Source organism: Heptranchias perlo, chromosome 20 (genome assembly GCF_035084215.1).
Source record: "Heptranchias perlo isolate sHepPer1 chromosome 20, sHepPer1.hap1, whole genome shotgun sequence".
Taxonomy (NCBI): domain Eukaryota; kingdom Metazoa; phylum Chordata; class Chondrichthyes; order Hexanchiformes; family Hexanchidae; genus Heptranchias; species Heptranchias perlo.
Window position 1 is genome coordinate 4,566,072 of NC_090344.1, and position 144,179 is coordinate 4,710,250.

Here is a 144,179-nt window from a genome sequence, read left to right on the forward strand (position 1 = left end):
TCATTACCGCACTTCAAATATAAACATCGCTCTCATGTATACACACAAGCAGTTCATGTATAAACATCACACGTATATATACACACCCACAGTTCATATATAAACATCACACGCATATATACACACCCACAGTTTATATATAAACATCACATTCATATAGACACACCCACAGTTCATATATAACCATCGCACTTATATATACACACAGAGAGTTCATGGATAAATATCACACTCATTTATACACACCCACAGTTCATATATAAGCATCACACTCATATATACATAACCACAGCACATATATAAACATTGCACTCATATATACACACCCACAGTTCATATATAAACATCGCACTCATATATACACACCCACAGTTCATAAGTAAACATCGCACTCATATATAAATAGCCACAGTTCATATATAAACATCGGACAAAGAAATACGCACCCACATTTCATATGTAAACATCTCATTCATATATACACACCCACAGTTCATATCTAAAAGGCACACTCATATATACACAGTCACAGTTCATATATAAACATCACACTCATATATACACACCAGCAGTTCATATTTAAACGTCACACTCGTATATACTGACCCACAGTACATATATAAACATAACAATCATATATACACAACCACAGTTCATGTATAAACATCACACCCATATATACGCTCCCACAGTTTATGAAACAGCAGCGCACTAAAACTTACACACTGAGTTTATAGGAGGAAGTTCCGTTCCCACCGCCGCTGGAGCTCTCGGAGTGGCAGAGGCAGAAGCAGCGGGAGCTGAACTACCTCTGGATCTCATCGTCAACACAGGCAGGTAGATCCACCTGTGAAATTGCATCGCACTTGTGTATGAGGGAGGGTAATGGCTTCAGAGAAGGAACCAGGGAGTCTAATTGCTTCTTAGTGGCGATCCGGTGGGGCAAGGGGATCTCAGAAAGGGGAAGGGACTATCAGAGGGTATTAGAGAGTGTAAGTGGGTCACAGAGTGGGCAAATGAGTGTCAGAGGGTATCAGCGAGTATAAGAAGGCTCAGGGTGTATGGGTGGAAAAGAGGCATTTAGCGGGCATCAGAGAACATAAAGAGTGCTGAAAAGTTTCAAAGAGGCGAATGGGTTCTCTGAGGATATCGGAGAAGATAAGGAGCTCAGGGAGAATCGAAGAGGGCAAGAGGGGTGGGGGGTTATGTTCAGTCGGTATCAGAGATGTGAATTGAGCCAGAGCTGTCATCTTCTAAATATTATATTTTCTAAACATCAACGCATAACAGCAAAAAATGAAGCCGATTGAACCGATAATCTGCCGTGTCCCATGTGGAGGGAATGAGAAGGTAGAATCGGGAGGGAGTGGACATTTGGCAACGCTCACGGTTTCCTTTCACACAGCTCAGTGTTGTGTGTTTATATAACTGGATGTCATGAACTAGAGATAAGAGGTTGCATTTTGAACATTTTATCACCCAGTTTGACAAATAAACTCAATCCCCAATCCTTCAGTGGCTGGGATAAAATTTCACTGCAAATAAATGCGAGAATCGCCCCAAAGAACAGGAAACTAAATAACCAAAAACTGGATTGAACCAAAGACCTTTACATTTTCAGTTTAATGCAACCCCGACTGAGCCATATGGACACAAAAGTAAATGCAACTTTTCGCCATTGTCTTGCAAGAAAATAAAACCCCAACGACGCCTTGCTGTTCATTACCGCACTTCATATATAAACATCACAATCATATATACCCAACCACAGTCCATAGATAAACACCGCACTCATATATACACATCCACAGTTCAAGATATAAACATCACACTCACATACACACAACAACAGTTCATATATATAAACATCGCACTTATATATACACACCCACAGTTCATATGTCAATACTGCACTCATATATATACATCCATAGTTCATATATAAACATCACACTCATATGTACACACCCAGAGTTCATATACAAACATCGCACTCCTACATACACACCCACAGTTGATATATAAACATAGCATCCACATATACAAATCGACAGTCCATATATAAACATTCACTCATATATACACACCCACAGTTCACACATAAACATTGCACTGAGAGATACTCACCCACAGTTCATATATAAACATCGCACACACATATACAAATCGACAGTCCATATATAAACATCGCACTCATATATACATACCCGCAGTTCATATATAAACATCGCACCCATATATAAGCACCCACAGTTCACATATAAATATCGCATTCATTAATACTCACCCACAGCTTATATATAAACATCGCAATATTTTTATTCGTGCATTGGATGTGGGCATCGCTGGCGAGGCCAGCATTTATTGCCCATCCCTAATTGCGCTTGAGAAGGTGGTGGTGAGCCGCCTTCCAGAACTGCTGCTGTCCGTGCGGTGAAGCTTCTCCCACAGTGCTGTGCGGAAGGGAGTTCCAGGATTTTGACCCAGCGACGATGAAGGAATGATGATATATTTCCAAGACGGGATGGTGTATGGCTTAGAGGGGAACGTGCAGGTGGTGTTGTTCACATGTGCCTGCTGCACTTGTCCTTCTAGGTGGTAGAGGTCGCGGGTTTGGGAGGTGCTGTCGAAGAAGCCTTGGCGAGTTGCTGCAGTGCATCCTGTGGATGGTAAACACTACAGCCACTGTGCGCCGGTGGTGAAGGAAGTGAATGTTTAGGGTGGTGGATGGGGTGCCAATCAAGCGCGCTGCTTTGTCCTGGATGGTGTCGAGCTTCTTATGTGTTGTTGGAGCTGCACTCATCCAGGCAAGTGGAGAGTATTCCTTCACACTCCTGACTTGTGACATGTAGATAGGTGAAAGTCTTTGGGGGGTCAGGAGTTGAGTCACTCGCCGCAGAATACCTAGCCTCTGACCTGACCTTGCAGCCACATTATTTATATGGCTGGTCCAGTTAAGTTTCAGGTCAATGGTGACCCCCAGGATGTTAATGGTGGGGGATTCGGTGATGGTAATGCCGTTGAATGTCAAGGGGAGGTGGTTAGACTGTCTCTTGTTGGAGATGTTCATTGCCTGGCACTTGTCTGGTGCGAATGTCACTTGCCACTTATGAGCCCAAGCCTGGATGTTGTCCAGGTCTTGCTGCATACGGGCTGGGATTGCTTCATTATTTGAGGGGTTGCGAATGGAACTGAACACTTTGCAATCATCAGCGAACAACCCCATTTCTGAACTTATGATGGAGGGACGGTCATTGATGAAGCAGCTGAAGATAGTTGGGCCGAGGACACTGCCCTGAGGAACTCCTGCAGCAATGTCCTGGGGTTGAGATGTTTGGCCTCCAACAACCACGACCATCTTCCTTTGTGCGAATTTGACTCCAGCCACTGGAGAGTTTTCCGCCTGATTCCCATTGACCTCAATTTTACTGGAGCTCCTCGGTCAAATGCTGCCTTGATGTCAAGGGCAGTCACTCTCACATCACCTCTGGAATTCAGCTCTTTTGTCCATATTTGGACCAAGGCTGTAATGAGGTCTGGAGCCGAGTGGTCCTGGCTGAACCCGAACAGAGCATCGGTGAGCAGGTTATTGGTGAGTAAGTGGCGCTTGACAGCACTGTCGACGACACCTTCCATCACTTTGCTGATGATTGAGAGTAGACTGATGGGGCGGTAATTGGCCGGATTGGATTTGTCCTGCTTTTTGTGGACAGGACATACCTGAGCAATTTTCCTCGTTGTCGGGTGGATGCCAGTGTTGTAGCTGTACTGGAATAGTTTGGCTAGAGGCGCAACTCGTTCTGGAGCACAAGCCTTCAGCACGACAGCCGGGATGTTGTCGGGGCATATAGCCTTTGCTGTATCCAGTGCACTCAGCCGTTTCTTGATATCACGTGGAGTGATTCGAATTGGCTGAAGACTGGCTTATATGATGGTGGAGATATCGGGAGGAGGCTGAGATGGATCATCCACTGCGCACTTCTTCCCGAAGATGGTTGCAAACGCTTCAGCCATGTCTTTTGCACTCACATGCTGGACTCCGACATCATTGAGGATGGGGCTGTTTACAGAGCTTCCTCCTCCCGTTAGTTGTTTAATTGTCCACCACCATTCACGACTGGATGTGGGAGGACTGCAGAGCTTTGATCCGATCCGTTGTTTCTGGATTCGCTTAGATCTGTCTATAGCATGTTGCTTCCGCTGTTTAGCATGCATGTCGTCCTGAGTTTTAGCTTCACCAGGTTGGCACCAATTTTTTCGGTACGCCTGATGCTGCTCCTGGCATGCTCTTATGCACTCCACATTGAACCAGGGTTGATCCCCTGGCTTGTTTATGAATGGTAGAGTGAGGAATATGCAGTGTCAAGATATTAAAGATTATGCTGGAATACAATTCTGCTGCTGCTGATGGCCCACAGCGCCTCATGGATGCCCAGTTTTGAGTTGCCAGATCTGTTCTGAATCTATCCCATTTTGCACGCTGATTGTGCCACACAACACGTTGGATGGTATCCTCAACACGAAGACGGTACTTCGTCTCCACAAGGACGGTGCGGTGGTCACTCCTACCAATACTGTCATGGACAGATGCATTTGTGACAGGTAGATTGGTGACGACGAGGTCAAGTAACTTTTCCCCTCGTGTTGGTTCTCTCACCACCTGCCGCAGTTCCAGTCTGGCAGCTATGTCCTTCAGGACTCGGCCAGTTCAGTCAGCAGTGATACCACCGAGACACTCTTGGTGATGGACATTGAAGTCCTCCATCTAGAGTACATCCTGTGCCCTTGCTACCCTCAGTGCTTCCCCCAAGTGGTGTTCAACATGGAGGAGGACTGATTCACCAGCTGAGGGAGGGCGGTAGGTGGTAATCAGCAGGAGCTTTCCTTGCCCATGTTTGACCTGATGCCATGAGATTTCATGGGGTCCAGAGTCAATGTTGAGGACACCCAGGGCCACTCTTTTCTGACTGTATATCACTGCACCGCCACCTCTGGTCGGTCTGTCCTGCCGGTGGGACAGGACATACACAGGGATGGTGATGGAAGATTCTGGGACGTTGGCTGAAAGGTATGATTCTGTGAGTATGGCTATGTTAGGCAGTTGCTTGACTGGTCTGTGGGACAATTCTCCCAATTTTGGCACAAGTCCCCAGATGTTAGTGAGGAGGACATTGCAGGGTCGACTGGGCTTGGTTTGCCTTTGTCGTGTCCAGTGCCTAGTGGTCCGATGCAGGGGCGTCCGTCCGGTTTTATTCTAATTATGACTTTTATGAGCGAGATTTTACAACTTGAGTGGCTTGCTAGGCCTTTTCAGAGGGCAATGAAGAATCAACCACATTGTTGTGGGTCATATATACTCACCCACAGTTCATGTATTAACATCGCACTCGTATATAACCTGACACGGTTTATAAATCAACAGCGCGCTCATAAACCCACACCCTGTTTATAGGAGCAGTTCGGTACCGATCGCCGATAGAGCTCTCAGATTCGGAGAGGCGGAAGTAGCAGCGACCGAACACATTCTGGATCTCATCCTTAAGACAGACCGGTCGATCCACCTGTGAAATTACATCGCACTTGGATATCAGGGAGGGTAATGGGTTCTGAGAAGGTATCAGGGAGCCTAATGGCTTCTTAGTGGCGATCCATCGGGGCAAGGGGATCTCAGAGAGGGGAAGGGACTGTCAGAGGGTATCAGAGAGTGTAAGGGGATCTCAGAGCGGGGAAGGGACTGTCAGATGTCATCAGAAAGTGTCAGGGGGCACAGAGAGGGGAAGGGACTGTCAGAGGGAATCGGAGAGTGTATTAAGAACTGAGAGAGGGGAAGGACTGCCGAGTCTGAGAGAGTGTAAGGGGGCTCAGAGCGGATCTGTGTATATGGCACTCAGTGGGTATCAGAAAAGGTTAAGAGCGCTGACAAAGTTCAAAGAGGATCATGGACTCTCTGAGTATGGATCAGAGCGCATCAGGGAAGATAAGGAGCTCAGGGAGAATCAAAGAGGGTAAGGGGGACTCAGGAGGTATCACAGAGGCGAATGGATCCAGAGATGTCATCTTCTAAATATTACAATTTCTAACCTTCAACATTTTTGATAACAGCAAAAAATGAAGTCGATTGAACCGATAATCTGCCGTGTCCCATGTGGAGGGAATAGGAAGGTAGAATCGGGAGGGACTGGATGTTTGGCAACGCTCATGGTTTTATTTCACACAGCTCAGTGTTGTGTCTGTTTTTTTTTAACTGGATTTCATTCACTCGAGAAAAGAGGTTGCAATTTGATACTTTTATCACCAATTGTGACAAATAGAACACAAATCGCCCAACGTGGGGCTCGAACCCACGACCCTGAAATTAAGAGTCTCATGCTCTACCGACTGAGCTAGCCGGGCTGGTTGGTAAAATTCTTCCCATTCTATTGTTGTAGAGAGACAGCTGTTGGCTTTGCTGCAGGGGTTCCGTTCGTTCTGCAATCTCAGGGTATCTACTTCTGAACACCTGCTTTTCATTCTGGAGTCAGTCTGATGCCTTTGACACGTCATCCAGCACCACGCTGAGCAGCGGAGGAACATCGGAACAGGAGAGGGCCACTCAGCCCCTCTTCCTGCTGCGCCATTCAATTGGATCATGAGGTGATCTGCAACTCAACTCTACTTCCCCGCCTTGGATCCATATCCTTTGGTACCCGAACCGAGAAAAGATCGACCAATATCAGTCTTGAAAATTTGAATTGAGCCACAATCCACATCCTTATGGCCGAGGGAGTTCCAGCTTTCGGCCGTATTTTGTTTGGTAAAGTAATTCCTGATTTCTTGCCTGATTGGTCTGTCTCCAATTTCAAGATTAAGACCCCTCATTATGGATTCCGCCAACCGAGAGAGAAATAAAAAGACCGCCTTCAGCGCAGATTGAACAAAGTATCTCTAGATTTTAATTCTAACGCTACCCCATCTGAGCTATTTCTGTTTTCTGTACATGCAATGTTTTATTTTTCTTTGAAAATCACATAAATGTAGATGCGATTTCCCTCTCGATGAACGCAGCACTTCGGAGGAATGGGAGCTAACAATCTGTGGCTCTCATCCTTAACACAGACTGGTAGATCCACATGTGTCATTACATCGCGCTTGGGTATCAGAGAGGTTAATGGCTCCTGAGAAAGAATCAGGGAGTCTAAGGGTTTCTTAGTGTCGATCCGGTGAGGCGAGGGATTCCAGAGGCTGTCAGGGAATCAAAGGGCTTCTCAGGGGTTATCAAGGGGTATGAGGCTATGAGGTATCAAAGAGTTAACGGCACTCTCAGAAGTTGACAGTTCGGGCAAGGGACTGCCGGATGTTATCAGGGAGAGTCAGGGTGTGTCAGTGGGTAAGGGGCACTCCTAGCCTATCAGAGAATGTAAAGGGCACGGAGGAGGTATCAAGATAACAGAGAGGGAGAGAAAAGGCTCCTGAAACCCGGGATTGAACCCTTCAGATCTTCAGTCTGACTGAGCTTTTTCGGTGCTCTGGACATCCCGGCAATTCACGTGAGGGTCTGTTAAATTTGCAATAAAACTCTTCCCACAATCGCATCCTCTAAACCTCCACCCAGGACTTTCAATGGTGCAAGTTTGATGAACTTCTGCTACTTTGTAATTTGTTCTCAGCAGCAACTGTGCACATCCTTTATTTGGCCCATGACATGGCATCTAGAAGAAAATGTCGATTGCAGCTTCAGTGAAGCGGGGGACGCTTTGCACTCGTGAAATATCATAAGCGAAAGAGACGGTTTGAGCGAGGTGACACCAGGCCAGAGTATTTGGAACTTCTGTGCGGTTGCACTGCGACTTTCACAGATCTGCTTGGAGCGACATTCTCTTGAATTCATCACCTACAGGGACAATTTGATTCTCAGTTCCGGTTTTCTCCTGCTGCGCTTCTGAGATAAAAGAAAACGAATCGATGAAATCAACCTGAACCTCGTCACGGACACGCGACAGACTCAAAGTTCAGCACAACTCCAATCTGTTTCAGTGGGAAATTGTCTCCCAGGGTTCCACAGTAATGCGCTGTCTGAGACTGCATTCGCTGCTTTCCGCCGGCAGCGGGTGATTGGAGAGAGCGGAGCCGGAGAATGTTGCTGCTGTCACGGCCTCACTCACTCGGGGAGCTGGGTAACAGAGAAAAACTGATGGATTTGTTGCTGCGGCAAAAATGCGGCTAAGAGCTACTTTTGTTAACTGAGGGAGCGCTTCAGGATCCTTTAACGATTTCTCACAAATAAACTGAAACCTGTCGGAAGGTGAACAGCATTTCACTTTTATCGTGAGCCCTCCATTTTCAACCTTGTCCTTCAAGCCATTCTCGGTTTTTTGGACATTGTTCAGACACCTGTCATCCGACAGCAGATTAAATGGCGGAAGTTCAGCTGGCAACGTTAACGGCATATTTTCATGCCAACTGAACACACATCCGAAACGCGAAACAACGAATGTTCAGGGAAAAGCTCCTCATTGTCCCCGGGTGGGCTCGAACCACCAACCTTTCAGTTAACAGCCGAACGCGCTAAACAATTGCGCCACAGAAACACGACGGTTGGTTGGTTGGTTGAACAACTAATTCACCGAGCTAACGTTTCAGATTGCAGCGATCAATGGAACAGCTGTCTCGATATCTATTACAATTTCGAAAATAATTTTAATTGGGTGCACAATGTACTCTTGCAAAATTCAAATACACAAGAAAGAATCGCTCCCAATCTGCAACTAAAATTCTGCTACATTGCAGAACCACCCATTTATACTCGACTTTATTTACATGTATCTCTCCATCTCTCCCTGTCTCTTGTCTCCAATTTGTCCCCTGATGGACTTCTCAGGCTTCCTGGAACGGTAAAGGCTGATCTAACCTGCAACACCAGCAGCGAAAGGAAATGAAAAAAAAGACAGAAACGTTAGGAAAAGTAAAGGTGCAACCCAGCTGATAAATTCGTAGCTAATGTCGACACATTTATATCTCTTCGTCCTCACAGTGAAAGAAAACAGCAATGGAAGTAAAGTATACTTATGGTAGCTTGTATACTCTGACGATGCCGAGACAGATGCCAACGTAGCTTCAAATTAATTAAATCTGAAAAGTAACATTTGAAAAAACAAGTCGTACATTGGAAACGAATTTAGGAAAGAGAGGCTAATATTAGTGATTGGAAATAGTTAGTGTACACCTTGATATTGCTGTCTGCAGGAATATAAAACGAGATTGGGTGGACAGAAGCGGTTGGAAAGGATAGCCGATCGGCTGAAGACAATGGTGAAATTTTAGACCGGCTGCAGGGCTTTCTAGCAAGCGGCACGTTGGTCTCGGGGGTATGATTCTCGCTTTGGGCGTTTTTCTAATGGAATGTGCGAGAGATCCCAGACGAGCCCTGTTATCGGACTGCTTTTTAGTGAAAAGTCTCCAATTGGATTCTGACATCTTTGCAGTTGTTCGAATTGAATTATATTTGAGCTCCAGAGGACAAAGTGCAGAACTTTCCAAGGCGCAACACACACGGAGGAAATAAAATGTCTCAAGATGATGTGGAGATTGAAGCTGAATGTGAATTTACCTCAATTTAGGCGGTCTCATTGATATTAGATGACGGGATCGAGAACCACATATCCAAGTTTGCCGATGACACAAAGACAGACAGAATTATAAGCAGTGTAGATGGAAGAATGAGATTACAGAGAGATATTACTAGATTAAGTACTGCCATGTGCCGCTGCGATCGCCGAGTGGTTGAAGCGTTAAATTCAAGATCAAATGGAGTTTTCCTTCGCAGGTTTGATTTCTGCTCGCTGAATTATTGTTTAAAGATCCGTTCAATGCTCAAATGAATGAACTGGATCTAACTCACTTCATTTATCTCTCTCAGAGCATGAGAGATACTCGAGCGTGGCCGGCGCTTTTAATTGGGTGCCCAATGTACTCTTGCAAAATTCAAATACACAAGAAAGAATCTTGCCCAATCTGCAACTAAAATTCTGCTACTTTGCAGAACCACCCATTTATAAGCGACTTTATATACATGAATCTCACTATCTCTCCTTGTCTCTTGTCTCGATGTTGTCCCCTGATGGACTTCTCAGGCTTCCTGGAACGGGAAAGGCTGATCGAACCTGCAACACCAGCAGGGAAAGGTAAAGGAAAAAAAGACTGAGACGGTCGGAAAAGTAAAGGTGCAACCCAGCTGATAAATTCGCAGCTAATGTCTCCACATTTTTGTCTCTTCGCCCTCACAGTGAAAGAAAACAGCAATGTGAGTAAAATATACTTATGGTAGCTTGTATGCTCTGACGATGCCGAGACAGATGCCAATGTTGCTTCAGGTTAACTAATTCTGAAAAGTATTATTTGAAAAAACAAGTCGTACATTGTAAACGAATTTAGTAAAGAGAGGCTAATATTGGTGACTGGAAATAGGTCGTGTACAACTTGATATTGCTGTATTTTGGAATAGAAAACGAGATTGGGTGGACAGAAGCGGTTGGAAAGGATAGCCGATTGGCTGAAGACTATGGTGAAATTTTAGACCGGCTGCAGGGCTTTTCAGCAAGCGGCTCGTTTTTCGAATGGAATATGCGAGAGGTCCCGGGTTCAAATCCCGGACGAGCCCTGTTATCTCACTGCTTTTTAGTGAAAAGTCACCAATTGGATTCTGACATCTTTGCAGTTGTTCGAATTGAATCATATTTGAGCTCCAGAGGACAAAGTGCAGAAGTTTCCAAGGCGCAACACACACGGAGGAAATAAAATGTCTCAAGATGATGTGGAGATTGAAGCTGAATGTGAATTTACCCCAATTTAGGCGGTCTCATTGATATTAGATGACGGGATCGAGAACCACATATCCAAGTTTGCCGATGACACAAAGATAGACAGAATTATAAGCAGTGTGGATGGAAGAATGAGATTACAGAGAGATATTACTAGATTAAGTGAATGGGCGAAACTGCGGCAAATGGATTTCAACGTAAGCAAGTTTGAGGCCGTCCACTTTGGACCTCAAAAAGATAGATCAGAAAACATATTAATGGATGTTACTCCAAAAAATTGACCTCATGACATTTTGTGTGGATTCGCTTGTTTCTCAAGTCTGCCAAACTTTTAAAAGTTACCAAAATATTGCAATAGGAACCTTATGGCCCGCACGGGGATCGAACCCGCGACCTTGGCGTTATTAGCACCACGCTCTAACCAACTGAGCTAACTGGCCATATACACATCTTAGCTTTATGGGCTTACCCGCGTGTTGGGTAGTTTGTGTTTATTTTTACACAAGCTGACAGGGTTTTACAACGAATATTGAATAAACCACATCCCTTAAACATTGTTACTTGTTTCTGTATATACTGTCGAGGATGTAGATCAAAATTAACAAACGAAGAGCACTTTAATGTAACAAATTAAATTCCGATCAATATTATTTTACTAACAATCAACAGCCCATCCATAAAACACTGCCCCGCGATAAAACCTGTGGGCAGGACCCTGAGCTGCTGTGAAAATGATATCACCGCAACGTGATTCGATCACGCTGCGTTTTGACGTTGAGTCAGATGTCTGTCTGTCTATCTGTCTGTCTGTTTATCCGTCTGATTGGGTCTCGGCCTTATTCTCAGGCCAGGCTTTTTGTTTGCTGGCTGCAGGCCTCGCTCACCGTCTGACTGAACAACTACCGGGCCGTGTGTCAGAATCAATGACTGTGACTTACTGTCTGCCCATTTATGGCCACATTTCTGAGTTCCTGCCTTCGCTGTGTGTCGCAGGCCTGTCTCTGTCCGTTAGGATCACAACACACCCACAAGCTTCACGACTGAACGCAGGTTTGGTCAGTCTGTCCTCGCAGGTCCTTCGGAAGCTAATGATTTTGAACTGAATTATTTTTCCTGAGTGACTTGTGAAGTTTGGTTCAGTGATATGTTTGCGAAAGAGAACGGAGGAAATAGTTAGTGTGCAACTCGACATTTCTCTACATCGGAATAGAAAACGTGATTGGATGGATAGAAGAGGTCTGAAAGGATGGCCGATCGGCTGTGGGTGGCACCGAATTCTGCAGTGGCTGCAGTGGTTCATTACCGGTAATGAAAATGAGGTAATATACTACCACAAGCTGCGGCTGAAAATCATTGAATTTCCCAAACTTGACCCACCGAATCAAATGAAGCTCCTGGGAAAGCTACAAGACAACGCCGGTCTATCGGGCATCGTTTGAAGCAACTGGCAGTTTAAAGTGGCATCTACAGCCATGCAAGTACTGCCATGTGCCGCTGCGATCGCCGAGTGGTTGAAGCGTTAAATTCAAGATCAAATGGAGTTTTCCTTCGCAGGTTTGATTTCTGCTCGCTGAATTATTGTTTAAAGATCCGTTCAATGCTCAAATGAATGAACTGGATCTAACTCACTTCATTTATCTCTCTCAGTGCATGAGAGATACTCGAGCGTGGCCGACGCTTTTAATTGGGTGCCCAATGTACTCTTGCAAAATTCAAATACACAAGAAAGAATCTTGCCCAATCTGAAACTAAAATTCTGCTACTTTGCAGAACCACCCATTTATAAGCGACTTTATTTAGATGAATCTCAGGATCTCTCCTTGTCTCTTGTCTCGATGTTGTCCCCTGATGGACTTCTCAGGCTTCCTGGAACGGGAAAGGCTGATCGAACCTGCAACACCAGCAGGGAAAGGTCAAGGAAAAAAAGATTGAGACGGTCGGAAAAGTAAAGGTGCAACCCAGCTGATAAATTCGTAGCTAATGTCTCCACATTTTTGTCTCTTCGCCCTCACAGTGAAAGGAAACAGCAATGTGAGTAAAATATACTTATGGTAGCTTGTGTACTCTGACGATGCCGAGACAGGTGCCAATGTCGCTTCAGATTAACTAATTCTGAAAAGTATTATTTGAAGAAACAAGTCGTACATTGTAAACGAATTTAGTAAAGAGAGGCTAATATTGGTGACTGGAAATAGGTAGTGTACAACTTGATATTGCTGCAAATAGGAATAGAAAACGAGATTGGGTGGACAGAAGCGGTTGGAAAGGATTGCCGATCGGCTGAAGACTATGGTGAAATTTTAGACCGGCTGCAGGGCTTTCTAGCAAGCGGCTCGTTGGTCTAGGGGTATGATTATCGCTTTGGGCGTTTTTCTAATGGAATCTGCGAGAGGTCCCGGGTTCAAATCCCAGACGAGCCCTGTTGTCTCACTGCTTTTTAGTGAAAAGTCACCAATTGGATTCTGACATCTTTGCAGTTGTTCGAATTGAATTATATTTGAGCTCCAGAGGACAAAGTGCAGAAGTTTCCAAGGCGCAACACACACGGAGTAAATAAAATGTCTCAAGATGATGTGGAGATTGAAGCTGAATGTGAATTTACCCCAATTTAGGCGGTCTCATTGATATTAGATGACGGGATCGAGAACCACATATCCAAGTTTGCCGATGACACAAAGATAGACAGAATTATAAGCAGTTTGGATGGAAGAATGAGATTACAGAGAGATATCACGAGATTAAGTGAATGGGCAAAACTGCGGCAAATGGATTTCAACGTAAGCAAGTTTGAGGCCGTCCACTTTGGACCTCAAAAAGATAGATCAGAAAACATATTAATGGATGTTACTCCAAAAAATTGACCACATGACATTTTGTGTGGATTCGCTTGTTTCTCAAGTCTGCCAAACTTTTAAAAGTTACCAAAATATTGCAATAGGAACCTTATGACCCGTACGGGGATCGAACCCGCGACCTTGGCGTTATTAGCACCACGCTCTAACCAACTGAGCTAACCGGCCATGTATACATCTTAGCTTTATGGGCTTACCCGCGTGTTGGGTAGTTTGTGTTTATTTTTACACCATCTGACAGGGTTTTACAACGAATATTGAATAAATCACATCCCTTAAACATTGTTACTTGTTTCTGTATATACTGTCGAGAATGTAGATCAAAATTAACAAACAAAGAGCACTTTAATGTAACAAATTAAATTCCGATCAATATTATTTTACTAACAATGAACAGCCCATCCATAAAACACTGCCCCGCTATAAAACCTGTGGGCAGGACCCTGAGCTGCTTTGAAAATGATATCACCGCAACGTGATTCGATCACGCTGCGTTTTGACGTTGAGTCAGATGTCTGTCTGTCTATCCGTCTGATTGGGTCTCTGCCTTATTCTCAGGCCAGGCTTTTTGTTTGCTGGCTGCAGGCCTCGCTCCCCGACTGACTGAACAACTGCCGGGCCGTGTGTCAGAATCAATGACTGTGACAGACTGTCTGCCCATTTATTGCCACATTTCTGAGTTCCAAATCGCTCTGTGTCGCAGGCCTGTCTCTGTCCCTTAGGATCACAACACACCCACAAGCTTCACGACTGAATGCAGGTTTGGTCAGTCTGTCCTCGCAGGTCCTTCGGAAGCTAATGATTTTGAACTGAATTATTTTTCCTGAGTGACTTGTGAAGTTTTGTTCAGTGATGTGTTTGCGAAAGAGAACGGAGGAAATAGTTAGTGTGCAACTCGACATTTCTCTACATGGGAATAGAAAACGTGATTGGATGGATAGAAGAGGTCTGAAAGGATGGCCGATCGGCTGCGGGTGGCACCGAATTCTGCAGTGGCTGCAGTGGTTCATTACCGGTAATGAAAATGAGGTAATATACTACCACAAGCTGCCGCTGAAAATCATTCAATTTCCCAAACTTGACCCACCGAATCAAATGAAGCTCCTGGGAAAGCTACAAGACAACGCCGGTCTATCGGGCATCGTTTGAAGCAACTGGCAGTTTAAAGTGGCATCTACAGCCATGCATGCAAGTACTGCCATGTGCCGCTGCGATCGCCCAGTGGTTGAAGCGTTAAATTCAAGATGAAATGGAGTTTTCCTTCGCAGGTTTGATTTCTGCTCGCTGAATTATTGTTTAAAGATCCGTTCAATGCTCAAATGAATGAACTGGATCTAACTCACTTCATTTATCTCTCTCAGTGCATGAGAGATACTCGAGCGTGGCCGGCGCTTTTAATTGGGTGCCCAATGTACTCTTGCAAAATTCAAATACACAAGAAAGAATCTTGCCCAATCTGCAACTAAAATTCTGCTACTTTGCAGAACCACCCATTTATCAGCGACTTTATTTAGATGAATCTCAGTATCTCTCCTTGTCTCTTGTCTCGATGTTGTCCCCTGATGGACTTCTCAGGCTTCCTGGAACGGGAAAGGCTGATCGAACCTGCAACACCAGCAGGGAAAGGTCAAGGAAAAAAAGATTGAGACGGTCGGAAAAGTAAAGGTGCAACCCAGCTGATAAATTCGTAGCTAATGTCTCCACATTTTTGTCTCTTCGCCCTCACAGTGAAAGGAAACAGCAATGTGAGTAAAATATACTTATGGCAGCTTGTATACTCTGACGATGCCGAGACAGATGCCAATGTCGCTTCAGATTAACTAATTCTGAAAAGTATTATTTGAAGAAACAAGTCGTACATTGTAAACGAATTTAGTAGAGAGGCTAATATTGGTGACTGGAAATAGGTAGTGTCCAACTTGATATTGCTGCAAATAGGAATAGAAAACGAGATTGGGTGGACAGAAGCGGTTGGAAAGGATAGCCGATCGGCTGAAGACTATGGTGAAATTTTAGACCGGCTGCAGGGCTTTCTAGCAAGCGGCTCGTTGGTCTAGGGGTATGATTCTCGCTTTGGGCGTTTTTTTAATGGAATATGCGAGAGGTCCCGGGTTCAAATCCCAGACGAGCCCTGTTGTCTCACTGCTTTTTAGTGAAAAGTCACCAATTGGATTCTGACATCTTTGCAGTTGTTCGAATTGAATTATATTTGAGCTCCAGAGGACAAAGTGCAGAAGTTTCCAAGGCGCAACACACAAGGAGTAAATAAAATGTCTCAAGATGATGTGGAGATTGAAGCTGAATGTGAATTTACCCCAATTTAGGCGGTCTCATTGATATTAGATGACGGGATCGAGAACCACATATCCAAGTTTGCCGATGACACAAAGATAGACAGAATTATAAGCAGTTTGGATGGAAGAATGAGATTACAGAGAGATATTACTAGATTAAGTGCATGGGCAAAACTGCGGCAAATGGATTTCAGCGGAAGCAAGTTTGAGGCCGTCCACTTTGGACCTCAAAATGATAGATCAGAAAACATATTAATGGATGTTACTCCAAAAAATTGACCTCATGACATTTTGTGTGGATTCGCTTGTTTCTGAAGTCTGCCAAACTTTTAAAAGTTACCAAAATATTGCAATAGGAACCTTATGGCCCGTACGGGGACCGAACCCGCGACCTTGGCGTTATTAGCACCACGCTCTAACCAACTGAGCTAACCGGCCATGTGTGCATCTTAGCTTTATGGGCTTACCCGCATGTTGGGTAGTTTGTGTTTATTTTTACACCATCTGACAGGGTTTTACAACGAATATTGAATAAATCACATCCCTTAAACATTGTTACTTGTTTCTGTATATACTGTCGAGGATGTAGATCAAAATTAACAAACAAAGAGCACTTAAATGTAACAAATTAAATTCCGATCAATATTATTTTACTAACAATGAACAGCCCATCCATAAAACACTGCCCCGCTATAAAACCTGTGGGCAGGACCCTGAGCTGCTTTGAAAATGATATCACCGCAACGTGATTCGATCACTCTGCGTTTTGACGTTGAGTCAGATGTCTGTCTGTCTCTCCGTCTGATTGGGTCTCTGCCTTATTCTCAGGCCAGGCTTTTTGTTTGCTGGCTGCAGGCCTCGCTCCCCCACTGACTGAACAACTGCCGGGTCGTGTGTCAGAATCAATGACTGTGACAGACTGTCTGCCCATTTATGGCCACATTTCTGAGTTCCAAATCGCTCTGTGTCGCAGGCCTGTCTCTGTCCCTTAGGATCACAACACACCCACAAGCTTCACGACTGAATGAAGGTTTGGTCAGTCTGTCATCGCAGGTCCTTCGGAAGCTAATGATTTTGAACTGAATTATTTTTCCTGAGTGACTTGTGAAGTTTTGTTCAGTGATATGTTTGCGAAAGAGAACGGAGGAAATAGTTAGTGTGCAACTCGACATTTCTCTACATCTGTAAGGAATCTTACAACACCAGGTTATAGTCCAACAAATTTATTTTAAAATAAATTTGTTGGACTATAACCTGGTGTTGTAAGATTCCTTACATTTGTCCACCCCAGTCCATCACCGGCATCTCCACATCATTTCTCTACATCGGAATAGAAAACGTGATTGGATGGATAGAAGAGGTCTGAAAGGATGGCCGATCGGCTGTGGGTGGCACCGAATTCTGCAGTGGCTGCAGTGGTTCATTACCGGTAATGAAAATGAGGTAATATACCACCACAAGCTGCCGCTGAAAATCATTCAATTTCCCAAACTTGACCCACCGAATCAAATGAAGCTCCTGGGAAAGCTACAAGACAACGCCGGTCTATCGGGCATCGTTTGAAGCAACTGGCAGTTTAAAGTGGCATCTACAGCCATGCAAGTACTGCCATGTGCCGCTGCGATCGCCGAGTGGTTGAAGTGTTAAATTCAAGATCAAATGGAGTTTTCCTTCGCAGGTTTGATTTCTGCTCGCTGAATTATTGTTTAAAGATCCGTTCAATGCTCAAATGAATGAACTGGATCTAACTCACTTCATTTATCTCTCTCAGTGCATGAGAGATACTCGAGCGTGGCCGGCGCTTTTAATTGGGTGCCCAATGTACTCTTGCAAAATTCAAATACACAAGAAAGAATCTTGCCCAATCTGAAACTAAAATTCTGCTACTTTGCAGAACCACCCATTTATCAGCGACTTTATTTAGATGAATCTCAGTATCTCTCCTTGTCTCTTGTCTCGATGTTGTCCCCTGATGGACTTCTCAGGCTTCCTGGAACGGGAAAGGCTGATCGAACCTGCAACACCAGCAGGGAAAGGTCAAGGAAAAAAGATTGAGACGGTCGGAAAAGTAAAGGTGCAACCCAGCTAATAAATTCGTAGCTAATGTCTCCACATTTTTGTCTCTTCGCCCTCACAGTGAAAGGAAACAGCAATGTGAGTAAAATATACTTATGGTAGCTTGTTTACTCTGACGATGCCGAGACAGATGCCAATGTAGCTTCAGATTAACTAATTCTGAAAAGTATTATTTGAAGAAACAAGTCGTACATTGTAAACGAATTTAGTAAAGAGAGGCTAATATTGGTGACTGGAAATAGGTAGTGTACAACTTGATATTGCTGCAAATAGGAATAGAAAACGAGATTGGGTGGACAGAAGCGGTTGGAAAGGATAGCCGATCGGCTGAAGACTATGGTGAAATTTTAGACCGGCTGCAGGGCTTTCTAGCCAGCGGCTCGTTGGTCTAGGGGTATGATTCTCGCTTTGGGCGTTTTTCTAATGGAATCTGCGAGAGGTCCCGGGTTCAAATCCCGGACGAGCCCTGTTGTCTCACTGCTTTTTAGTGAAAAGTCACCAATTGGATTCTGACATCTTTGCAGTTGTTCGAATTGAATTATATTTGAGCTCCAGAGGACAAAGTGCAGAAGTTTCCAAGGCGCAACACACACGGAGTAAATAAAATGTCTCAAGATGATGTGGAGATTGAAGCTGAATGTGAATTTACCCCAATTTAGGCGGTCTCATTGATATTAGATGACGGGATCGAGAACCACATATCCAAGTTTGCCGATGACACAAAGACAGACAGAATTATAAGCAGTTTGGATGGAAGAATGAGATTACAGAGAGATATTACCAGATTAAGTGCATGGGCAAAACTGCGGCAAATGGATTTCAACGTAAGCAAGTTTGAGGCCGTCCACTTTGGACCTCAAAATGATAGATCAGAAAACATATTAATGGATGTTACTCCAAAAAATTGACCTCATGACATTTTGTGTGGATTCGCTTGTTTCTGAAGTCTGCCAAACTTTTAAAAGTTACCAAAATATTGCAATAGGAACCTTATGGCCCGTACGGGGACCGAACCCGCGACCTTGTCGTTATTAGCACCACGCTCTAACCAACTGAGCTAACCGGCCATGTGTGCATCTTAGCTTTATGGGCTTACCCGCGTGTTGGGTAGTTTGTGTTTATTTTTACACCATCTGACAGGGTTTTACAACGAATATTGAATAAATCACATCCCTTAAACATTGTTACTTGTTTCTGTATATACTGTCGAGGATGTAGATCAAAATTAACAAACAAAGAGCACTTAAATGTAACAAATTAAATTCCGATCAATATTATTTTACTAACAATGAACAGCCCATCCATAAAACACTGCCCCGCAAAAAAACCTGTGGGCAGGACCCTGAGCTGCTTTGAAAATGATATCACCGCAACGTGATTCGATCACGCTGCGTTTTGACGTTGAGTCAGATGTCTGTCTGTCTATCCGTCTGATTGGGTCTCTGCCTTATTCTCAGGCCAGGCTTTTTGTTTGCTGGCTGCAGGCTTCGCTCCCCGACTGTCAGAATCAATGACTGTGACTGACTGTCTGCCCATTTATGGCCACATTTCTGAGTTCCTGCCATCGCTCTGTGTCGCAGGCCTGTCTCTGTCCCTCAGGATCACAACACACCCACACGCTTCACGACTGAACGCAGGTTTGGTCAGTCTGTCCTCGCAGGTCCTTCGGAAGCTAATGATTTTGAACTGAATTATTTTTCCTGAGTGACTTGTGAAGCTTTGTTCAGTGATATGTTTGCGAAAGAGAACGGAGGAAATCGTTAGTGTGCAACTCGACATTTCTCTACATCGGAATAGAACACGTGATTGGATGGATAGAAGAGGTCTGAAAGGATGGCCGATCGGCTGTGGGTGGCACCGAATTCTGCAGTGGCTGCAGTGGTTCATTACCGGTAATGAAAATGAGGTAATATACTACCACAAGCTGCCGCTGAAAATCATTCAATTTCCCAAACTTGACCCACCGAATCAAATGAAGCTCCTGGGAAAGCTACAAGACAACGCCGGTCTATCGGGCATCGTTTGAAGCAACTGGCAGTTTAAAGTGGCATCTACAGCCATGCAAGTACTGCCATGTGCCGCTGCGATCGCCGAGTGGTTGAAGCGTTAAATTCAAGATCAAATGGAGTTTTCCTTCGCAGGTTTGATTTCTGCTCGCTGAATTATTGTTTAAAGATCCGTTCAATGCTCAAATGAATGAACTGGATCTAACTCACTTCATTTATCTCTCTCAGAGCATGAGAGATACTCGAACGTGGCCGGCGCTTTTAATTGGGTGCCCAATGTACTCTTGCAAAATTCAAATACACAAGAAAGAATCTTGCCCAATCTGCAACTAAAATTCTGCTACTTTGCAGAACCACCCATTTATAAGCGACTTTATTTAGATGAATCTCACTATCTCTCCTTGTCTCTTGTCTCGATGTTGTCCCCTGATGGACTTCTCAGGCTTCCTGGAACGGTAAAGGCTGATCGAACCTGCAACACCAGCAGGGAAAGGCGAAGGAAAAAAAAGATTGAGACGGTCGGAAAAGTAAAGGTGCAACCCAGCTGATAAATTCGTAGCTAATGTCTCCACATTTTTGTCTCTTCGCCCTCACAGTGAAAGGAAACAGCAATGTGAGAAAAATATACTTATGGTAGCTTGTATACTCGGACGATGCCGAGACAGATGCCAATGTAGCTTGAGATTAACTAATTCTGAAAAGTATTATTTGAAAAAACAAGTCGTACATTGTAAACGAATTTAGTAAAGAGAGGCTAATATTGGTGACTGGAAATAGGTAGTGTACAACTTGATATTGATGCAAATAGGAATAGAAAACGAGATTGGGTGGACAGAAGCGGTTGGAAAGGATAGCCGATCCGCTGAAGACTATGGTGAAATTTTAGACCGGCTGCAGAGCTTTCTAGCAAGCGGCTCGTTGGTCTAGGGGTATGATTCTCGCTTTGGGCGTTTTTCTAATGGAATATGCGAGAGGTCCCGGGTTCAAATCCCGGACGAGCCCTGTTATCTCACTGCTTTTTAGTGAAAAGTCACCAATTGGATTCTGACATCTTTGCAGTTGTTCGAATTGAATTATATTTGAGCTCCAGAGGACAAAGTGCAGAAGTTTCCAAGGCGCAACACACACGGAGTAAATAAAATGTCTCAAGATGATGTGGAGATTGAAGCTGAATGTGAATTTACCCCAATTTAGGCGGTCTCATTGATATTAGATGACGGGATCGAGAACAACATATCCAAGTTTGCCGATGACACAAAGATAGACAGAATTATAAGCAGTTTGGATGGAAGAATGAGATTACAGAGAGATATTACCAGATTAAGTGCATGGGCAAAACTGCGGCAAATGGATTTCAACGTAAGCAAGTTTGAGGCCGTCCACTTTGGACCTCAAAATGATAGATCAGAAAACATATTAATGGATGTTACTCCAAAAAATTGACCTCATGACATTTTGTGTGGATTCGCTTGTTTCTGAAGTCTGCCAAACTTTTAAAAGTTACCAAAATATTGCAATAGGAACCTTATGGCCCGTACGGGGACCGAACCCGCGACCTTGGCGTTATTAGCACCACGCTCTAACCAACTGAGCTAACCGGCCATGTGTGCATCTTAGCTTTATGGGCTTACCCGCGTGTTGGGTAGTTTGTGTTTATTTTTACACCATCTGACAGGGTTTTACAACGAATATTGAATAAATCACATCCCTTAAACATTGTTACTTGTTTCTGTATATACTGTCGAGGATGTAGATCAAAATTAACAAACAAAGAGCACTTAAATGTAACAAATTAAATTCCGATCAATATTATTTTACTAACAATGAACAGCCCATCCATAAAACACTGCCCCGCAAAAAAACCTGTGGGCAGGACCCTGAGCTGCTTTGAAAATGATATCACCGCAACGTGATTCGATCACGCTGCGTTTTGACGTTGAGTCAGATGTCTGTCTGTCTATCCGTCTGATTGGGTCTCTGCCTTATTCTCAGGCCAGGCTTTTTGTTTGCTGGCTGCAGGCTTCGCTCCCCGACTGTCAGAATCAATGACTGTGACTGACTGTCTGCCCATTTATGGCCACATTTCTGAGTTCCTGCCATCGCTCTGTGTCGCAGGCCTGTCTCTGTCCCTCAGGATCACAACACACCCACACGCTTCACGACTGAACGCAGGTTTGGTCAGTCTGTCCTCGCAGGTCCTTCGGAAGCTAATGATTTTGAACTGAATTATTTTTCCTGAGTGACTTGTGAAGCTTTGTTCAGTGATATGTTTGCGAAAGAGAACGGAGGAAATCGTTAGTGTGCAACTCGACATTTCTCTACATCGGAATAGAACACGTGATTGGATGGATAGAAGAGGTCTGAAAGGATGGCCGATCGGCTGTGGGTGGCACCGAATTCTGCAGTGGCTGCAGTGGTTCATTACCGGTAATGAAAATGAGGTAATATACTACCACAAGCTGCCGCTGAAAATCATTCAATTTCCCAAACTTGACCCACCGAATCAAATGAAGCTCCTGGGAAAGCTACAAGACAACGCCGGTCTATCGGGCATCGTTTGAAGCAACTGGCAGTTTAAAGTGGCATCCACAGCCATGCAAGTACTGCCATGTGCCGCTGCGATCGCCGAGTGGTTGAAGCGTTAAATTCAAGATCAAATGGAGTTTTCCTTCGCAGGTTTGATTTCTGCTCGCTGAATTATTGTTTAAAGATCCGTTCAATGCTCAAATGAATGAACTGGATCTAACTCACTTCATTTATCTCTCTCAGAGCATGAGAGATACTCGAACGTGGCCGGCGCTTTTAATTGGGTGCCCAATGTACTCTTGCAAAATTCAAATACACAAGAAAGAATCTTGCCCAATCTGCAACTAAAATTCTGCTACTTTGCAGAACCACCCATTTATAAGCGACTTTATTTAGATGAATCTCACTATCTCTCCTTGTCTCTTGTCTCGATGTTGTCCCCTGATGGACTTCTCAGGCTTCCTGGAACGGTAAAGGCTGATCGAACCTGCAACACCAGCAGGGAAAGGCGAAGGAAAAAAAAGATTGAGACGGTCGGAAAAGTAAAGGTGCAACCCAGCTGATAAATTCGTAGCTAATGTCTCCACATTTTTGTCTCTTCGCCCTCACAGTGAAAGGAAACAGCAATGTGAGAAAAATATACTTATGGTAGCTTGTATACTCTGACGATGCCGAGACAGATGCCAATGTAGCTTGAGATTAACTAATTCTGAAAAGTATTATTTGAAAAAACAAGTCGTACATTGTAAACGAATTTAGTAAAGAGAGGCTAATATTGGTGACTGGAAATAGGTAGTGTACAACTTGATATTGATGCAAATAGGAATAGAAAACGAGATTGGGTGGACAGAAGCGGTTGGAAAGGATAGCCGATCCGCTGAAGACTATGGTGAAATTTTAGACCGGCTGCAGAGCTTTCTAGCAAGCGGCTCGTTGGTCTAGGGGTATGATTCTCGCTTTGGGCGTTTTTCTAATGGAATATGCGAGAGGTCCCGGGTTCAAATCCCGGACGAGCCCTGTTATCTCACTGCTTTTTAGTGAAAAGTCACCAATTGGATTCTGACATCTTTGCAGTTGTTCGAATTGAATTATATTTGAGCTCCAGAGGACAAAGTGCAGAAGTTTCCAAGGCGCAACACACACGGAGTAAATAAAATGTCTCAAGATGATGTGGAGATTGAAGCTGAATGTGAATTTACCCCAATTTAGGCGGTCTCATTGATATTAGATGACGGGATCGAGAACAACATATCCAAGTTTGCCGATGACACAAAGATAGACAGAATTATAAGCAGTTTGGATGGAAGAATGAGATTACAGAGAGATATCACTAGATTAAGTGAATGGGCAAAACTGCGGCAAATGGATTTCAACGTAAGCAAGTTTGAGGCCGTCCACTTTGGACCTCAAAAAGATAGATCAGAAAACATATTAATGGATGTTACTCCAAAAAATTGACCACATGACATTTTGTGTGGATTCGCTTGTTTCTCAAGTCTGCCAAACTTTTAAAAGTTACCAAAATATTGCAATAGGAAGCTTATGGCCCGTACGGGGATCGAACCCGCGACCTTGGCGTTATTAGCACCACGCTCTAACCAACTGAGCTAACCGGCCATGTGTACATCTTAGCTTTATGGGCTTACCCGCGTGTTGGGTAGTTTGTGTTTATTTTTACACCAGCTGACAGGGTTTTACAACGAATATTGAATAAACCACATCCCTTAAACATTGTTACTTGTTTCTGTATATACCTTCGAGGATATAGATCAAAATTAACAAACAAAGAGCACTTTAATGTAACAAATTAAATTCCGATCAATATTATTTTACGAACAATCAACAGCCCATCCATAAAACACTGCCCCGCTATAAAACCTGTGGGCAGGACCCTGAGCTGCTGTGAAAATGATATCACCGCAACGTGATTCGATCACGCTGCGTTTTGACGTTGAGTCAGATGTCTGTCTGTCTATCTGTCTGTCTGTTTATCCGTCTGATTGGGTCTCGGCCTTATTCTCAGGCCAGGCTTTTTGTTTGCTGGCTGCAGGCCTCGCTCCCCGACTGACTGAACAACTACCGTTGTGTCAGAATCAATGACTGTGACTGACTGTCTGCCCATTTATGGCCACATTTCTGAGTTCCTGCCTTCGCTGTGTGTCGCAGGCCTGTCTCTGTCCCTTAGGATCACAACACACCCACACGCTTCACGACTGAACGCAGGTTTGGTCAGTCTGTCCTCGCAGGTCCTTCGGAAGCTAATGATTTTGAACTGAATTATTTTTCCTGAGCGACTTGTGAAGTTTGGTTCAGTGATATGTTTGCGAAAGAGAACGGAGGAAATAGTGAGTGTGCAACTCGACATTTCTCTACATCGGAATAGAAAACGTGATTGGATGCATAGAAGAGGTCTGAAAGGATGGCCGATCGGCTGTGGGTGGCACCGAATTCTGCAGTGGCTGCAGTGGTTCATTACCGGTAATGAAAATGAGGTAATATACTACCTCAGCGGAGCGGAGGGAGCGTCCGATAAAAGGCGGGATTTCAGAGCGCTGAGAACAGCTGAGAGGAGCCGAGCGGAGCGGAGGGAGCGTCGGAGAAAAGGCGGGATTTCAGAGCGCTGAGAACAGCTGAGAGGAGCCGAGCGGAGCGGAGGGAGCGTCGGAGAAAAGGCGGGATTTCAGAGCGCTGAGAACAGCTGAGAGGAGCCGAGCCGAGCGGAGGGAGCGTCCGATAAAAGGCGGGATTTCAGAGCGCTGAGAACAGCTGAGAGGAGCCGAGCCGAGCGGAGGGAGCGTCCGATAAAAGGCGGGATTTCAGAGCGCTGAGAACAGCTGAGAGGAGCCGAGCCGAGCGGAGGGAGCGTCCGATAAAAGGCGGGATTTCAGAGCGCTGAGAGGAGCCGAGCGGAGCGGAGGGAGCGTCCGACAAATGGCGGGATTTCAGAGCGCTGAGAACAGCTGAGAGGAGCCGAGCCGAGCGGAGGGAGGGTCCGATAAAAGGCGGGATTTCAGAGCGCTGAGAGGAGCCGAGCGGAGCTGCGACCGAGTTCGAAGTGACGTCAGGAATCAGATCGGGACGCGACACAGGGGAGGCACCTGATTGGTGAGTAGGTTCAGGTGAGTATTTCTCCTTATCCACAGTAACTGAAGTAAAAGGAAAGGGAAGGTCTGCAGGTCTTCTAGGAAGTAGCGTTTATTTTTTAGTGAATCAAGGTCCCTAGTGTAGTTAACATTCTCTAAATTGAGAACAATTTAAAGGAGTAAACTCCTTAAAGGGAGTGGTAAGTAGTTTTTCTTTCCTTTTTTTTTCTCTTGACATTGTAGTTGTTCTTAAGCTAATTTAAGGGTTAAGTCATGGCAGGAGATCCCAGCGCCGTGTCATGTTCCTCTTGTGGGATGTGGGAATTCAGGGCTCCTTCCTGTATCCCTGATTCCTTCACCTGCGGGAAGTGTGTCCAGCTGCAGCTATTGTTTGACCGCTTGACGGCTCTGGAGCTGCGGATGGACTCACTTTGGAGCATCCGCGATGCTGAGAAAGTCGTGGATAGCACGTTCAGTGAGTTGGTCACACCGCAGATAAAAATTACTGAGGGAGATAGTGAATGGGTGACCAACAGACAGAGGAAGAGTAGGAAGGCAGTGCAGGGGTCCCCTGCGGTCATCTCCCTCCAAAACAGGTATACCGTTTTGGATACTGTTGGCGGAGATGGCTCACCAGGGGAAGGTGGCAGTGGCCAGGTTCATGGCACCGTGGCTGGCTCTGCTGCACAGGAGGGCAGGAAAAAGAGTGGCAGAGCTATAGTGATAGGGGACTCGATTGTAAGGGGAATAGACAGGCGTTTCTGCGGACGCAACCGAGACTCCAGGATGGTATGTTGCCTCCCTGGTGCAAGGGTCAAGGATGTCTCGGAGCGGCTGCAGGACATTCTGGAGGGGGAGGGTGAACAGCCAGTTGTCGTGGTGCATATAGGCACCAACGATATAGGTAAAAAACAGGATGAGGTCCTACAAGCTGAATTTAGGGAGTTAGGAGTTAAACTAAAGAGTAGGACCTCAAAGGTAGTAATCTCAGGATTGCTACCAGTGCCACGGGTTAGTCAGAGTAGGAATGACAGGATAGCTAAGATGAATACGTGGCTTGAGAGATGGTGCAAGCTGGAGGGATTCAAATTCCTGGGCCATTGGAACCGGTTCTGGGGGAGGTGGGACCAGTACAAATTGGACGGTCTGCATCTGGGCAGGACTGGAACCAATGTCCTAGGGGGAGTGTTTGCCAGTGCTGTTGGGGAGGGTTTAAACTAATGTGGCAGGGGGATGGGAACCGATGCAGGAAGTCAGTGGGAAATAAAGTGGTGACAGAAACAAAAGGCAGTAAGGGAGAGTGTACAGAACATGACCGGACAGATGGTCTGAGAAAGCAGGGCAAAGACCAAGGGAAGTCTAGATTAAACTGCATTTATTTCAATGCAAGAAGTCTGATGGGCAAGGCAGATGAACTCAGGGCATGGATGGGTACATGGGACTGGGATGTTATAGCTATTACTGAAACATGGCTAAGGGAGGGGCAGGACTGGCAGCTCAATGTTCCAGGGTACAGATGCTACAGGAAAGATAGAGCAGGAGGTAAGAGAGGAGGGGGAGTTGCGTTCTTGATTAGGGAGAACATCACGGCAGTAGTGAGAGGGGATATATCCGAGGGTTCGCCCACTGAGTCCATATGGGTAGAACTGAAAAATAAGAAGGGAGAGATCACTTTGATAGGATTGTACTACAGACCCCCAAATAGTCAACGGGAAATTGAGGAGCAAATATGTAAGGAGATTACAGACAGCTGCAAGAAAAATAGGGTGGTAATAGTAGGGGACTTTAACTTTCCCAACATTGACTGGGACAGCCATAGCATTAGGGGCTTGGATGGAGAGAAATTTGTTGAGTGTATTCAGGAGGAATTTCTCATTCAGTATGTGGATGGCCCGACTAGAGAGGGGGCAAAACTTGACCTCCTCTTGGGAAATAAGGAAGGGCAGGTGACAGAAGTGTTAGTGAGGGATCACTTTGGGACCAGTGATCATAATTCCATTAGTTTTAAGATAGCTATGGAGAAGGATAGGTCTGGCCCAAAAGTTAAAATTCTAAATTGGGGAAAGGCCAATTTTGATGGTATTAGACAGGAACTTTCAGAAGTTGATTGGGAGAGTCTGTTGGCAGGCAAAGGGACGTCTGGTAAGTGGGAGGCTTTCAAAAGTGTGTTAACCAGGGTTCAGGGTAAGCACATTCCTTATAAAGTGAAGGGCAAGGCTGGTAGAAGTAGGGAACCTTGGATGACTCGGGAGATTGAGGCACTAGTCAAAAATAAGAAGGAGGCATATGACATGCATAGGCAGCTGGGATCAAGTGGATCCCTTGAAGAGTATAGAGATTGCCGGAGTAGAGTTAAGAGAGAAATCAGGAGGGCAAAAAGGGGATATGAGATTGCTTTGGCAGATCAGGCAAAGGTGAATCCAAAGAGCTTCTACAAATACATAAAGGGCAAAAGGGTAACTAGGGAGAGAGTAGGGCCTCTTAAGGATCGACAAGGTCATCTATGTGCGGAACCACAAGAGATGGGTGAGATCCTGAATGAATATTTCACATCGGTATTTACGGTTGAGAAAGGCATGGATGTTAGGGAACTTGGGGAAATAAATAGTGATGTCTTGAGGAGTGTACATATTACAGAGAGGGAGGTGCTGGAAGTCTTAACGCGCATCAAGGTAGATAAATCTCCGGGACCTGATGAAATGTATCCCAGGACGTTATGGGAGGTTAGGGAGGAAATTGCGGGTCCCCTAGCAGAGATATTTGAATCATCCACCGCTACAGGTGAGGTGCCTGAAGATTGGAGGGTAGCAAATGTTGTGCCTTTGTTTAAGAAGGGCGGCAGGGAAAAGCCTGGGAACTACAGACCAGTGAGCCTGACATCTGTAGTGGGTAAGTTGTTAGAGGGTATTCTGAGGGACAGAATCTACAGGCATTTGGAGAGGCAGGGACTAATTAGGAACAGTCAGCATGGTTTTGTGAGAGGAAAATCATGTCTCACGAATTTGATTGAGTTTTTTGAAGGGGTAACCAAGAAGATAGATGAGGGCTGTGCAGTAGACGTGGTCTACATGGACTTCAGCAAAGCATTTGACAAGGTACCGCATGGTAGGTTGTTACATAAGGTTAAATCTCATGGGATCCAAGGTGAGGTAGCCAATTGGATACAAAATTGGCTTGACGACAGAAGACAGAGGGTGGTTGTCGAGGGTTGTTTTTCAAACTGGATGCCTGTGTCCAGCGGTGTGCCTCAGGTATCGGTGCTGGGTCCGCTGTTATTTGTTATTTATATTAATGATTTGGATGAGAATTTAGGAGGCATGGTTAGTAAGTTTGCAGATGACACCAAGATTGGTGGCATTGTGGATAGTGAAGAAGGTTATCTAGGATTGCAACGGGATCTTGATAAATTGGGCCAGTGGGCCGATGAATGGCAGATGGAGTTTAATTTAGATAAATGTGAGGTGATGCATTTTGGTAGATCGAATCGGGCCAGGACCTACTCCGTTAATGGTAGGGCGTTGGGGAGAGTTATAGAACAAAGAGATCTAGGAGTACAGATTCATAGCTCCTTGAAAGTGGAGTCACAGGTGGATAGGGTGGTGAAGAAGGCATTCAGCATGCTTGGTTTCATTGGTCAGAACATTGAATGCAGGAGTTGGGATGTCTTGTTGAAGTTGTACAGGGCATTGGTGAGGCCACACTTGGAGTACTGTGTACAGTTCTGGTCACCCTATTATAGAAAGGATATTATTAAACTAGAAAGAGTGCAGAAAAGATTTACTAGGATGCTACCGGGACTTGATGGTTTGACTTACAGGGAGAGGTTAGACAGACTGGGACTTTATTCCCTGGAGAGTAGGAGGTTAAGGGGTGATCTTATAGAAGTCTATAAAATAATGAGGGGCATAGATAAGGTCGATAGTCAAAATCTTTTCCCAAAGGTAGGGGAGTCTATAACGAGGGGGCACAGATTTAAGGTGAGAGGGGAGAGATACAAAAGGATCCAGAGGGGCAATTTTTTCACTCAAAGGGTGGTGAGTGTCTGGAACGAGCTGCCAGAGGCAGTAGTAGAGGCGGGTACAATTTTGTCTTTTAAAAAGCATTTGGACAGTTACATGGGGAAGATGGGTATCGAGGGATATGGGCCAAGTGCAGGCAATTGTGACTAGCTTAGTGGTATAAACTGGGCGACATGGACATGTTGGGCCGAAGGGCCTGTTTCCATGTTGTAACTTCTATGATTCTATGATTCTACACCAATTATTTCATATCAACAATATTAGTCTCTCTTTATCAAATTCGTTTTGAATGTACGACTTGTAATATGAAGTAACACTTAACAGAATGAACTGCGCTGAAACTACATTATCGTCTGTCTCGGTATCGTCACAATATACACTCGACCGGAAGTAAACTTTACTCAAATTGCTACTTTCATTCACTATGAGAGCGAAGAGACGGAAGTGGACATTTGCAGTTAATAGATGTACCAGCATTGGTGGTTCAGTGGTAGAATTCTCGCCTCCCACGCGAGGGACTCGGGTTCGATTCCCGGCCAATGCAGGATCGCTTTGTTTTCTGCACCAATGAGCAACTTGGGAACTGGCAACGGCCATTTTGCCCCTCGAGACTGTTCCGCAATTCAATGAGATTATGGCTGATCTGTGACCAACATCCAGAAAACCGCCTGAGCATCATATACCTTAATTCCTTTGGTTCACAAAAACCTGTCAAACTCAGGTTTAAAATTAACAATTAAGCTCGCATCAACTGCTGTTTGCCACAGAGAGTTCCAAACTTCTACCTCCCTTTTCTTGTGGAAGTGTTTCCCAACTTCACTCCTGCAATTGCTGACTCCAATATTGATGCTTTGTCCCCTCGTCCCAGGCACCCAACGAGCAGAAATAGTTTCTCTCTATCTACCCCAACAATTCCCTTAATATCTTGAAAACTTCGATAAAATCAGCCCTTAACCTCCCAAATTCCAGGGTAAACAACCCTAGTTTGTGTAATCTCTCGTCGGAATTTAACCCTTGGAGTCCAGGTATCATTCTAGTAAATCTACACTGCACTCCCTCCACAGCCAATATATCCTCCCTCAGGTGCGGTGTCCAGAACTGAACACAGTACTCCAGGTGTGATCTAACCAGAGCTTTGAATAGCTGTAGCATAATGTCTATTCTCTAGTATTCTATTCCTCTAAATATAAAGGCCAGCATTACATTAACCTTTTTGATTATTTTCTGCACCTGTCCATGACATTCTAATGACTATGTAGCTGCACCCCGAAGTCCCTTTGGACCAGTTTCCAGCATTTCATCATTTAGAAAGTATTCTGAAATATTATCTTTAGGTCCAAAGTGGATGACCTCACACTGGACTAAATTGAAATCCATTTGTCACAGTTTTGCCCATTCATTTATTATGTTAATGTCTCTCTGTAATATTGTTCTTCCATCTGCACTGCGTACAATGCTGCCCATCTTGGTGTTATCGGCTAACTTGGATATGTGGCTTTCTATCCTGTCATCCAATATCAATGAGGCCGCCTGAAGGTAAATTCACATCGAGCTTCAATCTCCTCATCAGCTTGAGACATTTATTTACTTCACATATGTTTCGCCTTGGAAAGTTCCGTACTCTCTCCTCTGGATCTTAAAATTGCTCTGGATATAATTCAATTCGACCAACAGCAACACTGAAAAGGTATCAGAATCCAATTGGTGACTTTTCACAAAAAGCCTTGTGGTTGTAAGGGTCGTCGTGGATTCGAACCCGGCATCATTCGTATCATTAATCAATAAAATCCCCAAAGTGAGAATCATACCCCGAGAACAACAAACCACTGCAGCTGACGTCTTGCAGCCAGTATAAATGTCCGCTGTCTCCCACAGCCGATCAGCCATCTTTCAGACCGCTTCTGTCCATCCCATCTCGTTTTCTATTCAGGTGTACAGCAATATCAACTTGCACACTAACTATTTCCAATCACCAATATTCGTCTCCCTTTACCAAATGGTTATGTCTGGACGACCTGTATGATCAAGTAAGACGTTTCACAATTAGTTGCTCTGAAACTACCTTGCTTGGGAGGATACTGAGAGGTGTAGATGAACAGAGGGATCTTGGAGTGCATATCCACAGATCCCTGAAGGTAGATGGACAGGTAGATAAGGTGGTTAAAAGGCATGCAGGATACTTTCCTTAATTAGCCGAGGCATAGACTGTAACAGCAGTGAGGTTACGCTGGAACTGTATATAACATTAGTTAGGCCACAACTTGAGTACTGCGTGCAGTTGTGGTCATCACATTACAGGAAAGGTGTGATTGCACTGGAGACTCGTGACTCCCCAAAACCTTTCTAACATCTACAAGGCATAAGTCAGGAGTGTGAGGGAATACTCTCCACTTGCCTGGATGAGTGCAGCTCCAACAACACTCAAGAGGCTCGACACAACCCAGGAAAAAGCAGCCCATTTGATTGGCACCTCATCCACCACCCTAAACATTCACTCCCTTCACCACCAGCGCACCGTGGCTGCAGTGTGTACCATCCACAAGATGCACCTCCCAAACCCGCGACCTCTCCCACCTGGAAGGACAAGGGCAGAAGGCACATATGAACACCGCAACCTGCACGCCCCCTCCAAGTCACACACCATAGTTACTTGGAAATATATCGCCGTTCCTTCATCGTCGCTGGGTCAAAATCCTGGAACTCCCCACCTCGCAGCACTGTGGGAGAACCTTCACCACACGGAGAGCAGCGGTTCAAGAAGGCGGATCACCTCCATCTTCTCAAGGGCAATTAGGATTGGGCAATAAGTGCTGGCCTTTCCACCGACGCCCACATCCCATGAATGAATTAAAAAAATGTTCGGATTTCCTTCAGTCTGAAACAGAATGTTGCTGGTTGATTAATGGCGATTAAAACGAGTATTCATCTTTTTACAGAGTTTAATGATTTTTGCTAAATTAATACAATAAACTATTATGTAAAATTTAATTCCCTGAACGGGAATCTGACCCGGCTCTCGCACTGAGAGCATTTGCAGACGGCATGTATCTCCTGAGTTAAGCCGATATGCATTTACACAGTTGACTTTTCGTTGTGTATTAATTATCACGTTCGTCTAACACACTAAATAACCCTGGTTCGAAACCGAGCGGAAATATTTTGAAAATGTGATCCACTAACATTTAATAAATATAAATAAAGCAAGAATTCACTCTGTAGTTAAATATGAATAAAATACAGCACCTCATAGAACCTCTGCACAGTTCTACACAAACTCAAGCATTGCAGAGATACCGACAGTGTCTCTCCCTCACTCCCTTTTCCTGCCCTAACGGTGCAGAAAGCCCCTCTCAAAGCTGCAAATTGCGACTGTTTTCAGTTGATTTGTGAGAGATCATTAAAGAATCCTGCAGCGCTGCCTCGGTTAATACCTACAGTTCGAAACAGCACTGCATCCATCAGTTTTTCGATTTCGATGTTCCCCAGCTCCCGGATTGAGTGAGGCCATGACAGCGATAACATTCAGGCCGCCTGTCCGGCCCCGCTCTCTCCAATCACACGTTGCTGGCGGAAAGCAGCGAATGCCGCCGAAGAAAGCGCATTTCTGTCCATCCCTGGGAAATAAGATACCACCGAAGCTTTGACAGCACATCGCAGCATCGCCTGTCCCGCAGTTGTTGCTCCGCTGCAAAGACAGAATTTGCCAGCTGTTTCAAAATTTACAGCCTGAACCAGACCTTGAACCTTCAGATCATTATCGGTTTTAAAAGTCCGATGTTCTCCCGACTGAGCTACCCGGACTCGCGATTAGAAAAGTTTCCATTATGCAGATTCCTGTGCTCGGAATTATCCCTCGTTGACGTCGAACCATGATGAGGATCCCTTTTTGAAAATTCTCAGTGACGTGTTGAGGAGAATCCTTGTTTCTGTTGAACATGATGTGAGAAACGTGGACAGTGAACTCTTGAGGTTACAATTCTTCTTGTTTGTGCCAAATGTCCTGTCATTCGTTCGCACCAATTAAAATAACACTTTACCCAATGGCTCAAAAGCTGAACTTGCCCCACACGGGAGTTGGAAAAAACCTCACGAACTTTCAGCGTATTAACATCTGTAAACTGAATAATTTCATCCGTTACACAGTGACACCAGGCAGCAGATTTCCCTTCCAAATTTTCCCCACACGAAACTTCCAACCGATGAATATCCGCTAAACGAAAGGAAGAATTGTTTGTTTGGTTCTTTAGATTTAAAGATCTGGTACCGGCCCCTTTGCCATATCAGCTGCCGCTAATGGTCCCCTCTCCCCCTATAAACAAGTAAACTCACACCTGCTATTGCAAGACGGGAGGCCAGAGGAACCCAAGTGCCCACGTGGGAACACTAAGAAGTAGATGCGTTATGGAACATATCAGTTGAACCTTGAACTCCCGTCAAAATGTTCCACTGTTCTAGGTGAGGCTAAAACTCACAACCTGGGCATTTTTGGAGCATCATAAGAGTACAGCACGCTGACCGTTTGCGCCACAAGAGCAGCGCACAATCGGTAACATCTGTGCTCCCGTCAAACAGCTTCATTTTCCGTCTCCCAATTATCGCTTCGAGATCTTTCTCCAATTTCTCCAAGAAGCGTCCAATCAAGACGCGCTTCGATAAATATCCGCAGTGACCGTTCAAAGTCATGGAATCTGAAACAAAACCCCAGAAGATAAGAACTTTTATTTATATTATTATTAACTAAAGGACAATTTTTGATGGTACTTTAAGGAGGATTTGGATAAAGTGTGAAATGAAACTGAGAAACTCTCCCTGGGCTGTCGTTGATTGAAGAGATGGGAGTTATTTCATTTGAAAACCGAGGCTCGGAACTTCCTGATGGAGAAGTGTGACAGAAGATTGTGGTTAGTGGCAGTTGTCCAGGCGATCTGGAGGAGAGGGAGATAAGTCAAAGTCACAGCCGTGACAGCTCAAGTGCTCTGCTTATCTGTAATATTTTAAAAGTAATGTACAGTACAGGGCAAACCGATTTAGTATCGGTTCTCAAAAATACTGAAGGATACAGGTTCAAAGGGGGATTTGTGAAGAGGGAACAGATTTAAACGCCAGACCGTAATCATTCCACATGAATCTAAAGCGTCTTGAGGAAAATGGCAGCGCGAACTGTGATGTTCGTGTCATCACTTCAAAGACCCTCCAATTACCGAAAGTATCTTTGAACGAGTTGTGCACAAAACCGTGAGTGAAGCCGCTTTGCATTTTTCAAACGTGTAGGTGACGATATTGGCGTTAATAAGGGTCGATTTCAATTATTTGAAATCTCACCATAACTCTTGACCCGAAAATCGACTATAAAATCGGGTTTTTCCTGTAAGTCGTGAATTGAAGGGAAAGCCGCATCAAACAGATCAGAGAAATGAAGAGCAGAAAATGTGGATGAAATTTGCATGAGTGAAAATCCCTGTTTTTCGGAAGACTCTGTCCCCAATGGTGGAGAGGATTGATATTTCGAGCTGTTATTCACCAGCCTTAACTTCAGTAATTTCCTGTTTGCTGACAATGAGATGAGACGAAATGAACAGGTCGAACGAGCCGGTCTGTAACACAGGACAATGATTCAGTGCAGCTCGTTCCCCAGTCACTGGGCTCCGTTATAGCCGCTCCTGTCAGTCACACACAAAGATAAATAGCAAATCGGAAACAGAAAGAGTTAATGTATAACACTTAATATCAACCACCAGTTTTCCCCTCTTTCCGGCTTTTAAAACAATCTGTTTCACAGTTTGTCAAACCCAAAACAGCCTCTGGGATTTGCTGATCGAGAATTTCAGTGGAAATTGGGACCGTCACTTAGTATCCGAAAAAATATACCCGCTGAGGTTTCGGGGTTGTTACTGGTTTATTTATATCAGTGAGTGACTGGTTTTAAACTAGGTGAGGATCTAAGCCTGAGGTAAGAGCCTGGGATAGACAAGAGATTCTACAATATATCAAGTTAAATTACACTGATTCAACCAACACTGTACATCACATCCCTTAAATATTGTTACCTGTTACTACATAAAACTGGTGTAGGTGGAAATGGGAAATAACTGAAAAAACCTTCATTGTATCAAACTTATTATTATTATACAAACAATGTACAGCCTATCCCATAAAAAAGACTCAATGTGAAACCAGTCGTCAATTCCAGAGCTGCTGTGCCGGTTATGTGATTTGCATCCGATTCTGACTGACTTAGTATCAGACGCGCTCCCGTCCACAGTAAACGGATAGGGCCGGATCCAAAAGAGAAAAATGAGGACCGACCTCCGCATAACCTGTCTTCATAATTTAACCATTTTAGCCCCGGTATCATTCTGGTGAATCTGCGCTGCAGCCTCTCCAAGGCCAATCCTGATGTGTGGTGCCCAGAGCTGAATGCAGTACTTTAAATGGGGTCTCAGCAGATATTTCTATCTGTAACATTCTCCCCCTTTGAATACCAGCTTCTTTGAGATAAAGGCCAACATCCCATGAGACATTTAAATAAATGTTTCGACCATTCCACTGGCTTTTAGCGATTTCTGTACTTGGACTCCTAAATCTCTCTGCTCCTCCACAGTTCCTAGCTTCTCACCTTTCAGAAAATACTCTGATCTATCTTGCTTCAGTCCAAAGTAGATGAACTCACACTTCTCCATATTGAAAGTTTGAACAGACTGGAGCTCTTCTGTATAGAAAAGAGAAGGCTGAGGGGTGACCTGATATAGGACTTTAAGATTATGCAAGGGTTTGATAGGTTAGACGTAGATAAGGTGTTTGCATTTGTGGAGGTGGGGACTCCAAATCATTGAGGCAATGAATATAAGGTAGTCACTATTTAATTCAATATGGCATTCAAGAGGAACACATTCACCCAGAGAGTGGTTAGAATGTTCAATTCGCTCCCACAAGGAGTCGTTTAGGCGAATAGCATGGATTCGTTTACAGCGAAGCTAGAAAAACAAATGGAGGAGAAAGGAATCTAAGGGTTTGCTCATAGGGTTAGATTAAATGGGGTTGGCGGAGGCTTGTTTGCAGCATAAACACCGGCATTGTCTAGTTGGGCCGAATTGCCTGTTTCCGTGATGTACATTCTATGTAATTCTATGTTGCTCCATCTGCCACAGTTTTGCCAACTCTCTTAATTTATCAATTTCCCTTTGTAACTTTATGCTTCCATCGACACGACTCACTGCGACACCTATCTTGGTGTCAGCGACACACGTGGATACACGGCTCTCTATTCCTTCGTCTATGTCATTTATATACCGGGACTCTGTCTCCCACCTGAAAACCAACTCCCTACCAATTTCATTAGGTTGCCTCAAATTCTCCGCACTGTCATTGTCGTTAACAGTCTCTTATATGGTTCCTTATCGAATACCTCTGGAAGTCAATATCATTTAACAACCATGGATACTCCATGAAATACCACGTTAGTTACATCTTCATAAAGTTCAACTAGTTTTGTTAGACTTGACTTACCCTGTTTATCCAAGTGCTCAATCTTTCTTTCCCTAATAACGGATACTGGCAACTTCCCCACAACGGATGTCAGACTAATGGGTCGAAAATTTCCAACATCATCTCTGCTACCCATCCCAAATAATGGAGTGACATTGAAATTGTTTCCATCAAAGGAACAATTCCTGAATCAAGAGATTTTGAACGATCATGACTAAAGCATGTACAATTTCCTCACCTCGTCCTCTCAGCCCACTGGGATGGCAACCATCAGGTCCTGGAGATTTGTCTATCTTTAATCTAATTATTTTCTCCATTGCCATTATTTTACTTATACTGAAACCCCTTGATTTATTTACAGTTTTCCTCATATCTCTGATATGATAGCCTCATTTATTTCTGTGACGAACGAAGCAAAGTAAATATTTAGCAACTCTACATTTCATGATTTTCAATTACAATATCACCTCCATCTGTCTTTAAGCGGCCCACATTACTCTAAGCCTCCCTTCTTTCACTTAATATACTGGTAAAAATCTTGACTGTTGTCCTCTTTTTCCCTAACAGGTTTATCTCCTTTTCCCTGTTTGGACCTCTTACGGTTTTTTATTTTCAGCACCAAAATAAACAATACTTTGCTGTAAAGTTCGTCTTAATATTTCTTCACTTTCAGAGCGAGAATTGTCTAAACCGGTAATTTATTTAATGTAACATAAATAAGTACACATACTCATCCGTATATCAACGCATTGATGGAGACACAAAGATAAACAAAACGAGATATGCAGGCAGCATCGGGATGCACAGGTGAACGGACAAACCAAACAGACAAAGATGAAACGGTCTGAACCCCAAACAGACAGTGACGTATCGCTGATAGATATTAGTGAGAGGAGGTGGGGCTGAGCGAACATGAATGGGCGCTGTGGCTTAGTTGGTTAAAGCATCTGTCTTGTAAACAGGAGATCCTGGGTTCAACTCCCAGCAGTGCCTTGCATAACTAATTATTTTTACATAATTTGTGGAATTAAGCGACAAAATGGCACTTTGGATTTGGTATTTGTTCAGGTTTGAGGAGGAAACTGATATTGGATTGACTCTTCTAAAACGCCCTTTCAGTGTACAGTCAGACCTCTCATAGAATGTGTCAGCAACGGGTTAACTTAAAGAAACGTTCTCGTTTTTGGGCTCGTTGAGGTCAGGGTATAATTCACGATTTGAGGTTCAAACCCGGAAGTAGTCCTAATTTGGACCGAGACTTGTGATCTTGACCTGCGGTGAAAATCTTTGCAAAGAGGAAAATGAAGTCTGCAGATCACTCCACCTGAATCTCCCGACCCCGATGAAATATATCCCAGGCTGTTAACAGAAGCAAGGAAGGAAATAACGGAGGCTCTGGTCATCATTTTCCAATCCTCCCTGGTTACAGGTGATATGCCGAAGGATTGGAGGACTGCTAAAGTTGTACTGTTGTATAAACAGGGAGAAAAGGATAGATCAAGTAATTACAGGCCAGTCAGCCTAACCTCGGTCAGGCTGAAGGTATTCTATTAAATCTACTCTGCACTTCCTCCACGGCCAATACACGGAGGAGAGGACTCTTGACTGACAAGCCTCAGCTCTATCAGGAGAGGGAGACTGACCCACGCTCTCTCTTGCTTCTGGGATGTACCACTTTTGAAAAAAGAAAGTGAATTTCTCGAGATCCTGAAACGCTCTGACTCACTGCACGTGATTTGAAGTGTATTGTGGGACGCTGTGTGTCTCTGTACCTGTAAACTCTCTGACTCACTGCACGGATGTTTAATGTGTACCGTAGGATAGTATGTAAGTATCTCTGCATCTTTAAACTCTCTGTCTCTCTGCACAGGTATTGAAAGTGTATTTTAGGATGGTGTGTGTGTCATTATACCTTTAAACTCTCTGTTTCACTGCACAACATTGACAGTGTATTGAAGGATGGTGTGAATGGGATGAGGGTCTGTGGGGCCAAGTGTAGCCGATTGGGAGCAGCGCCCGTTTGCGGGGTGAGTATTGCACGCTTGATTTTCTCTCTCCCTTCTATCTTTCTTTCTCTCTTTCTTTCTTTCACCTCCCTCTCTCCCATTCTTTCTTTCACTCTCTTTTCATTCCTCTTATTTCGTGCTTTTTCTTTCTGCCCCAGCACCTTTGTCTTTATCCTGTTTTTGTTCTCCATGTGTCTCTGCTGGATGATCCACAATTCAGACCTGCCGCTTCTTCCAGCTTTTCCTTCCTTCGACGATCATGGTCTATTTCATTGAGACTTTCCTGCGGCCTTGCCGAATCTAACATTCACTTTCACATTCTTCTGCTTTAAGTTTGCTCTCCATCGACCGCTGTTTCTCGGGGGCACATGTCCCGTTCGCATCAATGTTCATTTGTGCCTTGAAACCAGTCGATACATTTCGATCTGCTCCAGAGACAAGCTCTAAGAAAGCAGGGCTGGCATTCGGAAGGACAGCGCATACTTTTCCGTGAAATTTCCATGGGGTATCTTGTGACACGGGGTTGTTCACTGAAGAACTGGGTTTTGTTTTCATGGTCGTTGGCGCTTTTCCCCGAACAGTTGATGTGAGGGAGAGACGGGCGGCGAGACATTGCTGCGAAAGACGGCTGAAATGTGCATTTTTGGCAATCTGGGCGGTGCAGGAAAGTCGGAAATGTTCCGCTTGATCTTAATAGGTCTGTGGAAATGTCCGATTGAAAAGGAATGAGGAGAAATGAAAAGAGCGGCAATGGTGAAAAGGTGTCGATTACAGGAGGTTGGCCGTGAGCGAAAGGTCCTTTGAAAGCTCGGCGTGGAGGAGATTTAGTTCGGAAACGGCAGACTTTAAGCACGTGAGGAAAGTAAAGTGCGAGCTGCGTCCTTGGGTCAAATTGGGTGTTTTCAGGCAAACAGCCATTGTGAAATCACAAAAATGAAAACAGAAAATGCTGAAAACGCTGAGCAGGTCAGGCAGCACCTGTGGTGAAAGAACCAGAGGAAACGTTTCAGCTGTATGAGCTTTGTCATCCGATCTGAATGGCTTACCAATTGCGTGAATAACTGCGCTGTCTGAGATGTTGGTTTCCATCTCTGAATTATGAGGGTTCGAATCTCACTGCTGCCAGAATATGTGCACCCTTCCATTTTCGCCGCCTCACCAAAAACCATTCTTTGATAAGAAGTGCTTTTCCGCATTGCTGGTTTAAACCTGTTTGCAAAATTCAGCAAAGTCTGGATTGCCACCCAACTGTTTCTTGGACGGAGGTGTTGGGACTTCAAGTGGTGATCGAGGTGAAGCATCAATCAATGTGCACAATGGCGCCCTGGTGAACCGAGTACCTCTTACAGTCAGTATAATATAAAAGATATGCACCATAATTATGAATTTCTTCTTTGCATCACACAAGGATTTATTATCAGGGAATGTACATGAGCAGGTCGATTTACGTCACGCTCCGGTCGCTTTGCATCGCCTCCCACAAATAGAATAGAATCATAGAAAGGTCACAGCACGAAAAGAGGCCATTCGGCACATCGAGTCCGTGCCGGCTCTCTGCAAGTGCAATCCAGACAGACCCACTCCCCCACCCTATCCCTGTAGACCTGTATTCTCTTTCGTTTCAAATACTTATCCAGTTCTTTATTGAACACCATGATTGAATCTGCCTCCATCACCCCGTCGGGCGGTGTATTCCAGACCCGAAACACTCGCTGTGTCGAAAAGTTTTTCCTCATGTCACCTTTGGTTCTTTTGCCAAACACCTTAAATCTATGTTCTCTGGTCCTTGAACCTTCCGCCAATTGGAACAGTTTCTCTCTATCTCCTCTGTCTAGATCCTTCATGATTTTGAATACCTCTATCAAATCTCCTCGTAACCGTCTCTGTTCCAAGCAGAACAACCCCAGTTTCTCCAATCTATTCATGAAACTTATACCCCTCATCCCTGGAATCATTACAGTAAATCTCTTCTGTGGGGATTCGTTAGTAACATCGCCGAATCCCCCACTATCAACATACTGGTGGTCACCATTAACCAGAAACATAACTGGACCAGCTACATAAATATTGTGGCGACAAGAGCAGGTCAGAGGCTGGATATTCTGCGCCAAGTGACTCACCTTCTAACTCCCTAAAGCCGTTCACCCATTTACAAGGCGCAAGTTGAGTGAGTTGGAATACTCATGTGATGGTCATGGACCTGAAACGTTAACTCTGTTTCTATGTCGAAAGATTCTGCCTGACCTGCTGAGGATATACACATTGACAGTTTTTATTTCAGATTGGCAACATAGCCAGAATTTTAATTTTGAATAAAGGGGGTTTCGCATGTTTCCGCATGCGACGAGGTGGCCGAGAGGTTAAGGCGATGGACTGCTAATCCATTGTGCTCTGCACGCGTGGGTTCGAATCCCATCTTCGTCGTTATTGCGTTTAAGTTTTGTTTCTCCCATTCAGTCCACCCAGAAGGTCTGGTCAAAGTCCCATCCTTCTCGAAACGGCAGACGGAGGGTTTTGCATTGTTTGCTGAAATCAGCAACAGTTCCTTCCAGGAAGGTGTTGAGATTGTGAGATTGTGAGATCGCGAAATATCAGAGTGCACATTGGTGTCATTGTAAAATGAGTAAATCTTATGGTCAACGTAAGAGAAACTTATGTCCCATAATTATGATTTATGTCCGGATCATTCCGTGTCTGTGTCTGTTTAAAAGGGATGTGCTGTAAGTCCCGGATCATTCTGTGTGCGTTTTACGCGATTTTCTTGATACCTTTTTCCTTCTGAACTGAAATGACGATCCTCTCTCGAGAAAAAGGTTCACCGCCTGCTTCGGGCAACTGGTCGGAAAAATAACAAAAACTGATGAGACCAAGTTCATTCTGCTGGGCTTCCATTCCAAGCTCCGCACTCTATCCCCCATTCAGACCCACCCCCGCCTGGACAGTATAATCTGCGATATTCATAAGGGAATGGAGAAGCAGAATATCACGGTTATAATTTTCTTGGTTGCTCAACACTGAATAGCTTCAATTGTAATGATTCAGAAGGTAATCATAGAATCATAGAATCTTACAGCACAGAAGGAGGCCATTCGGCCGTCGTGCCAGTGTCGGCTTTTTCGAAGACCTTTCCAAATTAGACCCACACCCCAGATTTTTCCCCATAACACTGCAAATTAATCCTCTTCAATTATGTCCAATTGCCTTTTGAATGATCCCATGGAATCGAATTCCACCATCCTTTCAGGAAGTGTGTTCCTGATCTTAACAACCCTCTGTGTGAAAAAAATTCTCCTCAATTCCCCTCTAGTTCTTTTCCCAATTATTTTAAATCTATGATCTCTGGTTACCAACCCACATGCCAGAGGAAACAGTTTCTCCCTACTTGCTCTTTCAAAACCTCTCATTATTTTGAATACCTCTATTAGGTCTCCCGTTAACCATCTCTGCTGCAAGGAGAACAATCCCAGCTTCTCCAATCTCTCCAAATAACTGAAGTCCCTCATCCCTGGTATCATCCAGGTCAACCTGCTCTGAATCCTCTTCAATCCCTTTTCATCCTAAAGTGTGGTGCCCAGATCTGTACAATATACTCCAGATGAGACCTAAACACTGATTTGTAAGGATTAGTATGATTTCCATTTTTTGTATTCAATGCCCCTATTTACAAAGCGAAGTATCCCATATGCTTTCTTAACCGCCTTATCAACTTGCCCTGTTTTCTGAATATGAACCCCCAGGTCCCTCTGCTCTTGGAACCCCCCATAAATTGTTCCATTTAGATTATACTGCCTCTCCATGTTCTTCTTCCAAAAGTGCATCACTTCACACTGATCGGCGTTAAATCTGTCACGTGACCGCCAATTTCACCAGTCTGTCCATGTCCTCCTGAAGTCTGCTATTATCATGCTCACTATTTACTACGTTGCCAAGTTCTGTATCATCCGCAAACTTCGAAATTGTATTCCCTATTCCCACATCCAAGACATTTATATATAACAAGAAAAGCAATAATCCTAATACCGACCCCTGGGGGAATTCCACTGCATATTTCTCCCCAGTCAGAAAAACATCCGTTCACCACTACTCTCTGCCTCCTATCCCCCAGCCTATTACTTGCCCACGTTACCACCGGCCCTTTAATCCCACGTGCTTCTAGTTTTCGAATAAATCTGAATTTCTAAAATGTGTCCTGAAAATAACTGTAACCCCGTAATTTTATTGTTAAACAATGAGAATACAGTTATTAGGACCGGATGATAGATCGGGTTCATTCTCATTATCCGCAGGTGACGGGAGCCGAGCAGGGGAAATCCCATCTCGGTTTATGTTTTCCGAAAACGGAGACGGAAAAAAGCAAAACACAACCCGTCGAAATCCAACAATTGGACGAAGAACTGACAGCCTTTTCCCATCCCGGGTTTGCAGACCTGGCTGTTGAAGGAAGCCTGATAAGTCCATTAGGGATCAACAGCGAAAGTGAAGAAACGCAGACAGAGATAGATAGATACATGCAAAGAAAAATAGTATAAATCTCCAATTCTGTGGTTGAGCAGAATTTAGGTGGCAGCTTAAAGGAAATTCGTCGCATGCCGTGAAATCTTAGACGTGTACATAGGGCTGGATTCTTACATTATTTCTGAAAAAAGTAAACGCTGCCTGGTAACTACAGCTCTTATTTATTTGACCATTTTACAGTGGCGGTGTGAAGTGATTTCGAATCTCAGTGAATTTCAAGACCATGTTTGACCCACTCGTTTGGTCACCCACAGGTAGCACGCGGTTGGAGACTGCGCAGGCTCATCACAGGAACTCTGCCAGACTGCATGTTCCAGACTTGTATTCAACGCCACACGTGCAGCCTGCAGCCGTGTGTGGATTGGTGGTTGAGTGTAGAACCCTCGACTGCCGACGGGAAACCAGGGGTTTGGTTCCAGGCCAATGCAGCTTCCTTTACCTTTTGTACCTGTACCCATGAGATCGCCTGAATTGGGATAAATTCATGTGCCGGCTTCAATCTGTACAACTTCTTGAAAGATTATCTTCATTTCGTCTACGTGTCTTTCGTGGACAAACCCTCTGCATTCTCTCCTCTGGTGTTCAAACATGCTCGGCTGGAGATAAGTCAAACCGACCTTCTGCACTTGCTTCAAAGATGTGAGAAGCCAATTGGTGGTTTTTGACGAAAAATGGGGACGCAAGGGGGCTCATACCGGGATTTGAACCAGTGAAACTCCCTGAGCGCGAATCAGATCCAAAGTCCAACTGGTAACAGAGCCGTGCAGCCACTGTAAAATTTCGCTGCCACGCAGCCGATCCGCCATCCTTTCAGAACACCATGGCCATCCAATCTCGCTTTCTTGTACGATATACGATGTAGAGCAATATCAGGTTCTAAACTAATTATTTCAGATCAACAATATTCGTCTCTCTTTATCAAATTTGTTTTGAATGTCCGACTTGTATTATCAAGTAACACTTTACAGAATGAATTACTCTGAAACGACATTGTCGTCTGTCTCGGCATCGTCATAGTTTACACTCCACCAGAAGTACACTTCAGTCAAATTGCTGCTTTCATTCACCATGAGAACGAAGAGCCACGAATGTGGAAACATTAGCTACGAATTTATCAGCTGGGTTGCACCTTTCCTTTTCCTACTTGCTCAGTCTTTTTTTTCTTTAACGTTCTCTGCAATTGTTGCAGGTTAGATCAGCCATCGCCGTTCAAGGAAGCCTGAGAAGTCCATTGTGGACAATACAGAGAGACAAGAGACGGAGACATGGAGAGATGGAGAGATGCAGGCAAAGAAAATAAAGAGTATAAATGTCAGGTTTTGCAAACTAGCAGAATTTATGTTACAGATTGGGAGAGATTCCTTCTTGGGTCTTGAAATCTTGCAAGAGAAGATTGGACACAAGTTAAAAGCATCGGCCTCGCTGGAGAATCTCTCATTCTGGGAGAGAGATAAATGCGGACAATTAACTCCAATTAATCTATTTCAGCAATGAAGGGATCTTTAAACAGTAGCTCTGCGAGCAGAATTCAAACCTGGGCAGGAAAACCTCAATTGAATTTTGAGTCCAACGCTTTAAACACTCGGCCACCGCAGCTGTAAACGGCATGTTCATTCAGATCGGATTCCAAATGGACACATGCTGCTGTTACAAACGCGCGCGTTGATGGTGCTTGGGGTCGAATTCTTACTTGTTACGCTGGAGACCTTGGTTCGATTCCCGATACAATGCAGGATCATTCTGTAACAATGAGGAACTGAGGAGCAAAAGTATACTATTTCGCCCCTCGAGTCTTATGCGCAATTCAGTGAGATCCTGGTTGATATGTAACCAAACTGCATATTATCGCCTTAGCCCCATGTCCCTTAATGCCTTTGGTTAACAAAAATCTATCAATTTCAGTTTTAAAATTAACAATTGAGTTCGCATCAACTGCCGTTTGTGGAAGAGAATTCCAAACTTCTCCCTCCCTTTGCTTGCAGAGGTGTTTCCCAACTTCACTCCTGAAAGTCCTGACCCTAATATTTAGGCTGCGTCCCCGAGTCCGAGACACGCTAACGGGCGGAAATCTTTTTTTTTCTATTTACCCCATCAGTTCCCCTTAATATTTTGAAATGTTCGATCAAATCAGCACTTAATCTACTGAATTCGAGGCAAACCCGAGTTTATGTAATCTCTCCACGTAATTTCAACTTCGGAGTCCAGGTAACATTCTAGTAAATCGACGCTGCACTCCCTTCATAGCCAATATATCCTTCCTGAGGTGCGTTGCCCAGAACCGAAGGCAATACTCCAGGTGTGGTCCAACCAGAGCTTTGTATAACTGTATCATAATGCCTATCCCCTTGTATTCTAGTCCTCTGGATATAAAGACCAACATTCCATTAACCTTTTTGATTATTTTTTGTACCTGTCCATGACATTTTAATGATGTATGTTCATGGACCCCAAAGTCTTTTTGGACCTCCACTGTTTCGAGCTTTTCACCATTTCGAAAGTACTCTGATTTATCCTTTTAGGTCCAAAGTGGATGACCTCACACTTGACGAAATTCATATCGATTTGCCACAATTTTGCACATTCATTTATTATATTAATGCCTCTCTGTAATTTGTTGCTTTCATCTGCACTGCTTACAATGCTGCCCATCTTGGTGTCATCGGCAAACTTGGATATGTGGCTTTCTATCCCGTCATCTAATATCCGCCTGAATTGGGAAAAATCCAAATTCAGTTTCAATCTCCTCATCATCTTCAGATATTTTATTTGCTTCATGTGTATTGCGCCGACGAAACTTCGGCATTCAGTCCACTGGAGCACAAACATCCTCTGGATATAATTCAGTTCCACCAACAGCAAAACTGAAAAGATGTGAGAAGACAATTGGTGACTTTTCACTAAAAGGCGAAACACATGCGGCCTCGTCCGGGATTTGAACCCGGGACCTCAACAAAACTCCCTAAGCGAGAATCATACCCCGAGACCAAAGAGCCGCTGTTGCTTTAGTTGTGCAGCCAGTGTAAAAGTTGGTTGCTTCTCAAAGCCGATCGCGCATCCTTTCAGACCACTTCGATCCATTCAATCTCGTTTTCTATTTAGGTGGACAGCAATATCAAGTTGTACACTAACTATTTCGATTCACCAATATTAGTCTCTCTTTACCAAATTGCTTTCGAGTGCACGACTTGAGTTATCAAGTAAGACGTTTCAGAATTAGTTGCTCTTAAAATACATTGCTTGTGAGGATACTAAGAGTCGTGTCGATTTGTGGCATGCTCTGTTCCCTTTGCATTGCAACCTACACATAGAATTGAATCATAGAAAGCTTACAGCACGGAAAGAGGCCATTCGCGCCATCGAGTCCGTGCGAGATCTCTGCAAGAGCAATCCAGCTAGAACCACTCCCCTGCCTTTCCCCGAAGCCCTGCATTTTGTTTCCTTTCAAGTACTTATCCAGCTCCCCTTTGAAGGCCATGATTGAATCTGCCTCCATCACACCCTCGGGCAGTGCATTCGAGATCCGAACCTCTCGCTGTGTAAAAAAGTTTTTCCTCATTTCACCTTTGGTTATTTTGCCAATCACTTTAAATCTAAGTCCTCTGGTTCTTGACCCTTCCGCCAATGGAACAGGTTCTCTCCATCTTCCATGCCAAGATCCTTCATGATTTTGAATACCTCTATCAAATCTCTACAAAACCGTCTCTGTTCCAAGGAGAACAACCTCAGATTCTCCGGTCTATCCACGTAAGTAAAGTCCCTTATCCCTGGAATTCTGATAGTATTTTTTTCTGCACCCCCTCGAAGGCCTTCACATCTTTCCTGAAGTGCGGTGTCCAGAACCCCACACAAAATTTCAGTTGTGTTCGAACCAGTGTGTTATAAAGTTTCATCCTGACTTCTATACTTTTATACTTTTGTACTCTATACATCTATTTCTAAAGCCCAAGATGCCGTATGCTTTTTAACCGCTTTCTCAACCTGCCCTGCCACATTCAACGATTTGTACACATAAACTCCTCTTTGTTCCTCTACCGCTTTTACATTTGTGCCCTGGAGTTTATTTTGCCTCTCCTCGTTTTTCCGACCGAAATGTATCACTTCGCATTTTTTTTGCCATAAATTTCATCTGCCCCGTCTCCGCCCATGCCACCAGCCTGTCTGTATCATTTGAAGTCTATCACTATCCTTATCATTGTTTACTACTCTTCCAAGTTTTGTTTCATCTGCAAATTTTGAAATTGTGCTCTGTGCACTCAAGTCCAAGTCATTAATATGTATCAAGAAAAGCAGTGGTCCCAGCACTGATCCCTGGGGAACACCACTGTACACCTCTCGCCAGTTCGAAAAACAACCGATCACCAGTAATCTGTTTCCTGCTGTTCGTCAATTCTGCATTTATGTTGTTTCTGCCCCGTTTATTCCATGGGCCGCAATCTTGATGAGAAGCCTACCATGCGGCACTTTAGCAAACACCATTTTAAAGTCCTTATACACCACATCAACTAAATTGCCCTCATCTATCCTCTCTGTTACCTCATCAAAAAACTCTAACAGGTCAGTTAACCACGATTTGCCTTTAACAAATCCGTGCTGCCTTTCCCTAATCAATCCACCCTCGTCCAAGTGGCTGTTAATTCTGTCCCGGGTTATCGTTTCTAAACGTTTCCCCACCACTGAGGTTAAACTGACTGGCCTATAATTGCTGGGTTTATCCGTACACCCTTTTTTGGACAAGGGTGTAACCTTTGCAATTTTCCAGTCCTCTGGCACCACCCACACATCAAAGGATGTTGGTAGATTATGGCCAGTACCTCCGTAATTTCCACCCTTACTTCCCTCAGCAACCGAGCATGCATCCCATCCGGACCGGGTGGCTTATCTACTTTAAGTACAGCCGGCCGTTCAAGTGCCTCTTCCTTATCAATTTTTAGACCATCCAGTATCTCAACGATAACAGAGTTGAATGAGTTTTGCGAAATTAATACAGTGAACTAATACAGTAAAGTTGAATTCCTGATCGGGAACCGCCTCAGACGGCGCATTACTGCCCATCCCTGGGAAACAAGATACCATCGAAACTTTGACAACACATCGCAGGTCCCCCTCCAAAGTCACAGCTTGCCAGCTGTTCCGAAATCTGGAGCCTGGACAGGGAGTTAAACGCTGGACCTTCAGCTCACTGCCCACTTTAAAAGTCTGATACTCTACCGACTGAGCTACCCAGGCTCGATACTACATAAGCTCCCATCGTACATATTCATGGGAGATCTCTGAATTATCCCTGCAGTCGTCGAACGAGGGTGAGGTCCGTTTGATAAAATTCTCAGCAACGTGTTGAGGAGAATCCTTGTTTCTGTTGAACATGATGTAAGAAACATGAACAGTGAACTCGTGAGTTTACAATTCTTCTTGTTTGTGCCAAATGTCGTGTCATTCGTTAGCAGCAATTAAAATAGCACTTTACCCAGCGGCTCAAAAGCTGAACTTGTCCCACACGGGAGTTGGAAAAGGCCTCTCGACCTTTCAGCGTATTAACATCTGTCAGCTGAATAATTTCTCCCGTTACACAGTGAAACCAGGCAGCATATTTCTCTTCCAAATTTTCCCAACACGAAATTTCCAACCGATGAATATCGGTTCAAAGAAAAGAAGAATTGTGTGTTTGGTTCTTTAGATTTAAAGATCTTGTACCGGCCCCTTTGCCATATGAGCTACCGCTAAAATCATCCTCTCCCCCGATGAACAAGTAAACTGGCACTTGCTATTTAAAGACGGTAGGTCAGAGGAACCCAAATGCCCACATGGGAAAACTAAGAATTCGATTGTTGACCTCCATACGTTTGTCCCACAAGAGCGTATTGTAAAAACGACTGGTTGTTAACAAGTTGCGTTATGGAAGATACCATTTCTACTTTGAACTCCGATCAAAATGTTCGGAGTAAAAGGTTTGATTGTTTTAGAAGACGCTCGAACTCACAACCTGGTCATTTCTGGAGCCCATACTGCTATAAATAAGTGACGCACGCTCAATAATTGTGCAACACGAGAGCAGCGAACAACCGACAGCATCAGCGCTCCTGTCAAACAGCTTTATTTTCGGTCTCTCAATTATCATGATGTGGAGATGCCGGTGATGGACTGGGGTTGACAATTGTAAACAATTTTACAACACCAAGTTATAGTCCAACAAATTTATTTAAAATTCCAAATTTGAAATAAATTTGTTGGACTATAACTTGGTGTTGTAAAATTGTTCTCAATTATCACTTCGAGATCTTTCTCAAACACAAGCCTCCAATCAAGATGCGCTTCGTTAAATAACAATTCCAAAATCAAGAGAGTTTTGATCGATCATGACTAAAGCATGTAAAATTTCCTCACCTGTTCCATTTCATCCCCTGGGGTGGAAACCATCAGCTCCTGGAGATTTGTCTATCTTTCGCCTCCTCATTTTCTCCATTGCCATCATTTTACTTGTACTGAATCCCCTTGATTTATTAACAGTTTTCCTCGTGTCTCTGGTATGTTAGCGTCATCCATTTCTGTGACGACCGATGCAAAGTAAAAATTTAGCAACTCTGCCATTTCCTGATTTTCAATTACAATATCACCTCCATCTGTCTTTAAGCGGCCCACATTACTCTCAGCCTCCCTTCTTTCTCTTAATATACTCGTAAAAACCTTGAGAGTTGTCCTCATTTTCCCTCATAAGTTTTTCTCCTTTTCCCTTTTTGCTCCTCTTACGATTTTTTTTAGTTTCAGCACCACAATAAACAACACTCCGCTGTAAAGTTCGGCTCAATAGTTCTCCAATGTCAGAGCGAGAATTGTCTGAAGCCCTGATTTATTTAATGTCACAAATACAATCATACATAATCATCCGTGTATCAACGCACTGAAGGATACACAAAGATAAACTCAGCGAGAAATGCAGTCAGTGTCGGGATGCAGAGGGAAACAGACAAGCGAAATGGACAGAGACAAAACGGCCTGAACCCCCAACAGTGAAGTGTCGCTGATAGATATTAGTGAGGAGGTGGGGACCACAAATCATCAATTGGCGCTGTGGCTTAGTTGGTTAAAGCATCTGTCGAGGAAACAGGAGATCCTGGGTTCAACTCCCAGCCGTGCCTTGTGCAGCTCATTATTTTACCTAATTTATGGAATCTAGCGACAAAATAACAATGTGGTCTTCGTATTTGTTCATGTTTCAGGAGGAAACGGATAACAGAATGACTGTTCAAAAACGCCCTTTTATTCCACAGACGGACCTCTCAGAGAATGTCTCTGTTACACGTTAATTTAAGGACACGTTCTTGTTTCTGGGCTCGTTGTGATCGGGGTATAATTCACGATTTGAGGTTCAAAGCCGGAAGACATCCTAATTTGGACCAAGACTTATGATCTTGACCTGCGGGACAAACGTTTGCAAAGAGGAAAAAGAAGTCCTCAAATCGCTCGATCTGAATCTCCAGGCCCAGATGAAATATATCCCAAGATGTTAACAGAAGCAAGGAAGGAAATAGCGGAGGCTCTGAACATCATTTTCCAATCCACCCTGGCAAAAGGTGTCGTGCAGGAGGATTTGAGGATTGCTAACGTTGTACCATTGTTGAAAAAGGGAGAAAGTGATAGATCGAGTTAATACAGGCCAGTCAGCCTAAACTCGAGCTGAAGTATGAATCGTCATTTGGAAAGGCACGGATTAATCAAGGACAGTCAGCGTGGATTTGTTTAGTGATGGTCGTTTGAATTGAATTATTTGAGGAGGTATCAAGGAGGATCGATGAGGATATCGCGATTGATGGAGTCAACATGGATTTTAACGAGGCTTTTGACAAAGTCCTACATGGCAGATTTGTCAAAAATGTAAAAGCCCATTGGATCCAAAGGACATTGGCAAGTTGAATCCAAAATTGGCTGAGCAGCAGGAATCAAGCGGTTGTGGTCGACGGGTGCTTTTGTGACTGGAAGGCTGTTTCGAGTGGGGTTCCATGCGGCTTCGTACTAGGTCCCTGCTTTTCATGGTACAGATCATTGATTTAGAATTAAATGTAGGGGGCATGATGAAGAAATTTGCAGATGATACAAAAATTGTTCCTGTGGTTGAGAGTGAGGAGCAAAGCTGTCGACTGCGGGAAGATATCCATAGAGCAGACAGGTGGAAAGAAAAGTGGCAAATGCAATTCAATCTGAAGAAATGTGAGGTAATGCATTTAGTGGGTGGGGGGGGGGGGGCAAAAAGGCAAGGGAGTATATAATAAATATTGCAATTAATTTGCCATTTACACGCCCATTCTGCAAATTTACTAATGTCTTCCTTTATTATTCGCATTTTTCTTTGTATTAACGACAGCTCGCAATTAGGTGTCGTCCCTAAATTTTGAAATTGTACTTCCGATTCCCGTGTCCAAATCATGAATGTAAATTTTGAACAAAAGTGGTCCCAGCACCGATAAATTGTGAACAACAGTGGTCCCAGCACCGATAAATTGTGAACAACAGTGGTCTCACCACTGATAAAGTGTTGATAACAGTGGTCCCATCACTGATATATTGTGAACAACAGTTGTGCCAGCATCGATAAATTGTGAACAACCGTGGTTCCAGCACCGATAAATTGTGAACAGCAGTGGTCCCAGCACCGAAAAATTGTGAACAACTGTCATCCCAGGAATTTTGATCTAGAACTGCAGTTGAAACTTTTCCACAAAAGAAAATAACGTACCCAAATCGTCCCACGTGAATCTCAAATGCTTTGGGAAGAAGTTCAATGGAAACAATCAGGACTTCAAAGGCACCTCAACGACCTGAACTTTCGTTGAATGAATTGTGTTCGCCACTGCATTCGACCGTGAAATCGCTCTTGACTTTCATCTCATTGAAGCAGAGTGTGGCCGCTTTGCATCTGTGAGCATGTCGGTGGCGTGTTTACATTTGATATTGATCGCTTCCAATTTGTAAAATTTCATCAATCGTCAGGAAAAAGAAACCGAGAATCGAATTGTCCCTCTCAGTGATGAACTGAAGGGATTGGTGATCCAAGCAGATCTGGAAAATGCGTGGTGCAATCGGTCAGGAGTTCCAAATCCACCCTCCAGCCACTCGGCAATTATATTGAATGAACTTTACTCTGGCCCAGTGTCGCCGCACTGAAATCGAGTATTTCTCCGGCATGTTTTTCTTCATAGTTGCTGGTTTAAGAGTGAAGACCGGCTTGTTGGATTTTCACTCCTGCAAGTTTCAACCATTCATTTTTCACTGACTGTAGACAGTTGTTATCTTGGCCGCTGCAATCTCAAAGTTTAGCCCAGTGAATTATTGGTTCAGCAGGTGATCTCTTCACCTGTTCTCGGCGGTGTTATCCGTCAGCGTGAAAGTTTGATTGTTCGAGCCCTTATTTTATTTTTCCTCAGGATTCATCGCCTCAAAGTTCCAGGGTTTCAACGCATGTTTTGGAATCAAGAAAATGTACCGGAATCATTGCCAGCTGAGCAGGGCTGATATTCTACCATTTACCCTGCGGTCGGGAATCAGGCACATGAATCATATAAAGGAATGGAACATTGGCTTCACGGTAATTACAATTCTCCTTGACAGACAAGCCCCCGAAAGGCCCGAAGGGAGGCCGCATTCGCAGCAGAAGAGCTGGTTCGCTGTGACATGGAGATTTCTGTAGTGAGCGAGACCAGACTGTTCCTATGTTCAGGGAATAAATTTCACACCCTTTATTTTGGAAAAGCAAAACGGTGGGGATTTTTGTCATAGCCCGATGCCTTTCGTGTTGTATCAGATGTTCCTCGTTGCGTTCCTTTCATCTTGATCGGAGAACCAGTTCGGGCGTTCCTGTGATGAAAAGCGACAATTACCAGTTAATGTTAAATTTAACAACGACTCCACTGCGTTTTTAATCCCACTCTTAAGATGCAGTCTATAAAATGAAAAAAATTCATCACATTCAAAGCATAAAAATCTTATTAAAGTTTTGACTGTCTCTCAGTAACCACGTCAACATCGCCATCAGTCTGAAATAGAAAGTTATCGATTGATTCATGGTGATTAAAACAGGGATTCAACTACGAACAGGATTTAATCAGCTTCATGTAATTAATTTAATAAGTTCATAACTCTTTTTAAAGTTAATTCCCTATCTGAGAATCGAACCTCGCGGCGGTGAGAGTACAGAATTCTCACCACCAGGCCATTGGGGAACTCCGAAGATTGCGCAAGAGACAAAGTGGAACTGATGGCATTATTTTTTCTTTCGCTCTTTCATGATTCATTCATCTCTGTGTTTATTCTCAGGCCTCTTATCTCTCCTTCTTTTCAGCTTCTGACCGCGGATATTCCTCTGGCTAAATATCAATAATATAGAACATCTCACAGCCCCGGTATATTTGCTGTTTCTCTGTGCAGTTCTGTGCAAAATCAAACTGCACGCAAATACCGACAGTGTCTGTCTCTCACTCCCCACAGAAGCAGCAGGAGATGCCACTTTAAACTGCCAGTTGCTTCAAACGATTCATGATGGACCTGCGTGGCCTTGCAGTTTTCCAAGGAGCTGCATTCAGTGCGTGAATTTTGGAAATGGAAACATGTCCATCAGCAGCTTGTGGTTGTATTTTACCTCACTTTCCATTTCATGTACATGCCTACTTGCACTTGGTGATGTCATTGCCTGAACATCACCTCTGTCGCGATATTATTTCGAACAGAAAATGCCATTTTGTGCGAGCAGTTTGTCTGGCCCGAAAATGACCTGAATTACAAAGGGCCAAGTCGGAAAGGCCGCGTTGCTCTGCTTGCAGCAAAGAATTTTCATCGTTTCCTTGGGGTTTAGTGTTTAGGATTCGGCGCTTTCATCACCAAGGCAAAGGTTCGATTGTCGGTCTCAACATCCGCATATTATACACTCTACCATAAGTGTACTTTACTCAAATTGCTGATTTTTTCATTGTGAGGTGAAAATGCATAAATGTGTGGACATTAATTGTGAATTCATCAGCTGTGTTGCACTTTTTCTTTTCCCACCGTCTCAGTCTTTCCATCTTTACCCTTCTCTGCTGGTGTTGCAGGTTCCATCATTCTTCGCTGTTCACGATGCCTGAGAAGTCCATCAGGAGAAAACAGGCAAAGTCAAGAGACAGAGACAGGGAGAGATGAAAACATAGAAATAAATTGTACAAATGTCAAGTTCTGCGAACGAGCATAACTGAGAATCGAGCTTGGGAGAGATTCCTTCACGTGTCTTGCAATTTTGCAAGAGATCATTGGGCTCCGAGTTCAAAGCGTCGTTGGCGAGGGAGAACTTCTCTGAGGGAGCGAACAAGGTCCGTTCGTTCAAGTTCATATTAATTTGAACACTGAACAAACTTTTAAAAATAGCGCTGCGAACAGGACTCGAACCTGTGCAGGGAAACCCCATTGGATTTCAAGTCCAACGCCTTAACCACTCGGCCATCGCAGCTAGAAACCTCAATGATGCACAGCTATAAATCAGAATGCGTAGGGTTATCACACGAGATCTGTGACACTTTGTTCTCTCGGACAGGTTTCCAACTGGAAACTTACAGCTTGTTGATGTGCTGCCTTTGCTGTCTCGGTGATAGAATTCTCATTTATCACGTGAGAAACCGGGGTTCGATTTCCGGTTCGTTTAGGAGTATTTTCATTCTCCATTCATACGATCGCGTGAATTGTGCGACATTCGCCCTCAGCTTCAATCTGCGCACCATTTGAGACATTTTCCATTCTCCACGTGTGTTGCGTCGAAGCTGGGTTGGAAAATCACATTGCAAGTCCTACTGCTGAATCATTGGGTCATCGCAGTTGCAAGCGACAAATCCGACACGGCTGCAGAAGAGAATGAAGAAGGTTATGACAGGAGAACTCTGAGACTGTATGTTCTTTTAGACAGGTTTCGAACTGAGCGCATGCCGCCGGCTGCTGTGTGGACTTTGTTATTTCAGGAATAAAATTCTTGCTTTCTGCGCGAGAGGCGCGAGTTCGATCACCAGCAATGGAGGAGCATTTTTCATTTTCCATTCATGAGGTCACGTGAATTGGGATCCGTTGACATTCAGCTTCAATCTGAACACCATCTTGTGATATTTTCCTTTCTCCATGTGTGTTGTCGTCGACAGAACCTCTGCATTCTGTCCTCCATGCACTGGAATTAAGACAATCCTGCCGACTACACTGCTGACAAGACGTGAGAAGCCAATTAGTGATTTTGAACTAAAAATGGTAACACCGCAGGGCTCGTCCGGGATCTCTCACATAACAATCAGCAAATCCCCAAAGCGAGAATCATACCCCAAGACCAACGACCCACTGATAACAGAGGGGTGCAACCAATGCAGAATTCTGTGCCACCCACAGCCGATCGGCCACCATTCTCTACATCCTATCACTTTTTTCTATTCCGATGTACGGCAATGTGAAGACGTACATTAACTATTTCATATCAACAATATTAGCCTCTATTTACCACATTCGTTTCGAATGTGCGAGTTGTATTATCAAGTGAGACTTTGCAGAATTAATTGCTCTCAAGCTACATTGTTGTCTGTCTCGGCATCCGCAGATTATCCACTCTCCCACAAGTATAACAGTGACGACACTTCAAAAATACTTCATTGGCTGCAAAGCGCTTTGGGAAGTCTTGAGGTCGTGAAAAGCGCTTTATAAATACAAGACTTTGTTTTTATACTGGGCTAAAAGTACTGATGTTTTCACTATGAGGACGAAGAGACATCAATATGTGGACATTGGCTACGAATTCATCATCTGGGTTGGTCCTTTACTTTTCCGACCGTCTCAGTCTTTCGATCTTTACCGTTCTCTGCTGGTGTCGCAGGTTCGATGAGCTTTGGCCGTTCAACGAAGCCTGAGAAGTCCATCAGGGGAAAACAGAGAGGGACAGAGACAGGGAGAGATAGAGAGATCTAAGTATAGAAAAAAAGCTTGATTATCAAGTTAGCAGAATTTGAAATGAAGCTTGAGAGAGATGGAATCATACATTCATAGAATCGTTACTGCACAGAAGGAGGCCATTCGGCCCATTGAGCCTTCCCCGGCTCTCTTTCAGAGCAATCCAGTTCGTCCCATTCCCCCGTTCTTTCCCTGTCGACCCGCTAATATTTTTCCTTCAAATACTTATCCAATTCCTTTTAGAGAGTCACGATTAAATCTGCTTCCACCACCCTTTCAGGCGATGCATTCCAGATTATAACTACTCGCTGATTTAAAACGTTTTTCCTTCTATCACCTTTGGTTCTTTTGTCAACCACCGTAAATCTGTGCCCTCTCGTTCTCGACCCTTCCGCCAACGGGAGCAGTTTCTCTTTATTTACTTTATCTAAACCCGTCATGATTTTGAACACTTCTATCAAATCTCCTCTCAACCTTCCTGCCCTGAGGAGAACAACCCCAGCTTCTCCAGTCGAGACACGTAACTGAAGTCCTTCATCCCTGAAACCATTCCAGTAAATCTTTTCTGCGCCACCTCTAAGGCCTTCACATCCTTCCTAAAGTGCGGTGCCCAGAATTGGACACAATACTCCAGGTGTGGATTATTGTGAAGTTTCCTTCAAGCACCTTGAAGTTTTGCAAGAGACCATTGGGCTCCCAATTAAAAGGCTCTGCCGCGGTGGAGGATCTCTCTGAGAGAAGGAAATGCGGTCCGTTATCTCCAGTTCATATTTATTTGAGCATTGAACAAAACTGTAAAAAATGGCGCCGTGAGCAGGATTCCAATGTTTCACCGAAAGACCCTGTCGAGTTTTAGATGTAACGGCTGAACCACTCGGCCATCACAAGCAGCGAGTGCTCGTAATGCAGGGCTGTAAATCAGAATGTGCAAGGTACTCAGAGGAGATTTGTGAAATTATATGTTGTTTCAAACAGGTTTCCAACTGGACACAGAGAGCCCGATTCCATGCAAACGTTGCTGTTTCACTGGTAGAATTTGCACTTACCACGCGAGGGAACAGGGTTCATATTCCCGACCAATTAAGGAGCATTTTTATTCTGCACCTCTCAGATCGCCTGAATTGGGATAAATTCACCTTCAGTTTCAATCTGCAAACCGCGGTGAGACATTTTACTTTCTCCATGTGTGTTGCGTCGATAAACCGGCTGCATTCCGACCCCTTGTCCTCAAATATGCTCGAGAATTAAATCAATCCTGCTTTCTGCAACGCTGAAAAGATGTGAGAAAGAAATGAGTGAATCCTCACTGGAAATAGTGAAACAGGAGGGTTCTGGGATTTGAACTGGGGACCTCTCACATATCAAACAGTGAAACGGCCAAAATGAAAACCATAATCCGAGAACAAGGAGCCGTCAGTAACACAACCGGACAACCAGTCGAAAATTTCCCTGCTCCCCACAACCGATCGCCCATTCATTCAGACCGCTTCTGTCCATCGAATCATAGAATGGTTGCAGCACAGAAGGAGGCTATTCGGCTCATCGAGCCCGTGGCGGCTTTTTATAAGAGCAATCCAATTAGTCCCATTCCCCGGCCCTTTCCCGGTGCTCTGTATTTTTCCCCTTCAAATTCCTTTTTTAAGTCACGATTGAATCTGATTCCACCACCCTTTCAAGCAGCGCATTCCAGATCAGAACTACTCGCTGCGTCATTAAGTTTTTCCTCATATCGCCTTTTGTTCTTTTGCAATCACCTCAAATCTGTGTCCTCTGGTTCCCGACCATTCCGCCAATTAATACAGCTTCTCTTTGTTTACTTTATCGAAACCCTTCATGACTTTGAACACTTCTATCAAATCTCCTCTGAACCTTCTCTACTCGAAGGCGAACAACCCCAGCACGAGGCAAATGCGGCTTCAATTAATTTATTCGATCATTAAACAGACCTTTAAAGACAGGCCTTGTTTTGTGGAACTGTGAGCTCGTGGTTTAAATCGCTGGTTTCAATGTTTGGTGCGTTACTCGATTCTAATTTTACCACTGACAGAATTTCTGCAAATATCCATTTTGACCTGTTCACAGAAATCCCGATTGTCGTGCGATGGAGCAGAGGATGTGAAAGAAGCTGAAAGTGAAAGTGCAGATATTAGTTTGATCACAGTGACTGGACACGTTTCCACAGGTGAGGAAATCTCACCTTCAGATTCTTTCCAGCAGAGTGTGACAGGTGATCAGAGTGACCGGGCTCTCGCGGCGCAATCAGTCCTTATTTGAGTTACAGGCTCAGGAAATGCCGGGGTTTTTAATTCGAATCTCAGTAAGATCAAACAAACCTTTTGTTTGTGAACATTTCGACCGGAGTTGAAGGTACAATTGATGTGTTCCAAAATTCAGTTAATTATCTGAATTGCCATGTGGTTCCTCCGGACTATGCGGTTGCAAGAGCAGATGAGATGTTTCGTATTAGTTGTTTGGAGGAGGGAGGCTGCGGTTTTAGAGACACAAACTATGACTTTGATACATCAACAAATCGTGGGATATAACTGGAGCTTTAAACCAGCGCCAGAGGCCGCTCAGCCAGGATACTTTCCATCCTACACTTCAGGAGCTAGTTTTACAGGAATAGAATGACTGCAAGCAAGAATTCGACCCCTGAAGCACCAATGCTGCCACAGCAGCAGGATGCATGTGTCCAGTTGAAAACCGATCTGAAGGAACATGCAGTCTGACAGAGCCGGAAGTCCAGCAGATTGACTTTCGGTCTGAGCAGATGTTGAGTCTCCTTCTTGAGAGAGTTTCACCAATCCAGCTCAGAATGGTTTAAGAATCATGAATTCGGGTGTGACTGGAGCCACTTGTGTAAGATGAAGTGTCGGGGGCAGTTTCACATCCTTGACGGACATTAGTGATCCTGTTGCGGTTTTGCTGCAAAATTTCACTTCCCAGCTCCCGACCTAAAATCCAACGCCGTTGCAACTCGAATCCACAACCTTTGAATGGCTTATCAAACAAAACAAGTAGAAGTCCAACACACTCGCCATTGCGTCACAGGGTCAGTTGCTAAACAAAACCTGAATAAAAAGAAAGACGCGTTTCTCCGGTCCAGGGGCAAAGTGAGAATGGATGTTATTCAAAAAACTGTCCCCTCGAATCTGTCTTTATATATTTTTTTGTAAGCTTCGATTTTAAAAGTTATAAAAAGCCAAAATAAATAAAGTAAATTATAAGAATCGAATCCGTGATTAAGGCGTTACAACACACTCGAAGTAACTGAGTTAACCGGCCGTACTGACGGTCCATCAGACATTTTAATTAATTTCTGGACCTGTACGCTAGTTGGTAGCGCTTTCTGCACTTGGACTCCTAAATCTCTCTGCTCCTCCACAGTTCCTAGTTTCTCACCATTTAGAAAACATTCTGATTTATCTTTCTTAGATTTAAATTGGACGATCTCGCTCACCCCCCATTGAACTATATTTGCCGCAGTTTTGCCCACTCGCTGAATCTATCAATTCCCACTTTTCAACTTCCTGCTTCTCTCTTCATGACTTATTGCGTCACCAGAAGGCTGCGTGTTCAAATCACGGGGTAACCGTTACTTTTCGAGCTGATCAGATTCTGGATCGATCCGGGATGAATATTGTATCTGCTTGTTCTCAATAAACAGAACCTTGCTCTAAAGTCTGCTTCCCTGGTTCTCAAATTTCAGGAAGGCGTCTCACTCCGCCCTAAACTTTTGATTTTGACCTGCGGTTGAAACTTTTGCAAAGATGGAAAATAAGTCCCCAAATCGCTCCACGTGAATCTTAAACGCTTTGGGAAGACGTTCAATGCAAACAATCAGGAATTTAAAGGCACCTCAATGACCTGCACTTTCTTGGAATGAGTTTTGTTCGCCATTGCATTGAACCGTGAAATCGCTCCCGGCTTTCATCTCACTGAAGTGAAGAGTGTGACCGCGTTCCATCTGTCAGAGTGGAAGTGACGAGTTTGGGGTCGGTATGGGTCGTTTACAACTTTTGATATCTCACCAAGCAGCAGAGAAAAAGAATCTTGGAATCAAATTGTCCCTGTCAGTGATGAATTGAAGTGAATATCGCTCCAAGCAGATCTGGACAACTCGCGGTGCAGCCGCACAGGAGTTCCAAATCCACCTTCTCGCCACTCGGCAATCGCATGAACTGAACTTTACTCTGACCCAGTGTCACCGCGCTGAAATCGCGGATGTCTCGGCCACACTTTTTCTGAACATCATGGTTCGTGGTTTAAGAGTGAAACGTGCCGTCCGCTTCACTGTAAGTGCAAGAGACATCTTCGCAAACACCGAGTCGTGTCACAGACCTGCTCGTCGGACCTGCTCATTTCATCTCATCTCATTTTCAGCAAACCTGAATATTACTGGAATAGAGAATGGCGAATCACAGCTCGAGAAATCAATCCTCTCGACCACGAGGGGACGGAGTCTTCCAACAGACAGGTGTTTAATGGCAAGGTGAGTTTAATGTTCAGGAATAATAATGCACAGATTTTCACTCGTGCAAACTTCACACACTTTATTTTGGAAAAGTAAACTGATAGTGGAGAGAATTTATTTTGATCGCTGCAACCTGAATTTTTAGTTCGTTGAATCAGGAGTTCAACAGCAAACGTGTGCTGTCTCTGTGGCGCAATCGGTTAGGGCGTTCGGCTGTTAACCGAAAGGTTGGTGGTTCGATCCCACCCAGGGACGGTCGGGAAACTTTCATCTTCATGGTCTCGCATTTCCTGGTTCTGATGTTTGTTTTGGCTGCAAAACAAATGCCCGGTTTCGATGGCCAGCTGAGCACGGCCGATCTTCCATCATTTCACCTGTGATTGGCTTCGCGGAAATCTGAATTCTTCTTGACAGACAAGGTCCGAAGGTTGCAGGAGAGCCGCTTCAATCTGACATGGATATTTCTGCAGTGAGTGACGCCAGACTGTTTCCACAATGAATGTCACTCCCTTTTATTTTGGAAACGCAAAATTGTATTCACATTCCGATGGGTTTCAGTTGATTTGTGAGAGATCATGAAAGGATCCTGCAGCGCTGCCTTGGATAATAACAGTTCTAAGCCGCATTTCAGTCGCGGCAACAAATCCCTGCATCCGAGTATCTGCACCCTTAAATCCGAGTAGCTGCGCCCTCACACCGGAGTATCTGCGCCCTCACACCGGAGTATCTGCGCCCTCACACCGGAGTATCTGCGCCCTCACACCTGAGTATCTGCGCCCTCACACCGGAGTATCTGCGCCCTCACACCGGAGTATCTGCGCCCTCACACCGGAGTATCTGCGCCCTCACACCGGAGTATCTGCGCCCTCACACCGATAACTCATCAACTGTCCCCAATCATCTTTATGAGCGTCAGGAGACCTAAACAAAACACAACAGTGAAGAAATTGGCTTTATGATTCTTCACTAATGTGCGGACACATTTTTGTTTCCGGTACTTTCAGGGAGATTTGGGGAAAGTGGCCGCTGATACTCAGAAACTATTACTTGTTGCTTTCTTTTTTTAGCGGGCTCGTTGGTCGAGGGGTATGATTCTCGCTTCGGGTTTGTTGTTTAAAATATGTGAAAGATCCCGGGTTCAAATCCCGGACGAGTCCTCATTTTTCCCCCCCCAGACTTTTGATCTTGAGCTGCTGTTCAAACTGGCGGGGTGTTTGGAGGTATCTCAATGATCTCACGTCCTCTGAATGCATTCTGCTTGCAATTGCAATTGACCTTGAAACCGCTCTCGGATTTAATCTCACTGAAGCAGAATGTGGCCGCTTTTTATCTGTCAGCGTGGAGGTGACGAGGTTGTGGTTGATAAACGCGGGCACACCTGTCCGGACATTGGTATTCAGAATGTACAAAATGTTGTCTCAAATACTCTGTTGTCATCCAGGGAGCTCTAGTTTTCCATGCCCAACCTTTCCTCGAGTAAGAATGTATCCAGTCTGTACCCGAACTATCTCCTCACTCAAAGCCTCCCATTGCTCATTTACTGTTTTACCTGCCAATCTTTGATTCCAATCCACCTGGACCCGATCCCTTTTCAACTCGCTGAAATTCGCTCTTCCCAGTGGAGTATTTTCATACCTGATTTTTCCTTGCATTTTCCATAACTACACTAAATCTGCTGCAAATGCTCCCCCAGAGAATCATGCTCCACTTGCCCCACTTCTTTCCCCTAAATAAATCCAACACTGCTTCCTTCCTCGTTGGGCTGAAAACATACGGATTAAGAAATTTCTCTTGTGCACATTTCAGGAATTGCTCGCCCTCTTTGACTTTTACACTGCTGTTTCCCAGTCTATATTCTGATAAATGAAGTTCCCTTTGATAACTACTCTAAAATTATTGCATCTTTCTCCAATTTGCCTGCCAATTTGCTCCTCTATCTCCTTCCCACTATTTGGTCGCCTATAGAATGCATCCAGCAGCGTAATAGCTCCTCAATTGTTCCTTAATTCTAAACAAATAGATTCTGCCTTTGAACCCCTAAGCAGGGCGAACCTTTCTACCGCTGTAACAGTATTTTTGATCAATAGTGCCTGCTCCCCTCCAGCCCCGCCCCCCCTCCTTTTTTTCCCTGCCTTTCCTGAATAAGTTGTAGCCTGGAATATCTAAGTGTCCACTCCTCCGCTTGTTTGAGCCAGGTCTCCATTATTGACACTATAACATAATTCCATGTTACCACTTGTGTCTGCAGCTCACCAACCTTATTTACCAAGTATGTTGAACACAACATCAGGGCATAAAGGTCGGACAAGTTCTAATGCCCAATGAAATGTTCTGTACACTAATGTACGTAGCATAAGAAATAAAACAAGTGAATTAGAAGCGTAAATTCAGCTTATAGTGCATGACGTAGTGCTCATCACTGAGACCTGACGACAAACTCGGCATGACTGAGATAAATATTTCAAGTTATGAGCCGTTTGGAAAGGATAGGGACATTGGAAAAGGCGGTGGAGTAGCGATATTGAGGAGGGATACTATTACTGCATTGGAAAGAAGAGATATCAGTAAAGGTGAGCACGCAGTAGAAAGGCTTTGCGTAGAAATGAGTAACAGAATAGAATACAAGACTTTGGTGGGAGTTGTTTATAGACTTCCGGATAGCAGTGAAAAAGTAACAGGATACACAAAAGCGGACAGGTTGTTAGGGGTCTGGAACTCACTGTCTGAAAGTGTGGTCGAGGCAGAAAACCTCAACTCATTTAAAAAGTACTTGGATGTTCATTTGAAGTGCCGAAACCTACAGGGCTATGGACCAAGTGTTGGAAAGTAGGATTAAGTTGGATCGCTCTTTTTCGGCCGGTACAGACACGATAGGCCGAATGGCTTCCTTCTGTTCTGTAACTTTCTATGATTCCATGATTCCGTGTGTGGGAAGGGATTCATTCAGTCATCACACGTGCTGAGACACCAGGGAGTTCAAAAGTGACTGCAGGAGTTGGATTCTGCTGTTAATCCCATCCAGAACTGAACCATTTTCATTCTGACATTTCGGGTTTGTTTCTTCTGATGTTAATAACCCCTATAACTGGGCTGGAGTTTAATTTTCTGGATATCTGTTGAATAAATCAGCTTTGTTTTACACATCTTGTTGTAGATTTTGGTCTTTCCCACCTGAGTGTTTAGCATCACCTGACCGGAGCTCAGAAAGGACAATCTGGCGGCAGGATCGACCGGTGGGAACAGAACTTCAACCTGGACACAGTCCTTCAGGGCCACACTGAGAGGGGCAAACGGCACTTTGGTCTTTCTTGTCTCTGTTCACTGATAGCAAAGTGGCCGTGCGTCATCCAGTCTAAAAATGACTGTGGCAATTATTCTCTGAAGATTTAACCTCTTTGTGTGACAGTCCTGAGTCGACCATTTAAGGCAGGCGTTAACTCATTTAAAATAAACCCGCTTAAAATAAATGGGGTAATGAATTGTGATTTCCGTGAAGCCAATGTTCCATTCCTTTATCTGATTGATGTGCCTGCTCTCCGACCGCAGGGAAAATGGTGGAATATCAGCCCTGCTCAACCGGCAATGATCACGGTACATTTTCTTGCAGACAAAACACACATTGAAACCCTGGAACTTTGAGGTGATGAATCCTTAGGGAAAATAAAATTAGGGCTCAAACCATCAAACCTTCGCGTCAAACGATAGCACCACGAGACAGGTGAAGAATTTACCGACTGAACCAATAATTCACTCAGCTAATCTTTGAGGTTGCAGTGACCAACATAACATTTGTCTACTGTCAGTCCAAAATGAAAGCTTGAAGCTTGCAGGAGTGAAAATCCAACGAGCCGGTCTTCACTCTTAAACCAGTAACTATGAAGTTAAGAGAAACGTGCCGGAGAAATACTCGATTTCAGCGCGGTGACACTGGGCCAGTGTAAAGCTCAGTTAATATGATCGCTGAGTGGCGAGAGGGTGGATTTGGAATTCCTGATCGACTGCACTCGGCATTTTCAAGATCTGCTTGGAGCACCAATCCCTTCAATTCATCACTTACAGGGACAATTCGATTCTCTGTTTCTTTTTCCCGATGCTTGGTGAAATTTTAAAATTTGAAAGCGACCAATATCAAAGCGAACCTCGTCACTGACATGCTCACAGATACAAAGCGGACACACTCTGCTTCAGTGAGATGAAAGCCCAGAGCGGTTTCAAGGTCGAATGCAATTGTAAACAAAGCTCGTTCAATGAAAGTGCAGGTCATTGAGGTGCCTTTAAAGTCCTGATTGTTTGAACTGAACTTCTCCGAAGGTGCTTGAGATTCAGGTGAAGTGATTTGGGGACTTCTTTCCACTCTTTGCAAAAGTTTGAACCGCAGGTCAAGATCAAAAGTCTAGGGTTAAATTCCGGCTTGTCCGGGCTATGACTCTCGAATCGAGAATTATACCCGGACCTCAACCAGCCCAGAGACAACAACGTGTCCTTGCATTGACGTGTTACGGTCACATTCCATGAGAGGTCGATCTGAAAAATGAAAGGGCATTTTTGAAGAGATATTCTGATCAGTTCTGTGCTGGCTCCTGAACAAGGACAAACACCGCACTGTCTGTTTTCGCATGTCAGATTCACTGAACATAATAAACTACATAAAGGCGCCGTTGGGAGTTGAACCTAGAATCTCCTGTTTACTAGACAGGCGCTTTAACCAACTAAGCCACGGAGCCAATTCCTGATATCGGTTTTCACCTCCTCTCATTAATATCTATCAGCCACACGTCACATTCTGTTGGGGGTTCAGACTGTTCCATCTTTGTCCATTTCGCTTGCCCGTTTCCCTGTGAATCCCGATACCGCCTGCGCTTCAGGCTGTGTTTATCTGTGTGTGTCCATCAGTGCGTTGATACACGGATGGATATGTTTGCTTGTGTTTGTTTGTTACATTAAATAAATTAGAGGATCAGACAATTCTCGCTCTGACACTGAAGAACTAAATAAGCAAATTTCACAGCGAAGTGTTTTTTATCGTGGTGCTGAAAATATAAAAAATCTTAAGAGGTGCAAAAAGGGAAAAGGAGAAAAACTTGTGAAGGAAAATACGGACAACTCTCACGGTATTTAAAGTACACAAAGAGAAAGAAGGGTGACTTAGAGTAATGTGGGCCCCTGAAAGACGGATGGGGGCGATATTGTAATTGAAAATCAGGAAATGGCAGACTTGCTAAATACTCACAGAAAAGGATGAGGATAATATCCCAGAGACACGAGGAAAACTGAAAATAAATCAAGGGGATTCAGTGTAAGTAAAATAATGGTAATGGAGAAAGTAATTGGACTAAAGATAAACAAATCTCCAGGACCTGATGGTTACCATCCCAGGGGATTAAAAGGAATCGGTGAGGAAATTGTACATGTTTTCGTCATGATCGTTCAAAACTCCCTTGAATCAGGAATTGTTCCATGGATTGAAAAATTGGCAATGTCACTCCATTATTTAGGAAGGGGAGGAGAGATAAAGTCGAAAATTACAGACCTATTATTCTGGCGTCTGTTGTGGGGAAGTTACCAGTATCTGTTATTAGGGAAAGAATGACTGAGCGCTTGGATGCACATGAATTGATCAGAGAGAGCCAGCATGGATTTGTAAAGGCGAAGTCAAGTCCAACGAAACTAGTTGAACTTTTTGAAGATATAATAACGTGGTAGATAATGGAGTGTCTATGGGTGTTATATGTATATTGACTTCCAGAGGCATTCGATAAGGCGCCACCTAAGAGACTGTTAACACAAATGGGAGCACATGGAAATTAAAACAACCCATTGACATGGGTAGGGAGTTGGTTGGGAGGTAGGAGACAGAGAGTAGGGATAATAGATCTGCGCTCAAATTGACAGGGTGTGATTAGTGGTGTCCCCCAGGGATCTGTACCGGGGCATCAACTTTTTACTGTATGGATAAATGACGTAGATGAATGAATGAATGAGTGCCGTATATCCAAGTTTGTCGACGGCACCATGTTCGGTGGCACAGTGAGTAGTGCAGGTCGGAGCATAAAGTTATAAGAGAAATTGATAGATTAAGTGAGTTGGTGAAACTGTGGCAGATGGAGCTTACATAGAATTACATAGAATGTACATCACAGAAACAGGCAATTCGGCCCAACTAGACTCTGCCGGTGTTTATGCTGCAGACGAACCTCCTCCAACCCCTCTTCATCTAACCTTATGAGCAAACCCTTATATTCCTTTCTCCTCCATGTGTTTATCTCGCTTCCCCGTAAACGCATCCATGCTATTCGTCTTAACTACTTCTTGAGGCAGCGAGTTGCACATTCTAACGAGTCTCTGGGTATATATGGTTCTCTTGAATGCCATATTGGATGAATTAGTGACTATCTTTTATTTATGGCCCCAAGTTTTGGAATCCTCACCACCAAAAGTTCAAACACCTGATCTGCATCTGACCTATCAAACCCTTGTACAATCTTGAAGTCCTATATCAGGTCACCCCTCAGCCTTCTCTTTCCGATGGAAAAGAGCCCCAGTCTGTTCAATCTTTCAATATGGGGAAGTATGAACTTTGGACGTAAGCAAGATAGGTTAGAATATTTTCTAACTCGTGAAAAGCTGGGAACTGTGGAGGAGGAAAGATGTTTAAGGGTCCAAGTGCAGAAATCACTGAAAGTCAGTGGACATTTACAAAAAATAACCCAAAAGGCTAATGGAATGTTGGCCTTTATCTTAAGGGAGCTGGAATTCAAAGGGGTGTAAGTTATGTTCCAGTTATATAAACTCTGCTGAGACCACATTTCTAGTACTGCATTCAGTTCTGAGCACCACACCTCAGCGAGGATATATTGGCCTTGGAGGGGGTGCAGCGCAGATTCACCAGAATGATACCGGGGCTAAAATAGTTAAGTTAGGCGGACAAGTTGCACAGACAAGGTTTGTATTTCCTTGTGTGGAGAAGATTAAGTGATGATGTATTCGAGTTGTTGAAGGTGATTAAATGAACCAATGATGTGTGTGTGAGCTGTGAAACAGATTGAAATACCAATCCTCTCCACCACTGGGGACTGAGTCTTCCAACATACAGGGATTTTCACTCGTGCAAGTTTCATCCACATTTTCTGCTCTTCATTTCTCCGACTTGTTTGTAGCGCCTTTCCCTTCAATTCAGGACTTACAGGAAAAACTCGATTCTGCCTCAATCTTCGGGTCACATGGTGAGATTTCAAATCATTGAAATCGACCCTTATCAACGCCAATATCGTCACCGACACGTTTGACGAATGCAAAGCGGCTTCCATCACGGTTTTGTTGCACAACTCGTTCAAAGATACTGTCGGTAATTGGAGGGTCTTTCAAGTCATGACACGAACATAACAGTTCGCACTGCCGTTTTCCCCAAGACGCTTCAGATTCATGTGGAATGATTTCGGTCTGGCGGTTAAATCCGTTCCCCCTTCACAAATCCATCTTTGAACCCGGGACTTTTGGTAATAACCGACACCAAACTGGTTTGTCCTGTTTTTTACATCACATTCTAAATATTGCAGATATGCAGAGCACTTGAGCTGTCACAGCTGTGACTTTGACTTTTCTCCCTCTCGTCTCGATCTCACCGGCAACTGTCACTAACCACAATCTTCTGTCTCACTTCTCCATCAGAAAGTTCCGAGCCTCGGTTTTTAAATGAAATAACGCCCATCTCTTCAATCAACGACAGCCCAGAGAGAGTTTCTTAGTTTCAGCTCCCAATTCCCCCAAATCCACAAAGTAGCATGGAAATAATTGTCCTTAAGTTAATAATAAAATTAAAAGTTCTCATCGTCTGGGGTTTTGTTTCAGATGCCACGGCTTTTAAAGTTCACTGCGGATGTTTAACGAAGCGCCTCTTGGTTGGAGGCTTCTGAGTGGGAAAGATCTCGAAGCGATAATTGAGAGACCGAGGATGAAGCTGTTTGATGGGAGCACTGGTGACACAGACCGTGCGCGGCTCCAGTGGCGCAATCGGTCAGCGCGCGTTATTTCTACAATAATTCTCCGCTCGAGAAATGCCGAGGTTGTGAGCTCCAGCGCCATCTAAAGTAGTTGAACCTTGTAAACATTTTAACTGGAGATCAAGGTACAACCGGTTCCAGAACGCATCGACTTCTTCGTGTCCCCATGTGGGCACTGAGGCTCCTCTGGCCTCCCGTCTTGCAATAGCAGGTGAGAGTTTATCTGTTTATAGGAGGGAGAGGGGGCGAATAGCGACAACTGAAATGGTAAAGCGGCCAGCACCACATCTTTAAATCTAAAGAACCAAAACACAATTCTTCTTTCCGTGAAGCAGGTATTCATCGGTTTGAAGTGTCCTGCAGGGAAAATTCGGGAGGCAAATCTGCTGCCCGGTGTCACGGTGTAACGGGTGAAATTATTCAGCTTTCAATTGTTGATCGGCTGAAATGTCGAGAGGCATTTTCCAGCTCCCATGTGGAAAAAGTTTGGCTTTTGAGCCATTGGGTAAGGTGGGTTTTTTTTTTAAATTGCTGCTAACGAATGACAAGACATTTTGTACAAACAAGAAGAATGGCAAAATCACGAGTTCACTGTCCATGTTTCTTACATCATGTTCAACAGAAACAAGGATTCCCCTCAACACGTTGCTGAAAATTGGAGAAAAGGGATCCTCACCCGAATTGGACATCGACAGGGATAATTCTGAGTCCTACCATGAATCTGTATGATGAAAACTAATTAAGCAGCGAGCCTGGATAGCTCAGTCGGTAGAGCATCAGACGTTTAATAGCAGGGAGTGATCTGAGGGTCCAGGGTTCAAGTCCCTGTTCAGGCTAAAAGTTTTAAAACAGCTGGCAAGCTCTGCTTTTCCAGCGGACCGAAAGGAGCAAGAGTTGGCCATGCAGTCCCTCGAGCCTGCTTCGCCAATTGGATAAGGTAATCGCTGATCTTCGACCTCAACTCCACTTTCCCGACCTCTCTCCACAACCCTTGAGTTCCTTCGTGTCCAACATTCTATCCATCTCAGTTTTGAATCAATTCAATGGCTCAGCATCCACAGCCCTCTGGGGTAGAGAATTCCAATGGTTCACAACCTTCTCAGTGAAGAAAATATTCCTCATCTCTGTACTAAATGGACGGCCCCTTATCTTGAGATTATGACCCTTAGTTTTAGACTCTCCAGCGAGGGGAAACAGCGTCCCAGCATTTAACCTGTCAAGCCCTCTAAGAATTTTATGTTTCAATGAGATCACCTTATTATTGAAAACTGCAGAGAATATAGCCCATTCTACTCAATCTCTCCTCACAAGACAACCCTCTCATCCCAGGAATCAATCTAGTGAAGTTTTGTTGCACCCACTCTAAGGCAAGTGTATCGTTCCGCAGGTAAGGGATCAAAACTGTACACAGTACTCCAGATGCGGTCTCACCAAACCCTATATAATTACAGCAAGGCTTCCTTATCTTTGTAATCCAACCACCTCGCAATAAAGGGCAACATACCATTTGCTTTCCGAATTGCTTGCTGCACCTGCATGTTAACTTTCTGTGATCCGTGTGCAAGGACACACAAATCCCTCTGAATACCAACATTTCGCAGCCTCTCACCTCAGAAAAGATATTCTGCTTTTCTATTCTTCCGAACAAAGTGAATAACCTCACATTTCCCCACGTTATAATTCATCTGCCAACTTCTCGCCCACTCACTTAACCTTTCTGTATCACTTTGCATCCTCTTTGCGTCCTCCTCACAGCCTACTTTCCCACCTAGTTTTGTCTCGTCAGCAAACTTGGATACATTACACTCGGTCCCCTCATCTAAGTCAACAATATAGATTGTAAATATCTGAGGCCCAAGCACTGATATTCACGGCACCCCACTAGTTAAAACCTGCCAACCCGAAAATGACCTGTTCATTCCGACTTTCTCTTTTATGTACATCAACAAATCCTCAATCCATGTTAATATATTACCCACTATCCCATGAGACCGAATCTTGTCGAACAAACTTTTGGGTGGCACCTTATCGATTACCTTTTGAAAATCCAAATATTCTATATCCACTGGTTCTCCCTTATCTACCCTGCTATCTACACCCTCAAAACCTCTAATAGAGTTGTTAAACACGATTTCCCTTTCACAAAACCGTGTTGCATGTGCCTAATCATGTTATGATTATCTAAGTGTCCTGTTATCAAGTCCCCAGTAATAGATTGTAACATTTTCCCTCCTACTATTCTCAGGCCAAATGGCTTGTCGTTCCCTGTTTCCTCTCTCCCTCCTTTCCTGAATAGCGGGGTTACGTTTGGTACCTTCCAAACCATGGGGACCTTTCGAGAATCATGGGAACTCTGGAAGATAAAATCAATGCATCCATTATCTCTGCAGCCACCTCTTTTAAAACCCTGGACGTAGGCCACCAGGGCCAATGAATTTGTCAGCTTTTAGTCCCATTAATTCCTCCAGTACTTTTTCATTACTAATCTTAATTGCTTTACGTTCCTCACTCTCATTAGAACCTTGGTTCCCCAATAGTTCTGGTATGATTTTTGTGTCTTCTACTATGACGACAGATACAAAATACTTGTTTAACGTCTCTGCCATTTCCTTATTCTCCAATATAAATTCTCCTGCCTCTGTCTCCAAGGGACCCATGTTTACTTTCGCTAATCTCTTCCTTTACACATTCTTGCAGAAGCTCTTACAATCCATGTTTATATTTCTTGCTGGTTTACCCTCATTCTATTTTCTCCCATTATAGCAATTTCTTGGTCACCCTTTGCTGATTTCCAAAACCCTCCTAATCCTCAGGCTAACTACTCTTTTTGGTAACAATATAAGCCTCTTTTTTCATAATACTATCATTAATTTCTCCAGTTAGCTAAGGTTGAGCCACTTTTCCGGTGGTGTTTTTAATCCTCAAACGAATGTAATTTTGTTGAGAAATTATGAATTATTTCTTTAAATGTTCGCCATTAATTATCTATCATCATATTTTTAATCTAATTTTGCAAACCACCTTAGCCAACTCACCCCTCATAACTAAGTTATTGATTTTGTTTAAATTTAAGACCCAAGTTTCGGACTTAACGACATCACTCTCAAACTCAGTATGAAATTCTATCATATTATGATCATTCTTCCCCGGGGGTTCATTTATTATAAGATTACGAATTAATCCTGTCTCATTACACAATACTCGATCTAAAATAGCCTGTTCCCTTGTTGGTTCCTCGACATATTGTTCTAGAAAACTGGCTCGAATGCATTCCGTGAACATAAGACAGCTGATCTGGAGTTGCTGGCATGATGTCAACACGATGGGAGGACTTATGACGAGAAGACACGGCCAGATCTGCCAGGTGAATTAGATGTTTGCTGCAAACTCGGAGAATTAATGAAACCAAGACTTCCCTGCAGAGCAAGGAGTTGGAAAGAAAGATGCTGGGCATTGAGAGGCGAAGGATTTTGTCTGTTGTAGGATGAATGGACAAACGGATCTCAACTCCCTGCTTCTTTTCTACACTGACAAAAATATCATCTCCGTGCTTCTTTCAGATAATGAATGTCTGAATGCTGAAGGGATCACTGATCCAAGACAATTATCTCCACTCGCACTCTGATTCCAATCTTGCACACGTTGCTCAGCTTTGAAATTGTGCATTTTTTCACACTGGGATTCAACTTGAAGAAAGCGATGCTGTGATCAGCTGGTGTTGTTCAGGAAATGGAGAGCAAAAAGATACATCAAAGGCGAATGATAACAGTGACTGTTCGAACACTGTGATCTACAGTTAAAGATTGGCAACCTTTAAAGTGTCAGGCAGCAGATCTTTTCCAAATCATGACAGAAATGGCAAGAAAACTTCATGCACACTTTGATGAGCGATACGACTTTCGAACAGGAGGCATTTTACAGAAGGCAAGAAAGTGCATTGTGTATCGCTCTTATGGGTTGTAAAATTGAAGAATGATGGGCTGCTGGCTGTTCAGGCAGGAGCGGTGAAATTGCTCATGTTGATCAGGAGCGAGCTTTGTGCTCAGTCGGGGGAATTTGGTTGGTGCTATTTTGAACAACACCAGGAAAGTCAAGTTCCCTGATCGGGAATCAAACATGGTGCCGCGGCGGTGAGAGCACCGAGTCCTCAGCACTGGACCACCAGCGAATCCGCTGCAATTTTCATTCAAGCAAGCAGAGCAACGCTGCCTTTCCGACTTGTACCTTTGAAACTCACGTCACTTTCGTCCCAGACAAGTTGCTCGCACAAAATGGAATTTACTGTTAGAACATGAAAGACTTGTTCAGACAACGACAGCACCAAGTGCGGGTCGGCAGGTACATGAAATGGACAGTGAAGGGAAATATTACCACAAGCTGCTGGTGTAACTGTTTCCATTTCCAAAACGCACGCACCGAATCAGTGCAGCTCCTGGGAAAGGTGCAAGGCAACGCAGGGCTGTCATGTCTCACTTGAAGCAATTGAAACACACAAGATTCTGCCATCACGAGCCATCTCCTTCTGTTTCTGTCATTACTTTATCTCCAGCTTCCTCTGCTCCTCCAGATGCCGGTGAATTAGATGTTCAAAGCAAATACTGCGACTTAACGAGAAAAAAACCTTAACTGGAAAGCAGGAAAGGGGGAGAATGATGTTGGGTGTTGAGAGACGATGGATTTTGCAGATACCAGGATAAATAGACACAACGGCCTCATCTCCCTGCATCTTCGGATACTGAATATCTTAATGCAAAGAGATGTTCTCACTGCCCCAGGCCCATTATCTCCAGTCGCATCTCCCACCAATCTTGCCTATGTTGCTTCGCTGTGAAATTGTGCAATTTTTCACACTGGGATTCCATTTGATGAAAACATTGCTGTGATCAGCTAGTGTTGTTAAGGAGATGGAGCACAAGGAGATACATAAAAACCTAATGATATCACTGCCTCTTCGGACACTGTGAGCTACTTTTAAAGCTGTGCAATATTTAAAGTGTCAGGCAGCAGGTCTTTTCCAAATCTTGACACAAATGGCAAGAAAACTTCACGCAGACTTTGATCAGCGTCATGACTTTAAAAAAGCCAGCATTTTGTACAGGCATTCCACACTCTGGACCTTGACCCTTCCCCTGGGATTCTCACTATGAACCGGTGGGATTTGTTTTGAGAAAGGATGTCCCAGCTCTCCACCTTAAAAGGGACACGGACAGGACCAGATGGGCTGAATGGCACTGGTTTAAGACATCACTGCAGTGCCTCGAAACCCTGCTCAGTAAGGTCTGTGAGTGTTGGATGGGACAGTGTAGAGGGTGTGGAGAGAGCTTTATCTGTATCTAACCCGCGCTGTCCCTGCCTTGGGAGAGTTCGATGCGACAGTGTAGAGGGAGCATTACTCTGTGTCTCACCTGTGCTGTCGTTATCCTGGGTGTGTTTGATAGGGCAGTGCTGAGGGAGCTTTACTCTGTATCTTACCCGTGCTGTACCTGCCCCAGGAGTGTTTGATGGGACAAAGTAGAGGGAGCTTTATTTTGTATCTAACCCGTGCTGTACTTGCCCTATGAGGGTTTTGTGGTACAGTATATGTAACCCCTGCTGTACCTGCCCTCGGAGTGTTTAATGGCAAAGTAGGCAAAGTAGAGAGGATCTTAACTTTGTATCTAACTAGTGCTGTACCTGTCCTGGGAGGGTTTGATGGTACGGTGTAGAGGGAGCTTTACTCTGTATGTAACCCGTGCTGTACCTGTCCTGGGAGTGTTTGATGGTACAGTGTAGAGGGTCTTTACTCTGTATCTAACCCGTGCTGTACCTGTCTGGAGAGTGTTAACACTGGGTGCTCACCTCGATGAGAACAACATTTAACCAGAAGATGATAAGATAAACCCATCTGCTCCTCGCCTGTACACAGACATTAGGAGACATTGAGTGTCCCTAACACATTTAGACAATGCCCATAATCAAATTTTGAACACTACCCTGAGATCTCCCCTTACCGTTCTTTGATCTATGAAAATAGTCCCAGTTTCTCCAGTCTCTCCTCATAACTAAAGTCTCTCGTCACTGGTATTTCACATTTCAGTGAATCTCTTCTGCACTCTCTCCATGGCCTTGACATTTTCCCGAGTGTAAGATCCCCAAAACTTGACACAATATTCTAACCGCAGCCTAACCAATAACTTGTACAGGTTTACATGGCCTCTGTCCTTTTGTGCTCTATACCCCTATTTGTAAAACCGAGGATCACATGAATTTTTTCAACCACTTGATCAACTTGAGCTCCCACTTTTAAAGGTTTGTGTATCTGAACACTTTGCAGGCTTTAGAAATATTAACATAACATGGCTAAAATACATTGACATTAAATGTCTGATATAATGTGTATTATGGGAAAGAGAAGTTTAATCTGAGTTAGAAACTCAAACAGGCGCTTGACTGCAGGCAGGTCGCCATGGCAACACCAATCAGCCATTCCATTCCACAGAATCGGCTGGTTGGAATCTCTAATCCGATAAGGGGAAGGAACAGGAATTCGTCTGTTATTAACCACAATGTAAACCTAAACCAGAGTGAGCAATATAATAGATCAGATTGTAATGTGTGATGCTTATTTAATGAATATAAAATTTTATCTCCTGATGTCAAGCATCATACAGGGTAAGATAAGGCAGAAAAGGAAAACTCATGTCAGACACCGAGAGCTCAATAATACAGAAAGCCTAGAGGAGTATAAAAAGTGCAGGGGTGAAATTAAAAAGGAAATTAGGAAACCAAAGAGAGGGAATCAAAAAATATTGGCAAATTAAATCAAGGAAAATCCAAAGATGTTTAATAAATACATTAAGAACAAAAGGATAATGAAGGGAAGAGTAGGGACTTTTAGAGACCAAGAAAGGAACCTATGTGTGGAGGCGGATGATGTAGGTATGGTTCTTAATGAACACTTTGCTTCCGTCTTCACAAAAGAGAGGGATGGTGCAGACGTTGTAGTTAAGGAGAAGGAGTGTGAAATATTGGATGCGATAAACTTAGTGAGAGAAGGAGCATTGAGGGGTTCAGCATCTTTGAAAGTAGATAATTCATCAGAGAGGGATGAAATGTATCGCAGAGTGTTAAAAGAAGCAAGGGAGGAAATAACGGAGGCTCGAACCATCATTTTCCAATTCTGAGTGGATACAGGCGTGGTGCTGGAGGATTGGAGGACTGCTAATGTTGTACTATTGTTTAAAAAGAGACCGAGGGACAGATCGAGTAATTACAGGCCAGTCAGTCTAACTTCGTTGGTGGGCAAGTTTAAGAATCAATTCTGAGGGACATGATAAACCATCACTTAGAAAGGCACGGAGTAATCAAGGACAGTCAGCGTGGATTTGTTGTGGGAAGGTCGTGTCTGACTAACTTGATTGAATTTTTTGAGGAGGTAACAAGGAGAGTCGATGAGGGTAATGCATTTGATGCAGTCTACATGGATTTTAGCAAGAGTTTTGACAAGATTGCACATGGCAGACTGGTAAAAAAGGTACAATCCCATGGGATCCAAGGGAGAGTTGCAATTTGGATCCAAAATTGGCTCAGTGGCAGGAAGAAAAGGGTGATGATCGACGGGTGTTTTTTTGACTGGAAGGCTGTTTCCAGTGGGGTTCCGCAGAGCTCAGTACTCGGTCCCTTGCTTTTTGTGATGTATATGAATGATTTGGACTTAAATGTAGGGGGCTTGATCAAGAAGTTTGCAGGTGATACAAAATTGGCCGCATGGTTGATAGTGAGGAGGAAGCTGTAGAGTGCAGGAAGATATCAATGGACTGGTCAGGTGGGCAGAAAAGTGGGAAATGGAATTCAATCCGGAGAAGTGTGAGGTAATGAATTTGGGGCCAGCAAATAAGGCAAGGGAATGCACAATAAATGGGAGGATACTGAAAGGTGTAGAGGAAGTGAGGGACCTTGGAATGCATGTCCACAGATCCCTGAAGGTAGCAGGATAGGTAGATAAGGTGGTTAACAAGGCATATGGAATTCTTTCCTTTACTGGCCACGGCATAGACCAGGGAGGTTTTGCTGGAACTGTATATAACACTGGTTAGGCCACAACTTGAGTACTGTGTACAGTTCTGGTCACCACAATACAGGAAGGGTGTAATTTCACTTGATTGGGTACAGGGGAGATTTACGAGGATGTTGCCAGGACTGGATAATTTTATGCACGAGGAAAGATTGGATAGGCTGGGATTGTTCTCTTTGAAACAGAGGAGGCTGAGGAGTAATTTCATTGAGGTGTACAAAATTATGTGTGGCCGTGATAGGCTGGGTAGCAAGGACCGATTTCCCTTAGCAGAGAAGTCAATAAACAAAGGGCAGGGCATAGATTTAAAGTGATTGGTAGTAGGATTATTGAGGAGCTGAGGAAAACATTTTTCACCCAGAGGGTGATAGGTGTCTGTAACTCACTGCCTGAAAGGGTGGTCGAGGCAGAAACCCTGAACTCATTTAAAAGGTACCCGGATAGGCACCTGAAGTGCTGTGACCTAAAAGGCTATGGACCAAGTGCTGGAAAGTGGGATTAGGCTGGATGGGACGAATGGCCTCCTTCTGTGCCGTAAATTTTCTATGATTCTATGATTCTAATTCACAGTAAGCAGGGTAGTTCAGGGATCAGGAGAACACTACTGAAGAAAAGTAACTGCTGGGAACCAAGCAATGTGTCCTTGTAAACCACAGATTAGGGAAGTTGCAGCTCCAGTGACAGATGGATCACAACAGGGTATAAAAATGAGGGGATACTGATGTAAGGGGCAGTTGGGACTGGAGACACCGGAGATCAAGCTCAGGGCATCCGTCGTTCCATCCAGAGGACTGATCTCGTCTACACGGGGGATTTGCATGTTTACTCTGGAACGGTAGAGGCAAGAGGATTTGCTCATATATTTCTTAATGAGGTATTAAAGTTGCTGACTCTCAGACTTGTTAATTAACAAGACAATGCATCAGTTAGAACCTTCCACACCTAAGTCTCTTTGCTGCTCGACTTTAAGACTTTGACCATTTAGTTTACATTTCATCTCATTTTTCTTCCTCTCAAAATGCATCCCGTCACATTTCTCTGCATTAAATTTCACCTGCCCCATTTACTAACCCGTGGACGTCACAATTGCCCAAGGTGCCAATTTTGGCGTCATCTAGAAATCTTCACCTTGTGTCCCACATATCCAAGCTCAGATCATTCTCTGTATTGAGGCACACCACTGTTAATATCCCTCCAGTCTGAAGAACATCCATTAACCACTACTCTCTGTTTTCTGCCCTTTGCACAACTTCCTATCCACACTGCCTCATTCCCGATAATACGGGCAGTATTAATTTTATCAACAAGCCTCCTGTCCGGCATCTTACCAAACACCCTTTCACAATCAATGTACACAATATCCACTGCATTCCCTTTATCAGTAGACTTGAGTTCTCTCAATTAATGTGTTTTTCTAACAAATGTTGAAATGCTTGCTCCACCTCATCTGCTTTGATCTGTTTCAAAACGCAACAGAAAGATCAAGTCGTCTTCTGGAGTTTAAGATAAATTAGATTTTAAAAATTATGTTTAAGACAATGACGGGCATCTGGGCTTAGACCCGCCCATTCTGTGCCGCAACTCTCGCCCCTCACACACTCCGATTGATTCGAGGACCAACTCACCCGCTCACCCCTCCAGTCAATTTCCGCTCCTCCTATTGATACGGAACTCTCCTTCATCACCATGGTGGGATTAGTGTTGACACTGACATCCTGAGGTGCAGTTCGAAAATAAACCTGAATTGAACCCGTCAGTTGCAACATTTAATAAAACGAAATTAATAAAAGTTACCGTAAAAAATATTTTCTGGAGTTTACCAAAGTGGTGGAGCGTCTGCGCTGTATGTTTGTGCCAGTTTAAATGGCACGAAGAGCTGGGGTTTCAGTTAATTTTATTTTCCTTGGTCCAAACGCGCTCTCGCTTCTTCCAAAGTGTTTGCTTCTCAGCAAGATGTTAAGACCAGCAATGGCGGCTGCAACACCCAGCATGCAGCACGGTACAGATTGTGCCCTATCTGAATCAGTGAAGCACAGCGCGCAGGCGCAGTATGCATCATTATCGGGCTGTGTGTCCTGAGCATGCGCGGTCAGTCGAGGCTGCGGGAGGAGCGCGTTCGGTGCAGGTGAGAGGATCGGAGCAAGAGGCTCAATAAACCCCGGGGCCCGGGTCCGGGCTCAGGCCCAGGCTCAGGCTTCACAAACCCCGAGTGCGGCCCCAGACCCGAATATAAAACAGTGAACATTATCCCCCCTCACTACCCGCCGGTTTCCGGTTTCTCCCGTTTCGCTCCGGACCAACTCTCAACAAAAGGCCGCGGCCCCGCGCATGCGCGGTGTGAACTGGGAATTCTCAGGGAGCGTCTGTAAATGAAGGAGAAATGATGATCGGTCAGGGAGCGTCTGTAAATGAAGGAGAAATGGTGATCGGTCAGGGAGTGTCTATAAATGAAGGAGAAATGGTATTCGGTCAGGGAGCATCTGTAAATGAAGGAGAAATCGTGATCGATAAGGGAACATATGCAAATGAGGGGGAAATTGTGATCGGTCAATGAGCGTTTGTAAATGAAGGAGAAATGGTGATCATTCAGGGAGCATCAGTAAATGAAGGAGAAATGGTGATCAGTCAGGGGGAGTCTGTAAATGAAGGAGAAATGGTGATCAGTCAGGGAGCATCGGTAAATGAAGAAGAGATGGTGATCTCTTTTTCTTCAGTCATCCAGGGAGCTCGAGCTTTGGATGCTATTCCTTTGCTCCTCGTGGGAATCTGTCTACTCTCTTGCAAACCCACTCCTTGAAGGCCTCCCATTGTTCAATTACTGTTTTGTTGCCAATTTTTGATACCAATTCACCTGGACAAGATCCCATTTTAACTCATGAAATTAGCCCTCCTCCAGTTAAGAATTTTCACATTTGACTGTCCCCTGTCCTTTTCCATAACTGTTCTAGACCTAATGAGATTATGATCACTGCTGCCCCACTGAAACATGCTCCACCTGCCCCACTTCATTCTCCACACCGAGCCCACTGCTGTAATCACATTCACTCTCTCACATTCACTCTCTCACACTCACTCTCTCACACTCACTCTCTCACACTCACTCTCTCACACTCACTCTCTCACCCTTTCACTCATGGTTTAGGGCCACTGAAAGATGATGCGATGTGTTTGGATTTCAGCACAGGGAGGAGGGAGAGTGTGTGGGACGGGGATTTACAGCTTTGAGGAATAAGAGAGGAAAGAATGTTCCATAGAACGTCGAGTTATCTGATCTGAATTTTTATCCTGTACTTACAGTGATAACTTTTTTAAACTCCTTTTACAGGGTATTAGAAGGGGAGGATTTGCAGACAGGAAACTCAAACCAAAGATCACGTCAAGATCTGACAGAGTCATTTGATTCATCAGGACTTGAAGATCATCGGCCTTTGAATGTGGAAGGAGAAATGTTTGTCTGTTCTATCTCTGGGAGAAGATTTCAAACATCAGTGTGAGTGGAAAAGCACCAAGACACACACACCCGAGTGAGAGTGTTCCAGTGCACTGACTGTGGAAAGAGCTTTAACCAGTTGCATAGCCTGAAAAAACATCACACCATTCACAGCGGGGAGAAACTGTACACGTGTTCTGTGTGTGGACGAGGCTTCAACTGATCATCCAACCTGGAGAGACACAAGGACACCCGGACCACGGAGAAACCGTGGAAATGTGGGGACTGTGGGAAGGGAATCAATTACCCGTCACTGCTGGAAACTCATCGACGCAATCACACCGGGGAGAGACCGTTCACCTGCTCCGTGTGTGGGAAGGGATTCACTCAGTCATACAGCCTCCTGATGCACCAACGATTTCACTCTGATAAGCGACCTTTTAAGTGTTCGAATTGTGAAAAGAGGTTTAAAAGCAAAAGTAACCTGCTGACACACCAACGCATTCACACCGGGGAGAGGCCGTTCACCTGCACCGTGTGTGGGAAGGGATTCACTCGGTCATCTCAGCTTCTGTCACACCAGCGAGTTCACAATGAGGAGAGGCCGTTCTCCTGCTCCATGTGTGGGAAGGGATTCACTCGGTCATCACACCTTCTGTCACACCAGCGAGTTCACACTGATGAGAGACCTTTTAAGTGTCCTGACTGTGGGAAGAGATTTAAAATCAGAAACGAAATGGTGAGACACCAACGCACTCACACTGGGGAGAGGCCGTTCACCTGCTCCGTGTGTGGGAAGGGATTCACTCGGTCATCCACCCTGCTGAGACACCAGCGAGTTCACACTGGTGAGAGACCTTTAAATGTTCTGACTTTGGGAAGAGATTTAAAATCAGAAACGAACTGCTGAGACATCGACGCACTCACACTGGGGAGAGGCCGTTCACCTGCTCTCTGTGTGGGAAGGGATTCACTCGGTCATCCACCCTGCTCAGACACCAGCGAGTTCACACTGATGAGAGACCTTTAAATGTTCTGACTTTGGGAAGAGATTTAAAATCAGAAACGAACTGCTGAGTGTTAGCGTGGATTTTGGACTGTTGAATTAAAGGCAACGATGAAGTGACTTGAGAAGGTATCTGCGTTCACTACGGAGTGTCCAGTCCTTCTCCCAAAGCTTTGTCCAATAAACTGCATGTTGAATCTTTAAGTCTGACTCCGAGTGGTGATTTTTCCCACAACACTGAGACATCGACGCACTCACACTGGGGAGAGACTGTTCACCTGCTCCGTGTGTGGGAAGGGATTCACTAATTCATCCCACCTTCTGAAACATTAACTTGTTCACACTATTGAGTGACCTTTTAACTCAGTGACTGTGAGAAGAGCTTTAAAAGCAGAAATGAACTGCTGACACATCAACACATGCCCATTGGGGAGAGACTGTTCACCTGCTCCGTGTGTGGGAAGGGATTCACTCAGTCATCACACGTGCTGAGACACCAGTGAGTTCACATATGACTGCAGGGGTTGGATTCTGCTGTTAATCCCATCCAGGACTGAACCATGTTCATTCTGACAGTTGGGGTTTGTTTCTGCTGATGTTAATAACCCCTATAACTGGGCTGGAGTTTAATATTCTGGATATCTGTTAAATAAATCAGATTTGTTTTAAACACCTTGTTGCAGATTTTGGTCTTTCCCACCTGAGTGTTTAGCATCACCTGACTGGAGCTCAGAAAGGACAATCTGGGGGGAGGATCGTCCGGTGGGAACAGAACTTCAGCCTGGACACAGTCCTTCAGGGCCACACTGAGAGGGGCAAACGGCACTTTGGTCTTTCTCGTCTCCCTTCACTGATAGCAAAGTGGCCGTGCGGCGTCCAGTCTAAAAATGACAGTGGTAATTATTCTATGGAGATTTCACCTGTTTGTGTGACCGTCCTGAGTCTACCATTTAAGGCAGGCGTTAACTCATTTAAAATAAACTCGTTAAAAATAAATGAGTTAAAGTTTGCATTAAAATAGCAGAGGGAGGAGTTCACAGGAGCCTGTTAACTGCTGGTACAATTATACAACAATCATTCGATCTCCAGATAAAGAAGGACCTGCAGTGTGTTTCCAGAATTCACGGTTTTATTGATTTGTGCGTGTTGGACACCAGGATCACTAAAAATACACGACCCTGACCATCCACAGGGTGGGGCGAACCCGACAGTTACTCTGGGATCACTCCCACTGCGGAACTCCACAACTGACCCTGCTGAAGGTTGCAGGCTCAGGGAGTGGGGCCTCCAGGAGTGGACTGTAAGATAGCTGACAAAGATATGCTGAGGTACCAGAGGGATCCTTGCTAAGGAACCGTCTGGGATTTTACCTGTCAGTGTGGGTCTCGGGGTGAATGATTCCTGACTCCCCGAACTGTCTTACATTTAACCCAGATCAGATCAGGATGAACTCAGTTCACGGGAGAATTGGGACAAATATCACCCACAATCGAGGGAGACAAAAGCAGCCATTAGAGAAGCTCAGAGATCTTTGGAAAAGAAGATGGTGCACAATTCTGAGGATAACAGCAAATGTCTTTCCAGCTACGTCAGGAGTCAGAAGACCATTAAATATGGTTTAGGGCCACCGAGAGACAGTTCAGGACAGATTCCCAGGCTATGGCAGAGATGTTAAATGACTATTTCTCATCAGTCCACACTCCTGTGGATGATGCTCAGATTCCAGCTGTGGGATGTGCTGTCAACAATAACATCATAAATATTAAAATAGAAAGGGATGTCACTTTGGATAAAATGTTAACTCTCAAAATGCATTGTGCTCCAGGTCCAGATGATATCCACCCCTGGGTGTTTAAAGAGATGGGACGGGTGCTCTATGAGCACATTGCCTGTATCTTCAACAGCTCAATAGAGTCAGGGATTGTCCCCTGAGATTGGAAGGTAGCTCACGTAGTTCCCATTTTCATTAAAGGGGACAAATCAGAGCCGGGGTATGACAGGCCCATCAGTGTGACATCGATCAGAGGGAAGATGCTTGAAGGGATCCTAAGAGATGCTGTTTATCATCACGGGGAAAGAGAAGGGGCCATTAGAGATACTCGACACGGCTTCTGGGAAAGAAGGTCGTGTCTCACAAACTTGCTTGAGTTTTTTGAAGAAGTTGCTGGGTCAGTGGATGAGGGTAATCCGGTTCACATTGTCTATCTCAGGGGTGTCAAACTCATTTCCTTTGGTGAACCTGATCCGATATCCTGGCACTTGGCCTGGGCCACATTCAGCAAAAGTTATTAAACTGGAAATAGATGAAGATGAACTCTATTGTTACTTACGTACATTTAGATGTTGTTTACTGCTACTGCTGCTCCCGATACCTGGCACCTCTTAGCTTGAACTATTGCACCAACATTTGGAGTAAATGACTGGGCTGAGGCCTGTCTTGGATAAAAACATGAGGACCACTTGTCATTACAGAACTGTGTGCCCCAAACACTAACCGTGGAAGTGAATTCCACAGACTGACAACTCCCTATGTAAAGAAGTTTCTCTTGACTACTGCTCTAAAACAGATAGCAGGGGTTAATTGTAGCGACTCACACTGTATAAGGTGGAAAGTGATGCTCCACAAGGATTGGTTCTGGGACCACTGTTCACAATTCACATAAACGATTTGGACTCGGGAATCGGAAGTACAATTTCAAAATTTACAGATGACACCAGATTGGCGGGGTGGGGTGGAGTTTAGATAATATTGATGAAGATTGCGATCAAACACAAAATACATTAATAAACTTGCAAAATGGGTGTTTAATGCAGATGACAGTGGAGTGGAGCATTTTGGTGGCAAAAATTTGGAAATTGTGTCCTGTATACCCAAGTCCAAGTCATTAATGTATATCAAGGAAAGCAGTGGTCCCAGCACCGACCCCTGGGGAACACCACTGTACACCTCCCTCCATTCCGAAAATCAGTCTTTCACCACGACTCTCTGCTTCATGTTATTCAGCCAATTCTGTATCAATGCTGCTACTGCCCCCTTTTATTCCATGGGCTTCAATCTTGATGACAAGCCCATTATGCGGTACTTTATCAAACGCCTTTTGGAAGTCAATACACACCACATCAACCGAATGGTCCTCATCGACCCTCTCTGTTACCTTATCAAAAAACTGTATCAAGTTAGTGAAACACGATTTCCCTTTAACAAATCCGTGCTGGCTTTCCCTAATCCTTGTCCAAGTGACTGCTAATTGTGCCCGGGTTATCGTTGCTGGAACTTTCCCCACTACCGAGGTTAAACTGACTGCTCTGTAGTTGCTGGGTTTTATCTTTCACCCTTTCTTGAACAATGGTGTAACATTTGCAATTCCCCAGTCCTCTGGCATCATCCCCATATCTAAGGATGTTTGGAAGATTATGGCCAGTACCTCTGCAATTTCCACTGTGATTTCGCTCAGCAACCTAGAATGCATCCCATCCGGACCAGGTGACGTTTCTACTTTAAGTACAGCCAGCCTTTCAAGTACCTCCTCTTTATGAATTTCTAGCCAATCCAGTATCTTAACTACATCTTCCTTTACTGACACTCTGGCAGCATTTTCTTCCATGGCAAAGACAGATGCAAAGTATTTATTTAGTACCTCAGCCATGCCCACTGTCTCCCACTGCCACTTCCTCACTATAACTGGGGTTAGTGGTGCAATGGATAACGCATCTGACTATGGCTCAGTAGACGATATGTTCGATTCCTACTTGGCTTGAGAGTTTTTTTAATGCAAACTGCATTATTTTATTGCTTTCAATACCTTGCAAGCTGTTCCACTTGGTGGTGCTGCCTGGCTCCAGACCTGGTAAGTGCCTTCTTAGTGCAGCAAGCAGTGGTTCAGTGTCAAAATCTGAAAGTCCTGAATTCAATCTTCAGAGAAGGCATCAAGGATTACGATGCTTTTTTTTCCATCTCTCACCTCATCTTTCCATCTTTGCTGCACAGCAAAATCAAGAGCTTTTGCTTACTGCAGCACATCAAAAGATTTGCTGCCCCTTGACCTCTCTGTACCCAAACACACAGCGAAGTTTAGGAAGTACATGGGCTATGGAATCACTGACAACACTCTTGTTTCTGTATAATTGCATCAAGACAAACGGTGAGTGGAGAATATAATCAACGATCCCGCTACTTCTCACATGCCAAGTGAGCGATCTACCAGTTGAGCTAATTCCTCGTTTGCTGTTTGTAAATCGCCCTTCACAGTTCCTGCCTCGCACTCGCCTCCAAGCTGCTCCACGACCAGCAGAGAAATCTTGCCTTGGGTTGCCGCTCCCTGAATACATTAAATACTTTGCTCCAATCGGCGGTATCGAGCATCAGCAAGTGAGGAACAGCAGAACGGGAAGCCACAGTAATCATGAATGATGCTGAGAAGAGCCCGAGCCTGCGGAAGGAAGACGAGGTCACTGGAAAGCAACAGCCGCCCGAGCTTGAGGGAGCAGCGTGAGCCCTGACTGACTGATCGAAGACCTTTTTGCCTGAAATTGAGGGCGATTTGAAGTGTTGCTGCTCAAAGGCACTCCCTGCTGGTGAGCAGAGGCAAATACTCGAGTGAAACAGCCGTGCTCGGGCACACACAGAAAGATTTAAGGTTTGAGAAAGGAAAAGTGGTGTCCTGTGCCTGAGTGGCAACATGTTAATCTGTCAGATGCCTGTAAAGTTCAGAGAGCGACCTTGAGGTAATTGTTGCTTATTCCAAAAGCACACTCACTCCTTCGAGCCGGAATTGAACCAGCGACCTAAGGATGACTTTACTTTGGTTTAATTCACTACAGTCCTCCGCTCTACCAGCTGAGCTATCGAAGGGAAGCGATAGAAAGGATTGTCTTTGGTGATTGTTCACCGTGAGCCTGTTGACATGTTCAGACTCGTGGAGTCCAGTGCTGATCGAAGACTTCTTTTGCCTGAGAGTGAGAGCTGAGTGTTTTGAAGTATTGCTGCTCAAAAGCACTCCCTGCTGGTGAGCAGAGGCAAAACAGCCTTGTTTGGGCAGACACAGAAAGTTTTACGGTTTGTGAAAGGAAAAGAGGCGTCCTGTGCCTTCATGGCAACATGTTAATCTGTAAGGTGCCTGTAAAGTTAAGAGAGTGACCTTGAACTAATTGCTGCTTATTGCAAAAGCACGCGTACTCCTTCAGCAGGAATTGAACAAATGACATAAGAATGACTTTGTCTTATGTTCCGCGACAGTCTTGTCACTTGACCAGCTGAGGTATCGAAGGGAAGCGGCAAAAATGTTTCACTTTGGTGATTGTTCACCGTGCACCTTTGACACACCCGGACTCGTGGATTCCAGTGCTCATGACTGAGGCTGACTCGGTACCTGCTCATACCGCAGCGCTGTGGGAGTGGGAGCTGCTCCGTGTTCTCCACAGCCTGGGCCAGTGACGCAGTGAATAATGTGACTGATTATTGATCTGGAAATTGTGGGTTCAAGTTTACGGAGGGTGTAAAGTGGAAGGCCGGGCCTGGAGAGCATTGGAATAGTCGAGTCTGGAGGTAAACAAAGGCACGGATGAGGGTTTCAGCAGCAGAACATCAATCTGGCAGTTGAGATTTGTTTCTGCTGATGTTAATAACCGCTATAACTGGGCTGAAATTCAATATTCTGGATCTATGTCAAATAAATCAACTTTATTTCAAACAGAATGGGTCAATTACTTGATGAATTCAAGGTAAGAGACTAATTGATGTCCTAATTACCGATTATTATGCCTTTTCTTCTTTCTCACTGTAGATTAATTCAGTTCTCATACCTTCAATTACTCTCATGGCCAAGTCCCAGTTCCCCGGTCCTTCCCGAGTGCCTCTCCCAGCCTTGGGATCCAGGGAAGGTATCGGTAATGTACCCGGGATCACTAAACACAAAACCCAGTCTGTGAATCACTTTCAGCTACTGGACTTATCGTGTGTCCCACAGCATCTCTCTCACCTTCAATGTGTGAATAGAGCATCAGGCCTGGAAATCTCGTCTTCAATTTAAATCCACTCTGCAAATGTATTTAACAAAATACAAACAAGTAAACACATCACGGCCCAATAATCCAGCACTAAATTCAAAGGAGTAAGTCTGTTATCAAACTCCTTGAGTGGACAGAATAAAGAAAAATCCCAACTCTAAGATCCCCTCGAATCCTTTGCAAATACCTTTCAAATCTTGACAATAATCAACAAGTCTAATTTAATGTTGATCTTTATCTTGAGTGGGGTTGGAATACAGAAGTGATGCTTCAGTTGTAAAGAACCTTGGTCAGACCCCATCTGGAGAACAGGGCACCGAACCCAAGGAGAGATAAATCGGCCTTGGGAAAGATACAGTGCAGATTCACCAGAATGACACAGGGGTTAAAAGGATTAAATTATGAGGACGGGTTGCATAAACTTGGTTTTTATTCCAATGAGTTTAAAACATTGAGATGTGATCTCATCGAGATGTTTAAAATAATAAAGGGATTCAATAAGGTAGATACAGAGAAATGATTTAATCTGGAGGGGGAATCCTGAACAAGAGGGCATAAGAAATAGGAGCATGAGTGGGCCATACGGCCCCTCGAGCCTGCTCTGCCATTCAGTAAGCACATGGCTGATCTTCTACCTTAACTCCACTTTCCTGCCTGATTCCTTGAGTCCTTCTGTGTCCAAAAATCTCTCGATCTCATTCTTGTATATATTCAACGTCTGAGCGTCCACAGCCCTCTGGGGTCGAGAATTCCAAAAATTCACCACCTTCTGAGTGAAGAAATTTTTCCTTATCTCTGTCCTAAATGGCAGATCCCTTATCCTGAGACTATGCCTCCTAGTTCTAGACTCTCCAGCCAGGGGAAACAGCCTCTCAGCATCTACCCTGTCAAGCCCTCTAAGAATTTTAGACTTCTCAATTAGATCACCTCTCATTCTTCTAAATTCCAGAGATTATAGGGCCATTCTGTTCAATCTCTCCTCACACAAAAACCATCTCATCCCAGGAATCAATCCAGTGAACCTTTGTGGCACCCCCTCGAAGGCAAGTATATCCTTCCTCCGGTAAGGAGACCAAAACTGTACACAGTACTCCAGGTGTGGTCTCACCAAAGCCCCATATAATTGCAGCAAGACTTCCTTACTCTTATTCTCCAACCCACTTGCAATAAAGGCCAACATACCATTTGCTTTCCTAATTGTTTGCTGTACCTGCATATTAACTTCATGTGATCCGTGTACAAGGACACCCAAAACCCTCTGAACAACAGCATTTCTTAGTCTCTCACCTTTTAAAAAAATATTCTGCTTTTCTATTCTTCCCACCAAAGTGAATAATTTCACATTTCCCCACATGATACTCCATCTGCCAACTTCTTGATGATCTTAACATTAGAGCGAGGTCATTTATGAGCAAAATAAGTAATTTTTCACACAAATGGTGGTGGAAATCGTAAACTCACTTCCCCGAAAGGCTGTGGATGCTGGGGCTCGATTGAAATGTTCAATATTGAGATTGATGGGTTTGTGTTGTGTGAGGGTTGAAAGGGATCTGGAGCTTGAATCTGATCAACAAGCCTCCTGTCCGGCATCTTCTCAAACACTTTTTAACAATCCATCTTCACAACCTCCATTGCATTTTATCCCCACACTGTGTTATTCCCTCCAATAATCCCTGCTGTCTGTCCTGAATTAATCCATTTCATTCCCAATGTTGAAATCTTTGCTCCACCCACTCGGTTCCATCGGTTTTTCTCCACAACACAAAGGGCCAGTTTTCCCCAAGAGTTTCACACCAATCAGCTTTCAAAATGAGGCAGAGTTTCAGCCAATGAGGGAGATCCGGGCTCAGCCCCGCCCACTCGGTGCCGCAAGTCCCGCCCCTCACACACTCCCATTGGTTGGAGGACCAACCACCCGCTCGGTCCTCCAGTCCCTCTCCGCTCTTCCTATTGGTCCGGAGCTCCCGTCAATCACCCGGGCAGTGTGAGCTGAGCATGCGCGGCGGGCGGGGAGTGAGGCCGAGATCGTGTCCGCAACAGGTGAGAGATGGGCGGGGGGAGCGGGTTAATAAACCCCGGGGGAGGGGGCGGGGGCTTCACAAACCCCGAGTGCGGCCCCGGGCCCGAATATCAAACAGTGAACATTCTCCTCTCTCTCTCTACACTCCGGGGGCTCCGGTTTAGATCAGACCCGAAACTCGACAAACGGCCCGCGGCCTCCGAGCATGCGCAGAGTCAGCGTCAAACCTCGTGACTCATCGAATCAGGGAGCGTCTGTAAATGAAGGAGAAATGGTGATCGGTCAGGGAGCGTCTGTAAATGAAGGAGAAATGGTGATCGGTCAGGGAGCGTCTGTAAATGAAGGGGAAATGGTGATCGGTCAGGGAGCGTCTGCAGATGAAGGAGAAATGGTGATCAGTCAGGGAGCGTCTGTAAATGAAGGAGAAATGGTGATCGGTCAGGGAGCGTCTGTAACTGAAGAGAACTGGTGATCAGTCATGGAGTGTGTGTAAATGAATGAGAAATGTGATCAGTCCGGGAGCATATTTGAATGAACGAAAAATTGTGATCCGTCTGGGAGCATCTGTAAATGAAGGATAAATGGTCATAGAATCATAGAATCATAGAAGTTTACAACATGGAAACAGGCCCTTCGGCCCAACATGTCCATGTCGCCCAGTTTATACCACTAAGCTAGTCCCAATTGCCTGCACTTGGCCCATATCCCTCGATACCCATCTTACCCATGTAACTGTCCAAATGCTTTTTAAAAGACAAAATTGTACCCGCCTCTACTACTGCCTCTGGCAGCTCGTTCCAGACACTCACCACCCTTTGAGTGAAAAAAATTGCCCCTCTGGACCCTTTTGTATCTCTCCCCTCTCACCTTAAATCTGTGCCCCCTCGTTATAGACTCCCCCACCTTTGGGAAAAGATTTTGACTATCTATCTTATCTATGCCCCTCATTATTTTATAGACTTCTATAAGATCACCCCGAAACCTCCTACTCTCCAGGGAAAAAAGTCTCAGTCTATCCAACCTCTCCCAAAAAGTCAAACCATCAAGTCCTGGTAGCATCCTAGTAAATCTTTTCTGCACTCTTTCTAGTTTAATAATATCCTTTCTATAATAGGGTGACCAGAACTGTACACAGTATTCCAAGTGTGGCCTTACTAATGTCTTGTACAACTTCAACAAGACATCCCATCTCCTGTATTCAATGTTCTGACCAATGAAACCAAGCATGCTGAATGCCTTCTTCACCACCCTATCCACCTGTGACTCCACTTTCAAGGAGCTATGAACCTGTACTCCTAGATCTCTTTGTTCGATAACTCTCCCCAACGCCCTACCATTAACGGAGTAGGTCCTGGCCCGATTCGATCTACCAAAATGCATCACCTCACATTTATCTAAATTAAACTCCATCTGCCATTCATCTGCCCACTGGCCCAATTTATCAAGATCCCGTTGCAATCCTTCTTCACTGTCCACAATGCCACCAATCTTGGTGTCATCTGCAAACTTACTAACCATGCCTCCTAAATTCTCATCCAAATCATTAATATAAATAACAAATAACAGCGGACCCAGCACCGATCCCTGAGGCACACTGCTGGTGACAGGCCTCCAGTTTGAAAAACAACCCTCTCCAACCACCCTCTGTCTTCTGTCGTCAATCCAATTTTGTATCCAATTGGGTACGACTGCACAGCCCTCATCTATCTTCTTGGTTACCCCTTCAAAAAACTCAATCAAATTCATGAGACGTGATTTTCCTCTCACAAAACCATGCTGACTGTTCCTAATCAGTCCCTGCCTCTCCAAATGCCTGTAGATCCTGTCTCTCAGAATACCCTCTAACAACTTACCCACTACAGATGTCAGGCTCACCGGTCTGTCGTTCCCAGGCTTTTCCCTGCCGCCCTTCTTAAACAAAGGCACAACATTTGCTAACCTCCAATCTTCAGGCACCTCACTTGTAGCTGTCGATGATTCAAATATCTCTGCTAGGGGACCCGCAATTTCCTCCCTAACCTCCCATAACGTCCTGGGATACATTTCATCAGGTCCCGGAGATTTATCTACCTTGATGCGCGTTAAGACTTCTAGCACCTCCCTCTCTGTAATATGTACACTCCTCAAGACATCACTATTTATTTCCCCAAGTTCCCTAACATCCATGCCTTTCTCAACCGTAAATACCGATGTGAAATATTCATTTAGGATCTCACCCATCTCTTGTGGTTCCGCACATAGATGACCTTGTTGATCCTTAAGAGGCCCTACTCTCTCCCTAGTTACTCTTTTGCCCTTTATGTATTTGTAGAAGCTCTTTGGATTCTCCTTTGCCTTATCTGCCAAAGCAATCTCATGTCCCCTTTTTGCCCTCCTGATTTCTCTTTTAACTCTACTCCGGCAATCTCTATAATCTTCAAGGGATCCACTTGATCCCAGCTGCCTATGCATGTCATATGCCTCCTTCTTCTTTCTGACTAGGGCCACAATCTCCCGAGTCATCCAAGGTTCCCTACTTCCACCAGCCTTGCCCTTCACTTTATAAGGAATGTGCTTACCCTGAACCCTGGTTAACATACTTTTGAAAGCCTCCCACTTACCAGACGTCCCTTTGCCTGCCAACAGACTCTCCCAATCAACTTCTGAAAGTTCCTGTCTAATACCATCAAAATTGGCCTTTCCTCAATTTAGAATTTTAACTTTTGGGCCAGACCTATCATTCTCCATAGCTATCTTAAAACTAATGGAATTATGATCACTGGTCCCAAAGTGATCCCTCACTAACACTTCTGTCACCTGCCCTTCCTTATTTCCCAAGAGGAGGTCAAGTTTTGCCCCCTCTCTAGTCGGGCCATCCACATACTGAATGAGAAATTCCTCCTGAATACACTCAACAAATTTCTATCCATCCAAGCCCCTAATGCTATGGCTGTCCCAGTCAATGTTGGGAAAGTTAAACTCCCCTGCTATTACCACCCTATTTTTCTTGCAGCTGTCTGTAATCTCCTTACATATTTGCTCCTCAATTTCCCGTTGACTATTTGGGGGTCTGTAGTACAATCCTATCAAAGTGATCTCTCCCTTCTTATTTTTCAGTGATGGGTCAGGGAGAGTCTGTAAATGAAGCACAAATGGTGATCAGTCAGGGATCGTCTGTAAATAAAGGGCAAATGGTGATCGGTCAGGGAGTTACTCCAACCCCCTTGCAATAAATTCCAACATTCCATTTGCCTTCCTGATTGCTCGCTGGACCTGCAAGTTAACTTTCAGTGTTTCTTGTACGAGGACACCCAAATCTCTCTCAATGCCAAAATTTCATACTTTCTCACCATTTAAAAAGTATTCTGTTTTTCTGTTTTTCCCACCAAAGTGAATAACCTCACATTTCCCCACATAATACTCTATCAACAACCTTCTTGCCCACTCACTTAACCTGTCTATATCCCTTTGCTGACTCTTTGTGTTCTCCTCACAGCTTATTTTCCCACCTAGCTTTGTATCGTGAGCAAACTTGGATACATCCTTGTGGCACCCCACTGGTTACACGTCTAAGTCATTAATATATCTCAAAAAGAGTCATGGTCCCAATACCATCCCCTGCGGATCATCACTGTACACTACCTTCCAGTCTGTGAAACAATGGTTCACCACTGATCTCCACATTCTGCCAATTTTGTATCCATGCTGCCATCGGCTTCAGTTTTACCAACAGGTCCATTCGGTGGTACTTTACCAAACGCCTTTTAAATGTCCGTATACACAACATCGACTCACTACCCTCATCACCCTCTCCGTTATTTCATTGAAGAACTCAGTCAAATTTGTCAGACATGATTTTACTTTTAACAAATCGATATTGACTGTCATTTATTAACCCACGTTCTTCCAAGTGAGAATTAATTTTGTCCTGGATTCTGGTCTCTGGAAGTTTCCCACCACCGACGTTAGGCTGACTGGCCTGTAATTGTTCGGTTTATCCCTCTCCCACATTTTTGAACAGGGGTGTGACACTTGCAATCCTCCAGTCCTCAGACACCACTCCCATATCCAAGGAGGATTGGAAGATTGTGGTCAGAGCCTCCGATATCTACACCCTTACTTCCCTCAGTAATCCAGGAGGCATCCCATCTGGATCGAAAGACGTTTTTACTTTGAGCACTGCCAATCTTTTAAGTACCTCCTCTTTATCTATTTTTATCGTCTCCAATATCACTACTACCTCCTCCTTTACTGCTACAATGGCAGAATCCTCTTCTCTGGTGAAGACGGATGTAAAGTATTCATTTAGTGCCTCAGCCATGCCCTCTGCCTCCACAAGAAGATCTCCTTTTTTGTCCCTAATCGACCCCACCCTTCCTCTGACTCCCCTTTTACTATTTGTATGTTTATAAAAGACTTTTGGATTCCCTTTTATGTTAACCACCAATCTATTCTCATACTCTCTCTTTGCACCTCTTATTCCCTTTTTTAGATCTCCTGTGTACTTTCTTTGTTCAGCCTGGTTCACTACTGTATTATGAACCTGACATTCATCACAAGCCTCCTTTTTCTGTTTCATTTTAATCTCTATCTCGTTAGCCATCCAAGGAGCTCCAGCTTTGGATGCCCTTCCTTTCTCCCCCGTGGGGATCTGTCTGCTCTGTACCTGAACCAACTCCTCCTTCAAGGCCTCCCATTGTTCAATTACTGTTTTGTTGCCAATTTTTGATTCCAATCCACCTGGACAAGATCCCTTTTTAACTCACTGGAATTAGCCCATTTTCACATTTGTTTGTTCCTTGTCCTTTTCCATAACTATTCTAAACCTAATGAGATTATGATCACTGCTGCCCCACTGAAACATGGTCCACCTGCCCCACTTCATTCTCCACACCGAGCCCACTGCTGTACTCACATTCACTCTCTCACATTCACCCTCTCACATTCGCCCTCTCACATTCGCTCTCTCACATTCACTCTCTCACATTCACTCTCTCACATTCGCCCTCTCACATTCGCCCTCTCACATTCGCCCTCTCACATTCGCCCTCTCACATTCGCTCTCTCACATTCGCTCTCTCACATTCGCTCTCTCACATTCGCTCTCTCACATTCGCCCTCTCACATTCGCCCTCTCACATTCGCTCTCTCACATTCGCCCTCTCACATTCGCCCTCTCACATTCCCTCTCTCACATTCGCCCTCTCACATTCGCCCTCTCACATTCGCCCTCTCACATTCGCTCTCTCACATTCGCCCTCTCACATTCGCCCTCTCACATTCGCCCTCTCACATTCGCCCTCTCACATTCGCCCTCTCACATTCGCCCTCTCACATTCGCCCTCTCACATTCGCTCTCTCACATTCGCCCTCTCACATTCCCTCTCTCACATTCGCCCTCTCACATTCACTCTCTCACATTCACCCTCTCACATTCGCTCTCTCACATTCGCTCTCTCACATTCGCTCTCTCACATTCGCCCTCTCACATTCGCCCTCTCACATTCGCCCTCTCACATTCGCTCTCTCACATTCACCCTCTCACATTCACCCTCTCACATTCACTCTCTCACATTCACTCTCTCACTTTCAATCTCTCACATTCACTCTCTCATTCACTCTCTCACTTTCAATCTCTCACATTCACTCTCTCATTCACTCTCACTTTCAATCTCTCACAATCATTCTCTCACATTCACTCTCTCACATTCACTCTCTCACATTCACTCTCTCACATTCACTCTCTCACATTCACTCTCTCACATTCACTCTCTCACATTCACTCTCTCACATTCACTCTCTCACATTCACTCTCTCACATTCACTCTCTCACATTCACTCTCTCACATTCACTCTCTCACATTCACTCTCTCACATTCACTCTCTCACATTCACTCTCTCACATTCACTCTCTCACATTCACTCTCTCACATTCACTCTCTCACATTCACTCTCTCACATTCACTCTCTCACATTCACTCTCTCACATTCACTCTCTCACATTCACTCTCTCACATTCACTCTCTCACATTCACTCTCTCACATTCACTCTCTCACATTCACTCTCTCACATTCACTCTCTCACATTCACTCTCTCACATTCACTCTCTCACATTCACTCTCTCACATTCACTCTCTCACATTCACTCTCTCACATTCACTCTCTCACATTCACTCTCTCACATTCACTCTCTCACATTCACTCTCTCACATTCACTCTCTCACATTCACTCTCTCACATTCACTCTCTCACATTCACTCTCTCACATTCATTCTCTCACATTCACTCTCTCACGCACTCTCACATTTACTCTCTCTCACAATTATTCCCTCACATTCACTCTCTCATGCACTCTCACATTCACACTCTCTCACATTCACAATCTCTCACATTCACAATCTCTCACATTCACAATCTCTCACATTCACAATCTCTCACATTCACAATCTCTCACATTCACAATCTCTCACATTCACAATCTCTCACATTCACAATCTCTCACATTCACAATCTCTCACATTCACAATCTCTCACATTCACAATCTCTCACATTCACTTTCTCAGTTTCACACTCTCTCAGTTTCACACTCTCTCAGTTTCACACTCTCTCACTTTCACACTCTCTCACTTTCACTCACTCACATTCAATCTCTCACAATCATTTTCTCACATTCACTCTCTCATTCACTCATGGTTTAGGACCACTGAAAGATGATGCGATGTGTTTGGATTTCAGCACAGGGAGGAGGGAGAGTGTGTGGGGCGGGGATTTACAGCTTTGGGGAACAAGAGAGGAAAGAATGTTCCATAGCATCTAGAATTGTCTGTTCTGAATTTCTATCCTGTATTTACAGTGATAACTTTTATAAACTCCTTTTACAGGGTATTAGAAGGGGAGGATTTGCAGAGGGAGATTCAAACCAAAGATCACGTCAAGATCTGACAGAGTCATTTGATTCATCAGGACTTGAATATCATCGGCCTTTGAATGTGGAAGGAGAAATGTTCGTCTGTTCTGTCTCTGGGAGAAGATTTCAAACATCAGTGTGAGTGGAAAAGCACCGAGACACACACACCCGAGTGAGAGTGTTCCAGTGCACTGACTGTGGAAAGAGCTTTAACCAGTTACACAGCCTGAAAAAACATCACACCATTCACAGCGGGGAGAAACCGTACACGTGTTATGTGTGTGGACGAGGCTTCAACTGATGTGTCTCTCCAGGTTAGACTCAGGACACCCGGACCATGGAGAAACCGTGGAAATGTGGGGACTGTGGGAAGGGATTCAATTACCCTTCAGAGCTGGAAATTCATCGACGCATTCACACCGGGGGGAGGCCGTTCACCTGCTCCGTGTGTGGGAAGGGATTCACTCAGTCATACGACTTCCTGATACACCAGCGCACTCTCACTGGGGAGAGACCATTCTCCTGCTCTGTGTGTGAGAAGTTATTCATTTGGTCATCCAACCTGCTGAGACACCAGCGAGTTCATTCTGATAATAGACCTTTTAAATGTTCTGACTGTGAGAAGAGGTTTAAAAGCAAATGTAATTTGCTAGAACACCAACGCACCCACACTGGGGAGAGTCCGTTCATCTACGCCGTGTGTGGGAAGAGATTCACTCAGTCATCCACCCTGTTGACAAACCAGCGAGTTTACTCTGATGAGAGACCTTTCAAATGCTCTGACTGTGGAAACAGCTTTAAAAGCACAAACAAACTGCTGACACACCAACGCACTCACACTGGGGAGAGGCCATTTACCTGCTCCGTGTATTGGAAGGGATTCACTTGTTCATCCCACCTTCTGACGCACCAGAGAGTTCACTCTGGTCAGAGACCTTTTAAATATTCTGACTCTGAGAAGAGATTTAAAAGCACAAACGAATTGTTGGAACATCAACGCACTCACACTGGGGAGAGGCCGTTCATCTGCTCCGTGTGTATTAAGGGATTCACTCGGTCATCCCACCTGCTGACACACCAGCGAGTTCACTCTGATGAGACCTCTTAAATGTTCCGACTTTGGGAAGAGGTTTAAACGTAAAAGGAATCTGCTGACACACTAACCCATTCACACTGGGGAGAGGCCGTTCACCTGCTCCGTGTGTAAGAAAAGATTCACTCGATCATCCCACCTTCTGTCACACCAGCGAGTTCACTCTGATGAGAGACCTTTTAAATGTTCTGACTGTGAGAAGAGGTTTAAAAGCAGAAACGAACTGCTGAGACACCAACGCACTCACACTGGGGAGAGGCCGTTCACCTACTCCATGTGTCAGAAGAGATTTACTCGGTCATCCCACCTTTTGTCACTTCAGCGAGTTCACACTGGGGAGAGACCTTTCAATGTTTTGACTGTGAGAGGGCTTTAAAAGCACAAATGATCTGCTGAAACACCAACGCACTCTCGCTGGGGAGAGACTGTTCACCTGCTCCCTGTGGGAAGGGATTCACTATTTCATCCCACCTTCTGAGACGGGTTGCACGCAAGCAGAACCGGGACCAATATCCTCGCGGGGGCATTTGCTAGTTCTGTTGGGGAGGGTTTAAACTAGTATCGCAGAGAGATGGGAACCAGAGGGCAGGTACAGATAGAACAAATTCAGACCAGGAAACGGGAAGTAGAAAAGCAGTTAGTGACGTAGTTAGCGACTCAGAAAGGCAAAAGAAGCAAAGATTAAATAGTGTTCAGCACAGGAATTTGACGGGGTTATAGGGTATATACTTCAATGGAAGGAGTATTACAAACAAAGCGGATGGGGTGATATCAATAGTGTACAAAATTATGAGGGGCACAGATAGAGTAGACAGGAAATACCTGTTTCCCCGAGCGGAGAGTTCAAGAACTAGAGGACATAGATTTAAACTGATTGGCGGAAGGATTACAGAGGACATGAGGGAAAACTTTTTTACCCAGAGGGTGGTGGGTGTATGGAATTCGCTGCCCGAATTGGTGGAAGAGGCAGGGACCCTCAACTCATTTAAAAAGTACCTGGACCTGCACCTAAAGTGCTGTAAGCTGCAGGGCTAAGGACTGGGTGCTGGAAGGTGGGATTAGAATGGGCACCTCATTGTTCTTCGAGCCGGCGCGGACACAATGGGCCGAATGGCCCTCTTCTGTGCTGTATTTATTCTATGGTTCTATGAGCTGAGGGCACAGATAGACACATGGCAGCATGATACCATTGCTATAATGGAAACCTGGGTTAAAGAGGGGGATAATTGGCAGCTCAATATTGGATTGTTTCGCAGGCTATTGAGTTTTCAGGCAGGATAGAGTGGGTGATAAAATGGAGGGTGGTAGCATTATTGGTTAAAGAATCAATTACAGTTGTGAGGAGGGATGATATGCTAAATGGATCATTAATCGAGGCCATATGGGTTGAGCTAAGAAATAAAAAAGGGGCAGTCACACCACTAGGAGTGTACTATAGACCCCTGAATAAGGAAAGGGAGATAGAAGAACAAATAAGTAGGCAAATTTCTGAGTGCAACAATAAGGGGGCAATAATAGTAGGGGACTTCAACTACCCTAACATCAACTGGGATTCAAACAGTGTGAGGGGCACAGAGGGTGCAAAATTCTTGATCGGTGTCCAGGAGAACTTTTTTTGCCAGTACATGACAAGCTCAACAAGATGGGATGCAATTCTAGATTTAGTGCTGGGAAATGAAGATGGGCAAGTGGGTGAAGTGACAGTGGGTGACCACAATTCAGTTAGTATTAGTATTATTATGGAAAAGGACAGAGTTAAATCAGGAGCAAACATTTCAAATTGGGGGAAGGAAAATTTTACAGCACTAAGAGGTGATTTGGCAGAAGTGGACTGGACACAACTACTTGAGGAGAAATCAGTGGCAAGCCAGTGGGAGGCACTAAAAAGTGGAATTCGACGGGTACGATGCAGACACGTCCCCTCAAAGAAAAGGGTGGCACTGCCAAATTTAGAGCCCCCTGGTTGTCTAGAAGTATACGGGGCAAGATAAAGCAGAAAAAGAAAGCTTATGACTGTCACAGAAAACTAAATACTGCAGAAAGCCTAGGGGAGTATGGAAAGTACAGGGATGATGTAAAAAAGAAAATAAGTAAAGCAAAGGGAGCGCATGAAAAAATATTAGCTGGTAAGATTAAAGAAAACCCAAACATGTTTTATCAGTACATTAAGAACAAGAGGATAGCGAAGGAAAAGGTGGGACCTATCAGGGATGATAAGGGTAACTTGTGTGTAGAAGCAGGGGATGTGGGTAGGGTTTTAAATGAATATTTAGTCTCCGTATTCACAAAGGAATGGGATGATCCGGAGGTAGGAGTTGAAGAGGAGAGGTGTGAAATATTGGATAAGGTAAACATAACGAGAGAGGAAGTACTTGAGGGACTGGAATCCTTGAGAGTTGATAAGTCATCATGTCCAGATGGATTGTTTCCTGGGTTATTGAAGGAAGCCAGGGAGGAAATAGCAGATGCTCTGAGGATCATTTTCCAATCCTCATTAGAGACAGGGGAGGTACCGGAGGACTGGAAGACTGCAAACGTAGTACCATTGTTTAAAAAGGGTACGAGGGAAAGGCTGAACAATTATAGGCCGGTCAGTCTTACCTCAGTGGTGGGCAAACTATTAGAATCAATGCTGAGAGATGGGATAAACTGTCACTTGGAAAGGCATAGTTTAATCAGGGATAGTCAGCATGGATTTGTTCAGGGAAGGTTATGCCTCACAAATCTGATTGAATTCTTTGAGAAAGTGACAATGAGGATTGATGAGGGTCGTGCTGTTGGATGTTGTCTCCATGGATTGTAGTAAGGCATTTGACAAGGTCCCACGTGGCAGACTGGTCAGAAAGGTTAAAGCCCATGGGATACAGGGAAATGTGGTGAATTGGATGCAAAATTGGCACAGTAACAGGAAAGGGTAAAAGTCGATGAATGTCTTTGCGAATGTAAATCCATTTCCAGTGGTGTGCCACAGGACTCAGTGTTGGGTCCCTTGCTGTTTGTGGTATATATTAATGATGTGGACTTGAATGTAGGGGGTACGATTGGCAAATTGCAGAAATTGGCTGTGTAGTTGATAGTGAAGAGGATAGCTGTAGACTCCAAGAAGATATCAATGGGTTAGTGGAATGGGCGGAAAATGGCAAATGGAATTCAACCCGGAGAAGTGTGAGGTAATGCACTTCGGGAGGGCAAACAGTAAAAGGGAATACGCAGTAAACAGGAATATATTGAGAGGGGTAGAGGAAGTGAGAGCCCATGGAGTGCATGTGCACTGGTCCCTGAAGGTGGCATTACGGGTAGATAAGGTTGTGAAGAAGGCATACGAATGGGCACCTGGTTGGTCTTTGAGCCGGCGCGGATATGATGGGCCGAATGGCCTCCTTCTGTGCTGTATCTTTTCCATGGTTACCTTATATCCAGTAATACCAGGTTTTAGCTGTTGTCAGGAATAGTCCCTTCGTGGTCGCCAATTGTAGGATTTAAACCACTATATTCAGGATTATAATCTAATCCAATCTAAGGACTGGTTCCTGACAACAAGATCACCACGGTACTGGTATTATGGTTAATGGCAAAACAGATTTATTAAGCACATCACAATTAGTACAAAAAGGTGATATTTAACATGGAAAAATGGTCAGTGTTCCTTGAAACCTCGGAAGTATCCCTCCAAGTGGCTGCGGCGCGGTCTCTCTCTCTCTCTCGCTGTGATCTGTTGACTGAAAAGTTCTCTTCCTTGCCAGAATGTTGAGCGCCTTCCTCAGCCTTTGAGGTCTCTTCTTATCCCCTTTTTCACTTTATGAGCAGTTCACGATCACATTCACATCTCTCAGCCTTACCATTATTCATGTCTCTCAACCGTCGGAAGTTACATTCCAAGCATAACTCCTGGTACCATCTGTGCCTTGTTGTTACAGACTTAATGGTACCTTACCTTAGAGCATTGCCAGCCTTCACAGAACCGTTTGTATAAAAAGACTTCTATTCGCTAGCTTGCGGAGGCTCGAGATAGAGAGGCCTAAGCCGGCGTGACTCCTTGATTTAATTAAACTTCAGTCACTTTATCTACATGTTGTTTAGACATTGTGCTATTCCAGCACATTCCTACCTTAGTGCCTGTGATTTCCCCAAGGTCTGTTCATTCCCACTTTAATGTTGTCAGCATCCTTTTAGTTTTAACTGCAAACTTGACTATAATAACCATCATGCATCCTTCTCGGCCCACCAGCACTTTCTTATTGAATACACGTTACATGGTTCATACTATATTAATACACGGTACAGTTTACATTTAGAGATACGTAGATTCATAGTACATTTCATTCTACTTCTACTATTGATTATAATTATACTAAATTATAACTGTTATTGGGTTAATCATTACACATTGTTCTTCCTGACTCTGAACACCAGAGTTCAGTCCTGGATGTGATTAACTGCAGAATCCGACCCCTGCAGTCACAATTGAACTCGCTGGTGTCTCAGCACGTGTGATGACTGAGTGAATCCCTTCCCACACATGGAGCAGGTGAACAGTCTCTCCCAAATGGGCGCGAGTTGATGTGTCAGCAGTTCATTTCTGATTTTAAAGCTTTTCTCACAGTCAGTGCATTAAAAGGTCACTCAATAGTGTGAACAAGTTGATGTCTCAGAAGGTGGGATGAATTAGTGAATCCCTTCCCACACACGGAGCAGGTGAACAGTCTCTCCCCAGTGTGAGTATGTTGGTGTTTGAGGAGATCATTTGTGCTTTTAAAGCCCTTCTCACAGTCAGAACATTTAAAAAGTCTCTCCCCAGGGTGAGTACATTGGTGTCGCAGTAGATTCCTGTTGCTTTTATATCTCTTCCCACACTCAGAACATTTAAGAGGTCACTTATCAGAGTGAACTCGCTGGTGTCTCTGCAGGTGGGTTGACTGAGTAAATCTCTTCTTACACACGGAGCAGGTGAACGGCCTCTCCCCAGTTTCACTGCGTTGATGTCTCAGCAGTTCCTTTCTGCTTTTAAAGCTCTTCCCACAGTCAGAGCATTCAAAAGGTCTCTCATCGGAGTGAACTTGCTGGTGTGTCAGCAGGGTGGATGACCGAGTGAATCTCTTCCCACACACGGAGCAGGTGAACGGCCTCTCCCCAGTGCCACTGCGTTCATGTCTCAGAAGTTCGTTTCTGCTTTTAAAACATTTCCCACAGTCAGAGCATTTAAATGGTCTCTCATCGGAGTGAACTCGATGGTGTATCAGCAGGTTGGATGACCGAGTGAATCTCTTCCCACACACAGAGCAGGAGAACGGCCTCTCCTCAGTGCCACTGTGTTGATGTCTCAGAAGTTCTTTTCTGCTTTTAAAACTTTTCCCACAGTCAGAGCATTTAAACGGTCTCTCATCGGAGTGAACTCGCTGGTGTATCAGCAGGTTGCATGACTGAGTGAATGTCTTCCCACACACAGAGCAGGAGAACGGCCTCTCCCCAGTGTGAACTCGCTGGTGTGTCACCAGGGTGGATGACTGAGCGAATCTCTTCCCACACACGGAGCAGGTGAACGGCCTCTCCCCAGTGTGAGTGCGTTGATGAATTTCCAGCTCAGACGGGGAATTGAATCCCTTCCCACAGTCCCCACATTTCCACGGTTTCTCCGTGGTCCGGGTGTCCTTGTGTCTCTCCAGGATTGACGATCAGATGAAGCCTCGTCCACACACAGAACACGTGTACGGTTTCTCCCCGCTGTGAATGGTGTGATGTTTTTTCAGGCTGTGTAACTGGTTAAAGCTCTTTCCACAGTCAGTGCACTGGGACACTCTCACTCGGGTGTGTGTGTCTCGGTGCTTTTCCACTCACACTGATGTTTGAAATCTTTTCCCAGAGATAGAACAGACAAACATTTCTCCTTCCACATTCAAAGGCCGATGATATTCAGGTCCTGATGAATCGAGTGACTCTGTCAGATTTTGTGTGATGTTTGGTTTGAGTTTCCCTCTGCAAATCCTCCCCTTGTAATAACCTGTAAAAGGAGTTTACAAAAGTCATCACTGTAAGTACAGGATAGAAATTCAGAACAGACAATTCTAGTTTCTACGGAACATTCTTTCCTCTCTTTTGCCTCAAAGCTGTCAATCCCTATCCCATACACACTCCCTCGTCCCTGAGCTGAAATCCAAACTCATCGCATCATCTTTCAGTGGCCCTAAACCATGAGTGAAAGTGTGAGAGAGTGAAAGTGTGAGAGAGTGAAAGTGTGAGAGAGTGAAAGTGTGAGAGAGTGAAAGTGTGAGAGAGTGAAAGTGTGAGAGAGTGAAAGTGTGAGAGAGTGAAAGTGTGAGAGAGTGAAAGTGTGAGAGAGTGAAAGTGTGAGAGAGTGAAAGTGTGAGAGAGTGAATGTGAGAGAGGGAATGTGAGAGAGTGAATGTGAGGACAGCAGTGGGCTCGGTGTGGAGAATGAAGTGGGGCAGGTGGAGCATGTTTCAGTGGGGCAGCAGTGATCATAATCTCATTAGGTTTAGAATAGTTATGGAAAAGGAAAAGGGACAGTCAAATGTGAAAATTCTTAACTGGAGGAGGGCTCATTTCAGTGAGTTAAAAAGGGATCTTGTCCGCGTGGATTGGAATCAATAATTGGCAACAAAACAGTAATTGAACAGTGGGAGGCCTTCATTGAGGAGACGGCTCGGGTACTGAGCAGACAGATTCAAACGAGGAGGAAAGGAACGGCTTCCGAAGCTGGAGCTCCCTGGATGAATAAAGATATAGAGATCACCATTGCTCCTTCATTTACAGACGATCGCTGACCGATCATCATTTCTCCTTCATTCACAGACGTTCCCTGACTTATCATCACTTCTCCTTCATGCAGGTGACAGAAGTGTTAGTGAGGGATCACTTTGGGACCAGTGATCATAATTCCATTAGTTTTAAGATAGCTATGGAGAAGGGTAGGTCTGGCCCAAAAGTTAAAATTCTAAATTGAGGAAAGGCCAATTTTGATGGTATTAGACAGGAACTTTCAGAAGTTGATTGGGAGAGTCTGTTGGCAGGCAAAGGGACGTCTGGTAAGTGGGAGGCTTTCAAAAGTGTGTTAACCAGGGTTCAGGGTAAGCACATTCCTTATAAAGTGAAGGGCAAGGCCGGTAGAAGTAGGGAACCTTGGATGACTCGGGAGATTGAGGCCCTAGTCAAAAAGAAGAAGGAGGCATTTGACATGCATAGGCAGCTGGGATCAAGTGGATCCCTTGAAGAGTATAGAGATTGCCGGAGTCGAGTTGAGAGAGAAATCAGGAGGGCAAAAACGGGACATGAGATTGCTTTGGCAGATAAGGCAAAGGAGAATCCAAAGAGATTCTACAAATACATAAATGGCAAAAGAGTAACTAGGGAGAGAGTAGGGCCTCTTAAGGATCAACAAGGTTGTCTATGTGCGGAACCAGAAGAGATGGGTGAGATCCAAAATGAATATTTCGCATCGGTATTTACGGTTGAGAAAGGCATGGATGTTAGGGAACTTGGGGAAATAAATAGTGATGTCTTGAGGAGTGTACATATTACAGAGAGGGAGGTGCTGGAAGTCTTAATGCGCATCAAGGTAGATAAATCTCCGGGATCTGATGAAATGTATCCCAGGACATTATGGGAGGTTAGGGAGGAAATTGCGGGTCCCCTAGCAGAGATATTTGAATCATCGACAGCTACAGGTGAGGTGCCTGGAGATTGGAGGGTAGCAAATGTTGTGCCTTTGTTTAAGAAGGGTGGCATGGAAAAGCCTGGGAACTACAGACCGGTGAGCCTGACATCTGTAGTGGGTAAGTTGTTGGAGGGTATTCTGAGAGACAGGATCTACAGGCATTTGGAGAGGCAGGGACTGATTAGGAACAGTCAGCATGGTTTTGTGAGAGGAAAATCATGTCTTACGAATTTGATTGAGTTTTTTGAAGGGGGAACCAAGAAGATAGATGAGGGCTGTGCAGTAGACGTGGTCTACATGGACTTTAGCAAAGCCTTTGACAAGGTACCGCATGGTAGTTTGTTACATAAGGTTAAAGCACACGGGATCCAAGGTGAGGTAGCCAATTGGATACAAAATTGGATTGACGACAGCAGACAGAGGGTGGTTTTTCAAACTGGAGGCCTGTGACCAGCGGTGTGCCTCAGTGATCAGTGCTGGGTCTGCTGTTATTTGTTATTTATATTAATGATTTGGATGAGAATTTAGGAGGCATGGTTAGTAAGTTTGCAGATGACACTAAGATTGGTGGCATTGTGGACAGTGAAGAAGGTTATCTGGGATTGCAACGGGATCTTGATAAATTGGGCCAATGAATGGCAGATAGAGTTTAATTTAGATAAATGTGAGGTGATGCATTTTGGAAGATCGAATCGGGCCAGGACCTTCTCCGTTAATGGTAGGGCGTTGGGGAGAGTTATAGATCAAAGAGATCTAGGAGTACAGATTCATAGCTCCTTGAAAGTGGAGTCACAGGTGGATAGGGTGGTGAAGAAGGCATTCAGCATGCTTGGTTTCATTGGTCAGAACATTGAATACAGGAGTTGGGATGTCTTGTTGAAGTTGTACAAGACATCAGTTAGGCCACACTTGGAATACTGTGTACAGTTCTGGTCACCCTATTATAGAAAGGATATTATTAAACTAGAAAGAGTGCAGAAAAGATTTACTAGGATGCTACCAGGACTTGATGGTTTGACTTTTCGGGAGAGGTTGGATAGACTGAGACTTTTTTCCCTGGAGAGTAGGAGGTTTCGGGGTGATCTTATAGAAGTCTATAAAATAATGAGGGGCATAGATAAGATAGATAGTCAAAATCTTTTCCCAAAGATAGGGGAGTCTATAACGAGGGGACATAGATTTAAGGTGAGAGGGGAGAGATACAAAAGGGTCCAGAGGGGCAATTTTTTCACTCAAAGGGTGGTGAGTGTCTGGAACGAGCTGCCAGAGGCAGTAGTAGAGGCGGGTACAATTTTGTCTTTTAAAAAGCATTTGGACAGTTACATGGGTAAGATGGGTACAGAGGGATATGGGCCAAGTGCAGGAAATTGGGACTAGCTTAGTGGTATAAACTGGGCGACATGGACATGTTGGGCCGAAGGGCCTGTTTCCATGTTGTAAACCTCTATGATTCTATGATTCTATTTACAGACATTCCCTGACCGATTACCATTTCTCCTTCATTTACAGACGTTACCTGCCTGATCAACATTTCTACTTCATTTACAGACCCTCCCTGACCGATCACCATTTCTCCTTCATTTACAGACGCTCCCTGACCGATCACCATTTCTCCTACATTTATAGACGCTCCCTGAGAATTCCCAGTTTACACCGCGCATGCGCGGGGCCGCGGCCTTTTGTTGAGAGTTGGTCCGGAGCGAAACGGGAGAAACCGGAAACCGGCGGGTAGTGAGGGGGGATAATGTTCACTGTTTTATATTCGGGTCTGGGGCCGCACTCGGGGTTTGTGAAGCCTGAGCCTGGGCCTGAGCCCGGACCCGGGCCCCGGGGTTTATTGATCCTCTTGCTCCGATCCTCTCACCTGCACCGAACGCGCTCCTCCCGCAGCCTCGACTGACCGCGCATGCTCAGGACACGCTGCCCGATAATGAGTCACTACTGCGCCTGCGCGCTGGGCTCCACTGATTCAGATAGGGCACAATCTGTACCGCGCTGCATGCTGGGTGATGCAGCCGCCATTGATGATCTAAATTTCAGGCCGAAAATCAATGACATTGGAAGCAGGGATAGTGCGTTTGGACCAAAGATAATAAAATAGATTGAAACCCCAGCTCCTCGTGCCATTTAAACCGGCACAAACACACAGCGCAAACGCGCCCCCCACTTTCGTGAAGTCCAAAAAAATTTCGTTGTGCTACACGTTGCAACTGACGGGTCCAATAAATGTTTATTTTCGAACTGCAGCTCAGGACCACCAGTCTCACCATTAACTCCGCCCTGATGATTAAGGGGAGTTCCGGACCAATTGCAGGAGCGGAAATTGGTTGGATGGATACCGCACAGTTGGTCCTCCAACTCATCGGAGTGTGTGAGGGGCGGGAGTTGCGGCACCGAATGGGCGGGTCGAAGCCCAGATGTCCGTCATTGTCTGAAGCATCATTTTTAAAAATTATTTTTTCATAAACTCCAGGAGAAAACTCGATCTTTCAGTTGCGTCTTGAAACAGATGAAACCCGATGAGGTGGAGCAAACATTTCAACATTTGTTAGAAAAACACGTTAATTAAGAACAGCCAACATGGATTATTTGAGATAATTCAAGTCTACTGATAAATGGAATGTAGTGGATGTTGTGCAGATGGATTGTGAAAAGGTGTTTGATAAGATGCCGAACAGGAGACTTGTTGATAAAATTAATACTCACGGTATTAAAATGAATGCGGCAGTGTGGATAGAAAGTTGTGTAAAGGGCAGAAAACAGAGAGTAGTGGTTAATGGACGTTCTTCAGACTGGAGGGATGTAAACAGTGGTGTCCCCCAGGTTCAGTGTTGTGACCATTGCTCTTCTCAATGTAGAGAATAAACTCAGCTTGGGTATGTGGGACACAAGGTGAAAATCCATGCCCTCTATCTATTGACTTCTCGGCTAAGGGAAATAGGTCATTCTTATCCACTCGATCTAGGTCTCTCGTAATTTTATACACCCCAATGAAATCGCCCCTCAGCCTCCTCTGATCCAAAGAAAACAGCCCCAGCCTATCCAATCTTTCCTCATAGCTAAAATTCTCCAGTCCTGGCACATCCTCGTAAATCTCCTCTGTACTCTCTCTATTGCAATTACACCCTTCCTGTATTTTGGTGACCAGAACTGTACGCAGTATCCGAGCTGTGGCCTAACCAGTGTTTTATCGAGTTCCAGCATAACCTCCCTGCTCTTACATTCTATGCCGTGTCTAATAAAGGAAAGTATTCCATATGCCTTCTTAACCACCTTATCTACCTGTCCTGCTACCTTCAGGGATCTGTGGACATGCACTCCAAGGTCCCTGACTTCTTCTACACCTTTCAGTATCCTACCATTTATTTGTGCTCCCTTTGCCTTATTTGCCGTTCCCAAATGCATTATCTCACACTTCTCCGGATTGAATTCCATTTGCCACTTTTCTGCCCACTCAACCAGTCCATTGATATCTTCCTGCAGCCTACAGCTTTCCTCCTCACGATCAACCATACGGCCAATTTTGTCTCATCTGCAAACTTCTTGATCAAGCCCCCTACATTTAAGTCCAAATAATTAATATGTATCACAAAAAGCATGGGACCTAGTACAGAGCCCTGCGGAACCCCACTGGAAACAACCTTCCAGGCACAAAAACACCCATCGACCATTTCTCTTTACTTCCTGCTACTGTGCCAATTTTGGATCCAACTTGCCACTCTCCCTTCAATCCCATGGGCTTGTACTTTTTCCACCAATCTGTCATGTGGGATCGTCTCGAAAGACTTGCTAAAATCCATGTACACCGTGTACAAATCCATGTACAAATGCACTTCCCTTATTGACTCTCCTTGTTATCTCCTCAATAAATTCAATCAAGTTAGTCAGACATGACCTCCCCTTAACAAATCCATGCTGACTGGCCTTGATTACTCCATGACTTTCTAAGTGATGGTTTATACTGTCCCTCAGAATTGATTCCAATAATTTGCCCACCACCGAGGTTAGGCTGACTGGCCTGTAATTACTCAGTCGATCACTCGCTCCCTTTTTAAACAATGGTACAACGTTCCCAGTCCTCCAATCATCGGCACCATACCTGCATGAAGTGAGGATTGGAAAATGATGGTCAGAGCCTCCGTTATTTCCTTCCTTGCTTTTTTAACAGCCTGAGATACATTTCATCCGATCCTTGTGATTTATCTACCTTCAAAGATGCTAAACACTTTAAAACTTCCTCTCTCACTAAGGTTATCCCATCCAATTTTTCACACTCCTCCTCCTTAACTGCAACTTCTGCATCGTCCTCTTTTGTGAAGACAGACACAAAGCATTCATTAAGAACCACACCTACATCTTCCACCTCCACACACAGGTTACCTTTTTAGTCTCTAATAGGCCCCACTCTTTCCTTAGTTAACCTCTTGCTCTTAATGTATTTATAAAACATCTTTGGATTTTCCTTGATTTTACTTGCCAATACTGTTTGATGCTCTCCCTTTGCTTTCCTAATTCCTTTTTAATTTCACCCCTGCATTTTTTATACTCCTCTAGGCTTTCTGTAGTATTGAGCTCTCCATGTCTGACATAAGCATTTCTTTTCTACCTATCTTACCCTGTATGCCCCTTGACATCAAGGGATATAATTTCCTACTCATTGATCCAAACATCACACATTACAATCTAATCTACTATATTACTCACTCTGGTTTAAGTTTATATTATGGTTGATAACAGACAAAGTCTTTTCTTTCTCCTTATCTGATTAAAGATTCCAACTAGCCGATTCTATGGAATGGAATGTCTGATCAGTGTTGCCATGGCGACCTGCCTGCAGCCAAGTGCCTGTTTGAGTTTCTAATTCAGACTAAACCTCTCCTCCCCATAATACACATTATATCATACATTTGATGTCAATGTATTTTAGCCATGTTATGTTAATATCTATAAACCTGCAAAGTGTTGAGATACACAAACCTTTAAAAGTGGGAGCTCAAGTTGATAAAGTGGTAGAAAAAATACATGTGATCCTCGGTTTTACAAATAGAGGTACAGAGCACAAAAGGACAGAGGCCATGTAAACCTGTACAAGTTATTGGTTAGGCTGCGGTTAGAATATTGTGTCAAGTTTTGGGGATCTTACACTGGGAAAGATGTCAAGGCCATGGAGAGGGTGCAGAAGAGATTCACTGAAATGTGAAATATCAGTGACGAGAGACTTTAGTTATGAGGAGAGACAAGAGAAACTGGGACTCTTTTCATCAGAACAAAGAACGGTAAGTGGGATCTGAGGGCGGTGTTCAAATTTTGATCATGGGCATTGTCTAAATGTGTTAGGGACACTCAATGTCTCCTAAGGTCTGTGTACAGGGGAGGAGCAGATGGGTTTATCTTATCATCATCGGTTTAAATGTTGTTCTCATCGAGGTGAGCACCCAGTGTCAACACTCTCCAGTCAGGTACAGCATGGTTTAGATACAGAGTAAAGACCCTCTACACTGTACCATCAAACACTCCCAGGGCAGGTACAGCATCGCTTCAATCGAGACAAAATCTCCCTCAGCACTGTCCCATCAAACACTCCCAGGGCAGGTACAGCACAGGTTAGATACAGAGTAAAGCTCCATCAGCACTACCCTATCCAACACTCCCAGGGCAACCACAGCATGGGTGAGACACAGAGAAATGCTCCCTCTAAACTGTCCCAACAAACACTTCCATGGTAGGTACATCACGGGATAGATACAGACAAAAGGTCCCTCTTCTTGTCCCATCAAACAGTCCCAAGGCACGACAGCACAGTTTAGATACAGAGTAAAGCTCCCTCCACACTGTACTATCAAACCCTCCCAGAGCAGGTACAGCACCAGTTAAGTACAGAGCAGAGCTCCCACGACACTGTCCCATCAAACACTCACAGACCATACAGAACAGTGTAGGATTTAAACCGCTACTTTCAGGATTATAATTTAATCAAATCTAAGGATTAGTTCGTGACAACAACAAGATCACCACGGTACTGGTATTATGGTTAAAAGCAAAACAGATTTATTCAGCACATCACAATTCGTACAAAAATCCTCGAGATAGAGAGGCTTAAGGCCGCGTGACTCCTTGATTTAATTAAACTTCAGTCCCAGTTATCTTCATGTCTTTTTGACATTATGCTATTACAGCAAATTCCTCCCTTAGTGCCTGTGATTTCCCCAACGTCTGTTCATTCCCACTTTACTGTTGTCAGCATCCTTTTAGTTTTAACTGCAAACTTGACTATAATAACCATCATGCTTCCATCTCGGCCCAGCAGATTAGACCTGTTATTGGGCTAATCCTTACAATTCCCTATCTTGAGGGTGAGGCATTTATGCCGATCCCTCATACTGCATGCGAATATATTTTAGGTTCCCATTTTTTGCTCCTCTCTATTAGGTCTTGGGTTCTTATATCTGATGATCCTGTCACTTCCATGGTGCAATTTAAGCCTTTCTGATTCCAATCAAAACCACACGTGTCTACTGAGTGGTCATATAAATCATCGGGGCAAATGAGGGCATCTTCACTGGAATAGCATTCCTGTCGGTTCGGTTCTATCCAAGTTAACTCTCTTAATTGGACCAACCATTGGGGTGGGGTCCAAAATCGGCTAACAGTAGCTCCTTTCACAACTCCTATATTTTGCACTCTGTAGTGTATTGTTTTAAACACAGGTTCTGGATCTGAGACAATATAGTACACAGGGGAAAGTAAAAGGTGCTACTATATTGTCACACTTATAACATACAAGTACTGTAACAGACAAACAATCAATCACAAGCTCACGTCCGTCTGCCCGTCGGGGACCCCTGAAGTCGACGGCTGGTCATTGAGCCTGTAGTTTTCCCAGGCACCGGATGCACTCCCAGTCCTCGGTGCAGTCCTCCGAGTCTGGGAAGTCCCCAATAGTTATACTGGGGCATAAACAAGTGGACTTGCGGCGGACGGGCAGCTCAAACAGCTGGTGGCCTTGAGGCGTCTTGCGCGATGTAAACACGTTTAGCTGCTGACAACACTTGTGATATGTCATACAGTTCACCCTTGTGTTACACACTCTGAACAGGGTATTGGGTATCGTTCGATTCATACTACATGGGAATTCCTACTCCTAGTACCAACAACTTCTGGCTCCCTACCTCGTGGCATTCATGCTTGATCGGACAAAATTTGATGAATTTTCTGATTTTACATAAATCTGCATCTCCATTGACAAGATTCAGATTTAAACCATATTCTTGCATCTCCATTTTGAATCTGAATGAAACCACTCTGGGTCAATTTTCACCGTAACCCGTAGCCTTAAAACAAAACAAATCAAAATGTTTTCAAAAGAAGAAAAGCAGATTGGATCAAGGCTGATGATTGCTTTTCCTTCTCTATTTCATTTTAAATTATTGAAACAAAATCACCATGCTGTGACATTTGATATCTGCCGATATCTGCAGCTAAGGTCTTAAATTTTTAACACCACTGGATCGCTTCCTGCCCCAAATTCCTCCAGCAAAGGTTGCACCGTAACTTTTTAAAGCCATTTTATGTCAAAGAACTACTCTTGGTAATCCTGCACCATCAACACTCATGTGTTTCTGAAAATCAGGGTCACCTGTTTTAAACGAAACACAGAAAATCCATTGTGGCTCTTCCTGAGAGCCCATGGGGTTAATTTGTCAAATCATCATTTATTATTTCTTTTGTCCAAAGGAATAATCCCTTTATCCGAAACAAATCCAGAAAACAAAACAGGAGAGAGAGGGACTGCGCAGCCCCCCTCCCTCTCTCTCTCTGGAGTTGGCAGCCTGTCTGTAATAAAGTCTCTCTCCCACACACAGATGTCCGTAGGACTGCCAACTGGAATTTCCAACTCCAAGTCCTTCTCTCTGTGTTTTCAAGATGTAACCACATTAAGAAAAATGTTTTGTGTTTTTGATTTCATTTATTCCCTTAGGGGAGGAGGGTTCAAGGATCCTCACCATACACTCCTGAAGAAAGGGGGTGACTTCCTTCGAAATTCACAAAAATAATTGTTTTTATCAAGAGACAATAACACTGTTTACAGCACCTGCTCTTTCCACTTTCAGAATGCTGTGACTCCAAAGGTGTCAGATCAACATCTTAAAAAAACTAGTGCAGTCCAAATACTTAACTTCAGCAATACAGAAGTACGGGTTAGTTACTTCTTGCATGTCAAAACCTTAAGGTGTGGGGGAGGAATCAATCACAATCGCACAAAATGCTTCGAAGAAGTTCAAATTAATTTATAACCAGAGACCATCCTGCAACTGTAACGTGTAATTCTTTAAAGCTGCACTTTATCTTTTCTTTTACAATTAAATCTCATTTTGTCAATTATTTTATATCAATGCAAAGGTTGTTGCTTGGTGAATTGAAAACAGATGTCAGTGTCCTTGGAAGGGGTTATTTTTTGCAGAAACAAAACGACAGAGCCAGATATCAGATGCACGCAGCGTTCTCAGCTTATGTCAACACAGCTTTCACGTAAATTATTTTTTAAAAAACATTCGTACAGGGAAATAGCATCTCTGTTCGTACATTTTAGTTTTTAGTTAGTCCAGTATTTCCAGACTGTTGTGATCAAAGTTTTGTTGAGGTCCCCCTCAATTTCTAATTGTTTCTTAAGTTTTATAATTTGCTATCATCGCCATAATACAACTATAGCTTTCCAATTCATTGTTTTTTCACATACTTTCGTGGGTATGATTGTAACCAACTCTCCGAGCTGTTCTAGGTTTCCTGCTTTTCCTATCAAGGTGATATCAGATATCCTTTTTTATCTGTTCCGTTTTTGGGTCACTTTTTTTTCAAACCACAGCCAATCACAAGATAAAAAGGGGTGTGCTGTTGAGAATCCCTACGTGGTCAGTTTTCGGTAAAATATTAAAATGTCTACGTGGCAAAGAAGCAGAATGTAAAATGGTTAGAAAGGGTTAATTAGTTAGTAACTGAGATTGGTACAGGTGGCCTGGCCTCCTGCTGGGCCATATGTTTGCTTAGTCAGCAGGCCTGCATTGTCTTATCAATGATAGGTCTTTGATGTGAGTCAAGGACTGGTCTGAATGTCTCCATGTTTATGGCAGATCAATATAGGGAACGAGCTTAGCCAAAGTTGAAAGACATTCCAGGTTGGGAGATAAGGAACAGAAGGAACAGGGAAGAACATTCCAAGTTGGAAGGTGAGGAAGTATCCCCTTTGATGTCTAACAGCAACATGGTCAGCACATGATTATCTATGATTGGCCGGAAATAATGTAACCTCGCATGGCAACCTGTGCCCGGCTTATGATTGGTGTTGACCCTCGTTAAGTATGTTCCAACCCCTATTGATTGTATAAAAACGTGTGGATTTCTGTATGTTTTTGTTCTTGCTCTGCCAGCATAGAGGGACTCTATCAGGAGTCCAAATCAATGCTGCAGACTAAGAACCCTGCTATTAAAGTTGTGCTGAACTTTAAAATGTATTCGACTTCAGTTTTTGCTGAACCAGACTGAGGGGAAAGAATCCGGATCGTCACTGTCAGATCTAACAGCTATCACATTTGAGTACAACCAAGATTAATCCCAAAATTATCAAAATTGATGCCCTCTGCTGGATAACAAGATGTCGTTCTTCGATTTACAGTTACACAACATTAATTACTTACACCAATTCACACTCACCAATACTCAACACAACTTAAACTTCAAATCACTTGAATTTAAGAAATTCAAAATGCCAATTTTTCTGTGAAGATCCCATGTCTGGAATTTGACACACTCACATTTTATAAGAACCAGAATTTAATAGGTCACTTAACCTTAATAACTCCAATTTTAATTCAGCAATATCAGAATTAAACACAAGACAAAACAGATACATTACACAAAAGAGGAAAACACGTAAGACGCAGTAAGAAGGGGGCGTGGCCCACAACACCAACAGAAAACACTCACAATAAGGACAGGCTTTTTAAAGAGACAGTACACTGAAAACAAAAGAACACATTCTGTAGTTATTATCCCTCCCTTTTTAAATCATTTATCCTTCATCTCTGCACTCCATTTTCAATCTCTAATTTTTCCTACTTAACTTAATTCTAAACTGATTTAAAATCTCATGTTGAAAGCCCTTTTTACCAGGCTTGTTTTTACTCCCATGTTGAAAAGCTTTCTTGTTTCGGGCAGCAGCTTGGTTAAAGACAATAAAAGGAAGACCACCTCCCAAGTCCGAAGTGAGAGCGGATAAAATAACATTCTTCATATCACTGTCTTCAAAATTGGGGTGGTAATTCCGAAACGTCTGTCGACACTGTCTTAATTCGAGGGGGCACGTTTGTGGACTAATTGGTCCTAATTGTTGGTCACATGCTTGTAGTTCAGAATAATCTAAGGGCTGAGACCGTTGGTGTACACCTGCCCAGGGGACCCCAGGTGGAGAATTTGCTCCTCCCGCTGCTGGTGCTGCACCTGGTGCATTGGGAACTACCCGAGTTCTGATAATAACACTCACCGGGTTTTCTGCACTTGGGGAATCAAGTGGGCCTTGTCTTCGTCAGGGACTTTTCCCTCAATTTGGGCAACGGAAACCGGTTTCTCCTCACGGTTCACATGGGGCGGGGGATCTGGTGCAGGGAGGGGTGGCAGAGGGGGATATAAGTTCTCACTATACTCATTTCTTTCTTGACCATAATCCACGTCAGGGTCCCCCGGGGTCATTGCCGCTACCACTGTATGTTACACGTTCAGTTGTTTTTCTAACTGGCTAACTCTGGTATGGCATTGACGATGATCCACCTCTCTCTGGGGGCGCTTGAGAGCTTCTCTCAAAGCATCTCTTGCATCCTCGAAGTTTTTAGTGAGGTGAGTATTGTCTTTCATTACAGTTTCTAGCTGACATCGTATTTCTTCTAAATTATGTAATGCTGATCCAGCATTTACAGCCTTAACACTTTGATGTTGCATGATTGCAGCTGCCGATGCAACTTGGTATTTTAGACCATCAACCTGACTATCTTTCTCGGCAAGTTCTTTCTGCTGCCATTTTAACTGGTCATCAATCTGACTATCTTTCTCGGCAAGTTCTTTCTGCTGCCGTTTTAACTGTTCATTCTGTACCAGGATAATGTGCCGATCTTGTCCCGTGCAATACGAGGGTGCAGAAGTGATCAAGCGGATCGCCCTATTCCGCCTCCATTTTTTACGCCACGGCGTCCTTCAATGTAACTTCCGGGCCTTTACCCAACCATTCTAACAATAAGACCTGTCCATCGGTCCCACTACAGTTTTTCTTGATCCGGGTACTATACTCCTTCCAAAGATCCCCGTTCGGCATCTTAGTGTACTTTAGAGAGCCACTATCCGTTTGTTATTACTAATCCCCCACAAGGATTGACTGGTGATCAAGTGATAACCCTCGCGTCCATTACCCTATATCCAGTAATACCAGGTTTTGGCTGTTGTCAGAAATAGTCCCTTCGTGGTCGTCAATTGTAGGATTTAAACCACTATTTTCAGGATTATAATCTAATCCATCTAAGAACTGGTTCCTGACAACAACAAGATAACCACGGTACTGGTATTATGGTTAAAGGCAAAACAGATTTATTAAGCACATCACAATTAGTACAAAAAGGTGATACTTAACAAAGGGGAATAGTCACAGTCTGTTCCTTGAAACCTCGGAAGTATCTCTCCAAGTGAATATGGCGCGGTCTCTCTCTCTCTCTCTCTCTTGCTGTGATCTGTTGACTGAAAAATTCTCTTCTTCCTTGCCAGAATCTTGCGCGCCTTCCTCAGCTTTTGAGGTCTCTTCTCATCCCCTTTTTCAGTTTATGAGCAGTTCACTATCAGCAGTTCACTATCACATCCACATCTCTCAGCCTGACCATTATTCATGTCTCTCAACCTTCAGAAGTTACATTCCAAGCATAACTCCTGGTACCATCCGTGCCTTGTTGTTACAGACTTAACAGAACCTTATCTGAGAGTTTAATTGCCAGCCTTCACAGAACCGTTTGTATAAACAGACTTCTATTCACTAGCATGTGGAGGCTCGAGATAGAGAGGCCTAAGCCTGCGTGACACCTTGATTTAATTAACCTCCAGTCCCTTTATCTACATGTCTTTGAGACATTATGCTATTCCAGCACATCCTCCCTTAGTGCCTGTGGTTTTCCCCAAGGTCTGTTAATTACCACTTTAATGGCTTAATCCTTACACATTGTTCTTCCTGACTCTAAACACCATTGTACAGGACCCTTCTGTTCCATTCCGAGGAGCTCTGAACCATGGAAGAGAGCGGCTGCAACACTTTTCTTACACGCCTCAAGATTAACCCGCACGACAACTTTGCTGTCAGGGAAGAGAGACGAGAAAGACCAAAGTGCCGTTTGCCCCTCTCAGTGTGGCCCTGAAGGACGGTGTCCAGGCTGAAGTTCTGTTCCCACCGGACGATCCTCCCCCCAGATTGTCCTTTCTGAGTTCCAGTCAGGTGATGCTAAACACTCAGGTGGGAAAGACCAAAATCTACAACGTGTTTAAAACAAAGCTGATTTATTTAACAGATATCCAGAATATTAAACTCCAGCCCAGTTATAGGGGTTAGCAACATCAGCAGAAACAATCCCCAACTGTCAGAATGAACATGGTTCAGTCCTGGATGGGATTAACAGCAGAATCCAACCCCTGCAGTCATATGTGAACTCGCTGGTGTCTCAGCACGTGTGATGACTGAGTGAATCCCTTCCCACACACGGAGCAGGTGAACAGTATCTCCATAATGTGCGTGAGTTGATGTGTCAGCAGTTCATTTCTGCTTTTAAAGCTCTTCTCAAAGTCACTGCATTAAAAGGTCACTCAATAGTGTGAACAATTTGATGTCTCAGAAGGTGGGATGAATTAGTGAATCCCTTCCCACACACGGAGCAGGTGAACAGTCTCTCCCCAGTGTGAGTGTGTTGGTGTTTCAGGAGATCATTTGTGCTTTTAAAACACTTCTCGCAGTCAGAACATGTAAAATTCTCTCCCCAGTGTGAGTATGTTGGTGTGTCAGCAGATTCCTTTTGCTTTTATATCTCTTCCCACAGTCAGAACATTTAAAAGGTCTCTTATCAGTGTGAACTCGTTGGTGTCTCAGCAGGTGGGATGACCGAGTGAATCTCTTCTGACACACGGAGCAGGTGAACGGACTTTCCCCAGTGTGAGCACTTCGATGTCTCAGCAGATTAATTTTGCTTTTAAAGCTCCTCTAACAGTCAGAACATTTAAAAGGTCTCTCATCAGTGTGAACTCGCTGGTGTCTCAGCAGGTTGGATGACTGAGTGAATCTCTTCCCACACAAAGAGCAGGAGAATGCCCTCTCCCCAGTGTGAACTCGCTGGTGTGACAAATGGTGCGATGACAGAGTGAATCTCTTCTTACACACGGAGCAGATGAACGGCCTCTCCCCAGTTTCACAGCGTTGGTGTCTCAGCAGTTCATTTCTGCTTTTAAAGCTCTTCTCACAGTGAGACCATTTAAAAGGTCTCTCATCGGAGTGAACAAGTTGGTGTGTCAGCAGGGTGGATGACTGAGTGAATCTCTTCCCACACACGGAGCAGGTGAACGGCCTCTCCCCAGTGTGACTGCGTCGATGAGTTTCCAGCTGTGACGGGTAATTGAATCCCTTCCCACAGTCCCCACATTTCCACGGTTTCTCCGTGGTCCGGGTGTCCTTGTGTCTCTCCAGGTTGGACGATCAGTTGAAGCCTCGTTCACACACAGAACACATGTACGGTTTCTCCCCGCTGTGAATGGTCTGATGTATTTTTCAGGCTGTGTAACTGGTTAAAGCTCTTTCCACAGTCAGTGCACTGGAACACTCTCACTCGGATGTGTGTGTCTTGGTGCTTTTCCACTCACACTGATGTTTCAAATCTTCTCCTACAGACAGAACAGACAAACATTTCTCCTTCCACATTCAAAGGCCGATGATATTCAGGTCCTGATGAATCAAATGACTCTGTCAGATTTGACGTGATTTTTGGTTTGAATTTCCCTCTGCAAATCCTCCCCTTCTAATACCCTGTAAAAGAAGTTTGTAAAAGTTATCACTGTAAGTACAGGATAGAAATTCAGAACAGGCAATTCTAGTTTCTATGGAACATTCTTTCCTCTCTTGCACCCCAAAGATGTAAATCTCCGTCCCAAACACTCTCCCTCCTCCCTGTGCTGAAATCCAAACCCATCACATCATCTTTCAGTGACCCTAAACCATGAGTGAGAGGGTAAGAGAGCGTGAGAGTGAATGTGACACAGTGAATGTGAGAGAGTGAATGTCAGATAGTGAGTGTGAGAGATTGAATGTGAGTGTGAGAGAGAATGAATGTGAGAGAGTGTGAGAGAGTGAATGTGAGTACAGGTGTGGAGAATGAAGTGGGGCAGGTGGAGCATGTTTCAGTGGGGCAGCAGTGATCATAATCTCGTTAGGTTTAGAACAGTTATGGAAAAGGACAAGGGACAGTCAAATATGAAAATTCTTAACTGGAGGAGGGTTAATTCCAGTGAGTTAAAAAGGGATCTTGTCCAGGTGGATTGGAATCAAAAATTGGCAACAAAACAGTAATTGAACAATGGGAGGCCTTCAAGGAGGAGCAGCTTTGGGTACAGACAAGACAGATTCCCATGAGAAGGAAAGGAACGGCATCCAAAGCTGAAGCTCCCTGGATGACTAAAGGTGTAGAGATCACTATTCGTCCTTCATTTACAGACGCTCCCTGACTGATCACCATTTCTCCATCAGTTGCAGACGCTCTTTGAACGATCATCATTTCCACTTCATTTACAGATGCTCTCTGATCAATCACCCTTCCTTTTCAGCCGTTCCCTGACCAATCATCATTTCTGCTTCAGTTGCAGATGCTCCCTGACCAATCATCATTTCTCCTTCATTTTCAAACACTCCCTTACTGACCATCATTTTCCCTTCATTTACAGATGCTCCCAGACCGATCACCATTTCTTCATCGTTCACAGACGTTCACTGACCGATCACCATTTCTCCTTCGTTTACAGAAACTCCCTGACCGTTCACCATTTCTCCTCCATTTACAGACGTTCCCTGACTGATCACCATTTCTCCTTCATTTACAGACGCTCCCTGACCGATCACAATTTCAACTTCATTTACAAATGCTCCCTGACCGATCACAATTTCAACTTCTTTTACAGACGCTCCCTGACCGATCACCAATTCTCTTTCATATACAGACGTTCCCTGACCAATTACCATTTTCCTCCATTTACAGACACTCCCTGAATGATTACCATTTCTCCTTCATTTACAGATGCTCCCTGACCGATCACCATTTCTCCTTCATTTACAGATGCTCCCTGACCGATCACCATTTCTCCTCCATTTACAGACGTTCCCTGACCAATCACCATTTCTCCTCCATTCACAGACGCTCCCTGACCGATCACCATTTCTCCTTCATTTACAGACGCTCCCTGAGAATTCCCAGTTTACACCGCGCATGCGCGGGGCCGCGGCCTTTTGTTGAGAGTTGGTCCGGAGCGAAACGGGAGAAACCGGAAACCGGCGGGTAGTGAGGGGGGATAATGTTCACTGTTTTATATTCGGGTCTGGGGCCGCACTCGGGGTTTGTGAAGCCTGAGCCTGGGCCTGAGCCCGGACCCGGGCCCCGGGGTTTATTGATCCTCTTGCTCCGATCCTCTCACCTGCACCGAACGCGCTCCTCCCGCAGCCTCGACTGACCGCGCATGCTCAGGACACACTGCCCGATAATGCGTCAGACTGCGCCTGCGCGCTGTGCTCCTCTGATTCAGATAGGGCACAATCTGTACCGCGCTGCATGCTGGGTGATGCATCCGCCATTGATTATCTTACTATCTGGCCGAAAAGCACAGACATTGGAAGCAGAGAGAGCGCGTTTGGACCAAGGATAACAAAATAAACTGAAACCCCAGCCCTTCGTGCCATTTAAACCGACAAAAACACACAGCGTAGATGCCCCGCCTGCCCCACTTTGCTGAACTCCAGAAAATATTTTGTCGGTAACTTTTATTAATTTTGTTTTATTAAATGTTGCAACTGACGGGTTCAATTAATGTTTATTTTCCAACTGCACCGCAGGACGGCCAGTCTCACCATTAACCCCGTCCTGGTGATTAAGGAGAGTTCCGGACCAATAGGAGGAGCGGAAATTTATTGGAATTTCCTGCAACTCGTGGGGTGCCGCAGGGATCAATGTTGGGGGCCTCAAATATTTCCAAAATATATCAACAACTTTGATGAAGGAACAGAGTGTCTTGTGGCCAAATTAGCTGATGATACAAAGATAGGTGGAAAAGCAACTTGCGATGAGGACACAAAGTGTCTGCAAAGGGATGTTGACTGGTTAAGCGAATGGGCAAAATTTGGCAGATGGAATCTTATGTGCGAAATATGAAGTCATTCACATTGGGAGGAAAAATAACAAAGCAAAATATTATTTGAATGGAGAAATACCACAAAATGCTGTGGAACAGAGGGATCTGGGTGTCCTCGTACATGAAACACAGAAGTCAACAGAAGTAGGGGCTTTAACTTTCCCAACATTGACTGGGACAGCCATAGCATTAGGGGCTTGGATGGAGAGAAATTTCTTGAGTGTATTCAGGAGGAATTTCTCATTCAGTATGTGGATGGCCCGACTAGAGAGGGGGCAAAACTTGACCTACTCTTGGGAAATAAGGACGGGCAGGTGACAGAAGTGTTAGTGAGGGATCACTTTGGGACCAGTGATCATAATTCCATTAGTTTTAAGATAGCTATGGAGAATGATAGTTTTGGCCCAAAAGTTAAAATTCTAAATTGGGGAAAGGCCAATTTTGATGGTATTAGACAGGAACTTTCAGAAGTTGATTGGGAGAGTCGGTTGGCAGGCAAAGGGACGTCTGGTAAGTGGGAGGCCTTCAAAAGTGTGTTAACCAGGGTTCAGGGTAAGCACATTCCTTATAAAGTGAAGGGCAAGGCTGGTAGAAGTAGGTAACCTTGGATGACTCGGGAGATTGAGGCCCGAATCAAAAAGAAGAAGGAGGCATATGACATGCATAGGCAGCTGGGATCAAGTGGATCCCTTGAAGAGTATAGAGATTGCCGGAGTAGAGTTAAGAGAGAAATCAGGAGGGCAAAAAGGGGACATGAGATTGCTTTGGCAGATAAGGCAAAGGAGAATCCAAAGAGCTTCTACAAATACATAAGGGGCAAAATAGTAACTAGGGAGAGAGTAGGGCCTCTTAAGTATCAACAAGGTCATCTATATGCGGAACCACAAGAGATGGGTGAGATCCACATCGATATTTACGGTTGAGAAAGGCATGGATGTTAGGGAACTTTGGGAAATAAATAGTGATGTCTTGAGGAGTGTACATATTACAGAGAGGGAGGTGCTGGAAGTGTTAACGCGCATCAAGGCAGATAAATCTCCGGGACCTGATGAAATGTATCCCAGGACGTTATGGGAGGTTAAGGAGGAAATTGCAGGTCCCCTAGCAGAGATATTTGAATCATCGACAGCTACAGGTCAGGTACCTGAAGATTGGAGGGTAGCAAATGTTGTGCCTTTGTTTAAGAAGGGCGGCAGGGAAAAGCCTGGGAACTACAGACCGGTGAGCCTGACATCTGTAGTGGGTAAGTTGTTAGAGGGTATTCTGAGAGACAGGATCTACAGGCATTTGGAGAGGCAGGGACTGATTAGGAACAGTCAGAATGGTTTTGTGAGAGGAAAATCATGTCTCACGAATTTGATTGAGTTGTTTGAAGGGGTAACCAAGAAGATAGATGAGGGCTGTGCAGTAGACGTGGTATACATGGACTTTAGCAAAGCCTTTGACAAGGTACTGCATGGTAGGTTGTTACATAAGGTTAAATCTCACGGGATCCAAGGTGAGGTAGCCAATTGGATACAAAATTGGATTGACGACAGAAGACAGATGGTGGTTGGAGTGGGGTGTTTTTCAAACTGGATGCCTGTGACCAGCGGTGTGCCTCAGGGATCGGTGCTGGGTCCGCTGTTATTTGTTATTTATATTAATGATTTGGATGAGAATTTAGGAGGCATGGTTAGTAAGTTTGCAGATGACACCAAGATTGGTGGCATTGTGGACAGTGAAGAAGGTTATCTAGGATTGCAACGGGATCTTGATCAATTGGGCCAGTGGGCCGATGAATGGCAGATGGAGTTTAATTTAGATAAATGTGAGGTGATGCATTTTGGGAGATCGAATCGGGCCAGGACCTACTCCGTTAATGGTTGGGCGTTGGGGAGAGTTATAGAACAAAGAGATCTAGGAGTACAGGTTCATAGCTCCTTGAAAGTGGAGTCACAGGTGGATAGGGTGGTGAAGAAGGCATTCAGCATGCTTGGTTTCATTGGTCAGAACATTGAATACAGGAGTTGGGATGTCTTGTTGAAGTTGTACAAGACATTAGTAAGGCCACACTTGGAATACTGTGTACAGTTCTGGTCACCCTATTATAGAAAGGATATTATTAAACTAGAAAGAGTGCAGAAAAGATTTACTAGGATGCAACCGGGACTTGATGGTTTGACTTATAGGGAGAGGTTGGATAGACTGAGACTTTTTTCCCTGGAGAGTAGGAGGTTTCGGGGTGATCTTATAGAAGTCTATAAAATAATGAGGGGCATAGATAAGGTAGATAGTCAAAATCTTTTCCCAAAGGTAGGGGAGTCTATAACGAGGGGGCATAGATTTAAGGTGAGATGGGAAAGATACAAAAGGGTCCAGAGGGGCAATTTTTTCACTCAAAGGGTGGTGAGTGTCTCGAACGAGCTGCCAGAGGCAGTCGTAGAGGCGGGTACAATTTTGTCTTTTAAAAAGCATTTGGACAGTTACATGGGTAAGATGGGTATCGAGGGATATGGGCCATGTGCAGGCAATTGGGACTAGCTTAGTGGTATAAACTGGGCGACATGGACATGTTGGGCCGAAGGGCCTGTTTCCATGTTGTAAACTTCTATGATTCTATGATTCTATAACATAGAGGTGCACCAGGTAATCCGGAAGGCAAACAGAATATTGGACTTTATTTCTAAGGGGATGGAGTATAATAGCAGGGAAGTCATGCTGCAAGTGTACAGGGTGCTGGTGAGACCACATCTGGAGTACTGCGTACAGTTCTGGTGACCTTATTAATGGAAGGACATACTTGCATTGGAGGCGGTACAGAGAAGGTTCACTAGGTTGATAACGGTTATGGAAGGATTGTCTTATGAGGAAAGATTGAACAGGTTGGGTCGATACGCATTGGAGTTTAGAAGAATGAGAGGAGATCTTATTGAATCATGCAAGGATCTGAGGGGACTTGATAGGGTTGATACTGAGATGATGTTACCCCTCATGGGGGCTCTAAAACTAGGGGCATAGTCTCAGAATAAGGGGTCGCCCGTTTAAGATGGAAATGAGGTGGAATTTCTTCTCCCAGAGGGTCGTGAATCTTTGGAATTCGTTATCACAAAAAGCTGTGGAGGCTGAGTCATTGAATACATTCAAGGCTGAGTTACACAAATTTTTGATCAGCAAGGGAGTTAAAGGATATGGGGAAAGGGCAGAAAAGTGGAGTTGAGGTAAAAATCAGATCAGCCATAATCTCATTAAATGGCAGAGCAGGCTCGAGGGGCCAAATGGCCCACTTCTGCTCCTATCTCTATGGTCTTATGGTCTTATGGTAAATTGACTGGAGGGATGAGCGGATAGTTGGTCCTCTGACCATTCGGAGTGTGTGAGGGGCGGGAGTTGCGGCACCGAATGGGCGCGTCTAAGCCCAGATGTCCCCATTGTCTGAGGCATCATTTTTAAAAATTAATTTATCTTAAGCTCCAGGAGAAAACTCGACCTTTCTGTTGTGGCTTGAAAAAGATGAGGTGGAACAAACATTTCAACATTTGTTGGAAAAACACATTAATTAAGAACAACTAACATGGATTATTTGAGATATCTCAAGTCTACTGATAAAGGGAATGTAGCGGAGGTTGTGTAGATGGATTGTGAAAAGGTGTTTTATAAGATGACGGACAGGAGGCTTGTTGATAAAATTAATACCCACGGTATTAAAATGAATTGGGCAGTGTGGATAGGAAGTTGTGTAAAGAGCAGAAAGCAGAGAGTAGTTGTTAATGGATGTTCTTCAGACAGGACAGATGTAAACAGTGGTGTCCCCCATGGTTCGTGTTGGGACCATTGCTCTTCTCAATACAGAGAATGATCTGAGCTTGGGTATGTGGGACACAAGGTGAAAATCTCTAGATGACGCCAAAATTTGCAGCGTGGGGAACTGTGAAGATGAGTCAGTGACGTCATTGTGACGTCCACAGGTTCGTAAACAGGCGGGTGAAGTTTAATGGAGAGAAATGTGACGTGATAGATTTTGAGAGGAAGAAAAATGAGATGAAATATAAACTAAATGGTCAAAGTTTAAAAGTGGAGGAGCGGGGAGACTTCGGGGAGGAAGGTCCTAACTAATACGTTGTCTTATTAATTAACAATTCTGAGAGTCAGCAACTTTAATACCTTATTAAGAAATATATGAGCAAATTCTCTTTCCTCTACCGTACCAGAGTAAACATACAAGTCTCCCGTGTACACGAGATGATCCCTCTGGATGGAACCTCAGGCACCCTGAGCTTGATCTCCAGTGTCTCCAGTCCCGACTGCCCCTTACATCAGTATCCCGTCACTGGAACTGGAACTCCCCTAGTCTGTGGTTTACAAGAACACATTGCATGGTTCCCAGCAGTTATTTTTCTTCAGTAGCTTTCCCATGACCCCTGAACTACCCTGCTTACTGTTAATTAGAATCATACAATCAAAGAAATTTACGGCACAGAAAGAGGCCATCGTGTCTGTGCCGGCCGAAAAAGAGCTATCCAGCTTCACCCCACTTTCCAGCTCTTGGTCTGTGGCCTTATAGTTTACAGCACATACCCACGTACTCTTTAAATGCGATGAGAGTGTCCGCCTCTACCACCCTTTCAGGCAGTGAGTTGCAGACCCCACAACCCTTGGCGAAAGAATTTCTCCTCAGCTCCCCACTAATCCTCCTACCAATCACTTTAAATCTGTGCCCCTGGTTACTATCCTATCTGTGAATGGATATGGGTCCTTCCAATCCACACTCGGCCCCTCATAATTTTGTACACCTCAATTAAATCTGCATTCAGCCTCTTCTGTTCCAAAGAAAACATCCCCAGCCAATCCAATCTTTCCTCTTAGCTAAAATTCTACAGTCCAGGCAACATCCTTGTAAATCTTTCTTGCCTTGTATAAAATGTCTGCTATTTGAAAGTCGTAACATTGATCAAAGTCTGCGTTAAGTTTTCTTGCCATTTGTGTCAAGATTTGGAAAAGATCTGTTACTTGACTTTAAATGTTGCCGACCTTCAACTGTAGCTCACAGTGTCTGAACAGTCACTGTTATCATTGGACTTTTATGTATCTTCTTGTGCTCCATCTCCGTAACAACACAAGTTGAACACAGCAATGTTTTCAGCAAATGGAATCCCAGTGTGAAAAAAATGCACAATTTCAGAGCGAAGCAACATATGCAAGATTGGTGGGAGATGCGACTGGAGATAATGGGCCTGGGGCAGTGAGAACATCTCTTGAGCATTAAGATATTCAGTATCCGAAGAAGCTGGGAGATGAGATCGTTGTGTCTATTTATCCAGGTATCTGCAAAATCCATCGTGTCTCAATACCCAGCATCATTTTCCCCTCTCCTGCTTTCCAGTTAAGGTTTTTTTCTCGTTAAGTCGCATTATTTGCTTTGAACATCTATTTCACCGGCATCTGGAGGAGCAGAGGAAGCTGGAGATAAAGTAGTGACAGAAACAGAAGGAGATGGCAGGTGATGGCAGAATCTTGTGTGTGTCAGTTGCTTCAAGTGAGACATGACAGCCCTGCGTTGCCTTGCACCTTTCCCAGGAGCTGCACTGATTCGGTGCGTGCGTTTTGGAAATGGAAACAGTTACACCAGCAGCTGTGGTAATATTTCCCCTCACTGTCCATTTCATGTACCTGCCGACCCGCACTTGGTGCTGTCGTTGTCTGAACAACTCTTTCATGTTCGAACAGTAAATTCCATTTTGTGCGAGCAACTTATCTGGGGCGAAAGTGACTTGAGTTTCAAAGGGACAAGTCGGAAAGGCAGCGTTGGTCTGTTTGCTTGAATGAAAATTGCAGCAGATTCGCTGGTGGTCCAGTGCTGATGATTCTGCGCTCTCGCCGCCGCGGCACCATGTTTGATTCCCGATCAGGGAACTTGACTTTCCTGGTGTTGTTCAAAATAGCACCAACCAAATTCCCCCGACTGAGCGCAAAGCTCGCTCCTGATCAACATGAGCAATTTCACGGCTCCTGCCTGAACAGCCAGTAGCCCATCATTCTTCAATTTTACAACCCATAAGAGCGATATACAATGCACTTTCTTGCCTTCTGTAAAATGCCTCCTGTTCGAAAGTCGTGCCGCTCATCAAAGTCTGCATGAAGTTTTCTTGCCATTTCTGTCATGATTTGGAAAAGATCTGCTGCCTGACACTTTGAATGTTGAAGAACCTTTAAAAGTAGATCACAGTGTCCGAACAGTCACTGTTATCATTCGCCTTTTATGTATCTTCTTTTACTCCATTTCCTGAACAACACCAGCTGATCACAGCTTCGTTTTCTTCAAGTTGAATCCCAGTGTGAAAAAATGAACAATTTCAAAGCTAAGCAACGTGTGCAAGATTGGAAGCAGAGTGCGAGTGGAGATAATTGGCTTGGATCAGTGATCTCTTGAGCATTCAGACATTCATTATCTGTAAGAAGCACGGAGATGAGATTTTTGTCGAGATTTATCAGTGTAGAAAAGAAGCAGGGAGTTGAGATCCTTTTGTCCATTCATCCTGCTGTCTACAAAATCCTTCGCCTCTCAATGCCCAGCATCTTTCTTTCCAACTCCTTGCTCTGCAGGGAAGTCTTGGTTTCATTAATTCTCCGTGTTTGCAACAAACATCTAATTCACCTGGCAGATCTGGCCGTGTCTTCCAGTCATAACACGTGCCATCGTGTTGACATCATGTTAACAACTCAAGATAAGCTGTCCGATATTCATGGAATGCATTCGAGACAGTTTTCTAGATCAATATGTCGAGGAACCAAAAAGGGAACAGGCTATTTTAGATCTAATATTGTGTAATGAGACAGGATTAATTAGTAGACTGAAAGTAAATGATCCTCTGGGGAAGAATGATCATAATATGATAGAATTTCAGATTGAGTTTGAGAATGATGTCGTTAAGTCCGAAACTAGGGTCTTAAATTTAAACAAAACCAATAACGGAGTTATGAGGGGTGAGTTGGCTGAGATGGTTTGTGAAATTAGATTAAAAATATGATGGTAGATAATCAATGGCGAACATTTAAAGAAATAATTCATAATTTCTCAACAAAATTACTTTCGCTTGAGGATTAAAAACACCACCGGAAAAGTGGAGAAATTAATGATAGAATTCGGGTAAAAAAAGGCTTATATTTTTCTCAAAAAGAGTAGTAAGCCTGAGGATTAGGAGGGTTTTGGAAATCAGCAAAGGATGACCAAGAAATTGCTAAAATGGGAGAATATAGAAAGAGGATAAACCAGCAGGAAATGTAAACATGAATTGTAAGAGCTTCCACAAGGGAATTAGGGGGTACGGGGAGAGGGCAGGAAATTGGACATGAATTTAGATTTGAGGTTAGGATCAGATAAGCCATGATCTTATTGAATGGCGGAGCAGGCTCGAGGGGCCGATTGGCCTACTCCTGCTCCTATTTCCTATGTTATTATGTTCTTAAGAATGTTTAAAGGAAGAGATTAGCGTATGTAAACATGGGTCCTTGGAGACAGAGACAGGAGAATTTATATTGGAGAATAAGGAAATGGCAGAGACGTTAAAAAAGTATTTTGTATCTGTCGTCATAGAAGAAGACACAAAAATCATACCAGCACTATTGGGGAACCAAAGTTCTAATGAGAGTGAGGAACCTAAAGCAATGAAGATTAGTAATGAAAAAGTACTGGAGGAATTAATGGGACTAAAAGCTGACAAATTCATTGGCCCTGGTGGCCTACATCCAGGGTTTTAAAAGAGGTGGCTGCAGAGATAGTGGATGCATTGGTTTTATCTTCCAGAGTGCCCATGATTCTAGAAAGGTCCCCATGGATTGGAAGGTACCAAAAGTAACCCCGCTATTCAAGAAAGGAGGGAGAGAGGAAACAGGGAACTACAAGCCATTTAGCCTGACAATAGTAGGAGGGAAAATGTTAGAATCTATTACTAGGGACTTGATAACAGGACACTTAGATAATCATAACATGATTAGGCACATGCAACACGGTTTTGTGAAAGGGAAATCGTGTTTGACAACTCTGTTAGAGGTTATGAGGGTGTAGATAGCAGGGTAGATAAGGGAGAACCAGTGGATATAGAATATTTGGATTTTCAAAAGGTAATCGATAAGGTGCAACACAAAAGTTTGTTAGACAAGATTAGGGCTCATGGGATAGTGGGTAATATATCAACATGGATTGAGGATTTGTTGATGTACATAAAATAGAAAGTCGGAATAAACAGGTCATTTTCGGGTTGGCAGGTTGTAACTAGTGGGGTGCCGTGAATATCAGTGCTTGGGCCTCAGATATTTACAATCGATATTAATGACTGAGATGAGGGGACCGAATGTAATGTATCCAAGTTTGCTGACGATACAAAACTAGGTGGGAAAGTAAGCTGTGAGGAGGACGCAAAGAGGATGCAAAGTGATACAGACAGGTTAAGTGAGTGGGCGAGAAGTTGGCAGATGAATTATAACGTGGGGAAATGTGAGGTTATTCACTTTGGTAGGAAGAATTGAAAAGCAGAATATCTTTTCAAAGGTGAGAGACTGCGAAATGTTGGTATTCAGAGGGATTTGTGTGCTCTTGCACACGGATCACAGAAAGTTAACATGCAGATGCAGCAAGCAATTAGAAAAGCAAATGGTATGTTGCCCTTTATTGCGAGGTGGTTGGATTACAAAGATAAGGAAGCCTTGCTGTAATTATATAGGATTTGGTAAGACCACATCTGGAGTACTGTGTACAGTTTTGATCTCCTTACCTGCGGAACGATACACTTGTCTTAGAGTGGATGCAACAAAGGTTCACTCGATTGATTCCTGGGATGAGAGGGTTGTCTTGTGAGGAGAGATTGAGTAGAATGGGCCTATATTCTCTGCAGTTTTCAATAATCAGGTGATCTCATTGAAACATATAAAATTCTTAGAGGGCTTGACAGGGTAGATGCTGGGATGCTGTTTCCCCTTGCTGGAGAGTCTAGAGCTAATGATGATAATCTCAAGATAAGGGGCCGGCCATTCAGTACAGAGATGAGGAATAATTTCTTCACTGAGAAGGTTGTGAACGATTGGAATTCTCTACCCCAGAGGGCTGTGGATGCTGAGCCATTGAATAGATTCAAAACTGAGATGGATAGAATGCTGGACACGAAGGAACTCAAAGGATATGGGGACAGGTCAGGAAAGTGGAGTTGAGGTCGAAAATCAGCGATGACCTTATCAAATTGGCGAAGTGGGCTCGAGGGACTGTGTGGCCAACTCTTGCTCCTTTCGCTGATTTTGGTCCGCTGGAAAAGCAGAACTTGCCAGCTATTTTAAAAGTTTTCGCCTGAACAGGGACTTGAACCCTGGACCCTCAGATCACTACCCGTTCTTAAAAGTCTGATGCTCTACCGACTGAGCTATCCAGGCTCCTTGTTGGATTAGTTTCCATCATACAGATTCATGGTCGGACTCTGAATGATCCCTGTCGATGTCGAATTCGGGAGAGTGTCCCTTTGAAACAATTTTCAGCAACGTGTTGAGAGTCCTTGTTTCTGTTGAACATGGACAGCGAACTCCGTGATTTTGCAATTCTTCTTTTTTGTACAAAATGTCTTGTCATTCGTTAGCAGCAATTAAAAACAACACTTTACCCAATGGCTCCAAAGCTAAACTTGTTCCACACGGGAGCTGGAAAAGGCCTCTCGACCTTTCAGCCGATCAACAATTGAATGATGAATAATTTCACCCGATACACCGTGACACCAGGCAGCAGACTTACCTCCCGAATTTTCCCGACACGACACTTCAAACCGATGAAAACCTGCTTCACGGAAAGAAGAATTGTGTTTTTGGTTCTTTCGATTTAAAGATGTTGTGCCGGCCGCTTTACCATTTCAGTTGTCGCCAATTGCCCCCTCTCCCTCCCATAAACAAATAAACTCTCGCCTGCTATTGCAAGACGGTCGGCCAGAGGAGCCTCAGTGCCCACATGGGGACATGAAGAAGTCGATGCGTTATGGAACCGGTTTTACATTGAACTCCAGTCAAAATGTTGAGAAGTTTCAACGACCTTCGACGGCGCTGGAGCTCACAACCTCGGCATTTCTCGAGGGTATAATTATTGTGGAAGTAACGCGCGCTGACCGATTGCGCCACTGGAGCCGCGCACGGTCTGTGTCACCAGTGCTCCCATCAAACAGCTTCATCCTCGGTCTCTCAATTATCGCTTCGAGATCTTTCCCACACAGAAGCCTCCAACCAAGAGGCGATTCGTTAAACATCCGCAGCGACCTTTAAAAGCCGTGGCATCTGAAACAAAACCCCAGACGATAAGAATTTTAATTATATTATTATTATTAACTTAAGGACAATTATTTTGATGCTACTTTGTGGATTTGGGGAAATTGGGAGCTGAAACTAAGAAACTCTCTCTGGGCTGTCGTTGATTGAAGAGATGGGCGTTATTTCATTTGGAAACCGAGGCTCGGAACTTCCTGATGGAGAAGTTTGACAGAAGATTGTGGTTAGTGGGAGTTGACGGGGAGATCTGGAGGAGAGGGAGAAAAGTTAAAGTCACAGCTGTGACAGCTCAAGTGCTCTGCTTATCTGTAATATTTAGAAAGTAATGTAAAATACAGGACAAACCAGTTCGGTGTGGTTATTACTAAAAGTCCCGGGTTCAAAGACGGATTTGTGAAGAGGGAACGGATTTAAACGCCGGACCGATATCATTCCCCATGAATCTGAAGCGTCTTGCGGAAAACGGCAGTGCGAACTGTTATGTTCGTGTCATGACTTGAAAGACCCTCCAATTACCGACAGTGTCTTTGAACGAGTTGTGCAACAAAACCGCGAGAGAAGCCGCTTTGCATTCGTCAAACGTGTAGGTGACGATATTGGGGTTGATCAGGGTCGATTTCAATTATTTGAAATCTCACCACGTGACCCGAAGATTGATGGCAGAATCGAGTTTTTCCTGTAAGTCCTGAATTGAAGGGAAAGGCGCAAAAAGCAGGTCGGAGAAATGAAGAGCAGAAAATGTGGATGAAACTTGCACGAGTGAAAATCCCTGTCTGTTGGAAGACTCAGTCCCCAGTGGTGGAGAGGTTTGGTATTTCAAGCTGTCTCACAGCTCACACACACACCATTGGCTCATTTAATCACCTTCAACAACTCGATGACATCATCACTTAATCTTCTATACACAAGGAAATACAAACCTTGTCTGTGCAACCTGTCCGACATAACTTAACTATTTTAGCCCCGGTATCGTTCTGGTGAATCTGCGCTGCAACCCCTCCAAGGTGAGGTGTGGTGCTCAGAACTGAATGCAGTACTAGAAATGTGGTCTCAGCAGAGTTTATATAACTGGAACATAACTTAAACCCCTTTGAATTCCAAATCCCTTAAGATAAAGGCCAACATTCCATTCGCCTTTTGGGTTATTTTTTGCTACTGTCCACTGACTTTTAGTGATTTCTGCACTTGGACCCTTAAACATCTTTCCTCCTACACAGTTCCTAGCTTCGAACCAGTTGGAAAATATTCTAACCTATCTTGCTTCGGTCCAAAGTTCATACTTCCCCATATTGAAAGATTGAACAGACTGGGGCTCTTTTCCATCGGAAAGAGAAGGCTGAGGGGTGACCTGATATGGGACTGCAAGATTATGCAAGGGTTTGATAGGTCAGATGCAGAACAGGTGTTTGAACTTTTGGTGGTGATGATTCAAAAACTTGGGGCTATAAATAAAAGATAGTCACTAAATAATCCAATATGGCATTCAAGAGAACCATATATACCCAGAGACTCGTTAGAATGTGCAACTCGCTACATCAAGAAGTAGTTAAGACGAATAGCATGGATGCGTTTACGGGGAAGCTAGATAAACATATGGAGGAGAAAGGAATAAAGGAATAAAAGGGTTTGCTCATAAGGTTAGATGAAGAGGGGTTGGAGGAGGTTCGTCTGCAGCATAAACACCGGCAGAATCTAGTTGGGCCGAATTGCCTGTTTCTGAGATGTACATTCTATGTAATTCTATGTAAGCTCCATCTGCCACAGTTTCACCAACTCACTTAATCTATCAATTTCTCTTATAACTTTATGCTCCGACCTGCACCACTCACTGTGCCTCCTAACTTGGTGCCGTCGACAAACTTGGATATACGGCACTCATTCATTCATCTACGTCATTTATCCATATAGTAAAAAGCTGATGCCCCGGTTCAGATCCCTGGGGGACACCACTAATCACATCCTGTCAATTTGAGCGCAAATCCATTATCTCTACTCTCTGTCTCCTACCTCCCAACCAACTCCCTACCCATGTCAATGGGTTGTTTTAATTTCCATGTGCTCCCATTTGTGTTAACACTCTCTTATGTGGCACCTTATCGAATGCCTCTGGAAGTCAATACACATAAACACCCATAGACACTCCATTATCTACCACGTTATTATATCTTCAAAAAGTTCAACTAGTTTCGTTGGACTTGACTTCGTCTTTACAAATCCATGCTGGCTCTCTCTGATCAATTCCTGTGTATCCAAGTGCTCAGTCATTCTTTCCGTAGTAACAGATACTGGTAAATTCCCCACAACAGACGCCAGAATAATAGGTCTGTAATTTTCTATTTTATCTCTCCTCCCCTTCCTAAATAATGGAGTGACATTGCAAATTTTTCAATCCATGGAACAATTCCTGATTCAAGAGAGTTTTGAACGATCATGACTGAAGCATGTACAATTTCCTCACCTACTCCTTTTAATTCCTTGGGATGGTAACCATCAGGCCCTGGAGATTTGTTTATCTTTAGTCCAATTACTTTCTCCATTACCATTATTTTACTTGCACTGAATCCCCTTGATTTAATTTCACTTTTCCTCGTGTCTCTGGGATATTATCCTCATCCTTTTCTGTGAGTATTTGGCAAGTCTGCCATTTCCTGAATTTCAATTACAATATCGCCCCCATCCGTCTTTCAAGGGCCCACATTACTCCAAGTCACCCTTCTTTCTCTTTTTACACTGTAAATGCCGTGAGAGTTGTCCGTATTTTCCTTCACAAGTTTTTCTCGTTTTCCCTTTTTGCACCTCTTAAGATTTTTTTTAAAATTTCAGCACCACGATAAACAACACTTCGCTGTGAAATTTGCTTCATTAGTTCTTCAGTGTCAGAGCGAGAATTGTCTGATCCTCTAAATTATTTAATGTAACAAACAAACACAAGCAAACATATCCATCCGTGCATCAACGCACTGATGGACACACACAGATAAACACAGACTGAAACGCAGGCAGTATCGGGATTCACAGGGAAACGGGCAACCGAAACAGACAAAGATGGAATAGTCTGAACCCCCAACAGAATGTGACGTGTGGCTGATAGATATTAATGAGAGGAGGTGAAAACCACAGCCAGGAATTGGCTCCGTGGCTTAGTTGGTTAAAGCGCTTGTCTAACAAACAGGAGATTCTGGGTTCAACTCTCAACGGCGCCTTTATGTAATTTATGATGTTGAGTGAATCTGACATGCGAAAACAGACAGTGTGGTGTTTGTCCTTGTTCAGAGAGCCAACACAGAATTGATCAAAATGTTTCTTCAAAAATGCCCTTTCAATTTTCAGATCGACCTCTCATGGAATGTGACCGTCGCATGTCAATGGAAGGACACGTTCTTGTCTCTGGGCGAGTTGAGGTCGGGGTATAATTCTCGATTCGAGAGTCGAAGCCCGAATGAAACCCGGGACTTTTGATCTTGACCTGCGGTTCAAACTTTTGCAAAGAGGGGAAAGAAGTCCCCAGATCACTCCACTTGAATCTCAAGCACCTTCGGAAGAAGTTCAGTTCAAACAATCAGGAATTTAAAGGCACCTCAATGACCTGCACTTTCATTGAACGAGCTTTGCTTACAATTGCATTCGACCTTGAAACCGCTCTGGGCTTTCATCTCACTGAAGCAGAGTGTGTCCGCTTTGTATCTGTGAGCATGTCGGTGACGAGCTTAGCTTTGATATTGGTCGCTTTCAAATTTTAAAATTTCACCAAGCATCGGGGAAAAGAAACCGAGAATCGAATTGTCCCTGCAAGTGATGAATTGAAGGGATTGGTGCTCCAAGCAGATCTGGAAAATGCGCAGTGCAGTCGCTCAGGAATTCCAAATCCACCCTCTCGCCACTCGGTGATCATATTAACTGAGCTTTACTCTGGCCCAGTGTCACCGCGCTGAAATCGAGTATTTCCCCGGCACGTTTCTCTTAACTTCATAGTTGCTGATTTAAGAGTGAAGACCTGCTCGTTGGATTTTCACTCCTGCAAGCTTCAATCATTCATTTTGGACTGACAGTAGACAAATGTTATATTGGTCACTGCAACCTCAAAGATTAGCTGAGTGAATTATTGGTTCAGTCGTTAAATTCTTCACCTGTCTCGTGGTGCTATCGTTTGACGCGAAGGTTTGATGGTTTGAACCCTAATTTTATTTTCACTAAGGATTCATCACCTCAAAGTTCCAGGGTTTCAATGTGTGTTTTGTCTGCAAGAAAATGTACCGTGATGATTGCCGGCTGAGCAGGGCTGATATTCCACCATTTACCCTGTGGTCGGAGAGCAGGCACATCAATCATATAAAGGAATGGAACATTGGCTTCACGGAAATCACAATTCATAACCCATTTATTTTAAGCGGGTTTATTTTAAATGAGTTAATGCCTGCCTTAAATGGTCGACTCAGGACTGTCAGACAAAGAATAATTCAGAGAATAATTACCACAGTCATTTTTAGACTGGATGCCGCACGGCCACTTTGCTATCAGTGAACAGAGCCAAGAAAGACCAAAGTGCCGTTTACCCCTCTCAGTGTGGCCCTGAAGGACTGTGTCCAGGTTGAAGTTCTGTTCCCATCGGACGATCCTGCCCCCAGATTGTCCTTTCTGAGCTCCAGTCAGGTGATGCTAAACACTCAGGTGGGAAAGACCAAAATCTACAACAAGAAGTTTAAAACAAAGCTGATTTATTCAACAGATATCCAGAAAATTAAACTCCAGCCCAGTTATAGGGGTTATTAACATCAGAAGAAACAAACCCGAAATGTCAGAATGAAAATGGTTCAGTTCTGGATGGGATTAACAGCAGAATCCAACTCCTGCAGTCACTTTTGAACTCCCTGGTGTCTCAGCACGTGTGATGACTGAGTGAATCCCTTCCCACACACGGAATCATGGAATCATAGAAATTTACAGAACAGAAGGAAGCCATTCGGCCTATCGTGTCTGTGCCGGCCGAAAAAGAGCTATCCAACTTAATCCTACTTTCCAACACTTGGTCCATAGCCCTGTAGATTACGGCACTTCAAATGCACATCCAAGTACTTTTTAAATGAGTTGAGGTTTTCTGCCTCGACCACCCTTTCAGACAGTGAGTTCCAGACCCCGAACAACATGTCCGCTTTTGTGTATCCTGTTACTTTTTCACTGCTATCCGGAAGTCCAGAAACAACTCCCACCAAAGTCTTGTATTCTATTCTGTTACTCATTTCTACGCAAAGCCTTTCTACTGCGTGCTCACCTTTACTGATATATCTTCTTTCCAATGCAGTAATAGTATCCCTCATCAATATCGCTACTCCACCGCCTTTTCCAATGTCCCTATCCTTTCCAAACGGCTTATAACTTGAAATATTTATCTCAGTCATGCCCAGTTTGTCGTCAGGTCTCAGTGATGAGCACTACGTCATGCACTATAAGCTTAATTTAAGCTTCTAATTCACTTGTTTTATTTCTTATGCTACGTACATTAGTGTATAGAACATTTAATTGGGCATTGGAACTTGTCCGACCTTTATGCCCTGATGTTGTGTTTAACATACTTGGTAAATAAGGTTGGTGAGCTGCAGACACAAGTGGTAACATGGGATTATGTTATAGTGTCAATAATGGAGACCTGGCTCAAACAAGCGGAGGAGTGGCCACTTCGATATTCCAGGCGACAACGTATTCAGGAAAGGCAGGGGAAAAAAGGAGGGGGGGCGGGGCTAGAGGGGAGCAGGCACTATTGATCAAAAATACTGTGACAGCGGTAGAAAGGGTTGACATGCTTAAGGGTTCAAAGGCAGAATCTATTTGTTTAGAATTAAGGAACAATTGAGGAGCTATTACGCTGCTGGATGCATTCTATAGGGGGACCAAATAGTGGGAAGGAGATCGAGGAGCAAATTGGCAGGTAAATTGGAGAAAGATGCAATAATTTTAGAGTAGTGATAAAAGGGAAATAGCAGTGAAAAAGTCAAAGAGGGCGAGCAATTCCTGAAATGTGTACAAGAGAAATTTCTTAATCCGTATGTTTTCAGCCCAACGAGGAAGGAAGCAGTGTTGGATTTATTTAGGGGAAAGAAGTGGGGCAAGTGGAGCATGATTCTCTGGGGGAGCATTTGCAGCAGGTTTAGTGTAGTTATGGAAAATGCAAGGAAAAATCAGGGAGGAAAATACTCAACTGGGAAGAGCGAATTGCAGCGAGTTGAAAAGGGATCGGGTCCAGGTGGATTGGAATCAAAAATTGGCAGGTAAAACAGTAAATGAGCAATGGGAGGCTTTGAGTGAGGAGATAGTTCGGGTACAGACTGGATACATTCTTACTCGGGGAAAGGTTGGGCATGGAAATCGAGAGCTCCCAGGATGACAACAGAATATTTGAGACAGCATTTTGTACATTCTGAATACCAATGTCCGGACAGGTGTGCCCGCGGTTATCAACCACAACCTCGTCACTTCCACGTTGACAGATAAAAAGCGGCCACATTCTGCTTCAGTGAGATGAAATCCGAGAGCGGTTTCAAGGTCAATTGCAATTGCAAGCAGAATGCATTCAGAGGACGTGAGAACATTGAGATACCTCCAAACACCCTGCCAGTTTGAACAGCAGCTCAAGATCAAAAGTCTGGGGGGGGGGAAATGAGGGCTCGTCCGGGATTTGAACCCGGGATCTCTCACATATTTTAAACAACAAACCCGAAGCGAGAATCATACCCCTAGACCAACGAGCCCGCTGAAAAAAAAAAGCAACAAGTAGTGGTTTCTGAGTATCAGCGGCCATTTTCCCCAAATCTCCCTTAAAGTACCGTAAACAAAAATGTGTCCGGACATTAGTGAAGAATCATAAAGCCAATTTCTTCACTGTTGTGTTTTGTTTAGGTCTCCTTACGCTGATAAAGATGATTGGGGACAGTTGATGAGTTAATGGGTGTGAGGGCGCAGAAACTCCGGTGTGAGGGCGCAGAAACTCCGGTGTGAGGGCGCAGAAACTCCGGTGTGAGGGCACAGAAACTCCGGTGTGAGGGCACAGAAACTCCGGTGTGAGGGCACAGAAACGCCGGTGTGAGGGCGCAGAAACTCCGGTGTGAGGGCGCAGAAACTCCGGTGTGAGGGCGCAGAAACTCCGGTGTGAGGGCGCAGAAACTCCGGTGTGAGGGCACAGAAACTCCGGTGTGAGGGCGCAGAAACTCCGGTGTGAGGGCGCAGAAACACCGGTGTGAGGGCGCAAATACTCCGGTGTGAGGGCGCAAATACTCCGGTGTGAGGGTGCAAATACTCCGGTGTGAGGGTGCAGATGCTCGGATTTAATGGTGCAGATACTCCGGTGTAATGGTGCAGATATTCCGGTGCAATGGTGCAAATACTCGGATTTCAGGGTGCAGATACTCGGATGCAGGGATTTGTTGCCGCGACTGAAATGCGGCTTAGAACTGTTATTATCCAAGGCAGCGCTGCAGGATCCTTTCATGATCTCTCACAAATCAACTGAAACCCATCGGAATGTGAATACAATTTTGCGTTTCCAAAATAAAAGGGAGTGACATTCATTGTTGAAACAGTCTGGTGTCGCTCACTGCAGAAATATCCATGTCAGATTGAAGCGCCTCTCCTGCAACCTTCGGACCTTGTCCATCAAGAAGAATTCAGATTTCCGCGAAGCCAATCACAGGTGAAATGATGGAAGATCGGCCGTGCTCAGCTGGCCATCGAAACCGGGCATTTGTTTTGCAGCCAAAACAAACATCAGAACCAGGAAATGCGAGACCATGAAGATAAAAGTTTCCCCACCGTCCCTGGGTGGGATCGAACCACCAACCTTTCGATTAACAGCCGAACGGGCTAACCGATTGCGCCACAGAGACAGCACACGTTTGTGCTGAACTACTGATTCAACGAACTAAAAATTCAGGTTGCAGCGATCAAAATAAATTCTCTCTACTATCAGTTTACTTTTCCAAAATAAAGTGTGTGAAGTTTGCACGAGTGAAAATCTGTGCTCTATTATTCCTGAACATTAAACTCATTTTGCCATTAAACACCTGTATGTTGGAAGACTCAGTCCCCTCGTGGTCGAGAGGATTGATTTTTTGAGCTGTGATTCGCCATTCTCTATTCCAGTAATATTCAGGTTTGCTGAAAATGAGATGAGATGAAATGAGCAGGTCCGACGAGCAGGTCTGTGACACGACTCGGTGTTTACAAAGATGTCTCTTGCACTTACAGTGAAGCGGACGGCAGTTTTCACTCTTAAACCACGAACCATGATGTTCAGAAAAAGTGTGGCCGAGACATCCGCGATTTCAGCGCGGTGACACTGGGTCAGAGTAAAGTTCCGTTCATGCGATTGCCGAGTGGCGAGAAGGTGGATTTGAAACTCCTGTGCGGCTGCACTGCGAGTTGTCCAGATCTGCTTGGAGCGATATTCACTTCAATTCATCACTGACAGGGACAATTTGATTCCAAGATTCTTTTTCTCTGCTGCTTGGTGAGATTTCAAAATTTGTAAACGACCCATACCGACCCCAAACTCGTCACTTCCACTCTGACAGATGTTACACGGTCACACTCTTCACTTCAGTGAGATGAAAGCCGGGAGCGATTTCACGGTCGAATGCAATGGCGAACAAAACTCATTCCAAGAAAGTGCAGGTCATTGAGGTGCCTTTAAATTCCTGATTGTTTGCATTGAACGTCTTCCCAAAGCGTTTAAGATTCACGTGGAGCGATTTGGGGACTTATTTTCCATCTTTGCAAAAGTTTCAACCGCAGGTCAAAATCAAAAGACGAGGGCGGAATGAGACGGCTTCCTGAAATTTGAGAACCAGGGAAGCAGACTTTAGAGCAAGGTTCTGTTTATTGAGAAAAAGCAGATACAATATTCATCCCGGAACGATCCAGAATCTGATCAGCTCGAAAAGTAACGGTTACCCCGTGATTTGAACACGCAGCCTTCTGGTGACGCAATAAGTCATGAAGATTGAAGCAGGAAGTTGAAAAGTGGGAATTGATAGATTCAGTGAGTGGGCAAAACTGCGGCAAATATAGTTCAATGGGGGGTGAGCGAGATCGTCCAATTTAAATCTAAGAAAGATAAATCAGAATGTTTTCTAAATGGTGAGAAACTAGGAACTGTGGAGGAGCAGAGAGATTTAGGATTCCAAGTGCAGAAAGCGCTGCCAACTAGCGTACAGGTCCAGAAATTAATTAAAATGTCTAATGGACCGTCAGTACGGCCGGTTAACTCAGTTACTTCGAGTGTGTTGTAACGCCTTAATCACGGATTCGATTTTTATAATTTACTTTATTTATTTTGGCTTTTTATAACTTTTAAAATCGAAGCTTACAAAAAAATATATAAAGACAGATTCGAGGGGACAGTTTTTTGAATAACATCCATTCTCACTTTGCCCCTGGACCGGAGAAACACGTCTTTCTTTTTATTCAGGTTTTGTTTAGCAACTGACCCTGTGACGCAATGGCGAGTGTGTTGGACTTCTACTTGTTTTGTTTGATAAGCCATTCAAAGGTTGTGGATTCGAGTTGCAACGGCGTTGGATTTTAGTTCGGGAGCTGGGAAGTGAAATTTTGCAGCAAAACCGCAACAGGATCACTAATGTCCGTCAAGGATGTGAAACTGCCCCCGACACTTCATCTTACACAAGTGGCTCCAGTCACACCCGGATTCATGATTCTTAAACCACTCTGAGCTGGATTGGCGAAACTCTCTCAAGAAGGAGACTCAACATCTGCTCAGACCGAAAGTCAATCTGCTCGACTTCCGGCTCTGTCAGACTGCATGTTCCTTCAGATCGGTTTTCAACTGGACACATGCATCCTGCTGCTGTGGCAGCATTGGTGCTTCAGGGGTAGAATTCTTGCTTGCAGTCATTCTATTCCTGTAAAACTAGCTCCTGAAGTGCAGGATGGAAAGTATCCTGGCTGAGCGGCCTCTGGCGCTGGTTTAAAGCTCCAGTTATATCCCACGATTTGTTGATGTATCAAAGTCATAGTTTGTGTCTCTAAAACCGCAGCCTCCCTCCTGTAAACAAGTCATACTAAACATCTCATCTGCTCTTGCAACCGCATAGTCCGGAGGAACCACATGGCAATTCAGATAATTAAATGAATTTTGGAACAAATCAATTGTACCTTCAACTCCGGTCGAAATGTTCACAAACAAAAGGTTTGTTTGATCTTACTGAGATTCTAATTAAAAACCCCGGCATTTCCTGAGCCTGTAACTCAAATAAGGACTGATTGCGCCGCTCGAACCCGGTCACTCTGATCACCTGTCCCACTCTGCTGGAAAGAATCTGAAGGTGAGATTTCCTCACCTGTGGAAACGTGTCCAGTCACTGTGATCAAACTAATATCTGCACTTTCACTTTCAGCTACTTTCACATCCTCTGCTCCATCGCACTACAATCGGGATTTCTGTGAACAGGTCAAAATGGATATTTGCAGAAATTCTGTCAGTGGTAAAATTAGAATCGAGAAACGCACCAAACATTGAAACCAGCGATTTAAACCACGAGCTCACAGTTCCATAAAACAAGGCCTGTCTTTAAAGGTCTGTTCAATGATCAAAAAAATTAATTGAAGCCATTTGACCGCATTTGCCTCGTGCTGGGGTTGTTCCCCTTAGAGCAGAGAAGGTTCAGAGGAGATTTGATAGAAGTGTTCAAAGTCATGAAGAGTTTAGATAAAGTAAACAAAGAGAAGCTGTTTTAATTGGCGGAATGGTCGGGAACCAGAGGACACAGATTTGAGGTGATTGCAAAAGAACAAAAGGCGATATGAGGAAAAATTTAATGACGCAGCGAGTAGTTATGATCTGGAATGCACTGCTTGAAAGGATGGTGGACGCAGATTCAATCGTGACTTTAAAAAGGAATTTCAAGGGGAAAAATACAGAGCACCGGGAAAGGGCCGGGGAATGGGACTAATTGGATGGCTCTTATAAAAAGCCGCCACGGGCTCGATGAGCCGAATAGCCTCCTTCTGTGCTGCAACCATTCTATGATTCGATGGACAGAAGCGGTCTGAATTAATGGGCGATCGGTTGTGGGGAGCAGGGAAAGTTTCGACTGGTTGTCCGGTTGTGTTACTGACGGCTCCTTGTTCTCGGATTATGGTTTTCATTTTGGCCGTTTCACTGTTTGATATGCGAGAGGTCCCCAGTTCAAATCCCAGAACCCTCCTGTTTCACTATTTCCAGTGAGGATTCACTCATTTCTTTCTCACATCTTTTCAGCGTTGCAGAAAGCAGGATTGATTTAATTCTCGAGCATATTTGAGGACAAGGGGTCGGAATGCAGCCGGTTTATCGACGCAACACACATGGAGAAAGTAGAATGCCTCACGCCGGTGTGCAGATTGAAACTGAAGGTGAATTTATCCCAATTCAGGCGATCTCAGAGGTGCAGAATAAAAATGCGCCTTAATTGGTCGGGAATATGAACCCTGTTCCCCCGCGTGGTAAGTGCAAATTCTACCAGTGAAACAGCAACGTTTGCATGGAATCGGGCTCTCTGTGTCCAGTTGGAAACCTGTTTGAAACGACATATAATTTCACAAATCTCCTCTGAGTACCTTGCACATTCTGATTTAGAGCCCTGCATGACTAGCACTCGCTGCTTGTGATGGCCGAGTGGTTAAGCCGTTACATCTAAAACTCGACAGGGTCTTTCGGTGAATCATTGAAATCCTGCTCACGGCGCCATTTTTTACAGTTTTGTTCAATGCTCAAATAAATATGAACTGGAGATAACGGGCCGCATTTCCTTCTCTCAGACAGATCCTCCACCGCGGCAGACCTTCTAATTGGGAGCCCAATGGTCTCTTGCAAAACTTCAAGGTGCTTGAAGGGAACTTGACAATAATCCACAACTGGAGAATTGTGTCCAATTCTGGGCACCGCACTTTAGGAAGGATGTGAAGGCCTTAGGGGTGGCGCAGAAAAGATTTACTGGAACGGTTTCAGGGATGAAGGACTTCAGTTACGTGGATAGACTGGAGAAGCTGGGCTTATTCTCCTTAGGGCAGGAAGGTTGAGAGGAGATTTGACAGAAGTGTTCAAAATCATGACGGGTTTAGATAAAGTAAATAAAGAGAAACTGCTCCCGTTGGCGGAATGGTCGAGAACTAGAGGGCACAGATTTACGGTGGTTGACAAAAGAACCAAAGGCGATATAAGGAAAAACGTTT

At 44.3% G+C, this 144,179-nt stretch overlaps 2 protein-coding genes, 22 non-coding genes and 1 pseudogene across 24 annotated transcripts; 11 read left to right on the forward strand and 14 right to left on the reverse strand.

The window, feature by feature from the left end:
- Positions 1 to 6,320: 6,320 nt before the first annotated feature.
- trnak-cuu (transfer RNA lysine (anticodon CUU)) lies at positions 6,321 to 6,393 on the reverse strand. The gene has a single exon. It is a non-coding gene; the product is annotated as a tRNA-Lys (tRNA).
- A 2,100-nt stretch (positions 6,394 to 8,493) lies between these two features.
- trnan-guu (transfer RNA asparagine (anticodon GUU)) lies at positions 8,494 to 8,567 on the reverse strand. The gene has a single exon. It is a non-coding gene; the product is annotated as a tRNA-Asn (tRNA).
- A 2,595-nt stretch (positions 8,568 to 11,162) lies between these two features.
- trnai-aau (transfer RNA isoleucine (anticodon AAU)) lies at positions 11,163 to 11,236 on the reverse strand. Its single transcript has one exon. It is a non-coding gene; the product is annotated as a tRNA-Ile (tRNA).
- A 2,506-nt stretch (positions 11,237 to 13,742) lies between these two features.
- trnai-aau (transfer RNA isoleucine (anticodon AAU)) lies at positions 13,743 to 13,816 on the reverse strand. The gene has a single exon. It is a non-coding gene; the product is annotated as a tRNA-Ile (tRNA).
- A 2,490-nt stretch (positions 13,817 to 16,306) lies between these two features.
- Positions 16,307 to 16,380, reverse strand: trnai-aau (transfer RNA isoleucine (anticodon AAU)). The gene has a single exon. It is a non-coding gene; the product is annotated as a tRNA-Ile (tRNA).
- A 2,015-nt stretch (positions 16,381 to 18,395) lies between these two features.
- trnap-ugg (transfer RNA proline (anticodon UGG)) lies at positions 18,396 to 18,485 on the forward strand. Its single transcript is given in 2 exon segments — positions 18,396 to 18,431; positions 18,450 to 18,485. It is a non-coding gene; the product is annotated as a tRNA-Pro (tRNA).
- A 526-nt stretch (positions 18,486 to 19,011) lies between these two features.
- Positions 19,012 to 19,085, reverse strand: trnai-aau (transfer RNA isoleucine (anticodon AAU)). The gene has a single exon. It is a non-coding gene; the product is annotated as a tRNA-Ile (tRNA).
- A 1,851-nt stretch (positions 19,086 to 20,936) lies between these two features.
- Positions 20,937 to 21,026, forward strand: trnap-ugg (transfer RNA proline (anticodon UGG)). The gene is given in 2 exon segments: positions 20,937 to 20,972; positions 20,991 to 21,026. It is a non-coding gene; the product is annotated as a tRNA-Pro (tRNA).
- A 526-nt stretch (positions 21,027 to 21,552) lies between these two features.
- trnai-aau (transfer RNA isoleucine (anticodon AAU)) lies at positions 21,553 to 21,626 on the reverse strand. Its single transcript has one exon. It is a non-coding gene; the product is annotated as a tRNA-Ile (tRNA).
- Positions 21,627 to 23,477: 1,851 nt separating this feature from the next.
- Positions 23,478 to 23,567, forward strand: trnap-ugg (transfer RNA proline (anticodon UGG)). Its single transcript is given in 2 exon segments — positions 23,478 to 23,513; positions 23,532 to 23,567. It is a non-coding gene; the product is annotated as a tRNA-Pro (tRNA).
- Positions 23,568 to 24,093: 526 nt separating this feature from the next.
- On the reverse strand, positions 24,094 to 24,167 carry trnai-aau (transfer RNA isoleucine (anticodon AAU)). The gene has a single exon. It is a non-coding gene; the product is annotated as a tRNA-Ile (tRNA).
- A 5,958-nt stretch (positions 24,168 to 30,125) lies between these two features.
- On the forward strand, positions 30,126 to 30,196 carry trnag-ccc (transfer RNA glycine (anticodon CCC)). Its single transcript has one exon. It is a non-coding gene; the product is annotated as a tRNA-Gly (tRNA).
- A 7,860-nt stretch (positions 30,197 to 38,056) lies between these two features.
- trnat-ugu (transfer RNA threonine (anticodon UGU)) lies at positions 38,057 to 38,130 on the forward strand. Its single transcript has one exon. It is a non-coding gene; the product is annotated as a tRNA-Thr (tRNA).
- Positions 38,131 to 41,485: 3,355 nt separating this feature from the next.
- Positions 41,486 to 41,567, forward strand: trnas-gcu (transfer RNA serine (anticodon GCU)). The gene has a single exon. It is a non-coding gene; the product is annotated as a tRNA-Ser (tRNA).
- Positions 41,568 to 50,717: 9,150 nt separating this feature from the next.
- Positions 50,718 to 50,791, forward strand: trnap-agg (transfer RNA proline (anticodon AGG)). Its single transcript has one exon. It is a non-coding gene; the product is annotated as a tRNA-Pro (tRNA).
- A 930-nt stretch (positions 50,792 to 51,721) lies between these two features.
- LOC137335575 (gastrula zinc finger protein XlCGF57.1-like) lies at positions 51,722 to 82,129 on the forward strand (annotated as a pseudogene).
- Positions 55,044 to 55,125, reverse strand: trnas-uga (transfer RNA serine (anticodon UGA)). Its single transcript has one exon. It is a non-coding gene; the product is annotated as a tRNA-Ser (tRNA).
- On the forward strand, positions 61,247 to 61,320 carry trnan-guu (transfer RNA asparagine (anticodon GUU)). Its single transcript has one exon. It is a non-coding gene; the product is annotated as a tRNA-Asn (tRNA).
- On the forward strand, positions 69,816 to 69,901 carry trnak-uuu (transfer RNA lysine (anticodon UUU)). The gene is given in 2 exon segments: positions 69,816 to 69,852; positions 69,866 to 69,901. It is a non-coding gene; the product is annotated as a tRNA-Lys (tRNA).
- A 4,182-nt stretch (positions 82,130 to 86,311) lies between the features above and the next one.
- trnay-gua (transfer RNA tyrosine (anticodon GUA)) lies at positions 86,312 to 86,406 on the reverse strand. Its single transcript has 2 exons — positions 86,370 to 86,406; positions 86,312 to 86,347 (listed from the first exon to the last, which is right to left on the reverse strand). It is a non-coding gene; the product is annotated as a tRNA-Tyr (tRNA).
- Positions 86,407 to 96,805: 10,399 nt separating this feature from the next.
- On the forward strand, positions 96,806 to 97,576 carry LOC137335576 (zinc finger protein 239-like). The gene is made up of 2 exons (XM_068000889.1): positions 96,806 to 97,216; positions 97,382 to 97,576. The coding sequence occupies exons 1-2, from the start codon at positions 96,806 to 96,808 to the stop codon at positions 97,574 to 97,576; spliced, it is 606 nt and encodes a 201-aa protein (XP_067856990.1).
- Positions 97,577 to 101,126: 3,550 nt separating this feature from the next.
- Positions 101,127 to 103,227, reverse strand: LOC137335577 (zinc finger protein 436-like; the record flags this gene model as incomplete). The annotated part of the gene is made up of 1 exon (XM_068000890.1): positions 101,127 to 103,227. A coding segment is annotated over one exon (795 nt), but the record flags the coding sequence as incomplete, so codon positions are not given.
- Positions 103,228 to 131,001: 27,774 nt separating this feature from the next.
- Positions 131,002 to 131,087, reverse strand: trnak-uuu (transfer RNA lysine (anticodon UUU)). Its single transcript is given in 2 exon segments — positions 131,002 to 131,037; positions 131,051 to 131,087. It is a non-coding gene; the product is annotated as a tRNA-Lys (tRNA).
- A 7,528-nt stretch (positions 131,088 to 138,615) lies between these two features.
- Positions 138,616 to 138,703, reverse strand: trnap-cgg (transfer RNA proline (anticodon CGG)). The gene is given in 2 exon segments: positions 138,616 to 138,651; positions 138,668 to 138,703. It is a non-coding gene; the product is annotated as a tRNA-Pro (tRNA).
- A 1,057-nt stretch (positions 138,704 to 139,760) lies between these two features.
- On the reverse strand, positions 139,761 to 139,834 carry trnan-guu (transfer RNA asparagine (anticodon GUU)). Its single transcript has one exon. It is a non-coding gene; the product is annotated as a tRNA-Asn (tRNA).
- Positions 139,835 to 144,179: the final 4,345 nt, after the last annotated feature.

What these genes read in the sequence shown, in the direction of transcription:
- LOC137335576 (XM_068000889.1), top strand. Translation starts at nt 96,806, where the DNA reads ATGGAGAAACCGTGGAAATGTGGGGACTGTGGGAAGGGATTCAATTAC. An exon ending in CCCTGTTGACAAACCAGCGA is followed by an intron (nt 97,217 to 97,381) that starts GTTTACTCTGAT and finishes CTGACGCACCAG; the next exon opens with AGAGTTCACTCTGGTCAGAG.